Raw genomic sequence first — 144179 nt, 5'->3', positions numbered from 1 at the left:
TTCAGATTTTAATTAAAGCACACCACCCTACCCTACTTCCTTCCTGCAGTCCTGAGACCCCTGTGCAGGAGGATTATGGGATTACATCAATAGGGTCCTAGCTTGTGAAAGCCCTCTGTAGCAACTAGTGTACAGCTAGAAGCCCTGTGGCACAAAGGAATTCTAGGTGGAATTCTTTAGGACGACTAACAGAGCCGTGGCCTTTGTAAGCACTACAGCACCTCTGCCAGCATCTGATGGCAAGTTTCCATAGTGGCCCAATAGTGAGAATAACAGCAACTGATTATAAAAATGATTATCCATGTATTCAGCAAATTTGAATTCCCTCAACTTGTATTGCCAAAATTAACCCTGAGGTGGTATTTGTGTGTGTGTGTGTGTGTGTGTGTGTGTGTGTGTGTGTGTGTGTGTGTGTGTGTGTGTGTGTGTGTGTGTGTGTGTGTGGTTGTTGGTGGAGGTGGAGGTGTGGTGAGGCTAGCTGCTGTTTGCCCCTGTAAGTGTGGCAGAATTAATAAGACTATTACCTCAACAATTACTGCTCTGTGCAGCACCCAGGATTCATTTCTGTGGAAACTCAATGCTACTAATTAAAACTGTTGCCATTGCTCTAGCATTAGAGTGATTGTTTCAGAAGATACATTCCCCACCAAATTACAAAGGCAATTTTATGAGTTGGAAAACTGAGGGCAATTATTTTAACAAGCATAAAGCATTTTCTATCGAGCAGCAGTCTTGGCTGATCTAATATTAGTGCCCATACTAAAAGGAGAAAAATAAAGAGAGAAGCCAACACCAGGAGAAAATGAGGCTCCCTTTCTCAGAAATCTGTAAGGCAGCGACGTGTAGGCCTCCTGCTGTTACTCTCTGTGTGGTCACAGACTGCCTGGCCATTTTTACAGGATGCACAAAGACACACGCAGAGTAGTTTATAAGTACGCAATATGTTATGAATGGCACACACTGGACAGAAAGACAGTGGCTTTACTGCATGTGTGTGTGTAAAGTTTATACTACAGAAACTGCAGCTAATTGTTACTGACAGTATCATAATGACTCACTCATACCAAGATTTTATTTGCACGAATCTGGTTTAAAGCAAGTTTGCCATTATATTCAAAACTGGAAAATTGCCAGCCAATTACATTCGCAGATGAACACCACAAATGGGTTTGTATCATCATGTTTGAAAGTGTATGAAATGTGAGACTGTGGGAAGGATTTTCATAAACTTCAAAACTCCACATTCAGGGTAAAGAAGTTCAGCTCTAAGGATTAAATTTATATCCAAATTACCAGTTGGTTGGATAGGACACTTTGCATTTTAACACAGAGTGTACTGTAGTGTCAAATTTTTCAAAAGGCAGAGCTAATGTTGATAATGGGTCTCCTTTAGCCTTAGTCATAATCATTTCATAAGATAACCAATTAGCTTTTGCTAGTTAATTGAGTTAGTTAGTGAAGGCAACATAACAGCCGATGAACATACCTCTAAAAAACAGAGAACAAACTTCAAGGCACCAAGAGCCTCATTAACATGCTTCTTATTTATGCCAATACCACTACCTTGTTATGCGCATTTGTGCTCTTTCCAAGAAAAAAAAAAGTTTGCTGTCTGAGTCCATCATTACTAAAAAGGACCTTTCAAGTATGTACAATGCCAGAGGCATTAGACAAAAAAATCAGCATTTGATAGCCTCGGATAAGAAAGTGTTTGACTGCCAACAACACTAACATATCAACACAGCATTATGATTATTGTAATAATCGCTGGAGGTGAGTCACTATGTGAAACATTGATCAGTTTTTACGTATGTCTATGGTTGGGGCCTGTACGAAACAAGTTCATCATTCCCAGAATGTATTTTCCTTATGTGGCTTCACTTACCCTAACATGCTCAATAAAGCTAAGCAGTCACTTGAAGGTGGCTAAAAATTTGATAAGTCAACCCCAATCTAGCTATAAGAGCATTTAGATAAAGGGCGGTACTGGCAGCATATGACCAACCTAAACAGAAACATGTCTATTGGCAGAAGTGCTGCTGATTTTACTGAGTCAAGGCGATTATATAATGAGCATGTTGCAAACGAAGCACGACCGAAATTCAGAATTTTTCTGATTCAAACTTGTCATGCACAGTGTGTACACGCTGAAAATGTTGTGCTTTTGCTGAAAATGTGTTCTTAAAAACTGCCCTATGAAAAAAATGAAATTGATGTCAAGTCATGATGAGCTGATCCTGATGTTTCTAAACAAGAAAAAAAGGAAACGGAGATTCTGGTTTCCATGGAATTCTTACAAGAAGGCGCAGCAGGGAAGATTTGATGGTTTGATCCCAGAGTTGAAGCTGTATCACCACCATATTTCAGGATGTCAATTGGGCAGTTTGACCTCTTGTCAACACAGTTGGGACCACATCTGAGGATGCATCTGCCATAAAATCTGAAAAACTGAGCAAAAAAATAAATTAGGAAAATTACTCCAGTGAAATTATGTGGTCATTGTTAATAGCTGCATTAGGAATAGGTGAATCCAGAAAATATTTTGAATGCATGAAATATTTGCACAGATTTTACTGGTATGCTGGTGCTTGTCCTTGCAGCACTCAAAAAGTCTAAATGAGAATCATAATGTTTGTCAGTGCTAATCCAGTGCAACTGAATTAGCAAATATGTGACATGTGATAAAAGTAAGAGCAAACCAGAGATTTAACATGAGCATGCAAAGTGAAAGCTCAGTCAAAAGGTAACCCACTGCTCAAGGATGATTTAGGTAGAGTTTTCATTGCCTTAAGCACAAATCTGTCGGGTGAACAATCAAGGACTTGTCAGTCATCCAACTTTCAATAAAGTCTAAAAAATAAATAGAAATTTATATGTATTTTCATATTAGCATACTTTAGAGCAGAGAAATATGTATACCTTCCCCCTGTGGTTACTTGCTCAGATCCAGAATATTCTATAACCTGCAGCACCATGTCCTGACCTCATCGCACTAACTTATAAAATGTGACTTTTCACACAAGGCCTGAACAGTATGCTGTCTCTCCTTGCCAAAACACATGAAAGATTCCCCTACATATTCAGTCTACACACATTCATCAGGCCTCCCACTTAGTTCAGCGGTGTCCCTTCATTCTCCATTATATTCCCAATTAGGGTGGAGTTTCTGGATTTAACAATATTTTCCCTGGTAACACCCACTGTTTACAATACCAGTGTCTCTATGGATGTCACAGGGAATTTTTCAGATCTAGGAAACTGAGACCATTAGTGGAAGGAGAATGCTCTGTCAGTGAAGGAGCCTCTTTAATAATATTTATGACACAAGATTTTGTTAGTGAAAGTTTGTGTTATCCTATTGACATGCCAATGGTGTGCTTTAAGTTCCAACACATGTGTGAAACTATGTATTTTCCAGCAAGTTAAAAAAAAATCTAGATGCTTAGACCCATAAATAAATATCACCAGCTAAATCAGGCAGAGCATGGATTTTGCTTTGTAAAAAGGCACTAACTCAGACATCAAGTGATATAATGCAAGATAAATATGACATGCATTATATTACATAGCAGACTGTCCTGTGGGTACTGCATGTCAACATGAGATCTGGACAGAAAAGAAATTTGCTACTACCAAAACAAATTCACTGTGGTATATGGATATCCATGTAAAACAGTATACATGGTAAAGAAATATGTAAAAAGCTGTTTATCTGGCTCTGTCCTCAGTCTCCTGTACATCTGGCCCTTAAATTACAGCTGCTGAAAACAGGGAGAAATTTACAGTGATCTTGACAGGGCTTCAGACTGGGCACAGAGCCCAGACCCCTGCCTCACACAGGCTTGGAGCCCTGAGCACACATGGGGGCCATTATTTGTAAAGTAGCTGCGGTGGCACCAGGGAATGATTTGAAAGTAGCTCGTGTGTGTGTGTGTGTGTGTGTCTGCATGTGTGTGCTGGAACATGCAGCCCGAGTATGTTTACTCTTAGTTATCACATCCCCACATCTCCAGTAAGTGGCAGGGAAAAAGTGTGTCATGTAGAGCGGCAGATATGGAGAGATTATTGTGCCGTTTAAACCCTAAACTCTCCCACCCACTCATTCCTCCTTAAAAATGGATTATCTTTTCAAGTATTGTAAAGCACTTGAGTGAAATGTTCACACACACATTTGTCTCACTTGCCATTTGGCAGTGAAACTCTGCCAGATGTGTTATTATAGCACTAGATAAAGCACAACTTAGAAAGTGTGCCTTGATAGCAAAGAGATCTGGAGGTTTATAAGTGCTACTACAGTTAATTTAAAAATAGAATATTAAATAACACATTAACCTGGAAAAAAAAAACTACATAAATGAGAGCGAAAAGAACGAGGGGTGGTGACTAAACGAGGGGTGATATAATAATAAGGGAAAGGGGATAATATCTCTGGCGTGCAGCCCCACAGTAAAGCCACTGGTTGGTCATGGCTCTGGGCTGCAGACGGACCGTCTCCTCGCAGCGCTGGGTGAATTAGGCTGTGGTTCCTCAGCAAACCTCAGCCAGCCTCAGCAATGTGCTAAACCCAGACGTGACTTATGGCTACCCACCAGAGATTTGGCCTTTGGACCCAGGACCTACACCACAAAACAGAAAGCCAAAAGACGTTTTATCACAAAAACTGTATTACCAAAGAAAGGACAATGCATGACATATGCACTGCTACAGTATGGTAAGCTTTATGCGGTATAATTGTCCTAACTTAGCGTGGTCAAATGCAGAAAGGCTGGGTTCTGACCAGCCACTGCCTGGCTGTGTTCGTGGTCTGCTGGTCAGTACAAAGCCACAGGGCAGAGATGTTCTTCTGAGACTTCATGACCACAGCTCAGAGGGATACTCCCAAGTGGGACAGCTATGAGTAGCAGTGGTTAAAGCTGGTTTAAAAAACATGATTTCTTCCACTTTATTCTTTTCAGTCTGATTTTTCAAATCCTTGAAAGGGAATTTTTGTCTTTCTAGGAAGAGCAAAAAATGGATTAAAGTCCCTCTCAGCATGGAAATGTGGCAAAATGAGAGACTGCTTCATGTCTGTATTTAATATGTACCACCAAAAGTATCGTGGAAACCTAAAACTTTTGTGTTTCCTTTCCAGTCACAATTAAGTCATTACATAACAAGTAAAACCGCAATGTCAGTGCTGTCTTAAGGGTACGCTCCATGTGTGCCAGAGTGACTTTAAAGTTTTCGCCTTGTTAGAACATGTTCTGATAGTTTAATACACAACTCTCATTGTCATTCAATATGGGACTCTTTCTCTTTTCATATATAGCGAGGCGAGTAGCGCTTGATTAATCAGACTCATGTATCAAGCATCTTGCTTTTCTGCTTGCCATAGAATCTGTTTTTCATGCTTCAGCTAATAGACGCCATGCCCTGCTATCAAGATAGAGTTTCCCTACATAAAGTGACTATTCATTTATTTGTCAAAGCTTCAGCACAAACTTGTACTATATTTTGTCATTTTAATACAATCATATAAGTTAGAATTGTGTTATTATACTACCCTTAGCCTTGGCTAATATTTAATAAGCATGAGGTTATGATAAACAGCAAGCACGTTAGCTAGTATGTGCGCTTGACATAAGAATTATGAACTACCATTGATGAGATTTACAGTTTAATTTGCAGCATGCAGTCATTTATTGATCTGGAGGAGCTTATTAGCAATCCTTTCCACATGCTTTATCAACAACATGTATCTGTCATCCCTCCTAAGCAGCAGGTTCCTGTGAGAAATCTATGGCTTTGTCACTCACTCTAGGGAGTTAAAGAATGCCCTGTCACAATACACAGCTGTCTATTTTATACAATATACATCATGACACAGCTTCAGGCAATGCTCTCACTATTCTACATTTTGGGGCAAGGACATCCTTTAACTCACTGGTCACACACTTCACATCATTGTCAGTTCTTTCTAGTTCGAGGTAGTAAACATTCTACTTCTGCTTCTATCAGTTTTGTTCATTTAATTGCATGTAGCACTATTTTGCATGTAGGTTTTGTATTTCATATATGTGTACAAGAAAAGTTCATAAAAAGAGCAGCTGGTCAGCTATGTAAAATGTTAAATGGACTGGTTCTTATATAGCGCTTTTCTACTCTTTCTGAGCACTCAGATCGCTTTACACAACTTGCCTCATTCACCCAAGGACTTTTTTCTCTGCTTTTTCTATGCAAGTGCTTTCTGTCTAACATTCACGCGCATTCATACTCCTATGGACAGATTATACTCTTGGCATGCAGACTGGAGCAGATGGGGATCGAACCACCAACCTTCCAATTGGTGGTTCTGATGCACGTGAGCTACAGCCACTATTGAGGCAAAAGTGGGCATGTCTTTACTTCACCACAAGGAAAAGGCATTCTGTCTACAGAAAGACTAAGCTTGAAAAGCAGTGACTCAAATGTTTACAACTTGTGAACTTCAAGTTGATTAAAATCTGATATTGATAAATCATATATTGGTTATCCCAACTATGTTTGTGATGATTCAGCACCCAGAGCTTGACCAAATATACACGTAAGACACGTAATGTCAGTGGCTTGAAGCCTCATCTTTGCTCCATGTTTGAGTTTTAAAAGACGCATTTATCCCAGATCATTTATACAGCTTCGCTCTAACACATTTATTGGCCATCATCAGTCTTGCTTAAAGTATCCATGCATTAGAGATGGGGTTGCTGGGGGGGAAATTGCCCTAGTTTGATAATGAGGCCTGCAAGAGGTAGGCTGATGGCGGTGGGTGGGCTTGGGGAAAGAGACTCAGTAATTAAAGTGTACAGGTGATTCATTCAAAGAGAAGGCAGAGTATGGGAATGTGACAACATTGCAGTGAAGATGAAGCTTAATTGCAAATGTTGGCTATCTCTGAAATGAATTATTCTTACTGGGGTGTCCGTCTTAGCAGAAGCCGTGCTGTGAGGATGGGTTTATCTATGAGAGTTTTACTTTACTTTGTTTGTATGTATAAATACAAAATATGTCTAAATGGGGTTTTTTTTTCCTAATTTTTTATACATGTAAATGATTCACATGATGTTCATAAGACTTGTTTACTGTCCAACGGTCATGATATAAGATTGTAAAATATGATTTAAGGAAAAATATTTCTTTATCTTATATGCAGTTACATACAGTACAGCACATCCTCACTCATGTTTATTAAAGCTGAGACGTAAAGCTAAACTTAATATCAGTAAACACTCATATTTTACTAAATATCCCAATGATTTCTTTATAGCTTACCACCAATAAAGGACAACCTTAACAACAGTGTGCAATGTATTTAATAGAAATAGCATTTACAAGGAAGAATGTAGCCTTGAATGCCATAATAGCATGGCCTGAACTGAACACTGATCTTAAATAGCTTAATACCATTAACTTGTCCACTCATTCTGTTTACAGCCTGAGAACCATCATCGTGTGCATCTTGTGACCAGTGGTTAGGAGATGCCATTGTAAATAGCTAATGGCCCAACATTTTTTAACTGTCCACATACAGACAAATCTTGTCTCTCAGTTTCTTTTTTTTCCACCTGGCCAGCATAAAAAGTACCCTGAAACATTTCTTTAACTGTATTAATATAAAAACAAACAAACATTGGATGCATTTCATAATTATTTCTGTCTACCGTGGTTCTGAAAACAGCAGCTTAAAGAAATTTGGTAGTTATTGTAATTGAACAAGTTCTGTGCTCCTAAAATGGAAAAAGAGCTGAAAAGTCAGAACGAGGAGAATTACAGCTCTAAAATGCAAAGGAAAATTCAAATATGAGGTCTTATAGAAAGTAACGGATTTGCAAAGTTTAATCTCTTTTTAAATAGACTGTACAGTGAAGCTAGTCCTTAATCTAGAGGAATTCACAGTCCATTTCAGATGTTTGGGCACAGTGGCTCCACAGGGGTGTCACTGTAATAACCCCGAGTAGGAATCCAGCTAGTCCATCCACAATAATTACTGTTATTACCAAGAAATGAATCTGGTCTATACTTAAGAAGGCTCAGATGAAGACTTTTCTCACATGAACATGTTGACTTACTTTGATCTCAGTTGAAGAAAATGACACAAACTATCCAGTTCTCTTAACAGCAGTAAAATTGAATTCAAAATCTTTGTGCTATGTAATCATTTTACACATCTTTACATCCACACAGCTATAAACAAAACCATGTTGTTTTTCCTGCATGCTAAATATTTATAAATATTTATAAATAAATATTTAAAAAAATTATTTTTTTAAGTATATTTCAAGTGTTAGAAAGGTGTCTGGAGATATGGAACACTGTTCTTCCAAAATAATTGTGATGATAGTAGTGGACAGTTTTGCGTTACAAGCCCTGTGCTGCTGGAAGAGACCGATTCCATCACAACATTAAATTGATTTGTTCTCTCTAATGGGATACATGAACCAAAACCATAAATATATATGTATGGCTTCGTACAGTACCATTAGATACACAAAGTAAATTTGTGTAACCAAAACATGAAAACTCTAGTGGAATCTTTTGTGGTCAGAGAGGTAAGATCCGCCAACATGTTTCAGAAAGAACTCTGCGTCGCTTTTTAACTGTGAATAATTAATTCCAGGGGCTGAAAAAAAAATTAGCTATTCATGACCTTGATAGTGCACACATTAAAGAGGGTAGCGTTTGCTAAACGTGAAATTATATGCGACTAGAAAGGCATAGCTACATCACTGAAGTCACCCCAGAGTAAACAAACGAGTTCAGCAAGCAGAGGAGGGATTACCATATCTCCACTTAACTTATTTTATCCTGTGAGAATCATCAATATTAAAGGGTAAGGAGAGGGAGAGAAAGTGCTGAGGTGGGCTTTTAGCAGCAGGGTGAACCACTGTGTTTAAGGAGAGAGATAAATGAAAGATCTCCCTGGAATCTACAAAGAGAGTAAATATAGTCGTTTCATCTTTTCTTTTAACTACACAAGGTCTCTTCATTTTAAAATAGTTTAACGCAGTTTGATGTAACAATCATCCACATTCCCGTCCTCACGTGATATTGAATAACTTCTTCTATTTGTGTTGTCAACCTTTTTGTTTTCCTGTGCAGAAACAGACAAACACAAATATTGACTGGACATTTTTGAACATATCTGCAGTCATGGTAATATTATTATTAAATCAATCATGGCTACATTTTGCAGGTCATTGCAGTTTTGACACATAAACACAGTGATTCTAACTGAGGAGTGACCTGTGTTTTTGTGCCTTTGGGCAATAAATCCAGTGAATATGCTGCGCTTGCCTGTCATACCAGTATTTTGTACCGTACAGAGGTAGACAGTGCCCCAGGGCTATCAGAGTCAGCATGATGTCTTTGCCAGATAAATAATCCTACAGGGACAAGTACTGGATTGCAGATCTATGGACTTTATTTCTGTTACTTTACTTCTCTTAACTTATCTGTCAGTCAAAAGGGTGTGACATTAAACAGCACACACACACGCACACACACACCCACCACCACCACCAATACAGTGTTTTCACACATGCCACACACATGCTAGTCAAGGCAGACACAGCCCAGGAGGAGGCCACTTGTTACACAGCCAACCTCCAGCTGATATTAGTTATTGATATTTTCCTGGCTGCTATTAAAACTTTAAAGAGGCTGTGATTAGATGGCTCTCAAAGCCTTTATTTAACTGTATAAAGGTGTCCCTGGTGTGTAGCACTGTGGGGCCATACAGGTATAACAAATGCACATCTGTGCTGTGGTCCTCCAAATCTTGGGTTCCATGTAAAGAATTTTACCGTTACTTTCTAAAGTTGTTCATTTACATCTTTAAATCTATTAGTAATGTTAGTAATTCCATAATGTAGTGTGATTTAATTCTGTTACACTATGCCTCCAAAATACTTACTTTATGTTTAGTAAACTGTTATATTTGTTCTAGGTCACACAATATCCATTTCCCCCCACAAATAGTAGAAGTTGTGTTTAAGCCAATTGTCTGTCAGTGAAAACATCTTTTTTCTTTTGTTTACATGTTCATTGGACCTATAAAATAAGCTAAAAAAAAAAAAAAGAAGAAAGAAAAAGAAAATGTTAAGTTTGCATTTCATGTTTTCCAGTCTTATTTATGGTTAAATTGCATTATGCCACTATGGTATTAACCTGCAGTATAAGTATGTAAAGTCTTTGAACCCATTATTTTTTTGGACTCCAATTTGCAGGAGTAGACTCCATTTCAACTGATGCCTTTGTACAGTATACAGCAGAAAGAGATGGCTCAATTTCATGGCCTCTTTTCATCTCTTTACATTGTCTACATAATTTCGCTGTCATGTTTGCTGCCAAACTATCAACATTTTTCAGTCAGGAGGAATTTATTTGGAATGATGATGTCAGTCATTTGTCTCATACAAGGTTGCTTTTGTTTTCTCCTTTGGGGTCCATTTATAGATGCTCCACACTGAACTGTGACAGACATTAGTGTGCGTCAGTACCATCTAGGACAGTGCTAAAGGATCATGACTCTGATGGTAGGGAAATTTGAGGGTCACTTTAGTGCAAATCAACAGTGGACTGTGCTCCTTTAAGGCATTTTTGCAAATTCAGTGCTAAGTAATGGAAACAGTACAGTGAGATAGAGTTTAGCCCCTCAAGAGATCACAGGTTGGTTTTTTTTTTGTTTGTTTGTTTATAATTTTGATCTTATAGTAGTCACAGTACTAACATAGTGGAATGCCTCATGTTTATGTAGCAATCCAGAATGTAGAGCTTTGGCTGCTATTGCCTGACCAGAGTAATAAAGAATATATTTAAAAACAAATTCACAGTTACATAAATATATCTTCTAGTAGTTGATGCCACACCAAAGCTTTCATGGTAACAATAAGGATGTGGTAAGAAAATGTAACTGACTATTAAGTATGAAACCAGGGGTTATAGAGTACTGTTTGATACTCATACCGAAAACCTGATGTAGGGGAAATATCTCTGTGTAAGAGTATTACTATGTTCATTTATATTGTATACATTTACTTCTTTATTCATTTTTAGTTAGCAGCTGTATTATTGTTTACATGTTTGCACAAAACCTGGCATCAGCGCTGAGGAGTAGAAAGTCTAGTTTAGGGTCATTTCCCTGTGCACTGACCACTCTTATTATAAGGCAGCTGGAATCATGGGAACTTTTAACATTGTGGTTACAGCAACACGAATACGCCACAAACAACACCCCTTAGTCTCAGCCCCCCCTAATGCAGCTCTCATTATATTCTCCATTATGGTCTCTCATTCACTTAATATTCACCCTTTCTTCTGCCTCCCTTGTCTTTTGGTCTTTCCTTCCTCTGATACACCAACTGAAGCCCTTCAGGCTCAGGGTATTGTGAACATTATCCTCCTCGACTATGAAAGGTTTAGGTGAAAGATGAGTTTTACGCAGCTCTCTAATTGTAGCTTGGAAACAGATATGCTGACATAACATCTGTAATGTCAAAATATCTTAATATGACAACAAAAATAACCAAACGATAAAAAAAATGTATGCAACAATTTATCCCAGTGTGTGTTTGTGTGTATATATATTTCTCTCTCTCTCTAAACATTTTATGAACACTTTTGCACTGCACGAAAATAAAGTAGACAGAAATTTGGGATAGAAATTATTTATAACCTCACTGAAGATTTTGTGACAAATATTATGTAACAACCCTCAGAGAAGCTTTAGTAACAGCAGTCTATTAACAGGAGAGTCTCACTGAGGTTTCAGACTATCCAGCTTTCATTAAATTCTTAATTTAAAAAAACTACAGAAGCAGATACAGGTAAGTGTGCTATAGCACTGAATGGAGCAGTTTATTACTTTCAATTTACAACAGATTGTTTTTGTGTGTTTTTTCAGGGGATTTTGTGGAAAGCTTTTTTTTTATTACCACAACACAAATTATAATAAAAAAAGGAAAAGAAAGATAAAAATGTAAAAATACAGTAATGAAATTCCCTAGTAATTCATTAAAGGTGTTTTAACAGCTCACGGGTAATTTTGGTTAGGACTTTTATGGTATTTCCTTATTTCATGTGATTAGATTTTAGAGGTAGATGGCAGCTTCCATGAGACACTTATCTGTCTTTCCACCAGCAACTGCTTCATGTCTCTTTTTTCTGCCCCATATTCCTTGTTATTCGTTTTGTCTTTGTACCACTAGTGCTTCTGTCTTCCTCGATTTTCTTCCTGCCTTTAGTCTTTTCAAGCTTCCTTTACCTTCCTTACTTTCTTCTATTAATTGCACAGCTTTGTGGGCTGTTACCATTCCTGAGGGAGGTTCTACCATGAAGAGCCAGTTTTGGAAGTTGGCTCTTTCCACAAGTACCACGTCCAATTTGGCCCATCTATGGTGGAAAAGCCGAGTGGCGACCACATAATGACCACTGTCTGAGGGCCTGGCTAATTTTTCATGTTCAAACAGGCGGCTGACTCCTGGATCCAGACTAGGTCTAATGTAAGGTTTGTAAGTGCCTCCAGAGGTCATAAAACACGGTAACCTGTGCGTCTGATCTCTTTTATGCAATCTAAACCATGACTTTCATGACAGCCTGCTGTGGCAGTGATAAATTCACTAAAATACATTAGAAAAGAGTCTGAACACATTTTCCTGGAAAAGTCTGTGTCTTTATCAGTTAATTTAACACAAGACTGTTTGGCATAATAAAAGAAACTTTTGCCAATATGTTCTTTCAAAAAAATAACTCATTTTTGAATTATGCATTTTTAAAAATCTACTCTCTTCTTCTGCACTGATCTCATCAGTTCTGAAAGAGAGAGGGTAATTTAGGTGGTTTGCACACCAAAACCAGTTTTCCTTGCTAGAAATGCCAGGCGCTCATCTGAAAACACCCAGCTGGGACCACTTGAGCGCATTTTGGAAGCACAGTGTTTTATCAGCTGTGAAAATTTGGTTGCTGTGATACAGAACTTACTTGAAAGTAATGTGTTGGAAAGGAAAGTACCAGAGTCTAGCTGACTGCTGTTTACCTGGTAGACCCACAGTACAAACTCAATTGAGTAATACACCCAGTTATTCTCTGTAACTCTGTTTCATCGTTTTATTTAAAAATTTGACTGGATTCTCTACATCTGACATCTTGCCGTGTCGGACCTCATGCTCCTCATCACTTGCTCTGTGCAGGTGACGAAAAACGTTTAAAATGTGTGCATCTGTTGGAATTCCAGACAGTGTCTTGATTGTGTGAAATTAGTCCTGTGAGAGTAAAAATATTGTGGTGTGTTGGGGGATTGTTGTACAGGTAATAATATAGTTTCTCCTTTGCTTTCCTTTGCCTTTGCCTCCTTTGCTAATAGAACTTGAACACTTGAAGTAGGATGTAAAGTCAGTCTAGTATTTGTCCACTTCACTTTCACTGTAATTGGATACCTTGGTAAAAGTAATGATAAAGAAAGAAAGAAAAAATAATAAAAGAAAATAAAAGAAATAGACGGTCATGAGCTACTTCATTTAATTCTTGGAGATCTGAAAAAAGGGGTTATAATCATTTTAACCATTATAATCACCTTGCCACAGTGTTAGTGTTTTTGGCATCTTATAAAAACCAATCTAGCATAAAAGTGGATCTAACAACAGTGACTTCACCCACTGGTTTTGGACTCTGCATTCGAGCGTTGAACATCTTGCTTTTTTGAAGCCAGAAATGATCTTACATGAGAAGTCAGACTGCACAAGTTTTCAGCTAATAATAGCTAGCTTGGTTAGAAAAGACCATTAATAAACTCTATCTGTGCAGCTCAACACACAGAGACAGTGAGTACAAAGTGACAAATAAAATCACAGAAACTGAAGAACAAACTTCTTGGACAGTCTGGACCACGCTGTCAATCAACGCACCTATGGCTCTAACTCAGATGGATGAATATAGGAAGAAGAAAAAATCACCCCACTCATAGTTTTTATGAAAACAGATGTCAAAACAGGCTGTAAATACATTTTCTAATGCTGTAAATTTGAACATTTATCATAAGAGTTTAGGCGAGTTTAGACTCCCTTTCAGAACCAAGTGGTACGAAGAGGAACTGCAGTTGCTGCCAGTTGTGGGTTGGGTTTTTCAGCTCTGGATGTTGCCCCATGGTAAAAATACAATAACACTCTTGTGTAAATGCTCCCTTATGTTAGCAGTTTTATTTTAGAGCTTGAAAACATGTCAGCTAACCCTTGTACATATTGTCTGAAACCCAAGGCTATTACTCTTGATTCTGTCATGTTCCCATTAGTTCAGCGATAGGTGTTTATGTACATTTTCTTTTGACCACAGCTCCCCACAGAGCAGCTGCTCTTAGCTTTTGGGGCCTGTTACTTGAGTTCTTCACTCGCTTTCCAGCCTGTCCTAGTGACGTTGGCTTTTTGGCCTGATTCTATGTGGTTTTGCTCCAGCAAACTGCACACAAATCATGCTTCCAGCAGGCAGAAAGATAAACATCCTAAATGTATTAGCAATAGCATTCTCACTGCAGTATGGCAAAGAAATGAAAATATGGTTTTGGAAGGCAGTGCATCATAACTGTTAAATACGGAGTCAGCTACACTTTGTGGGGGTCACTTCAGATTTTAAATAGGTTAGTGGAAAGTATGCAGCAAAAACAAATGTCTTGTGCCATCTCAATCCTCTAATTATTAGTAGGGATAAAAAGAATAAGACACGCAGATGAGCCGCAGTAAGAATAATAGACCACCTCTATTGTGACCTAGATAATCCATTATGTAAATGGCAATATTCACTGCTCATATTGTGTTAGCCGTCTATATTAATTTCTACTGTGTATGTGTGGGTGGGGTGGTTTTCCTCCTTGTGTTTACAGTGAGTTGTGAAAATAAAACAAGATGTAAGACAAATCCACAGTGAAGAATTGCCCCTTTAGCATAATTCTTATACAGTATAATAAGTATATCTTATTGTAGAAGAATATGTCTTAATTATTTTGAGTGATCACCTTTGCACCACTTTGGGATCTTGTTGTGTGTAGCCACATAATTACTTTGCACCCAAATACATTCTGGCAGAATAAGGTAACCTATTATGATGTGTCATTGTTTAAAAAAACAACAGCATTCCACTGACTTACATGAACTTTCTTCGGGAACCTTAAACCAAATTTTAACCCTAAAACTTCATAGCTCCCTAAGAACCGAGGAAAAAAGAACCTTCCTATTGAACTTTTTTTTGTGATTTCCTGCCTCTTTGGAGCTTAAAGAGGCCACCCAAACACATGAGATATCAATGAAAAACCCAGGATGCCCTCTATTTAGCACATCAGGACTTAATAGGGTAGCTCAAATAAGTCAAAAGATACAGACCAAAAACAAATGTCCATTACAGAGGACATAAATAAATAGGCTGGTTCTCAGGAGGATATAGAAATATGTGATAATGTGCCACAGTCTTCCTCTTCCTATAAGTGAACACCGCAATGAGTGTTAATCTGTTGCAGTGTTCCCATTAGCCTTTAGGTAATTTACATCAGAATTCTTACAGTGGATCACTTTGTCTTGCACATCATCTTTTAAACCATATCCAGTAAACATACAGACCCGAACTGTTCATTCTTGCACTGACAAGCTCTTTCTCGCTTACTCGAAATGCCTCTTTGTGGATTTCCTGTGTGAGGAACACAGACTAGTCAGCTTCTCAACGAATCCGGACTTTTTCTTGAGGTCTTCTAATGAAGGGTGTTGTTACTGCAATACAGGATGTAGATCACTGGCATCTTCATGTACATCTTAAAACCTCAATGAAAGTACCTTGTGGCCTTGTGAAATGCGAATGAAGAACTGCTTTTTAACAATTAAAAAAAAAAACGTCAAGCAAAGGAAAAAACGAATGCGAGAAAGTTTTCCTCGTGTAGTCATTTCATTACTATAACAGTTGTGGTTTTAGAAGGTGATTACACTGCATGCTCTGCAAATTGATGTCAGTCTAAAAAAGTTATACATATGTTCTTGAATATGTTAAGCACAACTGTTGTTTATAGGGCAGTGCTCAAGGAGATGAGTGGGAGATGTGTTTTCTAATGCAGTATTAATAACAACTAGACTATGTACTCTCAAACACTGAGGTCTATTCAGACACATATTCATTTCAATCTCTATTTTAAAAATGTTTGATACTCAAATCTGCACTTAAGGAAGCATGGGTTTCTCATTGCCCTTGCTGACATACAATATCCCAATGATTGAGTTGTATTTATGCCAGTGACTGGAAATCTAATGCAAATGTGACGCAAAACAGGGCAACCTAAAAAGATGGTTGGAAAAAGAAAGGACAGCTACTCCACTTCTGGGATTGTGGCTATACAGTAGCTGCCAAAACTGAGACAAACCCAGTAATTCACCCAAATGTTAGTTTGTTAATTCATGGTATCTATACCAGACAACTGTAACACCAACAAGGAATCTAAAAAGACACAAATGCACAGTGAAGAAACTGAAAAGCAGTGGTTAATTCTGTTCTACATTTTTGAAGAAAATAAAATATTTTGGGTGTGAAAAATTTATGTTAGTTTAAAAAAAAACATATTTGCCCACTTGTACATAAAACCTCAGATCATCTTTTTGTGCACCACAGACTATTTAAGGGGAAACACTGAGATTGATGCAACAAATTGACTTCTAAGTGAACAAGAAGTACATTCCTCTCTCAACACTTAGTAGGTTTGGGTTAGACATCATCGACATCATCTGTCAGAAAAAAAAGCCATCAAATGAAGTAAAAAAATTTTAACCAATACTACCACTTTCATCTAAACTAGGATGAGGTGTGCTAAATCAATAAGTAATCAAAACAATGTATTTACACTTACTGCCAAAAAATGCACAGTAGTTTAACACTGCACAAAATAAACCTGTGAAAGTTAATGACCTGAAAGCTATTCTATTATAAAATGCTCTTAATCACAAAACCCTAGTAGAGGATTGGAATAACAAAGGAAGCTTCAGAGAGAAACGTATTAACAAAGACACCTCTAACCTTAAAGGACACACATTTGTTTATGTCTGGATGTGTGTATATTTTTTGAGTGGGGGAGGAGGAGCTGTCAGTGGCTTGTCTCATCTGTTGGCAGGCCTTCCATCCATCAGGGCTTAAGTAGTTTTCCAACAGTACATTGACCTTGAGTGCCTGGTATCGATTTCCTGTGGTGTCGCACTGAGAGGGGTCGTTACCACGTGGCCCCTGCCGTGGGGTGTGATCAGGAACAGATTCTTGAAATCCCGATGCGATGGTGATGGATCGGCAGCCTCTGCAGACCATCAGTCCTCGCCTACCATAACCAGGGTGACACCTGAACTGAATTTATCATCATACAAGCCACAGACGTGGCAAAGACAAGGATGCAGTGTTACACTGTCAAATAAACTTTCACGCAGGTACAAACAAATACACACTCAGTTGTGTGTACTATATCTGACCTTAGCTGAGAGCATATCCTTTTTCTATCTACGGTGGGCCCGTGATTAAACTGGGGATAGAATTTAGATTGGTGATGTGACAAGATGATGTATGACTAGATAAGAGTGTGTCCAGATATAGTTGCTCAGCTACATATAAAAGGCATCAACACAGTAGTAAAGATATCCTCTCTGTCTATGTGACATTGTAAAGAGGAGAAACTGAGTGAGCTCAAACTTCTTTAGCATTTAAAGACAAAAGCTAAAGTGACCTTACATGACCTGTCATCACTGGTTGTTATGAGCAAGTTTATTCTTATGATAGAAAGGTAAACAGAGGCTGTTCAGTGGTGAAATGAAGAAAAAAACACTCTCCTTTTTAAAAAAAAATGAAATTTGTAGTATCTATATTTTCTCTCTCCCTGATATTTTCTCTGAGCAACAACCATGTCTAGTGCCTGTATTACTTGCTTTGTCGTAGAGGGAGTAGTCTGTGGTGCCCTCCAGACCACAGCTCAGAGCCACAGCTGTAGGCCCCATGTGGAGGACATCAGTTTACAAGTGATACCCACCAGAACACTCTCACAGTACAATGCTCCTTTTCTCTGAGTTCTCCAATAGGCACCACATGATGAGATTGAGACAGAGATTTTAAGAGCAAGCAGATACACGCATACACACACACGCGTGCACACACGTTCAAGTTCTTATATACTTATTTCATTAACTCTGACAGCCAAAGAGATTAATGCAACGCACCAGTAATAGCAAAAAAGCAGAGTCTAGAGGCCCAAAACTTCTCCATATGCAGATGCCTCACTCCCAACATCCTCACAGTAAGACCTGGATTAGGTAGCATCAAAGGAAGAAGACTGTAATCAATCGATTTCTTTTTGGATGTTAATTCTTTCATCAAAAGTAAAACTTTAAATTACTTTTACTTTCTATTTTCAATATATCTATCTATATAGATAGATAGATAGATAGATAGATAGATAGATAGATAGATAGATAGATAGATAGATAGATAGATAGATAGATAGATAGATAGATAGATAGATAGATAGATAGATAGATAGATAGATAGATAGATAGATAGATTCTCAGATTAATCTTTTCTTGAATTCACATGATGGACTATGTACAACTGTTGACCAGACATACAGTAAGATCTTGCTGTGATAATTGTACAAACTAATGCCTTTTCATGTGCTAATGCACAGTTTTTTTTCATTGTTCTTTGATCTTCTCAGTTTGACAGTGGACTGGCCTCCATCTCACCAGTTTGACTGAGAACCAAAGCAGACAGGACTAATCTATCCACACACAGAAGATGGCCTAGACCATGCTTCAGAACGGCACACTGCTTTGATAACGAATGGCTTTGAACGATTCCTTAAACTATTGATTAGCTTGAAGTTGACATCCAGCAGCAGGAGAAAAAAGACAAAAAAGACAGATAAAATCAAAAGGCTTCTTACTTATAACCCTTTAAGGCAAAGGTTTGTGTATGTGAATATCTAAGTAGTTTTCATCCTTGTTTTCTCTAAAATTCATTATTATACTTGCGTATAACATTTTATTTTTATTTCCTGAATGTTTTTAATTAAATATCTGGAGATGTTTTATGTAATTAGTATAAATTTTCCCAAGAAGTAAGAGGCTTTACCAATTTAGGTGTCAAATGAAAAACATTTTTAGTGTTTAAAATATATTGATAGGAATTTATTTAACAAAACACAACACTAATGATAAATGACAGCACTTAAAAATAAACCTATGGCGGCATCAGCATGCATAGTTTCCTTCATATTTGCGGTTTCAGTGTGGTACAGTAAATACATAAATAAAGCCATGGGGTTGGAGGAGTTGCAATGAGTCTTCCTGTTTCCACTTGTGGTGTCCTTGTCCGTGGTCTGCTTCTGGCTGCACGGCTGTTGTAGGAACAGCTTCTCTCTGTGCACCACATAATTCAGCCTGGGAGGTAAGATCACCCCCTACAGCAAAGTCGAGACAAGACATTGCTCAGTTCTTCCACTACTCCATGTACTTCTACATGAATTAGTGGAAGAACATGTAACCATCCACATTTCTTTCTTTTTTTGATAGAAACGAGCTGAGGATTGTTATAGTTAAAACCTCGAAACATACAGTCGTGCATTTTCTGATGAATTTTCTTATGAAAACATAAAAAATAAATAATAGCAGCAATATGCTAACAACTACACAGGGAATTTTCAGGACTCTATATGTCTGTGTCCTTCCAACCACTGTGCGCCATTCCTCTGCCTCTCTCTCCGAACATTGACAACAGCGTAATTTGAACTGCTTTTCCCAGGGGCCTAATCGTTTACTTCCTGCTTGCAGAATATGCAGGTATTGATTAGATATCAGACCCTAATTGGGGTGCAATCTCTCTCACCCTCAAATGTTCAAATCTATGATGGAAATGGCAGAAAGTAAATAAGCTAATAATACTTGTAAATAATTCTGGCCACTTGCCCTGCCACCACATAAATACAATGTCTAATATTCATTCTTTCATTTTAAACCAAGGCCTTTAAGATCAAAACAGTCGAACTAACCTTTGCTTTAGCAAACATCTGCCTATTACATCCATGTTTCACTCTCTGCATTGTATGTAAAAGGATTGACCTACATGACCCCCAGCTCTAGAAAGCCTGCACAGCTTTCTGCTCTGCTTGGCCTCTTTGGAATACTGTGGGCGGCTCCGGGCACACGGTGCAGAGCATGGCTGGAATGGGAATAGACAGTTAATGGGCACTTACAGGATGGTGAAAACATTTTCCTCTGGAGATGCTGTGGTTTGGAGATTTCTCAGCAGGACGTAGCATAGCCAGTGTCCCGCCACTCACTGCCTCTGTGTCTATGTCTATTTTTTAGTGTACTTACCCAGTTTGTCTTAATTTCTGGTGTAATACCATTCAGCTGTTGGCATACCTCAATGGTGAATTGCAACTGCTGGTATGCTGTTTACTTATGCCTATCTGCACCCCCACTAACTTTATTTTTCCTTCATTCATCCCATGGCACTCCACTGGACAGGTTTGGCAGACGCCAAAACCAGTCTGCTTATGGTGTGTCTGAGGGTCTGGATTACAGTGGAGCCTTTCGCTCACTGCCCAGCAGTGTCTGGTGATGGGTACTGGCTGGGCCCCAAGCCTCACGTCCACTCCAGACCAGACATATGAGAATGCCTTTGAGTCTGGTGTCACCTCAGGATATGTTGGAGTCAGCTGCACATTTTCCGAACCCTTCGTTCTGCTTTTTACTACACTGCTATATCTCTGTCTTGCTTCCATTTAATCCACACCTCATATAAGTTTGGACCTCAACCTCAATATACAGTAGATTTTATGATCTATAAAAAGCGCTTTCCCACTTTCACTTTCATGTTTTTTTTTTCACTTAACATGTTTGTTAATGTTAGGTCAAGTGTTTGCACTGATTCCTACTTTTCCACAGAATTGTAAAATTTTCCGATATCTACATATGAGGCTTACTTTTATGCCAGTCGTTTTGATTGAAAAACAGCAAAAAATCTGAGGCACAGATTAGATCACTTCAGTTGTAAATACTGAAGAACATACAAAGGCTAACGATGGCTAATGACTGCTGACATCTCAGCCTTGTAGACTGTTTTCTGCCACAGTACAGAATATGCCACAGAGGATTGTTGAAGTGTAGGTGCTTATTCTCCGAGAGTGAAGGATATGTGCGCCTGTGGGAGGGATGAAATCTGCAATGGAAGGCAGAAGTGTCCAAATGTGACCCCCTCAGCAGAACCATCCAACTCTAAAGGCTATCTAATTGACTGGACGGTGCTCTCCTGCCTCTGTCCATCCTCCCCCAGTCCCTGTGGATAGCCATCAGATGGATTGTGTGAACTTGCCCCTAATCAAGACCCATTCACCACTAATGAGAGGACGGTTAATGACCAAATAATGTGTGTACATTAGGTCAGTGTGTCAGTAAGGCAGAGGAATGCATAAAGCTTTAGACAAGCAGGAAGCTTGAAAATTAAAATAGTCAAATTTAGCTGATATGGAAAAAAATCAGCTTTTGAAAATGAATAACAACAAACTGAAAATAAAGGAAATACTTGTTTACTTTTTGCTTTTTAAACAGTTGGAAAGCTGGCTCTAAAAGCAATCTCTGTCTGTGAAATTGGACTTAAGTAGAATGTCAGCGGCTTGTTTTGTACTAAATGTATTTGGTAACACATTCAACATTATACTTGTAAGCTGTTATGAAAGCTCACTCATCAGAGTCAACACTCTCTAAACAGCTGAACCCATTTGAGAACTCATATCAGTTGTTTCACGACTCTAAAGATGCAGATAATTTTCTTGCCCACTGGCTAGGCCATAGCTGCACATCAGTCATTGCTCACAAATTTAGATATGTTTTTATGCATCTAATTTTTTTAAGAATGTATTTAAATACATTACAAAAAACTGTGTGGGGAAAATAATCACTTGAAAATAAGTAACAATAGTTTGATTTTTCAGCTCCAGCAGATTTTTTCTTTGTTGTAAGCCGACATGTGCTGCTGCTCCTCTGAGATTTACTGCACTTTGTGGTTTTAGCCAAGTGAATTCAACAAGCTATAAGCAGATGTTACATGATCTACCATGGCTGATTTCCAACCCTAGACAAGATAAAGCTAGTATAAAAGGTAGAAATCAGTGGGTAAATCTAATTATCATCATTACCTTAACATTAATATCCTGTGTGCAAGCCTTGATGTAACCTTACAATGATTATAGTGCATTACTTTATCTCAATAGTGTATACTATTGCCTCCATTAAACATTAAACCACCAATTATATAGTTCTAATATCTGATTAAAAACTATAAAATTAACTTGGATTCTATAATTAAGCTTTATAGGTTCCAGTTTATCAAAGTTCTTAATAAACATCTTTGAAAATAATCTCTCATCTTACTCTCACATCCTGTCTTTCTTAGAACTTTCTTAAGTGTCGCATGTTAACATTTTTTTTCTCAAGAATGGAAAACACAGCAACTATTTACTTATCAGGATACACTGTGTGACAAACTGTGCAGAAACAGTTTGTGTTTACTTATATTTGTTCAGTTAAAATAGTTGTATTTGAATTACTTTCCACTTTAAAAAGTATTATTCTGTTCCATAGCGTGTGGCGTTTGTTTTAATACCATGATCACAATGTTACTGACGTCCCCACAATGAACACATTGTAAGCATGAGGAGGAAAAACTGATGTGTTAAGGCTTTAAGTGGAACCATGGGATATCATTATTCTATTACAAACCAAGTATCTGCATGCCATCAATTGGAAGTAACACAAAGCTGAAGAACAAAAAAGGAACTTTAAGCATGAATCTGTAATTAATTTGAACTGTAATTAATTAATCTGTATTCTGTTATTCTATCAGGTCATCTCTAGAAAAGTTTAAGAAGCAAAACAAAGAAAATTATCAATTAGTAAAAATAAAAAACAATATTACAAATGTAATTGTTAAGCTTCCCTAGAGTTACCACCAAACTTGGTAGCGAGACCTACATTTGGTAGGGGGAAATATTCATTGTTAAATGTAAAACAATAGCCTAAAACCAGGTTTAACTACAGCTCCGTTGGTTGAGCAGGAAACGTATCTACCAAAAACCTGCTGAAGCTTGGGTTCAACTCTGGTCTAGAACATTTCCTGTCTCCTCTGTTTCTACTCTGACTGCACCATAATGCTAATAAAATATAACCAAAAATTATGTTTTTAGGCTCTAATATAACTCTCATTTTGGTCCATAATATGACGTTAATAGATCTATTTAAAACTGGAAACCTGGAAGTAGTAGAAATAAGGTCATTGACAAGAACTTTAATGAGCCTTGAAAACTCTCTCTCCAACTCTTTGGGATGCTAGGTGTCCCCATGAGAATTTAGAACCAGACTACTATTTAAAAGGCCCTGGATGACCATTTTCCAGTCCAGGTTAGAGTAATAAATGTCTATTTCTAGCTGATTGTGTGTCATCTTTGGACCGGATTAGTTAGCAGGCAGCTGGACCTCTGGTGGACCAACATACCCTCTTCTTCCACAGGAGAGACAAGGGTGAGGATTCATCCATCACTGCTTTTGTGAAGACCTTCCTCAAGGGAATGAGCAACTAATGACTGCTTTGCTAGGGTTGGAGATGAACCCCTGGGGTACATCAAGGTCTTGTTTTCTTGAAACTGTGAACTGGATTTGATTTTGATTGCTTGATTGGCTAAATGCAAGGCAATTTCAAAAGCTATGCCTAAACAGATAAGAGCTGTAAGTGTTTGAGACTGTTGCTTTCACTTTCAGTAGCACACTATAGGGTTAAGCAGAGTGCTGCTCAGGCTGGATTGTATTCTCTTCCTCCACACTGTGCGGGGCCAGGGAGGGGGAAGGGAAACAGGAGATTTATGTCCTTCTGTGACACATGCTGCTCTTGGTTTCATGTTAGTGGAAAATTAGATGTTTAAGAGTCTGGCAGAGAAATACAGCTCTCTTTAAATCCTCTGCTTGTCAGCCAGTGTAACAGCATTATAACTAAAGTCCGGCATGATAATGCTTTTAATGACAGCAATATGTCACCTTTTCAGCAGATTTTCATGGTTCTTTTACTCTGTGTCCAAGTGAAGCCTTCAGCTGTTTAGAATACAGCTTATATGATGCTTTATGACTGGTCATGCTAGGCACCTACAAGAAAAAATGAAACTTGACTTGAAGACGAACTTAAAAAATAAAGGGTTTTTGTCACTTTGACCTGATTAATATTCAGACAGCAAGTTCACTGACAATGGAAGCCCAGTTTATCAACTTGTCTGCCCACTCTGCCTGTACACAGAAAAGTCTATGAGTGAAAGTGGCTCCTAATGCTTTACCTAAGGTCTGTGGGAAAATGACTTGGGACATAATTTGGCAATCTTTTCCAAACAAGAAGTCACAATTCCATACTTTCCACCCATGACAGTTAGCCTTTGTCCATCCAATCTGACATTCCCATAATGCCCACGTGTTTCAGATGCCTCCCTCTTCCTTGTTTCTTCAATTCTGTGTCTGTTTACTTTCTAAAGGGCTCTCTCTGCCCTCTGTTCTCAGCCTTGCTGCCCACTCTTCTGTAGGAGAAGAATGGAGACTGTAGTAACTGCTGGACTTCTCGATGATGCTGAGGCTTGTGCCACAAGATACATGGTCCAGAAGCTTTTGAACCATCCATCCATCCGCTCTCTTCTGCCTATCCTTTTTCCCATTACACAATTTTTGTTCTTCAAACTGAGTTTCATCACATTTATTTTGAATACAAAATGTTAATGTCACATTTAAATACCAAATATCTGGTAAATCTGAATATGTTTATATCAGTACAGAAAAAAGAAAGTGAATGTGAGATGTTTCCTTTTTAGCATATTGTGCCATAATGTCTAGGGGTCAAGCCAATACTAAATATATTGGGAATGCTGTACATGTGTATTATTTAAATGTTACTTCACGTACAAGATAACTAACATATTGTTTATTGCTGATTGAGATTTGAGAGATCTTTTCTGTTTTACCCCCAAACCAGTCATGGTACCTGGCTGCTCCTCCATGACCCTGGTTCTGCCTGTGGTGTCTTACTCTCAGAAGAAAGGTCTTCCTTTCAGTTTTCATCAAGTGCTTGTTCAAAGAGATGCAGAGTCTCTTCCTGCCAGTATATAGCATGAACTGAAACTTTGTAAATCAAACTAAAATTGTTATATACAGTGTAAAGATGTCACCATGCAAGTGAAGGAAACTCTAGTAAAAAAATCACATTTCACAACCGGGAGGAACAGAAGCTTACTGAGAAGTAGAAAATAATTTACCTGGTCAAAAGAGGATTTCTTAAAAAAAAATAAAAAAAAGACCAAAGATGCGATCCCCTGTGTTGTTTATCAGAAGGACAGCATTGGTTTGGGTTGTCTGGAAATAAACCGAGACCCTACTACGGAAAATGGAAATTTTCAAGTTGTTGAAATGATCAAATTTATCTATAAATGTTCATGGCTGCCTCTTTTCAGTGATATACTCTTGCCCAGTATGAAACCCACAACAACAAAAACGGAAAAAATAATGTTTTTTTAACGTGAGGGTAGATTTAGTCTCTTAATCACAAATGTTCTATGAATGTCAAAATTAATATATGTATATGTGGAAAATAGTCTAAAATATCAACGGAAGTAGTAAAGTTAATGTAGCAGTAGTTCAACCAGAGTTTTTTTTTTTCTTTTGCAAGAACATGTTCATACAATTACCAAGAAAATCAGTTTCACTTCACAGCTGAGATGTGACTGCAGCAGAGGAAATCTGTGACCTTATAAGGAAATCTGAATGTTGACATCTGCTCAATACTCTGAAGTTTGAACTTCTGGTTACTTTCACAAATGGGTTTCCCAGTTTTTCAGAATTCAGTTGAATTCAGTTCAGTTCATTGTTATTTATATAGTATCACCACAACAGTTGCCTCAAGGCATTTTTTATATTATACATCTTATTATATATCTAATTGTTATAACCCAACAATCAGTATATCCCCTTATGAAAAAGCGCTTGGAAACAGTGGGAAGCAAAAACTGCCTTTTCACAGGAAGAAACATCTGGCACAAAGAGGATCGGGGGGCAGCCATATGTGTGGTGAGTTAAGGGTGAGGGAAAAAGAAGCAAGCAGAATGAAGTGAAGCTATTGTATTATGTGAGAAATATGGTCTCTCTTTCTAGTCCCTGTCAGATATTCTCACCACAGCATTTTGGATCAACTGAAAGCCTTTTAAGTAGGTTTTAGGACAACTTGATAATAAAGAATTACAATAAACCAGCTTAGAAGTAATAAATGCATGAACTAGTTTTTCAGCTTCACTCCGAGGCAGGATATTTCTAATTGATCAAATTTTAGAAATATTATGCAAATACAAGAAAGCATATTTGTTTAATATCCACATTAAAGGAAATGTCCAGGATTCCTTACAGTGTTACTGGTTAGACACCATGTTTCTAAGATTTTTAGGGCCAGGTACAAAAATCTCAGTTTGATGGGTTTGTGTCTTCTGGCTTCATGGACAAATAAAGTTGGGCATCATCTGCGTAGCAATAAAAATGCATGCTATGCCTTCTAAGAATACATGATTGAACACATAATGTTCTAATCTTTGTACAAACTTACAGTCAATGGTGCACTGAGGTTTACAGCATAGACAGAATAGAAACAGAAATGAGTCCACTGTGAGAGGCCACAACAAGATCACTTTTTAACCTGCATTAGTGATGTTTCTATACTGTGATGACAGTTTTACAACTCATCTTTCAAGAATCATTTGAAAAAGAAGGAAAGTTGGAGATTGGCCTATAATTAGCTAACACAGCTGGATCAAGTGACAACTTTTTAAGTAATCGTTTTATTACCGCTCCTTAAAGGCCTGCGGTACACAGCCCATTAATAGACTTATACTGATCATATTTAAGACTAAAGCATTAGTTAATATAAGGATTTCCTTGAGCAGTCTTATATGAATTGGGTCTAAAAGACACATTGATGGGTTGCAGGAAGTGTTTATTGACGTTGATCCAGAAAGACCAATAAGAGAGAAAGAGTAAATATCATTAGTAATGTTAGTAGCTGTACATAATGATACATCTGTGAGGATTATTGTGAGGGATTACAAAAGTCACTGACAAAAGTCATTGACAGAAAAAGGTTTTTCATAAAATATCAAAGATGGTATTTATTTTTACTTCCTCTCTGTCAGCCCAATTACTTTTATATTTTTAGAATAATGATTTATCTCTATAGAAGCATTGATCTAAAACTTTACTGTTTGCTACTGAACCACGAAAGACACTTTATCTCATTGCCTCATCTGTAATGGCTTCAGGACTATCATCAGACTTATACTGCCAGGAGATGGTTATCACCGCCGGACATCCCTGTTCAAAACTTCAAATCCAGCTCACCCTCATCAATGAACCAATCCCTAAAACAACAATAGGGGAGATAAAAACAGTGCTATATAAACCACAGCAGCTTGTCTTCCTCTTGAGCACAAAACCTGTGACCACTGCTTCCTGGGTCAGAGATTGCAGCCGGATTTCATCCAGGAAAGGACGAGTATTCTCTTAGCTAATCCCAGTTCTATGGATGTTGTGAGAAAAGCTTGACCAAAGAAAAACACTGGACTCCCATGAAAAGAACTGAATAGACGAGCAGCTGAAATTTTTGTATAGTATATGTGGGTTTGTGCAATTACCAGCACTTTTGGGGTTATTTGACTCATAAAGAAGAAGACAGTGGAAAAATGTTCTTCAGATGGCATTTAATAAGTGATTTGTAACGCTATAGCCTAGAGATTATGCTGTTTGTATACCACACAAGGCCATCCTATTTAATCTCATCAAACATAACAACCCATATCATGTCTTCTCTGCCTGGCACTCCTTAGAGATATACACAGCCTCATTTATCTGGTCTGGACTGGGTCCAAAATCTTCCAGCAAAACCTAAATTTGTGTAACAAGATCTGGACCTTGAGATGCACGCCTGCCACAGCAAATTGGCCTCATGTAGAGAGAAAAAAAAGAGGAGAAGTAGGGGAGGGCTGCAAAGCTAGTGAAGATGTAAGCTAGCAGGGGGAGGTAATCTTAGATCCTACATGGCCTGGAGTAGCGTGCCCCCTGATGCTAAACATTTGGCAGTGGACCAAACTGTGAGGACAAACACCATGTCTTCTACAATTAGACACAGTTCTCTCAACATAGTAACATAGTGCTACTTCAAATGCATCTGTTTTTTCAGAATTTTGGTATTTAATTTGGGCTTGCCACTGGAAGTGGCAATGGCTTAGTACACTCAGTTAGTCAGTGAGCTGTAAAGCCAGTAGGTAGGTGCAGTTAGGTTTCTTTTGTGCATGATAGAAAGTGTCACATTTATCATTGTTACAGTTATTTGTTTTGGATTTTTCAATGCAAAAGAAAAATTGCTTGATTTCAGATGGAGAAAGATTCTGTCATTCAGTGATGTTTAGGATTGACTGTTTGAAAATCAAATATTCTCTCACGGGAACACTTTCTGAGCACATTTCTGTAGTCTCTCTTTGTTCTGTTTCCTTTTTTCTGTCTGACAGCAGATGTAGGTGTGAGATAAATGTGTTCTAGTAGTGTGTTGCATGGCTGGTTGCAAATTTAATGCATATCCTTTTTAATCTGAAGTTTCTCTTGGTTTAGGTCCAGTTCATATCCACAACCTCTATGTACTGTTTTCGTTTCCCTGGTCAAGTTTTTCTTTCCGTAAAGGTGCAAATTAAATCACTTGTCTACCTGCCAAAAATATTTACAGCTGCTTAAACAGCAATATACCACTCTGACTTTGTGTCACTGTTTCCTTATTACACATTTGTTTAATAATAATGAGTTGTTAATTACTACCAACTTCCTCTCCTTGTCCAGAAGTGATCAGTGAGGTCCTTAATCAACTCAGAGACAGAGAGAGTTTAAGACAGGCAAAGAGAAATTCACCAAGACTTTCCTCTGCTTGGATCGTATTGAGATGCAGCTTTTATTGGGGTGAATGAAGCACTAGAAGTACTATCACTGTACACTTGAAACAGTGCATTTCAGGTAGCTACTGAGCTTATAGAGTGCAGCACTGTGACACTAGAGATAGTTCTCCCATCTATGGTGAGGTTTACATAGTACAGTAAAAGCACTTTGGTTAATGTTAGTCAAACACTGTGGTCATGGTTAGAGGCTGATAAATACAGGCAAAGTCACTGTGAACATTCATGCATTAGAAATCTCACCAAGCCACACATTAACTAACCTAGGCCAACTGGGCCAGAGGCTAAACATAACCATAAAACATAATAATTTCACTCAAGAGGATATTATACAGCAAAATTGGATCTGAAGGCAAATCCATTCTCAAATATAATAAGTAGCATTTTTAGGAAATTTAATCTGTGTGCATTTACCTCCCTTCAAAATACACTGGCTCTCAATAATTAGCTGTAGCCTATATAAAGGGAAGTTCTGGAAGCAGGAGTGGATCAAAAAATCACAGAACTTTATCAGCTAGTTTGTTCAACTTTCTTTCATTTGTTATTCTATATTTGTAGCTCTTCTGTTAGTATATAATACATATTTCCTACACTATTTCCACTGTATATTTTTTATGCAAAGGCCCTTTTTTGTGCTGAAGACAAGGCCAGTTCGTGCCACGAGCTGGAGAGAATGAAGAAACCTCAGCTCAGTTTATGCAGCCAACACTGTAAAATTAACCCTTTCCATACCTCAAACTGGCTTTCCTTTGACCATTTCTTGTTGAAGAGTTATTGCACATGCATCACCCTCCGTTGTGCCTCCTGAACACAATGGGTTAACACAGAGACTTCCTGTGTTGGCAGCAGTCCCAGATAAAACATGCCTCTGCACGTAGACGTGCAGACGATGAAACATCTGTGTTGCAGAATTGACACGTGCATACAACATTTTACAGTTCTGTGTGCGCACCCCCCACAAATCTTCTTTGTTGTTTGCCTTTTATCATATTTTTAGATGAAAAGATAACAGTGTGTGATTCATGAGTTTATTTCAATTCAAATTTGGAAAAAGAAAAAGAAAGATGCTTTATACAGCAAACTGCCAAGTCATGTGAAAGACTCAAGACGCTCATCTAATGTCACTTACTAAGAAAACAAGATTTAACACTACTTTTAAAAAACCAGTGATTGCAGTTGCCTTAAATACATGTTTGCATTTTAGTTTGTTAAAGAATCAGCTCTTTTATGAAGTACTTATTTCCACCTTCCAGGACTTTATTACCTTGTTGTTTCTTCCTAAACATTTTTGCTTTCTTTATCTGTTGCAGGATAACGGGGTCATATAGAATGCACAGACAAAGTCCTGTTAAGTAGAAGTCAGAAAAACCCAAAGGTTTACTCATGTTGCTGGCAGTGATTAGTGAATTTTAAATTATCCCTTGCTGTCTTTGTTACTGAACAATCATAATCACATTTTGAGTACTGGGAAGCTATTCAAACAAATCAAATCAACCTGTGTGTCCTCTGTAGATAAAAATGAGCGTCTGATTTGATCTTATTTAAGCTATATGCTCATTATAACATGGGAGTCCAGCTTTTTTCTTTTGTCAACTTTATGACATTGGTGACATTAACACTGAGCTTTGAATAATACATGAACTTTAATAATATAGGGGTATTTTCCCCCGTCCTTCCCACGTCTTCCAATTTGTAAACGTGAAGAATACATTGCACTTTCTACAACAGAGACCTTTTGTTTATTTAAAGGTTGCTATGCCAGACAGGCGGTATGCAACACTAGAGCTGTGGTGCCCTGAAGCAGTCAAATTAATGAAAATCAAAACAATTGTGAGCAGCAGGAACAGCTGTCGTGCATACGCATTGGCGAAATGAAACTGAGAAAACTGAGACGAGGTAGTCCCCCAGTCTCCAATGCAGTATTAATGTGAAGGAAATTTACACTACTACTTGCCACTTGTTAGACTTTTCAACTCATCTCAGCTATATGTGCATAACTGTATCTCTCACTTGTTGCTTGTGTCTAGGTGCAGGGAGCTGGGTGTTTCTGCCCCAGGTGGAATTACTACCCTAACCATACCACTCGACTCGCTCATCTCCTGCTACAGGTGTGTTGTCTGATCTGGAAATCTATGGGAATCAGTTCTCTCTTTGTTCTTTTCCCCCATTATTTTCTGTCTTCCAGGAAAGGTACGCCTTACGATGCCAGTAAGGCATCTAGTGCAGATGTCACACCCCCATCCATCGACCCAGATCACGTCACTCACTAAACTGAAGATTCACTAAGATACAGAACTTCCGTAAATGACTTTATGCTACATCAACCACACAATGCTAAACCATGCTAAACCACACAAACTCAATTAAAACAATTAGTTATCCACAGTCCAGCTAGTGGTATAGCATGATTTAGATTTATTTGAAAATACTTCATTTTCTTTTTTCCTCCATGCATCCTCTTGAGATTGCAGAGTAAGTTTCATGATGGGGATCCTTGAACTGGATCAGTGAGGTTTAAGACCTTCAGAGGAATAAAAGCTGTATCTTTTTATCAGACTTTTCCCCACAGATGACAGACAGTTACAGCAACACAGGAAACATTGTAGTGTTTTAACACGTACCAAGTCCGGGGTTCCCCAACATCTCAGGATGTTATATATGAACTTGCGGCATCACATCCTGCCTTCCTCTCACTGCTCTACCACATCACATTAAAGAGAACCTATGCACATACACACACATATATACAGACAAAACAGTACACAGTACACATACACTTGAAAATATTCCCACACTGTGGTGTTTCAGTTTTGTTTTCTTTGCTATTGTACTTCACCTACTTTCTAGGCTTTTTTTTATCGCTCATTGTTTGTAACTTAACGTCTTTAACCACCTTTGAAGTATAATATTCTCTTATGTGAATAATGTAGACCATGCTTTATTCGGCATGTGAAAAAGTTAAAAGATTGCTTAGCATGGCTGCTCCTGAATGTCCTACATCGTAATAAAAGGATGACAGACCTTGTGAATATTAAAATGTCTTTCAAATGGGTACTGAAGAGCGAAAATGGAAATCTTAAAGCAGAGAAGGAGAGACAGATCCGTTTTGCACTGTCCGTGTCTGACTCAGTGCTCAGTGTGCAATAATGACAGAAGTAAAGCACACCACAGTGATCAGTTGGGTAAGCTCCTAGACCTCCAATACACCCCTCTTCACTCTAATTGACGACTGTAATTTGATGGCACTCGTAACAGAGTTAGAAAGCAATTAGCGTCATGGCCCATCGGCACAAACAGTGAAGAGAGGCCACCTGTGGGTCACTTTTTAATTTAGTGAGTGCTTAGTGCTTAGCGCAGGACTATGCCTTTGATATACTCCGTAGATGGTAAATCCTGTTAGTGTTAACTTCACAAACTACCCCACCAACCAATATCCATCTAATCCACTGGTTAGGAGCTCACCAAGCCACACGGCAAATTATTAGGGTGTCATCTGGCCTAGGATTAAATCCAGACTCCTTCGCAGAAAAAAAAAAGAGAGATGAAAAAGTGGAGACGAAAGGGAGGGGAGGGAAGAAGGACAAGGCAATGATGGGGGAGGGTGTTTAATTAAAGCGACTGATCCGTGCTGTTTGTTGAAGGACTAATTGTCTTTCCCCTGAGGAGGCTGTTTCCTCAAGGAGCCTCTCCAAATTATACTCTAGACGGTAAATCCTTCTTGGTGGTGAGGACTACAGCTCTAACTGGAAAGGAAAGAATAATTTAAGGAAATAAGTTTATTTCAAAACAGTAACAACATACAAGGAGATTTCCTTTGTTCCTTTTGTTCTTTGTAAATACTGATTGTCCCAAGTGTCTGTGTTTGTTCTAATTAGGCCAGCAGTGTTGATCTTGTCAGACACTGTGCTGTCCCTTTTTTTTTTACCCTGGGGAGTGTGTTTAACACGTAGCCTGCAAGCAGGGTACTTGACCCAGAATGACCTTTAACCTCTAATTAAACCAGTTTGGGTTTTCCTCCCTAGCTGTTATCCTGTGGCCCAGATTTCTGACTTTCCTGCCTTTGACTGTAACCCTGCCGTTGAGCAAAACTCCACATGGGTCAGCAGGACACAGTATAAGCTGTTTATGGCAGTCAGTACTCATTGTGTTTATGTTCATTTTAATGTGTTAATGAAAAATGGATTGTACCAGCTGTATAGTGGGTAGAAAAAAAGAGCTCGACATAGTCTGTTTCTCAGAAAGAACGTTCCCATCACATGTTTTTAGGGATCAGTGTTTTCTTGTTTCTAAGACTTGACCCTGGTCTTGAGCAGGAGTCCAAATTATATTTTGTCTAATCTGGTCAGGTGGGGTTATGTTGCATTGATGGATTTCAATATGTCTAATTCCTTGATGGATCTAAACAGACTCCCTATTAGCGCTGATCAAGTGGTGCACCACTATCATCACATGTCGGTTTTTAGGTGGGACAGAGAGTGTGAACTGATGAGAATATGACATTTATTCCTTCTCATTTTGACCACAGCTGCTCATTAATGAGTGGCACGTCATGCTGCTGCCAGTTTTAGTGTTCTTTAATTGGGTCTGTTTGGGTTTACCGCATTTTCAGATCTAATTATCCTCGGGTTCAACAGTCCTTGGGTACTATTTGGTTCAGGTCTGTTTTTTTGAAAGCTAATTCAAGCACATCTGGTTCAGGGAACTTCCTCATGAGCTTATTTGAGACTGTTCTAAAATTTATTTTTCAGAACTTGAAATATTAACAAAACGGGCACCACAGCTTTTACTTTAGAATCCATAACCCTTCACTTAGCAAATCTCATCGACTTCAGTTAACAGAAATCGCCATTCACACAAAAATTATGGTCTATCGGAGAGGAAAATTCCTCTAACAGTTTTTTGTTTTTTTCTTTGTTTTACACAAAAATCAAACTATATAACTGAACTCACATAATCACAAAATCAATGTATTGAAGCATGACTGACCTTTGCTTTTTTTGCTTTCCTTATTCAATTATCAGAAGGTAGGAGTCTTACACTAGACGTAGGTGTTTCATTAGAAAAAAATATTGCACAACCTTCAAAACATAATTGCACTTATGCTTTACATTCTCCGTCAATAGCTCAGCACTGATTGTGGGCTTTATGACTGCAGGTTAAATCGTGAGTTTTTTGTTTGTTCTGTTTTTTAGAATATACATCCAACAGGTCCATAATAAATCACATGTTCAATTCCAGTATGGCTTCTGATTGGTGAAGAACACACTGTCACTAGGCAGTTTTAACCAGTCACATTTCTCAAAACTCCACCTACATAGACAAAGCCAAAGCTCTGGCCCCCACTTGACCAAACAAAAGAGGAGAAAAAGAAAAGAACTGAGAGATCCCACAGTGCTGGACAATGACACAGTGTAGATTGGACATGTGTGAATGTGTGGATGCTGTATCAGCTCTTTGTGCTACGACTGCTGAAAGCCTGAGTCACAGTAAAGTCCTCTGGGTTGATTTGTAACTGGTCATAATAGAAAAATACTAGTTATTCTTTTCTAATAACAGGGCTTCAGAGAAATATTCTAATAGACAGCACTCTATAATAAGTACTGGTAAAGAAGTTTGAATGGCCCTTTTAAGCTAGTGCTCGATTACTGAAAATTCTTCACAATATAATATCAGAACACACTGTCCTCTTTTACATTTAGTTTCAAACGCCTGCAGACTAAATCAAGATACTCCACTGGGCATAAAATCACAATTGCATGCATATAAAATGTAGTGGTCTCTAATGCATCCGTTCTCCTGCAGTCTGCAGCTGAGGTTTGCCTATGAGGCCTGTGTGGACGTGTGAGTCTAACTGGCACTCTTGCGATATTTCCAGCCGGCGCTAATGTCTTTAACAGCCAACTGTGGTCTGAATGGGGTGCAACAGGAAACACATAGCTGTCATCAAAACACACTTTTCTGGTCAAGGGTCCTTGCGATAAATAAAAACAGGTTTGATTCATGCACTGACTATATTGTCATGATCCCAGATAAGCCTGCCAATTCACTGTCATAAACAGAGTGGATTTACAGTTTCTATTTTGCATTTTCTATGGAAGCGAGAAGGTTAAGTAAAATCCACTGGCAACATATTCTGCCTTGTAAGAGAGTGAGCAGTGCTGTGTCTTCACTTCAACCGTGCATGGAGTGGGAGCAGCAGTCACAGATGGTGAACAAATGTTCTATTGAGGGAGTGTTGCACAAGAGTAGGTTCATGCGCAGCCTAGCAGTGAGCTTTGCTGCTGATGGTGTGAAAAGCAGCCACCAACAAACGTGCTCATGGCAAACACGACTTCTTCCATTGATCTATGGTGCAATTTCACTCGAAGAGTGGGAATACATGTTTGCTTTATAGCATTTTGCCCTTTGTTTGTGTCTGAGCCCTTGCCAAATCATTTTACTCATTGATCAGTATTGATCAGAGTAGCTTAGATATGGCCTAATCAGTCTTAAAATTTCTGTAAGAGCTGTTATAGATTTGTTTTACATGCCATGTATTATTATTTAAAATAAATCAACATCCTGTGTTGTCTGTCTGTAAGATATAACTTGTAATGTAGCACCACTGAGTTTGGTTTTAAGAGAAATAATATTAAGACAAAAAAACATTTCTTGAGATTTAAGTAGGGCTAAAGCTATTTCCATTACATCTGGAATATTTCATCTCACACTGAATAACAAACCAGATTTTGCCCACAAAATTGCAGAGCAGGCCATTAACACGTAATTACTTGGCGTGAATAATGGCTGCATATATGAAATGCAAGCATTTGGACAGCATTAACTTTTTTCAGGTTTATGTACCTTATAGAAACTGAGAAAATTAACAAAATGTGTCAGGAAAGGGAGGCTGAGTGTAAGTATGGACATTTTTTTTAAGTTTCAATATGGTATATAAATTATTTGGAAATGCATATTCTCTTTAAACTTACATTTTACACTGTTTTATTGGAGGGGTAACCTAGCATAAAGTAAATCAAATAATTTTGATTTACTATATAAATTGTTCAGGCCTCATATCTTTAATCACTGACTATTACATCCAGTTTTGTTTTTCATGGTACACCTAGATACCAGTGTACAGATTTCTAGGGAAGATGTCCCACACACATCTGCTCTTTGGTGGAAAAGACAGACACACATACGTGTTGCTCTATCTTTCTCTTTAGTGTTGAAAATGTTATATTTGATTCAAGTCACGTAGCATACTTGGCCAGGTCATAGTTTTCACTTATTTCTTCTTTAGAAAGCCTCTGTGTGATTTTGGCAGTGTGCTTTAGATCGTTATCATGCTGGAATATTGCTCTTCTGTCAGACCTTTGGAGAGTTGGACTCGTCTCATCAGCCAAAATATTGGAATTATCCACAAGCATTCGTGGTGCCATCAACAAATTTCATCTCCCAAACACCTTTTGCACTCCATATGCATCACCATATTGTCATACTGTCACATCCCTGCTTCACTTGCAAAACTACACATTCACTTCAGCAGAGTTTGCCAGGCACATGCCAAACATGCTGGACACCACGTGCATTCATCTTTGTGAAGTTTCAGAATGAGATTTTTCCAGTTCCTTCGAGAATTCCTTTTTTGTGAAGCCTTGATGCAGACACAAGGATAGACACATCCCATAGATCCAAACCAGCATACTTCTATTGCTCACATGTCATTATATAATCATGTTCATGAAATTAACCTAATTAATCATGGGTCACCATCAAAGTTTCAACAAAGGTGTATTCACTTTCGTGGAATTAATTTTCTACTTAAAAAAAAATAATTTTATTGTTCATAAAAGGAATTTTTACTTTTCAAATTATGAAATAATTGAGAGGTAACATAGCCTTGAATAGTTTCACATTTAGATTGTTGCACAGGGCGGTAGTCTCTTTTTTGTGTAATGCATTTTGCAGGAGGACCCCTGATTTTGCAGTGACGGACAGATGTGCATTGTGTTAAGTATGTTGGTAAAACCAAAGGAAAACAAGGTCAAACAAATGTAGCGCTGTAGGGAAATCATAGATGAATTTGGAAACATTAATTGCTATTGAGCCTGACAGTAAACACACTACCAGGACTTGTTGTTATGGCCTTTACATTAATGTGAAAGCATGCAATGATTGAGGATTCTTCTAATGAATGAGTTAAGATTAATAACAAGATTGGACCAGGAGCAGAGGGGAAAGGCAGACAGAGTAATGAGGGTTGCCCTTGTGTGTGAACAGTTATGCCATTGTCTCCGTGAGTAGGTGTTTTGGTCTGGATTGGTGGGCCCTGTGCTGTAATTGCGGCTTGGAATGTCAGTCTGGTTAGAGGATGTGCTTCGACTACTGGGTGTCATTGTCTGTGTGCAGTCCAATGACAGAGCTGTGGAGTCACAAACTACAATTTAGTTCATGACTTTTTATTAGCCAATTTAGTTCCTATGTCTCCATGGGAATAGCATCTTGCACAGAAAGACATTTGACTAACTGCTTTGACAAGCCTGAATGTACAACAACAATGCCTAGCTTGAGTATTAGGCATATTCTATGTAGATTATATGCATAGTATAGACTGAATGTGTGTGTGTCTGTGAAAAGTACATGTGTGGTGGGTGGCAGAGTGCAGTAAGCATTAATACTGTATCCACATGCAGGTGCCACAGTGGTTGCTAGTTTCCTGAAATAATGCATTAATGTGGCTGCCATATTGTTCTGAGGGAGGCCTCTTAATGCACGAATGCCTGTGGAAGGAGAGGTCAATTACAACTCATTACTTGGTGAGTTTTTTTCCATTTTTATTTATTATTTTACGCCAGCAACCTTATCTGACATTTCTAAAACATAAGGTTTAAAACTGCTTGTCACTGACTCTACAGTTTTAAAGAACTGATGGGATTACTTCATTCATTTAGCTGTCTCTCCTGCCTGACTTTAAATGAAAGCTTCAAATTGGTAATTTAGTCTCCTCTTCGTAGCACTGTGGCTGATGAATATCGTCAAACTGTATCTTTTAGGAAAACATGCACAAAATACACAGAATAAATCCACCTGAAACTATTTGAATGTGTTATTAACTACAGTTCAGATGCCGCTAGCTGTCACTAAAGGCCATGTTAGTATCGTTAGCATTCAGAGAAATAGCTTACATAATTTAAAGTCACTTTAAACATTTACACATACTGTTGCATTGAAAAGTATTACTGATAAACTATGTGATTTAAAAATGTCATTCATTTTCCTCTATCTGACACAAGCCAGTGATAGCTTAATCAATAATCAGGATAGGCAATTGAAAATACCTGATGAAGTTACATACCAAATTCAAACCTGTGACATTCTACTTTGAAGCTACCATTAACCGCGTTCAGTACAAACAGCCTACAAATAATGGTGTTAAGTGTTTTGACCTCTACTGAGCATTAAGTCCTTAGCACCTCACTACAAGGTTGTCATTCTTTTACGGAGTTGTTGTTGAGTATTCATATTTAGAAAAGTTATTCAAACTACTGCTAATAATGCTACTACTTAGTATGATATACTCTAAAATTGCCTTCTTTCATGCTTTACTTTTTGTGGAGTACGGCAGTCTACAGTGGATCAATAGATGGCCAGACTCCAAGCTGTTGGGGTAATAATCCTCACTTTCACCATGTTTCAGACAAAAACAAATGCTTAGCAATTATTCACTCTTTTGCAATAGCAATAATACTAAATATGTGACTTTTTGGTGTAAAATTTGGCTCAAACAGCCAAAAATTTAATGCATGCATTTTTATTCAGGATACCAAACACCTACAGATCCATAGATACTTGCATTTGTGTGTGTGTGTGCGTGTGTGTGTGTGTGTGCGTGTGTGTGTGTGTGTGTGTGTGCGTGTGCGTGTGCGTGTGCGTGTGCGTGTGTGTGTGTGTGTGTGTGTGTGTGTGTGCGTATGTGTGCATGCGTGCATGTCAGGATGCAAAGGGAATCTTGATGCTTTGACACACTAATCACCACATTGACTGAATTATCATCATGTGCTGATTGCAAGAAAGCAATGTGAACTTTTATCAGTTTAGCTGCCAAGAGATATAAATGTACGCATTGTGCAATGGTGATCTATCTCTCTATCTCTCTGTTTTTCTCTTGCTCGCTCGCTCTCTCTGCCTATCTCCCTCTGTGTCTCTGTGTCTGTCAGACAAGCCCAGAGACTCATTGTTGCGCAGGAACTGCTCTCACGATACAGACTGCTAGCTTGTATACTCTAGATTTAACCCTATAATAGCAAGAGCGACATTTAACTAACCAGCTCCTGTTTGCCTTATGTTAAACCCTCATTCCAAAAACAAACTGGACTTTGACAGACTACAACCAAATAGAGTTACCAAGAAAAACCCAGACAGAAGACGAAACTGAAAGTATGGGGAGCAACTGGGGTGTTTTTTCAAATTATATATGTATTGTTGTTTGACATTATGCTTTGGAAATTAAAAGATATATTTCTTTTTTTTTTTTCATTTTTTGTTCAAGAGGTCTTTACGTTTACAGACACTGACAATCTCAGTGTCTGTAAACTGCTTCTGCTTCTGCCACTCATAAAGACTGACAATTATTTACCTGCACGTCTTGTGTCTCTCACGTACAAATACGGTGGGGCAGTAGTTGCCTTAGCTTAACAACATGTCTCCAGAGGAAGAGACATTTACAGGCCAAACAGCCCTGTGAATATCTTATCACCCCCCTCCTTACCTATGCCTCTTTTATATGAGTCCACACTCATCAATGTCCACACTAAAATCTCCATTAAAATGAATCATTAAAATAGAGTTTGCAAATGAACTAAAACATATCTTTTGAAGAGTAGCAGGCCTTTGTTTAGTGCATTTTTTAGGCTCATTTAGCAGTGATAGATTTATTTATCCATAAGGTGCTTCTCTGATCTTTTTATCAGTCTTGTAGGCTGAGAACGGGCCTGACTTTCAGCCTGCCTCCTAAGCCTCGTCAGTATCTTCCCATTTCATTAGGAATCGCTCAGCACTTCAGAGAAACATTCAATTACGCTCCAATGGTAATTAAATGTTCTTCAAATGAGTTCATTTAAATCATCGCCATTTGGGCTTCAGTTGGGTTTTTAATGCCGTGCTCAACACAGAGCTCAAATGAACGTTAAGCGCCTCACCCAGTGGGAATATTTGAACGGCCATGCTCACAATCACAGTCAGATGACTTTTAACCAGCTTAGCGGCGTTAACAATTGAGAAGATATCATTACTAGGAAAAGATCAAGACTGCAGGATTTAAACATGCAACAACTCTGATAATATTGGTAACTCTCTAAAGCAGATGGTGTGTACTTGCAGGTCAGAAATGAGTGCTGCAGCCTCACAGCTTCAATGTCACAGTCAGTCTTATTGGAGAACAGCAAGTGTGACATCGCCTGAAGTTGCTTTGCTCACCGTGTTAGATTATGTCTGATTTGACATGGGTAATAGAGGGGACAAAATTCATCCACTCACGTTTCATTGTGACGAAGGTTTCCACATTACAGGTTTGGAATGTATGACAATAAAAGGCTTAAATGTCATTGCAAATCCTCCAATTAGAAATGGCTGAAATGAGTTTTAACATTATGGGACATTATGGAAAAAGTTAAATATGACGAGGCAAAGCCCATAATGACACTTTGCACTCTTTCTTTTATAACAGTCTTTTTTTAGTTAATCAGACAATCCATTATAAAGGGCACAGGTTTAGTTTTACAATAGCTAATGCACCACTATAAAAGCTGTAAAGTGTTTTGCTTTTTTGTTTTTTTTACCAATGCTACCTTCAGAGCAGAACATAAGTACTGAGTACACTCGCAGAGAATAAACTTTTAATTGTTCATATTGTGTGTTAAAAGGACCACCTCCTACCACAATGGACCAGCCCTGTACAGTCCAACATAATAAATGCAATAATTATGTGTTTCTGATATAACTGTAAATCATTTAATGACCCTACAAGCGAGAGTTATTTTTAAAAGGGGATTCATCAATATTCTCCAGGGGTGTATAAAGAAAGGTCAGAAAATCTCTCATTAGGCTTGAGCATGCGCATGAGTGCGTGCCTCTCTTTGCATTTGTATATGTCTGCATGTAGTTGGGAATATGTTTGTGGAATTGTTTCTGCTTTTGTGTATTTATTTAAATAGAAGAAATGTCCTTATCACCCATTCACAAATATGTAGACGTATTTCATCACTGCGTGGTCATCTGCCACACAAGACTGATAAAATAAAGATCCTGCTTTTCTGACCATTATAATATTATGTGTCATAACCCTGAAGCCACAATCATTTTTTGTATATGAGAAGTATTAGTTTTATGTACCAACATACAACACATAGGATTTGAGAACCCTTCTCAAAACTCTGTGGAGCTTATCAAACTGTTGTTTGTCATAAGCAGACTGTTTATCTTCACTAAGTCAATAGTCTGTATTGGCATATTTGACAAATACTGTGTTGAACATAATAAAGAGATAGTCTCATTAGGTTCACTGTAATGACCATGTAAAAGGTGACAAATGAATGGGAAAACAACATAAATAAGGACATGTCCAAGTCTTAAACTAAAGCTGAAGCCCTTGTATAGAGGTATAACATTGGAAAGGTATAACGTTAGGTGGTATTATATCATATTATTATTTACCTCTGCTATGATGATCAACTCAACGAGAATTGCAGGAGTAAAAAGAGGTATCACAATAAAATTTAACTTAAAAAAGCAAATAATTCTTGTGTTCTGATATTCACTGTGCATTTATTCATTTTTGCATTTGTGAAAATACACAGCAGGAGTTAGAGGCTGGATACTTTCCAGAGGCTTCTGTACAACGCAACAACTGAACATTGCATGTTTGCAGCGTAAAATCTTGCAGACTGGAAATTGAGAAATAGTAGCTTTATGGTAACGAACCTGCTATATCAGCACTGAACTGCTATATTGTATATTGCTCACCAGTGTATGGAAAAAACAAACAAGTAAGGGCTGCAAACAATGCAAATGCAAACAATTAAGTAAACGTATTTTCTGTTCTTTCTTCTAAATTCAAAATATTAAACTCAGAACTGGCTTCCTTTCTTACAATGGCCTAAAAATGATCATATGAAGTGTAGCAGCTTAGAAAGGATAGAAACTTTTATCCCAATCAAAACTTAAACACACACTCTCACAGACAGATGCGTCCCAAAACTATCATGCTAGCAAATTACACAAGTAAAGGGAAATACTCAAGCATCACAGGCGCACACACATTTACACGCAGAGTGAAAGTTCAAAGTCCAAGTCGTGTGAAATCATTGGATGTCCGAAGGAGATAACCCTGGAAAGCTATCCACCAGTTAATATATCATTTAATTGTGATACACATTAACCTTACACATGACAGTAAACCAATACATTATGTTCATGTGAATGTAATTATGGCTAATATGCAAACCACTCTGCCAACTCTTGTACAATATTGACTAGTCTTCTTCGATTACTTTGCATGGGGTGAAGAGAATAGCATACATTTACTGGGCACATAGTATTAATTAGCAACCATGCCACTGAACTTGACAAATATTCAGCTGGGAGGCGAAGGGAATGGAATATGAGAGATAAAACCTCAAAACTCATGTGTCATCCCCGGGTCGTGTGACACTAAGACAGTCAAACATGTGTGACTGTGCTGTTCACAGCACTGTAACACATTCACTGGTTTACTGCTGGTTCTTTGCCATGAAGCCAAAGAACTGATACTAACTTGTGTTCAGACACCAGAGTTCTCTGCTTACATAAAGCCCACTAGCTGTAGGCTACGAAATACTTTCCACCGGTGTCACAGCGGCTAACCAAACTCCACCTCAGACTACAACCCTGCTCTCCTCCTGACCTTATTTTGTCTTCTCTGTCCTCTATCACACCCTTCTCGGCCTCACCCTTCTTCTGACTAATAGATTAAAGTAATTGTGACACGGCTGTGCCCACATTCTGTTGGTAGGGTGAAAATTGATATTCCGGCTTTGTTGCTGTCACTAAACTGTTGATGAAATTGCATTACAGCAGTGCAAAACCAGCTCATCTCGTTAGTAAAGATGTAAAGCATGGGTTGCTTTTCTGTCTTCTTCATTTTACAGTTAAAAGTAACGCCCAGAATGCTATGTTTTATTTTGTTTCTTGTTTGGTAAAGTCATACTGAACTTTTTTTTTAGCTAAATTGCCTGTATGGTTGCAGGCTCTATCGGCTTCCAGGTATTCATGAGTGCCAACATGGATTCAGTAACAGTCTCTGGTTAGTAGTAGCTTAGAAAAGTGAAGGAATGCAAATAGGGGGAGTAGATGGCCCTGCCTGAACCTGAGGAAGCCCCTTCCCACCACACACAAAGTCTAACAGATACAAAAGACAACTTACTGACCTCTGATCTTCCCACTCAGTTGCCTCTAGAGCTAACCAGAATGAGAGAAGTTCAGACAGATAACAGCAAAAGACCAACCTAAAACACAGTATTCATGTTAATGCTAAAATTGTCTTCTGAGGTTTAACAACTACTGACTATATACTTTGTAAAAAATATGTGTCACCATGGACAAGGAGTCACACAACAGATGTGTGTAGAAGTAATGGAGAAGTAAATTTGAGTCCTTATCTTATCAAAGCCATTTTTAATATTCTAGATATGTTGACGTAATATTCTTCCTTTGAACCAACATAAAAATATTAAAGTCACCAGTCTGTTGTCTAAAATCGAACAAGTGAACATAAAGCAGATATTGCTAATTAACGTAAATATATTAATGTTTATGATGTATAATTGCACTACTATTCCTGTTTCCATGATTGCGGGCATTTCCTTCAGCAAGGTCTGCAGGATTAAAGACATATTGCCAACAAAAGACACCTCTAACACTTAAGATATCACAGGAGCACGGCCCTAAGCTGATCAGATCTAATCTCAGATCAGAAGATCAAATTAGAACATGACCAACACCCTAGATTGATCATAAACCATTACAGACCGAAGCTACAAATCATCTTGTTTTGTTTCTTGTTTGTTTCTTGTTTCGTTTTTAAACTGTACACTGTAAACAACTACACAGTGTTTAATGCATCACAATTGACGGTTTACATGATGCATTTTAGATTAGCAAATTTAACATAGTCAAAGCAAATGAATTGATAACATGTAAGTGGATCCATAATTCAGTGTTTAACACATTCACCTAACCTGTGAAAGATCCCCAGCTCAAGAGTGGGAAGGGACACAAATCCCAGAGAGAGTTGTGCCAGGAAGGGCAAAAATCCATGCCAAATCAAATATGTGGATTCATCCCTTGTGGCAACTCAAAATGAAAATGTGTGTTAATTAAATAAAATGAGTTTAAGTGACACTCAAAGTGAGTATATACACAAATAACCTTCTTAAGTCGTGTCTCACAATTCTTAACTTTGGAAAGCCAACGAACCCATTGAACATTAATGACTACAGCATTCTAACAAGCTGCACTCTTCGGTTTCATGTGGCTGCTGTGGTTTCAAAAATCCTCCAGGTTTTTTTTTCAAATTGCTGAAAAGCCTGAGCGAAAAAATGAGGTGACCTATTTAATGAGACTGGATGGTTTCACATCTTTATAAGTCAACCTCGCTTTGCTGTTCCATCTCATCCCATGAACTTCTGTCTTTCCAGTTTGATAAGTTGTCTTCACAGCATATACTGATCTCTCTCCATGTAGATCTCTCACAGCTCTGCATCATCAATAACTTCAAAGGCACCAAAGCAGCTAAATTAGGTTCGCCACTTTCTTCTGTCATGACTAATGAGCTTTCCCTTCGTTTGTATATTAGTCTCAGTCCGCTGTGGCCGCACCCCAGGGAACAGGCCGCTGCTGTGCCTTCCTGTGAACAGGTAAGCCCAAACAGATGACAAGGCAACAGAATGGAAATGAAAACAATAGGGTTTTGTTTGAATTTTATTTGAGCCATATGTAGCGTTCCATTACCATACAAATGGATACATCCACTTACCCTTTAATAAAACATTCAGTAACAGTAATGATGATGTTTTTACACAAAACACAGCCTTATAAAAAATCTTTTATTCTGCATTTATTCTAATTTATTCAACAAGTAATAAAATATATTTTGAAAGTCCCACTGCATTTAATGATTAGAATATCAGAATCAGAATCCCTGAGGATGTTATGTCAAAAAAACTGAAAGACATAACCTGAACTATAGTTTTGGTCAGCCATAGCCCAGTGTTGAACTCCCCGTGGTTGTAACATATCTGGTTTATTGTCATGATCATCTTCCACAGCTTTTGGCAGAATGGACATGACTGAGTTGAACTATCATTAAATAGGACGCATACAAAAATCTAAAAATATACATCATTGAAAAGATGAGATCATACACTTGGAGAGAGAGTGGGAAACAGGCTATGATTATAGGCTTTTGTCACAGGAAAGAAATGGTTATTTGTCAGCACCACGTCAAAATAGGCCACAAAAGAAATCAACACTCTTGTGGCCAGTAAGACAGGGCCACAGTGTGGCTTACATCACTATTTTCCCTAACAAACTGCTTTATTTTTTTTAAGTGAGCTGCTATCAGTCATTAGTTAATTGCATTTTGCCTATACATTAATAGGAGACTTCAACTATACACTGTATACAAACTGTATACAAACCTTACTATTTATTCTGACTTTAAAAGGTCATGCTGTGTCCACTGGGGTAAAGAAACTATAGTCACCTAACTAGACAGGACTTACAGTGGAAGCTGGATTACTAAGACTGACTCATGTTAGTGCTGTACACAAGTCAATTAAATGTAGGAGACCTCTGAACTGAGATAAAGAGCAATGTACGAGAGAGTACTCAGATAAAGTGAGTTTTATGGCTTTTACAGAATATCAGTTTGCACTGAGCAGCGGGTTCACCCGCATCCACTTCCTCTGATATGACTACTTCCATAAAATACAAAATTGACTTTGTTATGTAAGTTGTTTGAAATTTAATCGGGGTACTATGTCTTTTCCCTACGTTAATGAAGAAAACAACGACACTCGGACCGTGTATATGTGTTTGTGTTTTGCAAACAGCATACGTTTCATTAAACTTTCAACTCTTCGAAAATTGTGTGGACTGGATGGGGAGGGGAATCCCTTTCACTAGCATGCCCAAAAGGTGGCAGTGTTGAGTTTTATAATGGTGTGCGAAAACATGACAACCTCTTCAATCCGCCTTTCATATTTTTTTCCTTTTTTTTTGTCAAGTTACCGCGCAGCTTCTTTTACATGCCACTTTTGTTTTATATTTAGTTGATAAAACATAGTTTCTAGATTTTAATTGCGCTGTACATTCAGACAAATATCAGACATTGCCATTAGGAAGTGGACGGGGTTTTTTTTTTTCAGGTAATGTTCGCAAGATTAAGACTTTTGTCTTAAAATGTATAACCAGTGTACGCTATAGGGTTACACGAACTACGTAAGGTCTGTTTTATGATTGCTTTCTCTCTTTTTTTTCTATATGTCAAGCATTACAACTCCGTTTTGTAATTAATTTAGAGCATGCATCCTCTGCTTCGTTCCACTTACAACTCATACTTCGAAAAAATAAATATATAAACAAATAAATAAAAACAATTGAAATCGAAATTACGATAATAAGAACAAAAGGATCTATGCCCCGACTGACACTCAGCTGGCGTCCATTGACGGTAGATGAAAGTTTTGTTTCTCTAGGCTACTAATATGTTAATTAGCTGTTAGAGTGTGCGACCCTATTGGCTCATCGTCCGAGTCAATTTCCCATTTCCAGCCTGACGTCAGAGCGGCTACAATGCTTAAACTCATCTGCTGTGTGATCCCACTAAAAAATCGCCCCACCAGACAGCAGCTTAGAACGTGCAAGTGAGCTTTTACTCCCTGACTTTCGGTGTGTTTCCCTCTCCGCGTGCGCAATGTATTCATGAAGACACCGTAAAGTGTTAAATGTTTGAAATCCAAAACCGCCGAATTTCACATGCTGAAAAAGGACTCCGCTACTCGTACGCGCGGCACTGGTGTGTCAGTGCAATAGACTCTGCAAAGAAACTCTACTCTCACAAGCCTGCAAGTCCGCGGCTGCAAAAAGGACGCTGAAAACCTAATTTTTTTTTTCAGTTTCAAGACAAACGCGTAAAAATCAAACTGGCTCACGTTCTTCCCAACCAACCCAGTTTGACAGCTGCTCTTCACCCCATTTGGAGGACTGTCAGCAGCAAGAGGATGGCATCAGAGCTGGCAATGAGCAACTCCGACCTGCCCACCAGTCCCCTGGCCATGGAATATGTTAATGACTTCGATCTGATGAAGTTTGAAGTGAAAAAGGAGCCGGTGGAGCCCGATCGCAACATCAGCCAGTGCAGTCGCCTTATCGCCGGGGGATCCTTGTCTTCCACCCCGATGAGCACGCCTTGCAGCTCGGTGCCCCCTTCCCCAAGCTTCTCGGCGCCCAGTCCGGGCTCGGGGAGTGAGCAGAAGACACACATTGAGGATTTCTACTGGATGTCCGGTTATCAACAGCAGCTGAATCCAGAGGCGCTGGGCTTCAGCCCCGAAGACGCGGTCGAGGCGCTGATCAACAGCAGTCACCAGCTCCAGTCTTTCGATGGCTATGCCAGGGGCCAGCAGTTTGCTGGCGCAGCCGGAGCAGGAAGCACCATGGCCGGGGAAGAGATGGGGTCCGCCGCGGCGGTGGTGTCGGCAGTAATTGCTGCGGCAGCCGCTCAGAACGGAGCGCAACACCACCACCACCACCATCACCACCACAGCAGCAGCCACCACCAGGCACCGGGCGTCCAGTCCAACGGCACTTCTGGGACAAATCACCCACACATGCGCTTGGAGGAGCGGTTCACAGACGAACAGCTGGTGACCATGTCAGTGCGGGAGCTCAACCGGCAGCTACGGGGGGTCAGCAAAGAAGAGGTGATCAGATTGAAACAGAAGAGGAGGACCCTAAAGAACAGAGGCTACGCTCAGTCCTGCCGGTTCAAGCGGGTTCAGCAGCGGCACGTCCTGGAGGGAGAGAAGACACAACTCATGCAGCAGGTCGAGCACCTAAAGCAAGAGATCTCCAGGCTGGTCCGGGAGAGGGACGCGTACAAAGAAAAGTATGAGAAGCTCATCAGCAACGGCTTCAGAGAAAATGGATCCAGCAGTGACAACAACCCTTCATCTCCGGAGTTTTTCATGTGAGTTTCGACATTATCGCGAAATAAAACTATATCAGATGAATAACTCACCCCGCGTAAAAAGTTTTCATTCTGAAACTTTTTTTTTTATTATTTACTTGACGCAAATCCCACTATATGCCTAGATCAAGAACTAATTTATCAACTTTTTGATTTTTTTTTATTAAATTTATTTTTTTGAAAACAAGTTCCCTCCATTCTACCACTGCTGTATATTTGGAGGGCTTTGTTATCCGCATTTTTTTTTAATCTAGAAGAGGCGTATTGAGAAAACTTTCTACTTTTTGCTATCATACTCTGTATATTACACATAGTTTGTCTGTCAAGATTTTTTTTTTCATCTCTGTTCATTAGATTTGCAGTGTTTGATATTTGAAAGTTGATCCAACTTTATGCCGCAGTATACCAAGTGTGCATGCAAGCACTAAGTATACTCCTTTGAAGTTCATCAACTTGGCCCTTTTTCATCATTTTACTTTTGATTCAGTGTACAGATTCTTATCAAAAGTGCATCCATCGACAGTATGTTTTTCCTTTTTTTTCTTTCTTTCTCCTTTTTTTATTTTTTAATTTTTATTTTTTTTGTCTGCCAAACTTGGAGGATTGCGAGCCTGCCGTTTGACGCCACCTCATCTCATGCGTTTGCTTGTTATTGTGTGGAGCAACAAAAGACTGTATCCATTACAAACTCTTCATTGTTTTAAAGAGATGTGTTATTGAACTGCCCTGCATGCTGGACATGTATGGTTTTTCTTTCTGTGCTTGAAGATGTCCTTTTTTGTCGGATGACTCCAGCATGGCACTCATACTTCATTTAGGCCTCCTCACTTTTTTGGGACAGAGACAAAAAAGTGACAGGACTTCCCACCCCCTGTAGTGGTGCATTTCAGCTGTGTTGAAGTGCACCACCATCGGCTGTCATAAGACTGCAGTGAATGCGCTGGCATTCCTGGTGGAAGTTTGTCGGCGGGGACCCTGGTGCGAGGGGAAAAAGAAAAGACTTCACTATGAAGGAAATTACCAGTCAATTTCCTGGAAGTTTAGTCTGTTGCTAAGCCTATGTTGTTATTTAAATATATTCCATTGTGCATTTGTCATCATCTGAATAATTTTTAAAGCGTAATTTAAAGACAAAGTTTTATAATCTATGATGCAAAAGATATCATGTGCTACAGCTTATGTCATATAGTTTCTAGGATAATTAATATTAAGATTGCTGCCCAAAACTATTTTTCACACTGATTAAGAGAAATTGGCTCGGCTCCAATTTATACAGTGAGCAGTATTGTGCAGTGCATAAAACAGCGCTTTTGCAGCATGTGCTATAAACCGACGTGTGAGAGATCTGGTGTCCGCCACACATTTTATTATTATATTTTAAATAACTATATTTAAAAAAGTATATTTGGAGAAGATAATTCTCACAACCGGAGTCTAAGTAAATTACTGTGCTTTTGAAAATGTGTTTCTTGATTGAACTGACTTATTCTGAACAGAAATGCACTAAAAAATGTCATGTGGAAGTTAAGGGAAAATTAGCTTTCCATCTCCCAAGAAGATAGATCTGACATTCGTTTACGACCTAGTCGTACCATTTGGAGATATTAGCATCAGTTCAGGGTATACTGTTGTTTTCTCTTAAATAAACCTAAAAATTTGCAAAGCAATAAGTAATTTTTCTAATCTATAATGTCCGGACATTATTAGATCGTCAGGGAGTGTCACCCTGCATGTATAAAAGGGGGGAGTACCATTCGCCAATAAATTTTGGAAATATGTTAATTAATCTTTCATCTTACATATAGTATATATATACATATATATATATATATTTTGCTGTGCAAAATTATTTCATTCACTAACCATATGTGATGTTCATATGTGCTCGTTTCTCATTTCATACAATTAAATGATATGCAATAAATGTATGTAATTGTCTTCAATAAGTTTCTCACTTTTCTTTTGAGTTGTCCTGAGACTCTTTGTTGTTTGTGAGTGAAACACACAGAAATGAAACTAGAAAACATGTCATCTCCATATTACTGCCCCACATTTTAACACTGCTTACAGGGGTCTTGTTACCCTCTTTTTAAGGTGTTTCTGCCAGAATTAATTTAGTAAGAGCTTCTTAGACCATTTTGGAAGAATCAGAAACAGGAATGAGTTGAACATTTAAGGAAAGCAATTCAGGCTGGCAGTGTAAAAAAATTGTAAAATGTAGAGATGCAAGTTCATTGTTGCAATCACTTAATGAAGCCTAACAATAATAATAATAAATCACAGTGGCGTGCAGCTAATTAAACATTTCTGCTTTGCCAGTCTGTTGAATGATAGAGACGCATGTTTCTTCACAATCCATGAATTAACACCAAATACAAATATACGTATTTATTATTTCCTATGATGATGATCCTAAAAGGGAGAAACAGACCTTACCTGCCGACATTTTTCATTTAAACTCCAACGTGATTCTATCGTTATAATCAAATAATTATGTGTTAGAAATATTGTGTTTGCATCTCAGTCCATGAATTTCATCCTAATTTTTATTTGCAGAAGTCCAGTTTGATTTTATGTCTGATAAATCCTGTTAATGTTATTGTGAACTGTCTGGTCATGTGTGAGCATTTCTATTTGTGCATATGTGTGTGCTTGTCTTAAGTGCTGCTTCATGTGGGAGTATGCAGGCGTGTATTTGGACTTAGGTGTAAATCTGAAAGTGTGTGTGTGTGTGTTTCCTTGAGTGGCAGTATGTAATAATGACAACGCTGTGAGTTTCTTGTGGCTGTGAATGATGCATGCTTCATATTTGTACCCTTCACTTACCCTTTTTTACACATTCTTTGCTTACTTATCTGTTGTGCCCGCTTACCGTGTTTCTCGGACACTCTGCACTTACAGTCATTAGCATGTCATCGTTTGGCTTTCTCAGTTTTATCCAGCTCTATCCTGCTTGTCAGTGGGTCTGGACGTTGGCCTGAAGCAGACATGCTGTGGGAGACGGGGTGCACCGAGGGCACAGCCATGTCAGGCATGTGAGGGGGCGCTGGAGAAGGTGCCAATTTATGTCAGCCACTGTGGTTAGCAGAAGAGTCTCCGCTCTGCTGTACCCAATCTTGCATTTCATTTGGTGTTTTTACATCATACGCTGAATTCTTTTTAACATAACTTTTGGACTACACTTGGACACGAACTAAACTTGCCACTTTCCAGAAAGACAAGAGGAAAAGTTCTTTGCTGAGTTCACAAGGAATAGGCTTGTGGGCATCCGGAACAATTTGTTTGTTGAAACAGGAAGACCAACGTGTCAAAATACACTTTGAGGAAACGCTACAGTTTCTGAAGAAAGATTCAATCTGGATTTGTCTTCTGTTTTGCAGTTTAGCCACAGATTATCAGTGTCCAACGGATACAGACAAAGAACGCCTTTTATAAAAATGAACCGCACTGTCAGTGTGTTAAAGCAGTAAGTGCTCAACTGTTCGTAGTCTTTGCCATTATAAATTTCATACTTGTTAAATTTGCAAAAAAGCAAGCTTCTGCGCCATCTGCCAATGATGATGTGCTACACAGCTCATCAAAAAGGAGAGAGAGGGAGAGGGAGAGGGAGAAAGACAGTTTTAACCCAAGATCTGAGGTGTGCACTGCTGCTGTGGTGGCTGATTTGCCCAGAGTGAGGGGAGAAGCTGAGACAATAGTCAGGCTTGGGCTGAATTAAATGATTTTGCTGATGATTAATAGTGGTGTGGGCCAGTGGCTCCTGCGATGTAAAGATGATAAATCGTGAGTGTAGCTCTGTGCAGCTGTGCCAGTGTTGGGTCTTAGCATGTACACACCATGCAATTTACAGCCAAGCCGTTCTCCTTCTTTCTCAATTTATCTAATTACATCTAAAGCAGTAGTACTGTTATAGTCTGATATGTCACATTAACCACAACAATGTATGAAATGACTTTAGAGAGGATAATCATTTGCTTTTCCCCTCATTTAAAAGACATGTTTTTGTATTTGCCATTTCAAAGAGGAAATAATTTCCTCCTTACTTAAAAGTCTCTTCTTTTCTGCCTCTCTTTAAACCATGCTTTCAGTGCAGTGGTTTTTTTTGATGTGTTTTGAGTGGCATGTAAAAAATGAACATTTGTTTTTTGCTCAGGGCTTCTTTATAAGACTCTTAAACTTATTTAGTTTGACTGTTTCCTCATTGGAACAGATCATTTAGACCTCTAATGTCCATCCACTAAAACACAGTCACCGCACGCATACTAGACATGAAAACACACTCACCAACTTACAATACGAAAACAAAAGAATAGATTTGCTCCATTCTTTTGTTTCAGAGCATAGTGTTACTTGTGCTTCTCTCTGTGTGTGACTCAAACACTCGAGTCCCCGAGCTAAATGGCATTTTTTGCGAAGACAGATCTAATTTGTAAAAAGATGTTTCCTCTTATATCTGTGGTGCCCGTACGCAGCGGTTATGTAAGTGATAAAATGATCGATCTTCCAGCAAGGCACTCATGTGGAACGCTGGCGCTATGCAGGTTGACAGCATAAGATGCAGCACAATGTTCAGTTAAGTACCAGTACGCCAGTTGACAGAACCAAAAATAAGAGCCGGTTGGGGGTTTGAATTCTTACAGGCTTTAGAAAGTGCCAGAGGAACAATTGGAGCAAATCTTTTTGTCTTGCTGTTTCGCACGGTATGTCGTGTATGTGTTTGTAGGTGTAGATGCACGAATCCGTGTGTGTGCATGCATGTGTATTTCTCTTGTTTTGTTTTTTGTCAAAGAGGATGAGCAGAGGTCAAAAGTTACAGTGCACAAGGCTGCTCTCAAAGTCATTAGCGTAATCCCTGCCCTGGGGAACTCATGCTCATTTCCTCTGCCCAGAACCCAATGAATGAGATGTACACACACATCCAACATGGCATAGTATCCAGTAAATTCAGCACTACTCCCTGCTATATATTTTTTAATTATCAACATCCTGTATTTCACTCATATCTTTACTTTTTTTTGAATTGCAAGAAGACAAATAATATATCTTTGACTGTGAAAAAATTATATAATAATGCTATATTATAATAGCACACACACAAAAGGCGTTTAAATACAGGGTGCAGGACAACTGTATATTAAATATGCTGTGAAGGGCAGTGGCACTTGGCTTAAGCTGGCCAGGTTTATTTTCTCGCTGCCATTCATTCTGATTATTTTCAGGTATTCATTTATTTATTTATTTATTTATTTATTTACTTACTTAACCCCACTTAGCCGAGCTGCCTCCGAGTCACTCTGAGTCTGGTAATATTTGTGGCACATGGTGAACATTCAATCTTGTTCTCACACCCACTTCATTCAAGCCTTTTATTGTGGGTGTTGCAAAACAAAGCAGCCAGTCGTACTTGGGGTAAATTCATTGTTCCTGTCTTAAATATCAACTGACTCAGAGTGGGTGTGTTAAGCTGTGGCTTTCTGTCACATTTTACACAACTGGGGTTAATAAAGACTTACAAAATATCAAAAGTGCCAAGTTTCAACTGTGTTTTTTTAAAACATATTTTTCTAATCTGTCTTAGTGTGATGATGAATCCAAAATAAATGGAATAAGATCTGTGTTTCTTTTTTGTTCTTTGAATTTTCACATTTGTTCATCCTACCTTTGCATGAAATTTGCCTCTGTTTTTCATTTTTATTATTTTCATTTTTGCACATTTTTAGAGCTGAAGCATCTCCGAGCATCTTTCATATTCCTAAACATGTTCAGAGGACATCTCAGGGCCACAGTTATATTGCTTTTTGTTAACAGTTAGAAAATGTTCCAAATGAGTTTGGTTGTGGATAAACACCACTGTCGACAGAAGATGGGAGAGAGGATGTGCAGCAGCAGCAGCAGCAGCAGCAGCAGCAGCAGTCAGGTGTCTCAACACAACCAGGTGGCAGCCACATCTGTGAATGGTCTGTCTAAGTACAGAAACAAAAAAAGGAACATTATTCTCACTTCATAGTGTAGAAGAGAGGAATAGTACAATCGTATAAGAGAGGAATGGTGCAATAGTGCAGTTCACTGGGAATAAATAAATGCCAGGCATCAATACTTACACTTTACGCTTTGCTGTCTATGATGTCTGTACATTTCTTACTTCCTTTTGTGGCAGAAAGCTTGCTTCAAATAGACATTAAGCTGATACATGTGGTGTCATTAGAGAGTCGTCCTTGAAAGACTGGCTGCAGGTTATGTTGGTAATGAGGTGGTAGGGATTTGCTGGGGTAATTTTATATGTCTGTAAATGGACCCAAACCAAGAGCCTGTGACTTAAATAAATGCAGCAGCGCTAAAGCGCTAACAGAGTAAAAGAAAAAGTGAGGCAAACAGTCTTTCAAACGGGCATATGTTTGTGAAATTTCTCCCACTAAAAATCTAGTTACATGAGTGAAATCCCTCTGCGCTCCACAAATGTTATTGTTTTCTAAACATTTAAGTCCATTCCTTTGGTTCCTCAGGTGTAACTTTTAAAGCAGATCAGTATCAAAGGGGGAGCTGCATGCAGAGCGATACACATGGAGCATAGATGTAAGTGCAATTTTGTTGTTTAGGTAAGTCCAAGTAATATCTCAGCATATATATTTTTAGACTTTAAGTACTTTCACCATGAATGACAGGTGAAATAAAGCAAACCTAAGACATCCTGCTGTATCTAACAGGTGATATGATTTGTCAGCTGATTGGCTGCTGATCACAGTTTAGCACCATTAGGAGCCTTTTGGGTTTTTTGGGGTTTTTCTCAACATCTGTCATCACAACAGCTGCCTCGCTGCTTTTGTGTCGGTTCTATGTGGCATTTATTTGAAAATCCAGTGATTTAAAATTTCCCTCACAGTAGCGTACAGGCAAATTATTTCCACCGCTGTTATTTTCCAGGAACTTTAAACCTTGCTTGGAATCTGCACAGGGAGCTAAGAGCTAAGCTAATGTTTTTACTTGTGCAGCAACATTTATAGGGGATATGAACTGTATTTGGACCTGCCTAAAGCAACATGCTCACTTTTGTATGTTTTGCCAGGGTACTTCTGAAAGTTTAAGTCACAAGGTAGCAGGGAAACGGGACTTTATCGCTCTCTTTTTTATTTGCCACGATTCCTCCCCTGTTAGAACAATTAATTATTCAACTGAATGAGATGAACAGAAATAAATGCCTCTACAAAAAAAAGAAAAAAAAATCTATTTTGCCTTGTCTGTGTGACGGCACGCCGTACGCTTAGATACTTTAGTTTTGTCTCTTGTGCTTACGGTGTTTTGATGCATGGTGTTCCGCCTGTAGAATCTATTTGCATGTAAATTTTTACAATTCCCCCAGCATCAAACATCTACTATGATACATGTAGTGTATTTCACCAAAGAGACAAGGTGAGAGTGAATCTTGCTCAGAATGAGTCTGCTTGTTTCTTTGTGATTGTTTGTGTGGGCCTTCTTGTGTATATGCGTGTCTGATGCAGACAGGAGGGAAGAGGGTGAAAATGTGACACCAAGCATATTTACGCTGATATTAATTTATCTGATCTGTTTGTCCAATCTTTTCTGCTTCTTCAGGTCATCAAGAAAATTTCTCCATCTGTGATTTCAAGCACCATCCCTCCGTGCCCTTGAGGATTCTTGAGGTAAATGTCTGATATCTTTGGCCTTTTCAAAATATTTTTCTTTTTTTAAAATTTTCTGCTTAATAACAATGAGCGATATCAGATTTGTTGAGTTTACAAAATATTCCTTCTTTAGAAAAATACCACAGCTTTGCACAAAATACCAAACATAGCTGTGTTATGCTATAGTATACAAGTATTATTCATGGTATGCATTTTTCATTTATAGCGCTACACAATTAAATCCATATTAACTATTCATTAATATCAGGCAGTCATGTTAAATAGAGAAAATAGTCACCACATATGCTACTGAATGTTTTAAAACATAATGCATGTCTGTAAGCTTTTTATAATGGATACATAATGCATTGTATATGCTAAAGAGCACACACCTTCTTAATGTTGGCAATATCTCTCTACCACATCTATCTCCCTGATGCAATAACGTTCCTTGATATCAAATCCATTATCATACCTTATTTTAATCCTTGGAGAAGAAAAATGACACGACACATGAAGTTTTGAGTCTAGGGCAACATCCCTCATCCCCGATCAGGACAACCAGCAGATTAGAGCCACTCATTCAAATGCAAATTATATGTTCGTGTTTTGCACCAGTGACAAAGACTGAAGAATAAGATTCGAGTCTTGATATCAATTTGCAGAGACAAAGGGCAACCTGGGAGAATGTATATTGCAAACCCAAATGTTCCTGTAATGGTTTCACTGATTGTTCCAAAGCAAACAACTGCAATGTGCTTCATCATGACACATAAGAATGAAAGAGCGTTTGCATTCTAACTTTTTCCACCAACGTAAAGCAGAATATACTGTGTGTGTGTGCTTCTGTACATGTATTTGTATGTGCTGTTATTTACTTGATTGTCTCTAAGTGGGGAGCGGGATCAGTAGCTGGCCTTTCGCCAGATCCACTTAACTTCAGGAGGGGAAGCAGGACAAAAGCCATCAGGGAAGACAAGGACAAATCATCTTTAGATGAAGTGTTTTAAGTGCTCTGATTCTCCTCCCACGTCATCACTGTGAATTAGGTGCCCTCTGCTCACTGCTAAGGGGTGTCGAATATAAACAATGCCATGGGAACGGATGTTAAACGAATTAAAGTGGAAAACCATGAGGGTGTCTATCTTACGCGGCCTCGTAAATCTCGGTTCTCCTGCCATGCGCTGTGCTGATGTTGTGCTCTGACAACCTGCCAGCTGAACTTAGAGGTGCTGCGTGCAGTGTGGTCTGGTCCATCCCGTTCTTAGCAGTTTCAACCATGGCAGACATTCCAGGCAGAGCCATGTCTTTGTTTTATGCAAATCCATGCATATGAAGAACGGGGTGGGGGGGTTGGGGTGATGAGCAGTCTGGCCACGTAGCTCCAGGAGGACAAGCTGAGTGATGGAGACGGAGAGCCAGGTCTTGGTGTCCTTGCCTGGGGAAACAGTGTCCTGACTCGAGCCTGGACTGCCACCAGGACACTATGTCACTGCGCCTCTACCTAACTAATCCTAGAAGAAAAAGATTTTCGCAGGCACAAATGTATTTACGCCACGAGATGCAGAGCTGGTATGAGGATACTGTAAATAGAGGTTAACATTGGTATAAAACTACCTGCCAGTGTGTTTTTCCTGTGTGTTGTAAAGGTAGGCACAGCTCAGGGGATTGCCATGCAAAGAGACACTGGAGTTCAGAGCCCAGTAGGGAGCTGAAGGACCCAGAATATGCTGACAAAGATAAAATGCCAGGTGTGTGTATATGCAGTGTAAGAGGCTGTGAGAAAGTGGAGTGCAAATATAGATTGGGGGGAAAAGGTCTGTGTGTGTGTGTGTGTGTGTGTGTGTGTGTGTGTGAGAGTGTTTGTGCTCACATAAAGATACAGCATACAGTCATGTGACCATTGTATGACAAGGTGGTTTGGGTGAAACCTACTGAAGCAGCATCACCCACATACCACAGCTCATCGCACTGTTCAATTTCCCATCTTAACAAGTGTCTTTCGTTTCTTCACATCGGTGTTTTTCCTCTGTGCAGCAAATTATGATGTTTTTAAACTTCCCAAAACATCTTCTCTTGCCCATCCCTTCTTAGAGTTGCTTGTTAACGGTAATGGTTAGTGGGAGGCGAATCCGTCACAGCGTGCTCTATTTCTGGGTGCCAGGATGTTGGTCTCAGTCGTTGAGGGCAGATGAAATCGATCCAGATTAACCTGTCATGTGGGGGAGAAAATGAATGGGACAGAGGGGTGCAGAGGCCATAGAGAGAAAGGGGGGCAGTGTGAAGTATAAAAACAACCTCCTCCATATGGGTCAAAAGTTGTGGGATGATTTATTCAAGACTGGGTGCTACCCCACCTCCCCCCCTCTCCTCCTATCTGCTCCACCTGCCTCTCGGAAAGGAGTGAGAAACTGGAGACTGTTCAGGAGGAGGTGACTATATTTAGCCTTGATGACCAAAGACACTGTGGTCTAACTTTAAAGTTAAAAATACATACATCCATGTACAGTGAGATGGACACAGTTTGCGTCATCACAAGGCACCTATCACAAATTTGTCAGCTTGAAGTGACTCAGATGCTTCATGAAGAACGAGTGCAAAGCAATGTGCAGCTTCCAATAGATGCGTTTTCATTACAAGACTGTATGAGATTGAACTAAGTTTTAGTACCACTGATTAAATTCATGCTATAAAAAGTTATCATGAAACAAAGATTTTACTCGTGAAAATTATGTATCCTAAGAAAAATATGTGTGTGTGTGGGGGTGGGTGTTAGGGGGCAAACAAATAAGCAAAAACAGAAGGAAAAGAATTGAGATTTATAGTTTCATTTGACTGTGAAGTGCTACTAGATTTAGCCTCGTGTGTTTGGGCAGAGCTCCACTTTGCTAATTATTTTCCTGTGGCAGAGTTCTCAGCATGGCGCTCCTTTCTCACTCTGAGAAGAGAGACTCAGTGGTAAGTGCTTAGTCAGCCCTACTCTGGGTGTGAGATACTGTTGAGTCTCTAGTGGACTGTAGGGAGGCAGAGCAGCGTGGGACCAAAGCCATCACAAGGTGAAGCCTTTAAAGTGAGGGCGGGCCCATCATCACCCATCAGTGAAAGGAAGCGAGATAAAATATGAAAGTTGGGGACGCTGAAAAAGAGTTCTGTTTAGTATATTTCTTATTCTACACTGTTAAAAGTGTTATGAGAAATATCATTGCTGTGTTGTTTTGTTAGGTTCTCGATGCCTCTTGCAGAGGCCTGAAGAACCCAGACACTGAGCAAGAGCTGTTATAAAGCTCCATAAAGCCAGCGGCTCCGCCCTTTATCAACTAGCAGTGGCATGGACTTTAAAATATATCAACACATCATCATCAGATTCAAGTTATGACTTGGTGGTTCTTGACTTGATCTCTGTGGAAATCCTGCCTGCGTTCTGTTTCTCTCTTCCCTCTATTTATATTCCAATGTCAAACTTGTCCTTCTTTCTATCGCTACTCCTCTTTATAGAGTGCCACACAGCTCCTCCTCTTCTGTCTGCCCCGCTATCCTCCAAATGACTCTCCTCCCAAACAAACTTAGCTTCCTTCCCCTCCCCTCTGTTCCCAGCGTCACTTTCCCTCCCTCCCTCCCTTCACCTCACACTGCACCTGCTTCCCTCCCGCTTTCTGTTCCCTCTCCAAACGTCACTACTCTCCCTCCCCCCCTCTCCACTTCTATTCTCCCCCTCGTTAGCTTGATGAATGGCTTCACTGCAGGGAAAGTGCTGATTTTCATCCCTCTGTCTGATTTCTGCTGGCTGTTATTAATTTCAAACACTCAGAGAAAAGCAAGTGAGTCAATAAATAAGGAAATGAACACACTTCATCCTGCCATATAGCAGCTCTTGCAGTCATTCACCCAGGGTGCGGGTCCTCTGTGGAGGCCAAGTCTGCATTTACACTGATAGAGTTCAGCTCCCCTCTTGAATCACAACACGGCAACATATTTTTTAAGGCAAGAATAAAAGTTGTCCAGTAGCACTGCATCATATCAAATGTTCCTGTAATATTTTTAGTATCTTGCTTCAACAGGGCTAGGGGGGAGACAGAATGGTACAAAGCTAATAGCTCTGAAGAGACTTCCAGTGTCTTCTCTCATCTCTCCTCTTTCACCCTATAGTGCACCATTTAAGAAATGTACACACAGAGTGACAAAGAGGAGGAGAGAAAGAGAAGCAATGAGAAGCAGCAGGCTAACAGAGTTATTGCTGCGCATTAAACAATGCTGTCGACGCTGTGTAGTTAGGGCTGTATGTCTAAACGCACATTACTTACATTCCTGGCTTAATGCATTGTGCGTACCTGCTAATGTCAAACACAAATAGCCTCCGAGAACAACACAATTCTCTCAGTTTCTTGCTGTCAAACAGGAAAATTCCCACCAAAAGTTCCTTTTCTTTACTTTCTGTTTTCAATTAAAATGCTAGGGTATTTAATCAGTCCAGGATCCCAGTAATGCATGCAGAGGGACAGATATTAGGCCTAAGATATTATCACACTGTTTACAAAGTGTTAAGACAAGCAATCAGGTGGGAGTTTTAGTAATGCACACACATCATTAGATGTTTAGTCTGTGCTCTGGAGCCACAAGCCACAAGGCTGTTTCTCTTGGCCATTAAAACAATATTTGGTTTTACCTTAATAAACATACAGATTTTTTTGTAATTAGCTGATAGATTCCTGACACCTTACTAACTTAGTAATTTCAGCTTTATAGAGCTCCCCAGCTGAATCACCGCAGTGTTAAACAGTGTTGCAAGTGCAATTTAATGTTGTTTTGCAGGCGTACGTTAGTCATAACTTGACTCACCTAAACTTTTAGGCAGCATTTTACATTTAGCACACTTAACAGAAACTCCTAAACGTGGAGAAACTCACACGTGGCTGCACAATGCACAGTCAGACAACTTGGACAATTTAGACAAAACTGATATTCTCTGGATAGTCAAAAAAAAATACATCAGCTGATAAGATTAGGTGTGTTTAAAAGATCATGAAGAAAACTGGGTGTTAAGTTAATTTTGATAAACTGATAGAAACATATGGTGTGCGTGGACGCCAAAGCCCCCACCTCCCCCCTTCGCGATGTGGGGACAGGAGTGCTGTAATAGAAGAAACAGTTAGAGCATTTATCACTTTGTAAATAAACATCGGGAGTCTAAATGCAGTTCCATAACTAAACCAGAGGCCATTTATGGGAGGTGAGAACAGACATAACATATTTTAACTATATATGTTTGAGAAAGTGCAGACTTGTCGTTCGGTCAGAGGACAACCAAATAACATAATATAGAAAAGTGTGTGTGACCTAAAAGATTGTGTGTTTGATTTAAACAACAGTAGGTTCTGCTTCTTTTTGCTTACACTGATTATAAATTATGTGGGAATGTATGGTGGAAGAAGATAAAAACAAAGTTGTGATAATTACTTAGCACTCTTCAGTTGCACCCTGTTAAAGATATGCAAACTTTGCTTTTATAAAGGGATGACATATATACATGAGAGGAGAGGAGAGGAGAGGAGAGGAGAGGAGAGGAGAGGAGAGGAGAGGAGACGAGAGCTGTATTAGTAGTAGCTGCAGGGGTAGTGGAGCCTGTATGTCTGCTTCATGGCTCTGTGAGCGCAGACATAACTATTGTGTTTACAAGGCTGAGTTGCTCTTACTGTTAAATTATCGAGGTGGGGGCGTGTTAAAAAAGGAGGAACAGAGGGAAGGGGTGGGGAGGGGGTAAATATTTGTCCGTCTCTCATAGTTCTGGTTAACCAGGCTGAGGAATTCTCTTTGCATCTTATAATTACAGAATTTGGGTAGTGTCACTCTTGGAGAGTGCATGGCCTCAGAGACCTGAAAGAGGAGGCCCCTCTGACACAGCGTAGAGAACGAACCTTAAAGTGTGGAGGCGGGAGAGTGGCACACTTCTGCGTCTCACTACTGTCAAAGAGGCTTGTGTCAGGAGATTACACCGTGAAGTTAAACACCGCGTTGGTCACTTTTTTCTTTTCATTTTCTCTCTTTTTATTTTGGCTTGGACGAGTGTGAGACCTTTCGGAAAGAATGTTGTGGCTGAGGCAAAAAAATAAATAAATAACTGAAATGAAGAAAGAACCACAGTCCTAGTTTGCTCAGTCTTTCGCGGAACGGAGGAAGCTCTTTCCTCTCCCTCGTGCACAGCCCCTGTATTGAACAACATCTTCACTCCTCTTAGTTTTTATTCCTTCTTCCTCTCTGTGGCCTGATCATTAAAGGAGAGGGATGAGTTCACAGCTGATAGTGTCTGGTTGCAAGAAGCGGACAACGGTATAGGATGACATTATCGGAAGCGGCTGCATATAGATGCTAAGACCAAAAAAAAAAAAAGAGACACAAACAGAAAGAGAATATTATGGCGTACTTCTCTCAGTATAAACTTCTGTCTGCTTGAATTACAGTAATGACCCCTGACAAACCATAATAAGACACATGCATCTCTATGGATACAAGCCATGACCAAAGGAATGGCTCTCTGTTTACTTTCCAGTTTGACATTCTGGAGTATGAGACTCTTGTTAGCAAAAACTAAAACATGATTAGTTTCCTGTTCTCTTCTAAAACTAATAATACACTGCACACACACACACACATGGAAAAACACACACACACACACACAGAGGCACACAAACGCACACACAAACCCATATGGCTAAAAGAAAGAATATTAGCAACTTACAGCCAAGCATGGCACAACTGCTATTAGTGAGAGAGATTTGTAAGGAGGGTGATGGAGAGGGACGAAGCTTACCCTCTGTCTCTGTGGCTGAAGTGGAATAGTTGTGGTGACGGGTTGTGACAGCCGAGGGAACGAGGGAGCAGGAGGGGAATATCACTCCAAAAATCCCCAGGATACAGGGAGGGAAGAGTAATTTAGAATGAATGGCCTGCCGTATGCTCTCGAGCAGTTTCTCTTGTCTTTCTCACTTATGGATATAGAATTGCCTGTGGACAAGTCATTTTCTCTCTCCTTCTCTAACACACACACATGCGAACACACACACACATGCGTAATAGATATTTACTCTATGAAATCTTGCATTAACTCTCTAGTCACTAGATTATCATAATGATTCAGCCAATAAGTATTAATACTGGCTCCTTTGCTGGATCCCTCGGGTCAAAATTAGACATACATCACACATATGCCACACCAGAATGAGATGCGCACAAGTCCTGTACACTGACTCTCATTTCCTTCCCTCGTCTCTTGATAGTATCCCTAATAGACCTCTCTCCCAGTGGCACACTGCTGTTGCAACATTCACCTACTATTGCTTTAATGAGATGTCTGCGCCTGTATGAGTGTGTGCGCATGTGTCTGTGTGTGCCTGAGAAAGAAAGATGTTAGCGATCCTCGCGGCCCTGTTTATCTCCACGCTTGTGTTGGAGTAGAGGGAGGTCAGAAGCAGGGCTGCTTGTATCCATCTCCATTCCCATGGCTGCTCTGTCACAGGCACAGTGGTCACAGGAGAATGAAAAGACTATGGATTTTTTCTCCTCCTCCCTACACTCACCAGAGTAGGAAGATTAGGCAGAAGATGAGCACAGCCTGGCCCATTCAAAGCAGCTTTAAGCCCAACACTGGAAGCATCTGACCTGAGTTCTCTGGTTCATGGAGCACAAGTACACACAACACATGCATTTGCGCACGCACACATGCACAAATCAACCAGGAAAAGATTTCTTGGTTCACTTTTCCGGTTCAGAGCTTGGTCACATGGTGCCTGGGTGTTAAATGCTGACACTGTGGCCTGCTCCAAGCCCATGCAGGTGCACACACCTAAAACACTGAGAAATAAGCCTTCACACTCCCTGCTCAGCAGCCCCAGATGGAGGCTGACAGTTGCATGTGCATAAAAAGATATTTTTAGTGAAAACTTAATAGACAATAAGGTGAAGTGAGTCAGGAGAAAAGAGGGGAAGGAGGGGGCATCCGGGGTGGGTTTGTGAGAAAGACACTCGTAGGCAAACAGTAATAGGGAGATAAAATTCAAAGCTCTGCAGCTCTCACTAGCAATTAAAATAATTTCCGTATAATTTGAGAAAGGCCTGACCCGCCTTATCGGTTTCCAGATAAGTCTCCTCCTCCTTCTCCTCTTCTTCACCCAAATGCAGAGGGCCTGATGACTGAAAACCGACAGCGCACTGATAACCACCGCCATATGGGCTCCCTCCTCTCTGCTCAACTCATTTCACTTGCTGCTCTTCCCTCTGCGCAAACACTTAAAGATGCAGGCACACATTCACACATGCAGACATGAAGCAAGCACCATGATCAAAAGCTTCCCTTGTTTTATTGTGGTGTGTGTCCATGCGCGTGTAATTTTTATCATTTCATATTCTTTGTTTTGCACCTCGGTGGAGAAGAAAAACGTTAAGCGTTTGTTTCTTTAAACTGAATGGAAATTCTGATTGAGAAAAAAAGCGTAAGATTGAAAGAGTGAAGCATACTCTAGAGAAAGTGTGGGTTTGCAAAGCGAAACTAAACAGGGCCTGAAACCTGATGCCGTCTCTGTTTACGGGGGTTCGGTGTAAAACTACATATACTATATTAGATAAAACTAATGGTGTGGGCAAACGTGGAGTGCAAAAATTAAACATACAGATGAGGCATCATTTAAATATCTTTCACGGGACTTGATTAGAGCGCTTCGGAACATCTAAAAGTGGCGGCGAGTAACTGTAACTACTTCACACCTAGCAGATGTACTGCTGGGGACGGGCAGTGTCAAGTTACAACGTATTTATATTAACTAATATATATTCCAACATAGATTAGAATATGTTGTGGTTAAAAGCTGTTTTTTGATACTGTGTTTCACCTGGGTTGAGTGCTTTGTTCTGCTGTGTGTGGGAAAAGATTCCTACATTGCTAAAAACAGATACACATACACATACATTGACACAACATGCAGAGGAGAGGAGAGAAACTAGTGTGGTTGTAAAAGATGCAAATAAAACAAACTGTGCACGTACTTTAAATAAGCCAAAGAACAAAAATCAGAAATTTGTTTACGTGTGTTATTTTTTTAATTTACTTTTTGTTGTTGTGTTTTTTTCCTTTTATAGTTTGGATGATTAGTTCTTAAGAAAGTTACAACATAAACAGACCCATTTTAACAGGAACTTCTGATGGCAGTTTAACATGAAAGTGCATCAAATCTGACTTGAGTAAACGGGTGCCACCAGGAGCAATATGCATTCTTGGGAAGCCAGTAAGGGTTCCAGTATTCTAGTGATGGTTCTCCAAATATGAACTAAGTTCCTCACATACAAGCTACATGGGAATCACTGTGGTCAAACTGTTGACACTCTTCTTGGTAGATGATAGGATGTGACAACTGACTACAGACCTTTTGCTACTTTATATAAACAGTTGTGGTGGGAAATGGTCAGTGGCAGTTATGGCTTGTGTGTCACAATGTGTCAGGTACGCTGGTCTCAGATGCTCATTTGGGTCATGTGTGAAACAGTGATGTGACACTGTTATTCACAAATGGTGTTTAAACCACAACCATCTGTAAGTGTGTGATCTGCAAAAGAGAGAACTAAGTTTTTCCAAGAAACAACAGTTTAGATTAGGTGTAATTTGGTGTGCTTTATTTAAAATCAATGTGGGATTTTTTTTTTTTAAAGGCGATTACAGATTTATAAAATGTGCTCTTGTGCATTTGGATGTTTGTGTATCTTCTTTACCTGTGTGTGCAGCGCAAGCCTCGAAGTTGGTAGCATGTCTGAATCATTTGGGAGGTTGTGCTGTCACGGACGCACAGAGGGCAACGTTCCAGTGAACAGGAGGTGGGTGCAGTGACATAAGCGGGACGCAGTGCATCTACTATACGCGATACTCTCACAACACCTACATATGGAGGGGTCAAGGACATGCACACACTAAGTAATGCACATACGCTATCATGAGATGTAATTTATTTTACATAACACTGACTATTTTAAAGACCAATTTCAAGACAAATTCTGTGCAACATTTCTTTGCACCATTATACTGCATTTAAAGTGAATACAATTTTTTTTCTAGTCTCTGAACAGATACAGTACAATACAGAGCGAGTCTGGTTTCATATACTTGGCAGCATCCTGCGCACACACTGTGTGCGTGCTGTAAATAGCCAGAGTGTGTCGTGCATCTCTGCTGTGTTTGGACCTATTTTAGAGCTGACACAGGAAACAGGGCCATTCTGACAGCCACCCTGCCAGCCGGTACTGCACACAGCAGCCCCGGAACCTTCTGTCACACACACAAACACGCACACACATAGACACACACACACACAGTCATACACAGAGAAAAACTAGATGTTTTTCATGTTAACAACCTACCAGTCCTTAATCCACCTCATAGGCTTCCACAAATCATTTAATGTCCTCTTTAAGTCCACATTTTTTTGTTCACCAATGTTTTGTTTTGTTTTGCAGTTCAACAAAAAAGACCTTCAACAAAAGCCCTGGACCTGTTCTCAAACATCTCCCATCACATCTTAATTACTATGAATTTGCAGTGCAGAAGTGATTTCACATCTGAATCAGCTAGAAAAAAATAGCTTCTGTGTTACAGATCCTTGCATAATGTCAAGAAAAACGATAACTGTGGCAGAGGGAAGCTCAGTTACTCAAGACACAGGTTTCTGCTTTCAGCTACATGAGACAGCTGGAGATCCAGTCCACAGTTAATTTAAAGTTAATTCGTGTTGTTTAGTGTGTTTGCTATTCTGGTTCCTTGTTCCTGCACCGTTCTATTTTTTTCATCTATCCACCAGGGTGATGTAATTTAATTCAGCATCTTTGTAATTCATTCATTTGGTAAATATTTTGAGGGACTTAGTAATATAGAAGCACAGACTGCAGGAGTTTAAAACCCAAATTAAGCCGCATCTCAGTGATATGACAGTGCTAGCTCATTTAGAGACAGTTAGTATACAGACATAAATGCCTCTTCAAAGGCTGCTGCAGAGTCCCACTCACCAGCCTCTCATGTTTGGGGTGGAAGATAAATTCTGCAGGCTGCTTCTGCCTTCCTGTGTAATTATGTGCACGGTGATGTGCCTTTACAGCCTGCCTAACAGTCGGAAATTATCTCCCGGAAATGAAGTCCAATTAATTGTGGCACTTTGCAGGCGTACATGTGTGCAGAAACACTGTAATGACACTTAACGGGAAATTGGCTCCTGTTGAAATATTTAATAAATAAATTGCGAGGTGAAACAACTTCATATGATACTGACAAACGTAGCTTGTTCTTTTGGGTTTTTTCTACACACGGACACACGTACACTTCAATGTAACACATTTCTCAGTTGCTTGGTGTAAGGCGTCACACTAACCGGTAGTTAAAAAGACGCATGCTATGTAAACGTATCACAGTTTTTCCAGTGGACCTTTGTCACATGTCAGCCATTTCTTTTTCGCCTCATGTTTCCAGTCACTGCCTGCTGCCAGCTACTGAAAAGAAGAAAAATGCATGAATTTATAATTTTTTTAAAGGAAGATTTAAAAAAAATAGGTATATTTTTTTTCTGACCTACACGTGGCTTTACAGTATTGATCCGACCTAAAATGAAAAGGTCTATAAATGGAAACAGCAGTCTTTTAGGGTCAGTGACACACCGTGTCACGCCACAGCAGCTCTCTATTGTAGGGCACAGTGTGTTGAGTCAGCACTTTTCAGAGAATAGCACCTTTTGTTTTTGTCTCTGGGAGTCTGGGTGTTCTGCCCAGAATCACCGTCCAGACACAAGCCATTCGGGAATTCGATTTTTCTTTCTAATAAAAAAAGAGATTTGTTTCTTATTATGCTTATTTTCTTAGTTGCTCTCTGAATATATTTGAAGCTTTAATTCACTTTTGACATAGAATATTCCCCCTGTGATTTCTTATTTCTGAAATTACGTGATTACTAAATGTACAGCAAACAGTTACTTTCAAACCATAATTTTCAATTAAAGGACATTCTGTACTCTCATACAAAAGCTGTTGGAGTGGATTTGGTTGATTGCTCAAGCACTCCTCAGCAGCAACTTTTTACAGGAAGTGAGTGGATTTGAACACATACGCATCTGATCATCATCATAATTGGCTTCAGATTAGCTGAGACATTCATTTATATTGATGTGTTCACCTAATTTAAAAATTCCCATCCTGCAAGACAAGTTTTCTCAAATGTGTATGAAAGGATGTGTGAGTTTACATTCACCTCTACATGTTTATAACACTAAATGACATTAGGGCCATTGTGATCTGCTTGGTTACACATAATAGGGTGTATCTGGCCAACGTGTGAGTCTGTCAATATGTGTGTGTGTGTGTGTGTGTGTGTGTGTGTGTGTGTGTGTGTGTGTCTCTCTCTCAGTGTGTAAAGACCCGTTCAGCTCGGCAGTATGGCACATAAATGGCCACAGAGGGGTGCGAGTGTCAGCCAGAACGCGTGCTTGGCAAGCACAGAGCTATGCTATTAGCAAGCGCTAACAGTTTTATTATTAGAAAATAAACGGTGCGCTGCAAAACTCTGAATGTTATTAGCACCTCACCATCTGGGTCTGACAGCTGTGTTCAGCCACCATCATGGCTGTTCTGCTAAAGGCTATATCTGAAATCGCCACTCTTTATCTACAGCATTTTCACAGTACGCCCTGTGTCTGTCAGTTTCCTCTCTTTCTCGCATTATCTCTTTTTCTTCCTCTTGTTGTTTTTCTTGCAGTCATGAAGATGGGTAGATAATTCGCAAGCACAAACTCTTGATTTCTCACACTGAAAGAATTCAAACATTTTTTATTATATCAGTAGAGGTTTTGTTAGTCCTATGTTTCAGAGAGTTTCACTAAGATTTAATTTAAATAAGAAAAAAAAACCTAAACCAAAACCACAGGAAGAATTCTTGTGTTTCTCACAGCTAAGTCCATCTGCTCTCAGTCCTTGACTATTGTTCTGTTTTATATAAAACATGTTTTACACACAACAGCCAAAAAGAGCATGGAAACAATAAGTCTCATAATGCTTTGTTAAAAGAGACATACTGTCTGTGCTTGCTTGTGCGCGACCTCTTGCACACTAAAATGTGTTGCCTTTTTGCAAGTGCTTGAAAGTGTGTCTGCAGGGATACCTTTAGATTTTTTTCCCCCCCGCATGTGTGTTTTTCCCTCCTTGATCACACAGCTTCTGCAAGGCTTTATTTAAACAGATAACCTGCTACCAGAAGCCCCCAGCATCCCCCAAAACCTCCTAAGTCCTCTCCTGGCCTTCCAGTCTTTAACAACAACCCCCATCGAAAGGAGACACCTCCAGAAATTAGCACTCTTATTGCAGACACTGCAGAAAAGCCTACCCTCCAGTGTTTCTCTTTCTCGAGCAGAAAATACTTTTCTCCACTAAAACAGGCCAACTGCTTCTAGGCGTGCATCTCCTGTGCCCGACCTAATCTACATGCATACTTACCTTCCTTTATACTTACGGGCGTCGCTACCGAGAAGCGTGAAGGACTCTGGATGGCATAAGAATCTATTTCACATATAGATGCACAGGGCTAGCGCACAGGAATAGGAAAGAGAGCAAGGAAATAGGAAATATGTTTTCAATTTCACTGACCCTCCATTGTATTGTGCCACGGTTATCCGCTGTCTAATTCTATTTGTTTAAGTGTTCCTTCACTGTCTGGTGGGTTTAGAGAACAGCGTCAAATAAGCTTTACAAAGAAAAAAAGTGGATGATAATAATTCATTATTTTATTTTAAATGTGATTCTTTCATTTACACAAGCAGCACATATTGAAAAATCCACAGCCCTGGTTTTAGAGAAGCCATGAGGTGTCCAGTACACCTCTTAAAATTGATTGAGATGGACTCAACCTTTTTTCTCTGTCTAGGTAAAAGTGGTATATTTTTAAATCTTCAAAAGCAAGTCTTCAGGATTCAGTTTTGGTACAAAAACTTGGCTTTAATTTGTAATAATTATGGGAAATGACATATGGATGCAAGATAGAGAGCAATTTATACAGACTTTAAATGAGTAGTGAGCAAGTGAGTCATTCTGGCAGAAGAAAAAGACAATATTTGGCTCTGGACTTGTTCAAATAAGTTACACAGCACTGACAGTATGCTTGTATTTTCCTCAGCAGTATGGTCTAAACAAACAGCTTTTGAAACGCTATCAGACACAGGGAAAGCAAGCACACTCATTTCACACTGCCTGAGGTTTGCAAAAGGACCATTTTGTTTTGATGGTGTGTGCGTTTGTATTTTTATGCAGCTAAATGTACACATCTGTGTGCAACGTGGTAATGCACTTGACTTGAGCCTGACCACAAATCAAAGTGATGGTTGGTGAGCACCACATAAGAGAACAGAAATGAAGCAGATAAGATTTGAGATCAAACAGACCTTCCCCAGTCGAAACTCCCCTCAAGGGGCAGCACGGCTACAAAGTACTACTTAGTGTATGTCTCATTTAGTGGAGCCAGCACCACAACCACTAACGAGGTGATAACACAGACAGATGATAAGTTATTAGGAAAATGAAATAAGACCTGTTAAGTCACTTTTCTTTGCTTTCTCTGTCTCTCTCTTTCTCCCCATTATTGTGTCACTGTGTAGTATTTAATGGCATCTTTCAGAATAAATGCTGTGTATAAATACAGATTGTGATTTCAGTACTTCAATGACTACATAAAATGCTGGTCTGAACTGAGATCTAAGTTCAATTGGTCCAAACACAGCAGACAATTGGCCTCCGAGGACAGATGAGGAATGGCATTGATGAGAGGTTTTTGTCACTGGCTGGGAGCCAGAACTTAATGTGGATAGTGGAGTATTTGAGTTTGACAGGACTGAACGCTGTTTGTCTGACAGCTTACTGCCGTATATTTAACTCTAGATAATGTCCAAAAACACTTCTGCCCCTTCTGCTCCCGTGCCCCTTAGCTTATTCCTCTTTTTTTAATGCAAGCTGAGATTTTCCCTCTCCTCTATATTCCACATATCCGTGTAATTGGTGTAATTCTCATCTTTAGTTTCCAACACACTCCAGCAAATGAAAAGGTCTCAGTTTCACTACAACCTAAGTGTAGCATATTCTGCTGAGAAAAAAAAAATCAGCCAAGCCTAAACATGCATATATACAGGAGCACGTACTCCTGCAAAGATTCATGCGCAGCCATTGCGTTGTAAAATTATGAATGAATTTGCAGAAAAAGTCTGCTAAATCGAGCCACTGTGAGAAAACTATAAGAATGTGCCAAATAAAAGGGGTTGGGAACCAGTGCTGTTAGCATCATCGTCTATGTATGCACTGCTATCCCTCCAGTTTTTGTTAACTCTCCCCTCTGTTGCTGTTTAATGTATCAGAGGTAGCCACCATCCTTCTAAGAACTGGGTTTTGGCTGACTCTATTAATGGCAGAGTGACAGCATCAAAGGCGGCTTTATAACAGTTATCCCCCTGTTGACAGCCAAATTGTTCTGTCAGAGAAATCCTGACTTATCTTATCCATTGTTCCTGTGGTACAAATTCAACCACAAAGCAATGGATACAATAGCGCACTCTTACACTTTAAATAACTTGAATTCAGCGTCCTCTGCTTTTGTGTTTCTTTTTTGCAGTGTAATACTCTAAAGACATTTAGGATTTCAAAGAGGACAGATTTGATAACTTACATCTCTGCTGGAGGAAATGTGCAGAGTGTGCATGCGGGTATGAAGGGCGATGTATGTTGCGAGTAGTGGATTGAGAAAATGTTATTACATAAATGGACTATGCAAGACAAAGACGCTGATATTATCATAATTAAAAGTGAGCAGCACCATATGGTGTGGGAAAGAAAGCGGCTCATAAACAATCAAATTGAAAGCCTCTCGGTAAAAGAGAGGTAGAAGAACAGACAAAGTCTGAATGTACACTTTTCTATAACCTTCTCCTCTCCTCATCTCTTCTCATCCTCTATGTGAGTGTATGCTTGGTCAGTGCCCTGGTCTGCTAGGGGTCTACAGTATGCTCCAGGAATAGTCCAGTCACGTGGACGCTCTGTGGGATCTGTTCCCCTGGCAGGAAGCTGTTATATGGTTACAGTTATTTTTGTTGTCTGTCTGGGGATAGTTTTTACTGCGCTCCAGAGGATCAATAATTGTCATAAAAGGACTGCGTCACCTGGTGCCTTCTTTGAGCAGGGCATTCAGGCGGTGTGTGTCTGTGTGTTTACATGTTTGCAAGTATACACTGTGCGCAGATACGAATGGGTTAAATGCTTGGGTCTTTGTATATTAACTTAAGAAGGGAGAGTGGTCTGTCGATCTAAGCGTGTGTGAAAAATTGTGAAATGTGTTTGTTACGTGAGAGGAAATGAGCTGCAGACAGTGTGGTATCCGTGGTTATGAGATGTTTTTTAGATGTGTTACATTTGATATATAAGGATGAGGTGACATGGGTCAGTCAGCGTGTAGGTGAATTTGACCACAGCGTGCACTTTTGTGATGGTTTCATACTTGCAATAACAGTACATATTGCCCTTTACCTCTTTGACCTCTTGTGTCTGTCTGCACTTTTTTTTTTGTCTAGAAGGCCACACCACATCCCCGTCTGTAGCATGTCTGCCAAGTATCTGTGTGTCTCTTATAACTTGTCTACTGTATACAGTATATGTACCACCACAGCCCTGAAGCTGAAGTCAGCCCTGGGGACTCAGAGAGGAGGTCCTATAACGGCACAGGCAACGGAAGCTGGCTTCTAGCTAATTGGTTCCTGTGTTCGCGGCACACAGAGACGGTGTCAGACTCAGCACTTTCCTCCCTCGTTCCCTCTCCTTTTCCCTTTCTCCATCCATCCATCCCTCGCTGCCTGCCAGCCACAGATGCCGCACATTTAACATCCCTTCAGGACACATGCATGAGCTAATATGTGCATTGCTTGATGCCTGTGTGCTGTGTGTTGGCAGAGAAGTTAGGTGTGGCTCAGGAGCTAATAGTTTGGCAAAAAATAAAAAATAAAAACAAAAATTGCAAAAAAACATAAGAAATTTTGGTGAAAAATAAATAAAAACTTAAAAACATGGTTTAAAATTAAGAGTTTCTCTTTTAAATCTATTTCCTCTTTGAGGAAATCTACACCTCGGTCAGTGATATTCACAGTGATTGCTGCTAATCTATCCATCTATACCTGCAATCTTGCCCATCATTGTCTTCTTTGTCCTTTGTATCTGTCTCAACCCACAGCCACAGCCCTCTCCATGGGTACAGCTGATGAAGGTCACTGTCTAACTCTGTTTATGTCCACCCTCCCCCCCCTTCCACAAACACATACGAACACTCCTTCAACCGATGGTCCCAATGACAGGGAAGGCAGACTTCTAGTCCAAGTAATCACAGCTTGTAGGTGTCTGCGTTCCAAAATGCACACAGATGCCTCCACTGTGAGTGCTTGTGTGTTTTCATACTGTGGGAGGAGATGACTATGAAGGATATCCCACTGAGTGTGAGTGAATTTGAGGAAAGCGGGCCTTTTCGTGACCCAGTCACAGAGTAGGTGTCTGGTTGGTCACCGCCTAGTGCTGTGTGTTTATCGTCACAGGATGTCCTCTCACAAATGGGCTCAAACTTTGTGAGCCACTCGCTAACTCACATTCATAAGGTATTATCCTCTACATTCTTGTGTTCTTGCCAGAGGGTAAATACTGTAGCACTGTCTGTGCTGTATTTCCTTGCAGTTAAGGTTGATGGGAAAAAAAAATAATCATACATATTCTAGATACACAGAGAAGCTTAGCAACGCTTTGTCCAACAACTCAACAACAATCAAAATTTGTAACAACTTTAAAAAACCAACATATGCACATTCATATATACATTTATGTTCAGTATTTAATCTTTCAAGTTTTCTAAACATCACCATAAATGTTTGCAGTAGGCAGGAAGAAATATTGCGGGCTTGGAAATGTTGTCAATGAACATTTTTCATTAACTGAATTTAAATATATCCCTATGGTATTGCATTTCCTGCAAAATGCATTTGCTAATTAAAAAAAAAAAATGTTATGCATGGAAATATGTTTTAGGCTGATCTGCTGAAACAAAGCTTTACAAAAATCTATGACCTCTGAGATGGAATTTCTTCCACGAGACACTTTGTGCGACAGACCCTTGTCTCCTGTCACACCCTTTAAATCGCTATGGTCTCCCTCCACCCTGTCGACTCCAGAGATGACCTCCTGTATGAGGGTGGCAGCACAGGCTTGGCCCCCTCTCTGCTCCACTGCATTAAACATTGATGGAGCTGTAAGGGAAGGCTGGAGCCTGTCTCACACTGTGGTCTGGCCCCTCGCCTATAGCAAGTCTCTTCTCTGGCTGCAACCTGTCTCCTTTCAATTTCTCCCCCTCCTTTCGTAATCTTTACGTTTATTACTGCTGTGGTTATTTGAATGTGGTTGAATGAAGCTGTCTGCAGCAAGTGCTACTGAGTATAAGGAGACACATCAAATCTCAAGAAATGAGAATGATAAGTGTGTGCCTGTGGCCAGTTGCACTGCACAACGTGACTTCCTGGAAATGACTGTGTGTGTGTGTGTGTGTGTGTGTGTGTGTGTGTGTGTGTGTGTGTGTGTGTGTGTGTGTGTGTGTGTGTGTGTGTGTGTGTGTGTTTGATTTCTGTATTTGCATCAGTGTCTGTGTGTGGTACATTTATGCATTATGACTCTTAACCACAGAGCACAGCTATATGAAAGGAAGTGGTAGGAGACAAGACGGCAAATACTTTCCTTTCCTTATCAGTGTGTGTGTGCTTGTATGTAGCAGAAGCGGTGCATAACATCAGACCATCAGCACCCTGCTATTTTCACAAAATGTAAAAAGATGTGCAATTGCTTCTAAAGCACTTTCAGATGCATATGAATAAAAGCTTGATTAAATCATACGCACAATGCAATTATACCTTGAAAAAATAAAATAAAAGTGTATGAAATGTGGGAGCATGCAGAGAGGACGGCATCAAAGTAACAAGCATCGCTAACAAGTGAAATTTACTCATCCATTAGGCCAGTTGAACAACATGTAGTGACAAGTTCAAACACGAATATATCCAAGAGAGATTTAGTTACTGCCACCCTACCTCACCCATCTGTACCCAGTGCAGACTTACCATGGGAGATCTGCCACACAACCAACAAGTGGTAAAGTTCAGCTGCATACCAGACCTGTTAAGACTGTAAATGTATTTATAGGGTGCAACATGAGCTGGGTTCGGGTGTTGGACAGTAAGAGAATGAGACTTTGTGATCTACTATGTATGAGAATCAATGTCTGGTGTTACTTTGTGTTAATGTGCGAGGTCTGGCAGGAAGCATGTGCCGTATATGTTTGTGTGTGCGTGTGTGTGTGTGTTCCTGTGGTGAGGATGAATGTGTGGGAGAAGGCTTGCGTTAATTAGGATCATGCCTGATTATGTGGCTTTAAGGCATGGAGAGTTTATAGATAATCACAAGTGGTTTGTGCTGGCATGCTAGTGTGTTGGGTCCTGAGAAGGTCTACTGACAGATCTCTCTGCCAGTTACCTGCTTTAATAGCTCACAGGCGAACATCCATTCAACACATGTAGGAGTACAGTAGGACTGTTTTCAGCTCTGAATTACACAAAGCAGGGATATGATACATCCTGCAAGTGCTGAGTAATATAAGAGCAGTGCACTTTTGAAAATAAGATCATCATGATGCAGTGCAAAAACACAGAGGAGATAAAAAGGGTAAGACGCTAATAAAACCCTCAACTGATGTGGTACATTCCTTACTTTTTTTCTAGGTATTTTAAAATGATCTGAATTGGCAAAACTAAGCATTCTCATTAATCCGAGCATCTCAGAAGAGTTATCTGCTTTAAGATGAGAGAATCACATGAGAATAAACCTAAGTGAAATAATCACAGCTCTGAGCAACAGCAAACGCGGATGAATAAATAAGGCTGACTAAATAAATGATCAGTGATTGTTTGGCTCTAAGTGCTGTTGCTGTAGCTCAGCATCCTGATTTAGTCGAAGCCTTCAGCCATCCCTCAGCGGCGCTATGGTCTTAGCGGAAGAGAAACGGCTAAAAAGCCCCATTCTTCTTCATACCTTCAATATTCAATGAGAGTGCTAATTGCAACGTGCTGAAAGAAAGAAAAAAGGGAGGGAGGTGCAGTGGGGAGGTGGGAGGAACATACTGGCTAATGGTCCATAGGGGGGAAATAAAGAAGAGGAAAAAAGGGGGATTTAAAAAGTTAGACATATCCTCAGGAGGTTCCTTCTTCTGGGTTTTTACCTGTGCGTCTCTTAGCTCTAATACTAATGCTCATTAGCCAGTCTGTGTGATATCCGCCGTATCACTGCTACTGTTAGCCACCATCACCGGGAGCACTCTTGTGAAGCGAGTGCATCGAATGGTTACACATATGCTCCTCTGTTGTCAGCCGGAATACGACCCCCCCCACACACACCTTTTTGGGGTTTTTTTTGTTTTACCTCAAAAGTTAGTTGGATAGATAGCTTGGAATATATTCGCTCAAGGTGCACCCATTTGTGAAGAAGAATTGGGGGATGCATATGCATTAAAAAGTCTTTGTGTGTATAAAATGCCAGCGCAGCACTTTAGCCTTCCCTCATCCTTCTACCCCTGTTTCTCCCTTTAATCTTTGGCTGAGTTATAATACAATAAGTCTCTATAATCACTGAATCTACTTCTCTCGACTTTGCTGGGATAAATGAATGGGCTTAAAAAGAGGTGAAGGAAACAGGAAAAACAAAATAATGCAAATTTAAACTTGATATTAATCATTATAGAATAAAAAGTGATAAAATTTCATTAGGTTTAATACTTTTTGCATTGGAATATCCCACTTATGACCACCAGAGGCAGCATTTCCAACATGTCTCTCTTAGATATTTTAGCTGTGGTGTTTCCTTGTCCTATGTCTTCCAGTCAGCCCTTTCACTGTCCCCTGGTATACAGCAACTGAAATACTGCTGATAGGAAGTTTTCCTCATAAATCATGCCATTCACCAAACAAAGCAATAAAGATGTTTGTTTGCATTATTGAAGGAAAACTATTGCCTGAGGTCAGCTTTAAGCAGTGGTGTGTGTGTGCATGCATGCATTCTTATAATACGTGTTTACTTCGTTGTTTTCCTGCCAAGTATTTTTTTTTTTCCAGGTCTAAGGAAAGCACATTTTGTTCATTTTCTATTTTTTCCACACTGGATCAGGTAATAGTATTTCAGACTGCTCAGCCAATCAAAAAACAGCAGGGATATATATGTGTGTGTTTGCGAGCGCTTTTGAGTGCTAGAGTGGTACTGGGAAGGGGGTTCTGTATAATGCACAAACTTAAAATATACGTTTGGCTGCATGTCTGTACTTGTGCATAAGAGCTGGTCCGCTTTTATGTTCCAATGGGATCTTTGGGGATTATTTACAACTCTTGACAATTTTATAACAACCCATTTGGTGCTATTTATATTGATCACACATGCTGCCAAGTACAGACTCAGAATAAAGGCTCCTTCCTGAAATGTACTCTTTCTGGGCTTTCTGTTTTTTACTCTTTCCTCCTCTTTTCACTGCCTTACTGCAGTTTGACTTCCTTCAAGTTTTTTTTTTGTTTGTTTGTTTGTTTGTTTTTGGTGACGCAAGCTCTCTCCTAAAACTTGTCCCTGGAGTTACAGTGTGGCCCTCTTATTAGACACACAGCAAAGTATATGTCATATAGTCCACTTTCAGTTTGCAAAAATATATTTGAGGTTAAACTGTGTGTTTTTCGCCACGCTTATGCTAAATATTAGTAGTATATCGGTACTGATCAGTGATGGCTGCATAACCCTTTGCCTTGTTTGTGTTGTGTGGCTTCTGTCTTTCTATTGGTGAGTCACACAGATACCCAGATAAATACACAAAAAACACTCTGTGGTTTTGTGTTTTAATTACTGAAGTGAGTCAGGAAACTGAAAATCACAAAAAAAATGTTTCTAAAAGTATCTCTGACATAAATGAAATACTCCATATTGTCTGTTTGACAATATGTCAAAGGTCAAAATGTCGTCAGTACCTGTGCAACATAGCTTACACCTACTTGATAATTAGAGAGCAACCCAACCCAGGTCTCTATCAATAGGACCCTCTGCACAGTTGGTCAGTAAACAGCATTCCAGATTAAGCCTGAACCTGGTACACTCGTTAAAATCAAACCCAAGTATTTGGTTTCCCGTCATGACACTTCCATGTGATTCATCACTGCATGTGTTTGTTCAAGTGTGATGAAAGTTTATAGGCAACGTCTCCAGCTGTGCTGTAACTTAACCTGGTCCATGGGAGTCTGTTCTGGGCTCTTGACTGCACTCTCATGGCCTTCAAGCAGTCAGCACTTCATCAGAGGGCGAGTCTGTGAGTGCTTTGCATGGCAAAAATACTACTTTTATACCGAAACCAAGAGGGAAGCTTAAAGCACAACTTGAGAACGTTAAAAGACAAATAAGAACATGGGAGACAGGTAAAAGGTGTGCACTGGAGGGCTTACATATAGGAAACTAAACAGCTTATAAGAAAGACATTACTTGCTTGCTGTCCACTTACTTTAAAAACTTTTTACGATCTTGTTTATGCTGCCTCCTCATCCTTGCCACTCCTCCCTCCCGTTCTGTCACAGAATGAGTGATGGTAAGTGGCTTCCAAGCGGGTACTGCAGAGTGAGGGGACAAGAAAGTACCTGCTTTTGTTATCTTAACACGCAGCACCATGCAAGAGACAACCATCAAACATCCTGCACCACACTTGACAAGACCAACCTCTACTGATGTGGAGGGAGATGGGATTGACATGCTTGGTAGAGTGCGCTGCATTCCTGGGCCCGGTAGCTTTATGAGTCCAAGTCGACGATAAAGACACAGGCTTCCATGGCCTCAAATGCTCCCCGGGTTAGGGTTAGAAAAGCATATAAAGCAGGGACAGGATGCCTGTTTAGTCAGAGTTCAGTGTTATCTGAGTAAGCTCTTCCCATTCACAGAAGCAAGAGTAACCACATGACTGCTATAACTCACTAAGACTTGAACTTTAAACAATATCCGTATCCACGTATTACCACTAATTTTCCATTCAAGGTCACACAGATGCATCAAAATGAACGATTCAGCTTTATCTTTCCACGGGCACAAAAATAGGCAACTACACTACACGATAGTGTATGCAGACACAGTTATAACCATAGACAGTATAAAAAATGTAAAAAGCTACCGTGACATCACCTATTGATTTTGGACTCTTCGGTGTTAATGGTTTTTTTCCTGCTGCCACATTTGGATGAAAATGGCAGTGTCAGTGCACAAACACGTGTCACCACCAATTAGTGCAACGTAAAAAACTAATGAAACACTAAAATTTCACACACTAAAACTGAAACACAAAACTCTTGGACCAAGATCACAAACACTGTGTAGTGAAGAGGTCCAGCTTTGTTGATTCAGCCACATGTCAGACCTACAGAAACTGCAGTTCTTGGAACTTACATTAGCTTCATTTCTCAGTTTTGCCCATTAGTTAGTTAGCTTTTTTGCAGAAAGGTGAAGATAATGGACAAGTGAGGTCATGGTGAAAAAACAGTAGTAAGGTTGACCATGCAGCATTTGGTAATTGCTGCTGGGAAGTGCAGCCAAGCGCTGAAGAAAGATGAACATGTAAGGAGCAACAAGAGAACTATCAATAATGGGGTGAGGCCCACCAAGGTAGGACTGCAATCAGGCAGACAGGATTTGTATGGACCTGATGCGCACAGTTACTAGTAAGTAGACTACATAAAAACAAAGAGCTAGGACCTGAGTGTAACCACTGAGCAACACAGGAAATAGAGGGATAAAGTACAGGGAAAAGGGGAGAAAACAGAGGGCACATGCTGAACAATGGTAGCCACAAATGCGCACATGAATACACTGGAAGAAAAGATTATTTCCTGCTTTTCACATACCTGTGGCATGTCACTGACAGATGCTTGTGTCAGTGTTTGTTTTAGCAGCTAGGTTTTTGGATGACAGGAGGAAGCTCTGGAAGAGCTCTATCAGTGTTTAGACAAATACCACTGGGCCTGAAAGACATGCAGGCTATCCCCAGGCCATCAGGTCACTACTCCTGAAGTAAAAGTATCTGGCCACTATAAATGGACCTTGACCAATTTATAATGCCAAATAATTTGATGTATTAGATGGGTAGTTTTACTGGCTCAGGGCAGTTTTCACTTTGTGTAATTGAAAAAAATAACAAATTTAAGAAGAAAGTTGTAATTTAATTAAAACTAACTGTATGGGCTGTGCTAAACCCTGTCCATTTATAGCTAATACCATTAGGTATGAGTAATTTAAATGAGTAATTTAACATAACCAGTGACTGACGCGACTGTTTGACCTTGTTTTCAAAGCTTTCTTTATGACTGGAAGTGGCCCTCTTTGCAGGAAGCTGAACAGTGTTTCATGGAAGAGAAATCTTCATTTTCCTACCCTCATGTTAGGGAGTTAACAGGACCATGATGAGGAGCGGGCAGAAAGAAGATGAGGAGCACAGGCAAGATTAGACACAATGAGAACACACAAGTAGGCCTACACAGACATCTGTTCCTACTGAGAAACTGATGAAGAACAGACCTTTACTTTCTGTAGGTACAGAGACACACAAACACATGCTCCCAGTTGCACTTAATGCATAGGGTACATGCTCAGTCTTGTAGCACAGATGACGGACAAGTTTTCAGCATTTTATGGATGTAGTTCAGCATTGTTAAACTGGAAATAACAAGGCTGCAGGTACATCTAAATGCAACTGGCCGAGAGACGGTGGAGATGTGAGTCAGTGCAACAGTCCAATCGCACCCTGTTTTTCTAGGCGTGTGAGCGAGCGTTCCCTTGACAACCTCTGACAGTAAAGTGTGAATCATCAGTTGTTTCATCATCATCACACTCCTCCCCCGGAGCGCAGTATGGGGGTTGTGACCGCTCCAATCTTGTTTTCTAGTAATGTGTTAGCCAACAAAGCTTCATACACCTTTCTTCCTACTTTTCTAACCCGCCCTCTATTTCTATGACTTTGTCATGCTCTCAATAAAGTGGATCAGCTTCATCTTTATATGTATTTAAAAGGAAATCCATCTATGCACAGCAAATTACATACAAATTTATTTAAGTCTTTGACATTTACGCTAGGCTTTTCTCCAGAGTAGAATTTATACAGATTGTGAACGGGTCACTTTCTTTTTTTCTTTTTAAGTTGATTTAATTTCAGGAACATTTCTCTCAGAGAGGATTTGGACTGGGAATTGGAATTAATTAAATAACTCTGTGGGTCAGTGATGAATGGTTTCAAATGGTTCATGCAACAAGAGAAACCACAGCCCCACTACTTGTCTCTAACAGCTCCTCAAACTGGAAGGGAGGTGAGGGGTACAGGCTGAGGGGTGTGGGGTGAGGGCTTCCAAAGGCAACCTGTGGTAAAGGTGGTCACACTGAGGTTCACAGCTACGTGTGAGTGCTGTATTGCTTTTGTTCAGATGAACTCGCGCACAACTGCAGGCAAAAACCTACATCCGTGTGGGGCCGTGAAAAGGGAGAGAGGCAGGTAGTGAAGTTTCTGTTGCCACAGATAGTGTATCAATTCTCACCACCTCAAAAGTCACCGGAATGCGAGACTGCAGCTTCTGCCACTGCTGTGCAAACAAAAACACTAACAGACTCTGAACATCTAAAATGCCCGCTGACATGTTCCACTGAGCGAGCTAACATAATGAATGTTGGTTTTCAGCAAACTGTCTTGACAATAAATTAACTGGATTTATTGCAACGGTACATAGTGACCTGGGCTTTCTGCTGTTAGAGACAAAACACTAATGCATCCAGTTATGTAGCTGTATTGCCTTTGTAGCTGTGCGCATTTGCGCCTGTTGTGGAAAGGTGTTTTATTTATAGTTATATTGTTTGACATTTCTAAAAATGCATTATACGTGAAAGGGGTGCATTAAATTGCCTTGGAGAAAAGTTGATGCATGTGATTTAGGATGGAGTGCAGTGTTTGTGAGCGAAACATCAGCAGGCTGTTTTGGCGCCTGCACAGCGACGCTGCCATGATTCACTCTTGTCCTGTGCACAAATGAAAATAAAACACCCAGTTCATGTCAGTAACGGCTGCAGCTGTGTAGCCCTTTGCAGGTTTTTACGTGTAGCTGTGCATGAGATCAGTGGATGCAGAGGTATGGGCAAAAAAAAACCCCTGAAAAGGTGAAGAGAGGCCAAATAACTGCAAAATGAAGCAAAAAAATAAAATCACTGTGTCAAAATAAAAACAGATCACAGTATTTTAATTTTGATAAATTCTACTTACTAGTATTATGAACTGTTAAATGTCACATTTTTTGTCTTGCAGTAGTGTTTGTTTTCTTCTGTAATATGATTGTCCGATATGAGCTGCACCTTCCCAGCACTGCGGAAAGGATGGTATCTATTTCTTCTCCTTCCTGCCATGGCTTATAGAGCAGGCATCCATATCTTACCCTAACCCCATCATAGTTCTCTCTAGCCTGATATCTTTGTCAACCGCACTGAATAAAACGCTGCTTCCTGTTTGGGTTGTCCAAGCAGTGCCAGCTCTCTCTTACTGGCTGCTCTAATGTTCCTATGTCAACTTTGACCCTACTTAACTGAAACCACTGTTATCAGCCTGGTTCGCCCCAGTCACAGGAAGTCATGCTCTGAACTCAAGGCCTAAGACAGGGTTATGAAAGCACGTTAAAAAAAAAAAAAGTGAGGGGTGAAAATCTACTCAGCAGAAACATTTTGTCCTTTCAGCCTGCAGTATGCACACGTGTAGTTTTAGTGAAAAACTGAAAAAAAACAACAAGAACAAAAGTTCTATCCTGGTTAGTGATGATGCTATTGTGAACAGAAAATAGGTCAAAAAAAGAAAAAGGAAAAAAGAACATAACCTGAAATGATGCTGCTTTGACTGGGTTGGATTATTTATGATGTTCAGTATGGGTGTATGTTTATTGTGTTGCAGTCCTTTTCTCATTTAGATTAAACAAACAGCTCAAGGTTTCAACTGCTTCCGGAGTCTGTCTGGTATAACCATCATCTTTTCATTCACGCTTTCAGAGATGATGTTTATTTGACTTCCTCTTCTATCCTCCTCCATTTCTGGTGTACTCTAAACCGCTACACTCCCACACGGAGTGCTGCAGCCCAGCAGCTGGTAAGACAGCGAGTAAAAAAATTTAAAAAGACAGACCTCTTTTGGCTTGGCTACAGGGGTAGTCACACGCAGCTAGTAGGTGCTAAGTCTCCTGCTGAGTCTGAGTACAGAAGACTTATGCTCCAGCAAAGCTCTGTCTCCTTGGTTACAACGCTGCGTTGTGTGCTTGTTATGCTGTTAAACATCCAAAGGTGGACTAACTGACAAATTATCTGATGGGAATCTTTGATGAGTAGGAAATTTTAAAGAGTAAAAGTAGGAGTGTGTCTGTCTCAGCGAGGGTGCATACATAAGGGACAGCGTAAAAGATGAAGAGACTGAAGTTTGAAAGGAGGGACAGACAGCATGACAGACCACTGAGTGTCTATGAAAGTGAGCATAGCACCATCTCCATCTTTCTTAATAGAAACACGCACTAGTCCATTATGGGTAGGTGTTTGAGAATAAATCATCTAACAGGGCCCTTTTCAAAGCATTACCCTGTCAAACCTAATCTAACCTACCTCTGTCTGCCTCTCTCCTCCCCTCCCGTACCATCCCATGCCGCACTCCCTCCCTCTCCTCCCTCCCTTAGTGAGCAAAGCCGTTTGCCGCCTCAGGCAAGGGCTGGGAACATAAGCAAAGTCAGAGCAGAGTCGTAGATTCGAGTCACCACCACAGTGTCTCCTCTCAGACTGCATGCTTTGCCTCGCAGAAACAGGCCGGCATTATGAAGAGAACACTCTGGGTGAACAACACCATCAATTTGTGTTTGGTCACCCGTCGCAATATTTAGCCTCAAAAATGATGCATTTTGCGTTCCAAGGACATTGTGAGTGTGGGATTTGTAAATGAATTTGTTTGTGAATTTAATTTTTAGAGGAAGAATGCCGGAGCCTTTGGTGAACCAAAAGAAAACAAGTTAATAGCCTTTGATGTGACCACTGCTGCATTGAACATAGATGAGAACTACTTTCCTCATGTCTCCTCTGTGTCTGTCACACAGTGTGGTTTTCACCACAAGACACATCCCCTATCCTTCTGGGAACCATAAGGCCAACCTCTATAACAGCATGGCAAAGCAACAAATAGACTAGTGCAGAGACTCTGAAAGCCAGAAAAGTTTTTGGAAAAACATGCAGAGCGATACTATCTCTTATGCGGCTTAAAGAGGGGACTATTTGACTTTAAATGCACAGAAGCTTGTCTCTTTCTCATCTCAGCGGCCTTTTTTTTATCAATTAAGTTTGAGAAGTGTAAAAAAAAATTGTTTTCTAATTTGTATATTCAGAATTAACAATGTAAGGTTTGGCAAGGATTCTGATACATGAGAGCTGTTTTGCACAGCTTTGCACTTCCGTTCTCACTTAAGGACAAGCCCCATTGATCGGTTGGGATATCGGGCAATAAGCCCTGTGTGTTTTTCCATGGTTCCCTCCAGAGCTAAAGCACGCTGATGCACAGGGCTGCTATGACTGAGATGGCTCGGCCCACTGACTGACAGCACTGGATAAGGGATAGTGTGACTGTCCTCAGTGCCAGCACAGCTAGAAGTGATAAACACCAGAAACCTGATCCAGAGACAAGAGACGCCTTTGCCTCCGACAGAGCTCAAACTTAATGCACTTCTGTTCTTCTTAGCCAAGCCCAGATTTGCTTGGCTCACGCTAACTGAGTCCGATATATTCTGGCCAGGTGGAGGTCAGTGGAGGCTATTCTGGTAGTTTTTTGCCCACTTCTGATTGGCTCTTCCAATTGCCAGTCTGTCACAGCACTAGATAGACAAACCATCAAACTTTGAATCTGTGTGCTGCCTCTGCATTATACTGGGTCTTTCAGTCTCCATTATTCCAAAAGCTTGTCCTATCCAATATTCCTAAAGGACATACAGGACCTGAGCATTCTCTCCAGTCTGGAATATTTATGGAAAGTTTATTTTATCTGTTTTTTTTATTGCTACTCTTGTGCAAATAGGCCCCCATAGAGTCCCTGGTCCCTGCCCTTGCAGTAATGGCAATGTAAACATGGGAAAGTAATTTGAATTCTAACAAAGTGGAGATTAGCTGGTGACAGTTTGTGGCATGGGCGATTATTTCTAAAATAATCCTGTTTTGATATGCATCTGCGTCCTGGCAGGGATTTTCAATTTGTTTTCCCATTGCCGCATGTAAACAAGCTCTAGTGTCTCCTTATCATGGCGTCGCACGGACAAGGAAAGCGCGTATTCCCCCCACCACCCCACCCTTTCCATCTCACCACACAACCTGTCTCCTCAAGCCTGCATCTGGTTAGAGTCGCTGAGCAGCCGCGCTTGTCTGGGTTTCAACAAGTCTCTTTATCGAGAGCAGGTAGGGGGTTTTATGTGTGTACCTGCAAGTCATTTGCAAACATGAAGTCCTCAAAACGCACCTCCTGAATATGTTCTGCTTGAGGGGTTCTGCCCATTCCCCGTCTGAATAGGCAAATATGCAGCATGGCAAAATGGCCTCCTGTCTGCCAAAGGAGGCATCCTACCCACAGGTCTGGGGCATGTGATAAATGTTTACACTTTTGATTGTCAACCGGCAGTTCGGAAAGAATTGACTATTAAAATGAATTACTTGCATTAAAAAACCACTTTAAAGTTACAGACTTAATCCAAAATATTACTGGAAAATGCTGTATTAGAAAGATTTATTGTTGCAAGTCTTATCTGGCACTTCTGTAGATGGTAACTAGTGACGGGCATTCCACATGGTATCATTTCACATGGTGCTTATAGAGGTAGTAAAACCATGGTAAGTTCTGAGCAGCAATATATTAGCTGTTTACTTGCCCTTCTTTCATGTGGATAGAAAGCCAGGGAGCTATTTATCTCTCTCTGATTGATTGCTCCTGCCTGAAGCTAATCAGCATGTAGCTTGTTGTGTCTTAATGTTTATGGGGATTAAAGGAGGATAAACATGGTAATCCCTAGTGTTGTGCAGGACTTCCAATTATCACGCTGCTTCACCAAAAATAAGGTCACCATAGATTTAACCTATTAATACGATATAAGCCAGCCAATATCCCCCTGTTGTTCATTTCACCATAGCCAAACGTGACATTGGACCCAGATCCAAACCCACAAGAACAGGCTAAAACTTACAGGTGACTCATCTCCACGACAGTAGGTTGTGACTGGAGCTGACCAGCTGGGTTAGGCTGTGGTCACTGACGTGCCAGAGGCAGGCTTCCTTACAGATAGAGATAACAGGCAGAGGTGAATGTCTAGTCCATGCTGACAGTCTGGATCGATTAGGGATGGATCACTTACACGTACCGATCGTTACAACCCCACCCCAGCACTCAGGTGGAGCCATGGAGTGCACAGCAACATAGAAAGGTGATGGTCCTGACTGAAGTGCGTCCTTGCCCAGATAGCTGTTCTTTGGTGGAGGCGGCATTTGCGTGAAGTTACTTTTAAGAGTCGTTTCCAAAACTATTGACAAAAGTATCCTGCGATCTTTGACTGACACAGATTGCAAGATTGATATACCTTCACTTTTCATACCATTAAGGGTGTGTGAAAAGCAGAGTGGACTGGCTTTCAGTGCAAACCACCTCCATATCCTCCCCTCATTAATCTACTCTAATATATTCAGTGCAAAGAGCTGCTTTCCTGGGGAAGAGCAAGCAGGCCTTAAATTACAATACAGAGGAGTGGAATCATTACTACCTTTAATGTTCCCAATCTAATTGAGGTATTAATTTAAGTAGAGTCTCCAGTGAGGATTATTCATAACTGCTTTTTAATTTAGAAGGGTGATCAGCAGAAATATTCCCAGATCAGAGGCAAAGTTCCTCCCCTGGTTTCCCATTTCACTGCTTTTGAAAACCCCCTGACATTTACATGGTGAAGCAGGAAGAAAATACCGCAGAAGAGAACAGTCTGGGTTTTTTTTTTTTTTTAGCAATAAACGCAAACAATAAATTAAATCTACTTTAGCATTACAAAAGAAACACACCAAAGATTATGTGTTCCTCAAGGCAAAACTAGACACAAGTGTGGCACTGACTATGTAAAGTATGCTAATCTAAGTATTACTGAATGTCTCTAGTTGAATGATAGCAGAGAGGCTGATGTGTTAATTAGCTGCTTCTGATGAAGCATAAACAGTGGATTGAAACACAATATCAGTGTTCTGTCTGAAGGAGCCCAGTCAAGTGTAACAGAAGCTTTAGCCGAGGAGAATATATGTACGTATACATTATTCCTCCTACAATGAAATGTTTTTGGAAATCCATGACAAGTTTTCACAGATTGTGTTCTTCCGTTTGAAATCACTTACTTAAACAGTGAGGCTCAGCGGGGAGGATTATTTGTGATGGAACTCCATATTGAACCACAGCAGCCAAATTTGGCCAACGGGGAGAAATCAGCAGCCCAAGAGAGAAAGGCATTTGACTTTAAAACACACACCAAAAAAAAAAGCACTTAAGGGACGCGCACACACGCTTACATTCACATACCAAAACAAGCACACTCACACACACATGCACATGGACCATGCCCCAAGGCACTCGAGTCACGCCGATACTGTCGCAGTCCCCCTGTGGCACAAGAACCAGGCATGGCATGCCATCTGGAGTTGGGAGGAGGGTTTGTTAGAAGGGTGTTGAAACCGAGTGGTACATGCTTCGACCGTGCGGCTGACCATCTGGCTTGGCATACTGTGTATCAGTAACTTTGAGCATTCCTGCAAGAGGGAGGAGGAGGGGAGATGGATGGATGGAGACAGAGAGGTAGATAGCTGTAGGGTTAAAAGCAGCCAGAGCACAGTGGCACCAAGTTGATGGATGTATTCTGTGCTCTCTCTCTCTCTCTCTCTCTCTCTCTCTATTTTCTCTTTTGCGTTTGTGTTGAGAAAGCAAAGTTGTCAGTTTTGCAGAGACACAATGAGCACACACTGTGCATGCTTTCACATAGAAATTAAATAAAATTCTGCGTGCAGTACACAACATGAGGACCAAAAATACTGATCACTATTCTTTAATGAATTAGTTATTATTTATTTACCTAAAAACATTAGAAACTGTGAAATTGGGAAGTCTAATTTAGGGTACTGGCATAGAAAACATACAATTTTAGGCTTTCTGCAGTCTGGCGCCCTTATGCAGATGGTATCAGGTGAAAAGTAGTACTGCACAATAATCCGAATATGGGTTCATTTTAAATAATTATTTTGTCCTAAATCTATTTAAACAACAAATTCTAGAGTTTAAAATAGTTGTGTGTGTGTGTGTGTGTGTGTGTGTGTGTGTGTGTGTGTGTGTGTGTGTGTGTGTGTGTGTGTGTGTGTGTGTGTGTGTGTGTGTGTGTGTGTGTGCAGGTTGGTTTAAATAATCTGAGGTATGATAATGGTGGTTTAGACAGTAAAGGATATGTTTTTTCAAAGACAAAGATAGCTGTTGAGCTAGTAATTATGAGGTTTGATTAAATAAAATGTTCTAGATTATCTTTACTGTCACTTTTAGATCACTCCACACAAGTCTTATTGCAGTCCGATGTACTTGTACCGAGAAAGTGGATGAAATTGGAAAGTTTGGCAATATATCCAGGCAGTGAGCAAAGACTGTTGGTATGGCTAAAAAGTAAACGTAGCTTCAATATATTATGTGTCAGCACTCAATTTCACAGTTCACAACCCAGCAAATGTCAGTAAAAAAGGATAAGCATGCTCTTGGTCATGCTCCTCAATTGAACTGCTGCCTTCAGGTTTGGAAACTTTGGACCCTTTTACTAAAAACCTGCTCAGTTGTAGCTAAAGACCCAGCTCTCATTCCCTCTGCTTATCCTTCACATGAAATCGGGGGTTAGTTTGAAAGAGATGTACACTCTGTGGAAGTCTGTGGTCCCCAGTGATCACAGAGCAAATGCTCAGAACAGGACTTCCATGGAGTAATCTAAAACTAGCTGCTGCAAATAAAGTTGTCTGGAAATACATTGGAATCTAATTTTAAATGGTAGATAAGCTACACTGAAATCAAATAAGGTTTTTTATTTTTTTCATGGCCCAGACCTTCCAAGGACCTTTTGATCACACCTCTCAGTCTCCAGTAAAAACACGCTTTTACCAACTAAACCATCATTATCAATACAGGTGTCACTGATGTCAATGACATATAGAACTGTGACGAGATACGAAATGATCAGCTTGCCAGTCAAGCCTATTTTTAGCCTATTTCCCCATTGATGGGTTAAATTAGTATCATCAATATGAGATTAATAATAAATTAAATCAACTCACTATAGTTTCAGATAACCGGCACTTGTAACACAGGAATTCCTGGACTTCTGCATGCTTTGAAATCAATGTGGGGGTGTGCAGAATGATCCTTCATTGTCATCTTTATAACATTCAAGAAGAGAAGTATATTCTGACAGAGTACATGTCTGACAGTTCAACGGATATTTAAATTACAGCTGAATGTGAGTGTGCAATCAGAGACACGCTCCTTTATTTCATATACTTAACAGCCTTTTTATAACAATTATGGTAAATCTAATTCGTTCATTCTCATATTCCAACATGTGAAAGTCTCTTTATGCTGGAAATGAGAAGTAAAACCCCCGGTGTGTAGTCCTCTGTCACTTGTGTGCTGAGTTTTTGTTTTGTTGTTTCATTTACTTATTTATTTTTGTATTTTATGTCACACACTGCGGATTATAAAGGGTGCATGGAACTATCCTAACGGGCGCACATTAACCTCCACTACCACACTATCCCAGCAGTGATGCTATCGGTCATCTGTGGCACAGGGACGAGAGAACGATTGGACTATGGAACAGATCGCCCAGTCCTATACTAAATGGCTTTAAAAGCGCATGCTATGATGGAAATCACAGTCGCTGAGTTACAAACCTTTTTGTTGGCTGCTTTGGCTGAATTTTGTGCAGCTTTTTTTGTTGTTTCCTTAAATAGATTGTGTAGTTTACACACATATTTTAAGTCAGAAGTGGGACATCACTGATCTTATTTCTGAAAAATAACGTTCCCTTAATTTATTGAAGTACAAGGGGAAGTTTGGAAAATGTAATCATTCATTTATTTTTAGTGACTTCTGATCAAAACAATGCTTTTTCTTCTAATCCAGTTCTTACTTATTACATAGTGTGCATAAGCAAAGCAAATGACTGGATATCTGTGATGAAAGTGAAGACAAAATAAGTGCAGGAAAACCCAGTGCTGAGGAAGTCCTGCTTGTGGCAGAACTGAAAAGAGCCGACAGGAACGCTTAAAATCCGTGTAGCTTGAAACTCCATGACATTTTTCTTACCACAAAGACTGACAGAGATAGTAAGGGAAGGAAAGCGCGAGAAAGAGATAAAGAGAGAAAAAGAAGATTTCGCTTGTGAGCCTATGTGTGGCCTGACTCATGTCCGCATTAAGCCAAGTGAGGTATCCACTTCCCCTTAATATTTTATGGTTTCCTTCAAAGAGGTCCTGCTGCACGTACTAAAGTCTCTGTAAGGGTTCAGTGCAAGAATTCAGACTTCCTACCTGGTATCCTGGCCCTGTATAGAGTTACCCTCTCTCTTTTGCTGATCTCCTTCCACACACATTTAACTGTATTTCCCCATAACAGTGACTGCGCAGTTAACCTGAACCCATGAGGAGAAATCCACCGAACCATACTGACTGGATATATGATCAGACAGCTTCTTAGCTGAGGTAGATAAAGAAACATGAGAAAAAGCATTCAGTTCAAAAACATTGAAAAGCTTTGGTTTAATTGGCATGAGTACGTGTTACGGTGTCATGGCATACTATATATTATAAAGGTGTTAATGTATAATGAAATGTGTCAATGAAAACAGATTCCAGACACTGTTAATTTGATCTTGTTGAAAAACTTTTTAAAAAAGAAGATGCACTATATGTATTTATCTTGGTGCCCAATTACTGACCAGTGAAAGGGACCAAAGATTTTCAAGGAACACATAAAATCTGGCCTTGCTTTAACTTCAAAGCCAGGAAAGAGTATACGGTTCCTAAACACATCATGAATATTGCAAGATTGTAAAGTCACTCTTTCTGATCTGAAACAGAAACTTTTGAAGAGCTCCACCCCACCTCCTCTAGCCCTCCAACTTACAGTAGCAAAGCGGATGGGCAGTCCATTAACTATTTAAATGCACACAGAGATGTGAGAAGTACTGGCCAGCATTTTAATGAAAAACAGAAAGTGAATTGGCTCCTGGCGGGACCACTCTGTTTCTGATTACCATTACTACAGCTCAGAGTTACATTTTATAGGTCTGGATGTGATTAAAGTTACATTGCTACTATTTTCTTTTCGTCTTTTTCAGTCTGCATATGCATGCTCTTTTCTACAAAACCAGATGTGGGTACATAGCCTTCGTGGCAGATCCATTTTAATGTCTGCAAGTGTAGACGGTGACAAACTGCTACCAAATACAAATAGGTTTGAGTCAAAGCCAAAGTGGCATCTGTCATTCCTATTTTCTAACCCTTGGAGCAGTTCTCACCCCTCCAGCTTTCATGCTCCTATCTTTTACTTGACACAAAAAGCAACATCTTGCATTTAAGCTGTGCTCTGGTTCAAGACTTGGTTTCTGTCAGGATGAGACACAGAGGTTAAAATACAGAGTTCACTCATTCTCTCAATGTTTTCCTGTGGATGCTGGTAGCTTTTTACACTAATTTTTAAGCTGGTTCTTTTTACCTGAGCATTCTTTTTTACCTTACACAAACATATGAATCACATATGCATGAAAAATGCACTTAACGTAAGGGATGAATCAGTGTTGTATCTACACATAACAGACAACTTAGCAAGGACCCAAATTTAAATTGTATCTTTAAACACTTTTGTTACTATCACCCTTTTACGACAATATATAATTTGTTCCAGCTTCTTTAGTTGAATCCAAAAAATAGTATTTTTGTTCCAGTAATGCAATTATTGTTCAGTGAAACCTCATCAGCAATGGTCTGAGTGGAAACCTGGCAATCAAGAAGCCATTTTTAAATAAAGTAAACAGTGAGGAAAGGTTGAGGTGTACCAAATTACACAAGAACTGAACTGAAAAGCAGGAAATCAGTGGCAACCGGTTTTTATAGAGTGATTAACTCAAATTTGAAAATTTGGGTTCAAATTGTTTTGAAGTCAAGCAGAGAAGCAGAGCAGTGAGTGTCTAAAGCCGTCTGTAAAACATGATGGAGGCACTATCGTAGTCTCGGGCTACATTTTAGTCATTGGTGGTGGGATCTTGTCATAACCGATGGAATTATGAACATAGAAAAGTACCACCATACAAAACCATCTGGAAAGCATGGGATTGGCAGTGGCTTCATTTTTCAGCATGACAATGATCCAAACACACTGTTCATTATATATCCAACTAATGAGTCCCAAACCGAACAAAAGCTGAATACAAACATTTTAGATTGTAAAAGTGACGCATCTCTAAAATCACCTTGTTCTAACTGTACCATGAAAGAAGGTGCTGCACATGTAGGGTACAGTGCACCACTAGATTATGTACTTCAGTTGCAACCAAAGTATGAATCTCATAGTACATCCACTCTCTTGCTAACATGGTCACTACTTTCTCTGGTGTGTTCCAGTCCCAGCACAGACTGGAGATTTGTGAGAAATGTTCATTTTGCTCAGTTCACACTAAATAGAAACCTACAAGTGGAAAAAAGATAACTCGTGTATTCAGGGAAGGAAACAGGATCTGTATTTCCTATAAGGGATTTTTCTGCCCAAATCAATTGTCTGCAGATCTCTACAAATTAGTCTTGCAATTTTGTTTTTCACCATCAGAACAACATTACAATATAATTCTAACTTTGCTGTGAGCTCTGTTATTGCTCCAGACATGAATGATCTCTTCAGTGGAGAATAAGCTTGATATATGCTTATTCTTTATTCTTCTTATATCTTTCATCAATATCAAGTTTGTTTGCATTTCACGTTGTTTGATGCAAATTCATGTTTACATGTCAGCAAAATTTAAAATCTTTTTTTAAAAATATCTGTATTGTTATCTTTTTTTTAATATAATAATACGACTGAATTGTGTGATAATGATTACAAAATTCAGGCAACATTCAATTTCCTACAAGCATATTATTTCTGCTATTGTAAATGATTTAATACTATCATATTTTGGAGCTAGAGAAGAACATCTGGACATAAAGCACAGCAATATGTAATCTGATGTCCACTATCTTAAGTATGTGTGTAACAGATGCATAAAGTGATGCAAAAGTTTTTACATATATTCTGACCATTTTTTACTCAACAAGTCTATTAATGCATCTAAGAACAGAGAGTGAACTTTAATGAAGCATTATTTCAAAAAGTATGTACTGTCTTTTTAAGAAGACGATCTATCTAAAGCACAGTTCTGTTCTTTATTTTCAAAGCATCTGACTCTTTAGTATTTTTACCCGAGATGTTACAGCAACAGCCACTTGAGCTCCCTCAGGCAGGGTGCTAAGTGGCTGAGAGGACTGGGAGCACTTGTGCAGAAGACTAAAGACGTGCCTCTGTAGACACGCATGCATCTTTGCACCGCTCCTACTTCACACACAAGCTCTCCCCAGCAGAGTCAATAAACGGTTTGTTTTAAGTGTCTCTCTCACTTTCATTCACTCTGTGTATCCTTTGCTTAGCTCTGTGCTCATCTTATGAAATGCCTTTCTCTCTCTCTTCTCTCTCTTTCTGCGCTTCTGAAGCAGTGCTCAATCTTGCGCTGCAGCGCAACAGGAAGCCGTTTAGAGTGAAGTCCCCACCATTGTTCCAGTCTGTTTCTCTCAAAAAGCTTTTATCGCTTCTACTAAGCGCTCTGCCAGGGGGAGAAACAAAGATTTGTTGATGGTTTGCTGCTACTAAAATTGCACCCTGGAGGTCCGCACGCTTAACATGTGGAACATGTAATAAATTAGGAAAAACGATATGCAAACGTGGATGATGGAGGATGTTCCTGTGAGTGATGACAGTGGGGCATGTACCATGGCGGGGACACTGCCATTTCCTCTTTGCTATCTAAAATCCCTCACTCTAGCTTTCCTGTTGATCTTAAACCTTTTCCTTCTTTTTTCCTTCGCTTTCCTGGAAACAATCGTGCCTGTATAAGCTTACCGTAGAAGATTACTGGAAGGTTTTATATTAACTGTTGTTGTGAATGTCACAACAACAGTTTGTTGCAACATGTTTATTTAATGTTTAACTTGACACAGTACAGGTTACAATTCATGCATAAATATTGCATTTGACTTGTAGAAAGACGGTAAGAAAATGCAAGACAAAAGGACCCATTTTATCAAGAACCAAGCATTACAGATGTCTGAAAGACACACAATGGAAATAATGATATTAGGATTGAGATTTGGTTCTCAAATTATTATTTTTAATCACCTCATTTAAGGAGTATATTATGATCATTGGTTTCTTAAACACTGAATATCAAATTAAGCTATGAACAAAATAAAACCTTTTTGGGGTGGGGGGTATGTGAAGAAAACAAAACAAAACGAAAAAATCTGAATCACAATGGGCAACACTATAAATATAAAACGTGCTTACAAACTTTTTTAAATGTAAAGATTTACATTTTATTGGCATTCATTTTCTTTGTCACATTATCACAAACATCATTATACTTTAAAAAATCAGGCAAATAGATTTTGGAGTCATCAGCATATTACGCATAATATAGTCTCATGCTTAGAAGGGTGTGCCTTTCTCTTGACTTGTCCAATTCTGTCTTGTTTAATGCTAAGAATCCAAGTCTGTTCCTTGACCCTTGCTAGGCTAAACTACTTTTGGATAATCAGTGAACATAAGTTAAAGTTAATTGCCATGTCACAATGTCACAGACACCACAGACTCGCCATTGAGGACTATGTGTGGGAGGCAGTTGTAAGAGGATTACAGGGACCAGATGTCTGTCTGTTTAGTTTGGCTTTAGTCCAGGCAGGTTCAGGTCGGACTGACCGCCAAGGTGAGTTCCCAGAAAAAAGAAAAAAACGAAAAAAAAATGAATTTATGTTCCTGAAAATGCATCTTGTTTTATTAGAAGCCACGGTGTTGCCAGGCACTGACAGTTAGACTGATGAAAATCATAACACCAGTGAGAGCATGTAGTACAGCATATGTTATCATGCAGGGGTAGCAATATCACCCCATAACTTCAGGACAGTGCTACACTAACAGGCAAGCAATTTTTTTTTTTTTTTGCATAATATTACACTATAACCTTTATGTAAATAATTTAAAATGCTACCTGAATTATTCATCAAAAGTGGCTATAAAGCCAAGGAAGCACTCAATCTGGCGGTATTCCATTTTTTTAATGTTCTTTACTATAGTAACTATATGTATTTATTGAGAATACATCACTGCATTTCTTTGTTGATGCCCAGCTAAATGCATAATGTGAACATATACAGTCTTCTGAGCACAGATGAGGGCTCATTGGTGTTGCCACTATGTCTACAAGTCATGATTGCACAGTAGTGCACAGCTGCTTATGGTATACAAATATGCTTTTAAAGCTGTACTCATCTATAGTGAAGCATGTTTATGTGACGATGAAGAACCTCCTTGGGTTTCAACATATCTGTTGTGTGGTGAAAACCAGCTACGACTGATCTATAGCTGCTCTTACAGCAGCATGCAGACTGTATCCTAGAGATAGAGTCTAAACATATACTGTTGCAGTTGAGAGACCACACAAGATATTGCAGATGTGCTCCCTACTTAATTCCCCCAAACTCCAGCTGACAACTTTGTAATATCCATGCTAAAGTCCTTCTCTCCTGCCTCCTTGATAAGGCATGTTGCTGAGTACAGACTTGCCTTGGATACCGTGAAGGTTTTGGGACTGGAGCAACTCTGGTGTTCATACCAAGGACTGAAGGCACCCATCAAAGCCTTTTGTCAGCCTGTCACCATCTCTTTTCTGTGTGACTTATGTCCCCTCAGGCATCTTTGGGCCTCCATTACCTTTGTGTGTATTGTGGGAATGCCAGGACCTTCCCGCGTGTAGAGCGTGTGGCTCAGATTGATGGGCAAAGGTCTAACTGTGACCTGGCTCACTTTCGCTTTGAGCACATACAGATTTATATGGTGCAGGGATGGGAGAGGATACAGAGACACTCAAGGGAAACATTTAGATGACTGATTTACAAGCATTCAGTTCCTGAAAAATCCTTTAAATGAGGACAATGGATTTTTTTTTATACATACACAAAAAAGTGTCATTTAAAACCTGTTAAAATGACAATCGGAAGACTCCAAGCAGTGAACAGACTTCTTTTTTTTTTACTTTTATGTCACAGCGGCAGTGTTGAAAGGATGACTTATGATCTAAAGGTTAAAGTTAGTTTCACTTACGTATGGGGCAGCTGTGCAGTGTTTCAGTGCTGGTAGGAGAAATTTGCCACATTTATGATCTGTTGATCCGTTTTTTTTAATAGAAATTAGAATAAAGACTCAACAAGACACTTATTATTTGCACAAAAAGTGAATTTTGCTATACTGTCTGGGAAAACTATGCAAACCTACTTTCTATAGTCGTGGCTTTCTCTCCATTTCCACATTACAGCACTTGAACACATTCAGTTGTCAGTTCATTGGGTTGAGGAGCGTAGTGTTTTTTCCCTCCAGAGAAGCTGTACAGCGCCTTGAGCAGAGAGCTGAAGCTTTGTAATCACTGTCCTGTCTCAGCCTCTGCATTTCTCTGTCTGTGTTTTTTGTTAGTATTGGAGCTGACAGCCTCTCAGCGCACGATGGGCTTTGAACCTGAGGGCTCTTCTCTCTACCAGAGGCTAATCGCTACTTCAGAACAGGGGACTGCCCCTAAACAAACATTTACTGTTGTAAAAAGAGGGTCAGCCCCTAACGATGTGGGTCAGCGGGGCTTTTTTACTGCACAGCCTTTATGGAGACGGATGCCAGAGATGGACAAATATCATGACATTAGCTGTCAGCAGCACCAGAAGGGGCCAGATCCAGTCATACTTTAATAGCTGTTTGTTGGTGGAGAGGAAGAGCCTCATAAAAGAGGAGACTCTTATCTTCTGCGGACCCTGTGTGCTTGTGTCACAGCCAAGATTGACCACAATGAATCACCACCAGACTGATTCAGGCCAGAGATGGACTGCACTCCATCTAATTGCAGTGCATACTTCCATCTACAGTGGCCTACAGAAGGAATTATAAAGCTACATTAGCATGAGAGTCTCGCTGTCTTTATAGCATATTCCACGTAGGTTATTTGTCAACACTGCATATACATTAGTTTAGGTGTCATGTAATACAATGATATTTTGGACAGCATAATCAGTTCATCCAACAAGGTTTTATTTGGTGACAGCGCTGAGGGTCTTTCTCAGCCTGAGGATGTACACCCCCCACCTCCACATGCTCACACCTTTAACGACTTCTTAAATGTCACTGAATGTCAGGCGGAGGGATAAAAGCAGAGGACCTCCTCCTGCTTGCCAGTGATCCTCGGTAGTTTTTACTATGCTACAGTGCTGCCGGGCAGGACATATGCACTCAGGTGTGGCCCAGATTTCACCGGACCGGCTGGTGACATGATTTAATGCACTCACTACTAAGGAGCCAAGTGAGAAGAACTCTTTGTCAGTGAAAGAACACTGATTGAGCACAGCATGCTCTAACAAATGTATCCTTTGTGCATGATACTTAGGAGAAAATCATCCATCACATGTGGTTTCATACAGTATAACACTTCAAAATAAAAAGCAGGCTCAGAACCAGGACCTTCACAAAAACCACACTATTTATTTTCCTTTGTTTCGGAAAGATTTAAAATCATTGTAAGTTGACTGTGTATTCCCTGCGGAATGGGCTACTGCTGTGATGAAATAAGCATCAACTCTGCTCAATTTTCCATTGAGCTAACCAGGCAGCTCATCTCCATTAGTGTTAGTCTAACCAGCTCCGCTCTGGATCTCTTTAGCTGTGATCTCGCCAGAAGCCAGCTGGGTGTTATGTGTGTGTGTGCACGCGCGTGGGTTTGTGTGTGAGCTTGTGTGATTTTGTGAGAGCTCAGTACTCTGAGCCCTACAGCTGTGAGAGATCTGAGTGTAAGGCCATGACGGGGCTCAGTTAAGCTCAACAGCGTGAGCCTATATCAATTACGCTGCAACAGCGATACGGACACAGTGTGCGGTCTTCAAAGACAAAGACTTATGACCGCCCAGCGTCTCAGTTCCTCTGGCCACAGAGTCAGCTGGATAACCTTCAGACAACACACACTCAGTAGGGGGTGGAGAAAGACACAGAGAGACGATTTTAATACTATGTGCTAAAAGCGTTACAGCTTACGTGCAGTTCTTTTCATAGAGATGTAAATCTACTCAAATAAGAGTTCAGAGTTTGAACATTAATATAGCATTAAGTATTGCATTTTACATTGATTGTGCTAAAGTAGAAAACCACAGGCAATTATCTAACTTTGCAAATGTTTACAGTCTAGACTGTAAAGTCTGTTACAGTACTCTGTAACAATCCTGCACATCTTTGAGTACATAATACAGTAACTTTTGCAATTAAGGAGTTTGAAGTGAAGTAACATAGGCGTTTCCTTGAAGGACAATGGTACCTGTCTCACCTCTGTGCAAAAAATCTGTGTGGTCCAGCACTCCTTTGAACATCCTATGGATCTAGGTCCAGGGCTGGAGACTAGTGGTATAGATGTATAGATGAGCTATAATCCATGCAGGTGTTTCTCTACCTAAAACCTTCTTTCCAATATCTTTGTACCTCCACATCCAATATTGCTCAAAAGGCAAGCCAATTCCTTTGCGGATATCACCAACTTTGAGAAATTCCAAAGGCAAAACTGTCACGCATATTATGTCTGGTATTTTCCTCTACTCCAGTTAAAGAAATGACTGCTGTATCAACCAGTCAGCTGTGGACTGTAGGAAATGTAAAGGTGTATGTGTGTGCGTGAAGAGTGGTAATGAATGAAGGTAAATGGCAGGGTATGAAGCACTTCCTATCGTAATTTCACACTTGTCAGCTCTTGTGAGGAAACTTCACCTTTACACAAGGATAGCAGAACAGGCCAGACTATAGAAAACAGAGAGAATATGTCTTCATGTTGTGAGATAAATTCTCTATGCAAAGAATTTCCCTTGCAAATATGTCCTGTTTTTAAATCCAGTAAAATAGTGGTGTTTTGACAACATTTCAGTCGTCAATCAAAGGATATTTAATGAATACACAATATGCATTTAAAAAGTCAAGACAAAAGACTGTAGTATTGTATATGTTGCTTTATAGAAACAGGTGGCAGTTATCGTGTACGTGCACAGGCACACGCGCACACGCCCATGCACACATTAAGTTGGGTGGTATCTCATTAAACTCTGAGGTGGGTGCGTTAAGTGCAAGCACATGATATCCATTAAAGTCGCTTCTTAAACCACATTAATAAAATTCATCACTGCTTGATGGGAACTGCTTTTCATTATTAATCCTTGTGCATGTATGAGTCAAATCCTCACAGTGACTGTGGAATGAAAGGACCCTATCCTGCTCACGTTCCAGGACCATACAGCCGATACTCTCCAGCTAAATTGAACCGTTCCTTTATTATTTTTAATTATTTATTATTATTATTTTTCTTTTTTGGCAGTCGAGCTCCAGTTAGCAACAAGAACAGGAACAATAGTCACCCTGAGCCTAATTCCTTCAGTTAAAAAAAAACTATGAATTATTTTATGCATTGTTAAACGTACACAACAATAAACATTTATCCTCAGTGTAAATTTTAGCTTCGGTCTGTTCAAACATTTATTTTCAGTCACCGCATTTACTCATAATGTATTACATGAGAGACGTTATACAACTCTCTGCTGATGCAGCACTATCCATATTCATGTTCCATGCTTTTCACTGAGCCCTTCAAACTTTTGTAAGTGCATTACTAGGAAAATCATTATCACTTCTATCACATTTACTCCAAACAAAGCTTAAAAGCTAAATTAAAAGTACAAAAAGAGATATTCCAATATTAATGATATTGATTAAATATGGACGGAGCTGAAAAAATAATCAATTGATTCATTTGCACATGTCAGCTTCTATCTGCCTATTTAATATGTGATGCGAGTTAGGGAGCATGAAAAGTAAGTGTTTTTGTGTGTGTGAGCACGAGAGAAACAGAGCAGGGATGGGGAAGGGGTGAGTAGAGGGAGGATATGAGAGCCTTCTCAGGGGACCTTAAACAAACTGACTAAAGTGGTCCTGTTTTCTGATCAGGCACAGAGAGGAGAACACTTAGCACTGCTAGAGACACTCTAAACAGCCACTGAGGAATTAGCCTGTTACTGGGGAACTTCACAGCTCCAGTACTGGGCTGTGTCCCTGCCTAAGTAATACAGAAAATAGAACAGGCAATAAACAGCAATAAACAAGTGCATGCATGCACACAGCTATCCATACTCCACCCACACTCGTTCACACATACACAGGTGCAGCAGGACGTACTCTGTGTATCCAGCACTCTGGATAGTTGTCTCAAACCAGCACACATAAACATATAAACACAAAAAACCCAGGATACCATATGCAGAACAGTTTCTCTGAGGAAAAGTTGCAGATAATGAATGGGCCCCTCACACATTTCATAAAAGTGTTGCGTGTGACTTAAAGAAAAATATGTTCCCACTGAGGAAAAGCGATGACCTTATTCCTTCTCCGTGTTCTCCATGTACAGTTTCCCCGCATCGCCAGGTTTGGGCAAACAAAGATGAGTTTAAACTTAGGCCCCATGATGTCAACACAAACACAGGATAGAAAGTTCATCTTTAATTAGGTGTCCCCCCTTTTCTAAAGTTCATTTCAATTAGTCCCACCTCGGCCCCACTTTCAGGTCTCAGTGATTTGTCAATGCCTCAACTTCTATGTAGCGCAGTTTGGTCACAATGCAGCATGCAAACAGGCGCGTGTATGTTTTCTGCATGCGTGTTGCTGTTTATTCTGTTTGTGTGACCTCGACAAAAAAAGAAAAAAGAAAAAAGGAACTCCTGTGCCCTTGACATTTCTTTCTTGTTCTTATGATGAATTGCAGGGGTTATTTACTAGTTCATAGGAGAGAATCCCAGATCCCTGCTTTCTTACCAAACGCTCAAAAAGAATGCAGAGACATACATAAAAATAACTGCTCTGGAACTTTAACTGTTTAAACTGAAACGCTAGTGAGAAATGCACGAGGTGTACTGCTATTAACCTCAAATTATTTTGCAATTTTCTAAATTAGGAGATTAATATTTCTAGAACACTTAATGGTTTTGTTAATATCAAGAACATAATTTGCTGGTTAAAAGACTTGGAGAACAAGAAAAGGTGTTCTCAGTCACATCAGAGAAGCAGTTCAATTGCTGATTTGAAGTTTAACAGAAGTTTTGTTTATACAATAAGCATTTTAATCAAACGCTGTCAAATGTCAGTGGGCTGTGTACGAATCAAGCATCAAGAACTATTAAAAAAATATGTCTGATGATTTACTGTATATCAGCGTCTCATGTAGGAGCCTTGATAAATAGCCTATAGGTCCTGTATAGGATCCTGAAGGTATATTATGTCTACTCTGTCCATTTTGTGACACCCTAACATAAGCCGATCAATCAGCTGTAATGAAACCCATCAGGTCACCTTTGAAATTTATCATTTTTTTGTGCGCGTAAAATGAAACGCCCCTTGATGGTATGGATGCTAAATTTAGATTACCTATGCTATATGCAAACATATGACTCCCCCTCCCCCCTCACAAAAAAGAGGGGGGGAGGGAGGCCTGTGAATTATGCTGAGATACCGAGGCCATATGCTCATGAACTTGTGGAAGGCGAGTCTCAGATGAGACATTTGACTTTGTTTTTGTTTTTTTTTTCTTTGCAGCAACTGTTCTATTTAAACATAAAATTATGCTCTTTTGTTAAGAGCAAAGTTGAAAATGTAAACGTAACATGTAACGGTGCTTTGTTGCTCATCAGCGAAAGAAAAATTGAGCAATCACCTGAGTGTTTGACTCGCTTTCACCCTGTGGTGTGCTTTCCTCTCTTGCTAAGGTTTGAGGTGCTTAGCATCTCTTGTTTGCACACAATCCGTCTGTGATTATTGCCCGCTTCAGGCTTCATGCACAGTGATGCGTCTTTTCACAAAGCAGCTTAATTTGCATAGATTTTGCCAAGAACCTCTCAAGTCTTTAGGAGTGTGCTTAAATGAGCAATCATAATGACAGATCTTCTGGTTTGGTAAAGGCATGCGATATCAGTATCAGCCGAGTTGCACACAGTAAATTGGCTCTTCAAGTCAGAGAAGGCTCACAAGAACTTATAAATAAATTCGTTCTGATGTGGTGGGAGGATTTCCAGCACTTTAGTGAATTTTCCACAAGTTTTCTTGAATAGTGAGCACAAACCTGTCTAAGTGCACTCCAGGTCCAACTCTACGGTTCACTTTCTGCAGATGGCACACAAAAAACTCCTTATTCGAGCATTTGCAAAGAAATAAGCTTCTCTTATGTGTTTGTTGATTTGTTTATTTATTTCTTTATTTTGTTGTTGTCATTTTTTTTCTGCTGAACACAGCTGCTTGGGCTCCGCCATGCATAAAGGCCCAATATGGCTATGTCTGTAAATCGGAGTCCGGGGGCCACAAGACAGAAAAGAGGGGAGAAACACCCGGCGAAATTTAGCGCACGATGGCTCCCAGCGGGCATCATTTGGGGACCAGAGAGATTTTTTTCCTCATTCTCTTTTTTCCCTTTTTCCTGCATGGTGAGCAGGTTGGAAAGCTCAACCCTAACGTTGCTGCTGACACAACCACTCAGGGACGGCTGTAACAGCTCTCTTAGCATGGCACCTGTTATTGAGCCATCAGAGGGAGAAAGAGAGAGGGAGAGAATGAGAAAGAACGTATTGTGGGGGGGGGGTCAAGCAAAGAAGGAGGAGGTAAGTGTGGAAGCAGGAAAGAGTGAAACTCAATTGTAATTTCAGGGTTGTCACAGTTCTGAGAGCCTGTAATTCTGCTGTCGTATTGGCGAGTGGACGTACTAGACTGCCTCTTCGTGCTGAGACTGATCTCATCTTCACAGTGCAGCCTACCTAAATTTTCATTCATCTCAAATCAAGTAAACAAACTGATTATAATTAGATTCACATCAGGTTACTTTGTAAACAGAGAGTGGTGTGTGTCTACATAGCGGTCACATTCCTGCTCTTACTCTTTCTCCACTGTTGTGTTTGTCTGGCTTAACACATTTTCTTCCCACTGTCTCTTTTCCATTTTAATGCATCTAAAATTACTTGGACAATCCAGTCTGCCTTTTATGCAACTCCTTTTCATTTGTCTTCATCCCCTGAATACAATTGGCTTTTGGAGTGAAGTGATTCATAATGCTTTCATCAATGATTCTAAGACTCCCTATGTCTCAAGCCTTACGAAGATAAATGAGCTAGTGTACAGTCAAAGAGGAGGTAATAATAGCAGTGTTTTTCATTCATAATCTATTTTCTCTTGAAATGATAACACGATAGAGAACAGAGACGTTTCAAGGATTTCCATAACAGGTCAACGTAACTGATAGCTGAGAGAAATCGTACAAATATCAGTGAAGAAAACAAAGACAAACACTAGTCTTGTTTTTTTCTGTTTGAGACAATCATAAGAGGTGCACAGCAAGTTGTTGTCCACTCAAGCAAAGCAGCTGCATTCCTCTGCAGAGCAATCAAAATGGATTAAACCAACCACGCTCCAGCTGCCTCCACGCAAATCAGATATGCCTGTGATGATGATAATCAATCCATAATAAAATAACACAACATAAATCTGATAGTGTTGTTCCAACAATTTTAATAACATAGATTTAAATATTGCCATGTGCACTGGAGTGATTTATTGACGAAAAAGTGCTATCAAGCTTATATACACCCCGTTCCTGGTTGCCCGCCAATAATGCCATTAACTGCATTGTTCAAACTCATTATGTGATGAGAAACACAATAATAATCGCAGGACTACAAACGCACAATTTCTCCCATTGAGCTAATCACTTTCGCTAGCATTATTAGTCTCTCTTCCTCTCTCTCTTTCTCCCTCCCCAGTTCTCTTTCGTCATAAATCCTGGGAGAGGCGGGTGTATAAATCCCTAGCGCTGAATTAGTATTGTAATTTCTGGTATCCATGCATGCTTTGCCAGCACAGACTTTGGAGTTATTAATCTGGGGAGACAGGTGCCACAGAAACAATATGCTGAGCGGTTGGCCTGGATACTGGGCCGACCCCACCCAAGCTTAAGTCCTCAGTGCATTCAATTAAAATTACAAGGTATGGACTAAAGCCTGCTTTTAGAGAAAATAAACAATCAGAGAACTGCAGGGATTTTATATGTTTTATTGTTGTAAGTTACTTTTTTTTTTTAAATGTGAACATATAAAAAGTAATAATCACATGGAACTTAAAAGTGGTGAAAAAAATGGCTGTTTTTTTCTCTTTTGGCATATGCATTGAGACTTCTTTTTAAGTCCTATAATGTGCGAGTCTCTGTGGTTTGCCACATTTCTGATAGAAAAACTGTTACCACACACATATGGGCGGCCGACGAACACAACAGATGAAACACTTTGTTTGCTTTTGTTTAGGCATGAACTCTTCTCCTAATACAAGCCTTTTAAGTGATCAAAAAGGCCTGGCAATATTTGATGTTGTCTGCGTAAAGAGGGGGAGGCAAAAGAAGTGTCATCGAGTGATATACAGCTCTAGTCCTCTGTCACACAGCGCAGTGTCTGCTGGGAAATAATCTGACATCTTGCGCTCGACACATTCAAGCGATGAGTACAGCCGGGTGGAGAAAAAAAAAAGGAGGCGGGGGGAGAAGGAGAGATGGAAGGCAGAGTGATGGGACAAAGAGGCGAGGGAGGAGAGAGAGTCCAGAAGAAGTAGGAGTGCGAGCAGAAAAGTGAAAGGAGAGAGAGGACACAATCAATTCACCAGCCCCGTCTCCATCATGTCATCGCCTGTCAGCATAGATTTAAGAATAAACCTTTTGAGAGACCTTCCAGAGCTTTAGTCTGATCGATGTCCTGGCAGTGTTGGCCCAGATGTCACTGACATGAATCACATGGCCTTCCATCAACTCATCACCGGGAACTATCTGACCCTACTCCTCACTATTCTAAGTTTGTAGTGGCACCCATTCTGTAATCTTGTCTTATATATATACAAGTATCCACATATAACCCTACACAACCCAGACAAACTAGTTCAGATGCTAACCTTGCACCCATAACTAATAATATCCCAATGGGACAGAAAAGTGAAAGCACATATGGGCAAAATCATTAGAAAAAAACAGAAAGACGGAGAGAAAGCAATAGTGACGGGGTGAATAAATGGAGTCATTAAGCATGTGTTTGTGGGAGCCTGACTCCCATATGACAGCGCAGGGTGGCAGGATGCTTCCTCCGCCTTTTGCCATAAACAGACAAACAGATTGACTCGATCGTCTCTCTCCTATGGGTGGCTTTTCGCCTCCTACTTTCTGGGGACCACTTAGGACTTTGGCTCCCCTGACTCTCCAGAGAGACTGCTGCTTGCGCCACTGCAGTGCATGGCATGGCTTCTCTTAATTAATCATTAGCTCTATCAGATATCAGACTGATATAAAAGCTGATATTAACCCATTTAGTCTGTATCCACAAATAAAATGACATTTATTTTGTTAAGAATTTACTGAAAGATGTCAATGAAATAGAAAATGTTTATTTAAGGTGTAAGTAGTTGCTCTCTTTTTCTTCCTTAGTTTACCAGCTACAGTATAGTATGGAGAATTTTTTTTTTCACACACTGCTGAAAACATAAAAAAAAATTTTTTTCTTCTGTTAAAAATTATCACCACATTTTCCTGAAACCATTTGATGTAAGTAAAATGTAAGTAGAATTCCAGATCCAAATGTGCATACTTATGGCTTTCTGCTGACCCAGCCGTCCAGGATGTGGACTGGCAGCTTCAACAAGAAACTCTATCCTGTCTGTTGTGAACTTCCGGACTAAAAACACTGCATTTAAAAATAAAAACTGATGAACTCATGAATCATCAAATGTTTTATATATATATATTAAAAAAATCTGTATGTGAAAGGTGAAAAGTGTTCATGTTTGATCACACTTTTGGCATATATATCATTTTTGTTCTTTGAGTCTTCAGTAGCAAAATTAGTCCTCACCAAGGTGATTTTTAACATAGGCAATACTGCTCTAAATGCCTCAGACGGTTTAGGTTCATTGCTAAAAAATGTTAATGACTGGGCCCTATAATAATAATCCAGGACAAAATGAAGTGTTAAAAATCAGATCTGTCAGCAGAGTGGAACAAATTCTCCTCTCTGGCCAGTGGAAAGAGAAAACCACTGTTATTCCATCTCTGCAGCGCATAGAGGAAAATCTACCTCTGAGTTCAAAACCTTATGAAATCATGAAAAAAAATGTTCAGTTTCATAGATGAAACTGAGATAAAATTGACTCTTTCCTCTCTCACCGTGTTTGAGTAAGATACGTGAGCTGTTATTTTTACTTCCGTTAGTTCAGTCCTTCCCCACCCTCTCACTCTGTCTCGTTATGTGAGTGATGTTACCCATCAGTGTAGTGCATGTGTTGTAAAACTGTCAGCCACTGAAAGATTGACTGACATGGTCAGCCCTAAGATTACCACCATAGAACAAGCAGGGGTAGAGAGAAAGAGATACAGAGTGAAAGACGTGCAAAGGGGGAAAAAATGAGGGGAAACAGGTGCATTTAGACAGCCACGTTTTATTTTACTTTCTTCTCTGAGCACTGATCAAATCCGGCACTAAAACCATAAAACAAACACTGTTAGCATTAAAAAGAGTGAAAAGAATGAAAAATAAAAGACTGATCTACAGACAAGGAGTGTTCCCGTGCAATTTCCAACAGCTGTTGATTCAAAGGGAAAAACTTTATTTGGTCCAGATGGTCTCAGTCAGTGGCAGAATGAGAGAGCTGACTTCATTGGCTCCAGCCATGTGTTTTTCCTCCTGATAGAAATTAAAATGGTCGTTCGTTTGTCACCGCTCACTACACAGCTTAAAATGTAGCAATGAAACGTTCCTTGGCGATAATGCACCATAATTACTCAAACGCCTGTTCTTTATCTGCAGCAGAGGGAGGACAGAAGGAGCATTTCCTCAGATGAGATTTTAAAACCCAGAGAGCTGTCTCAACCCGCAGCAAAAGATGGAGAACACAGTCAAAGGCGTTGTTCTTTTTGAGCTGGAAAGAGACATAAGCCTGTCATCTTCTTGTTCAAACCGAGGAAAATGAAAATCCAAGTGTCATACGACTTGTAATTCTTTTTATTTTTTTTAAACAGGACACGTAGACAGTTTGATCAGAGCTTCTCTAGCTACAGAATGAGCCTGAGTATCTCTGCCTCCGATCAGATGTAACAGGCTGTAGTAGCGTGGTGTAGCAAGTATCCCGCTGTGATAAATGTATTTATTTTAGCAGTCTGATGGGTATTGATCTCTTCAGCGGCTCCTCCACAGGTTAACATTATGGGACCTTGGAAAGGAAGATAGTAGGCGATTCTCAAAGAGCACACATCTCACACCTTACAAATGAGGTGAAAAAAGTCTGTTGTGGAGGTGTGGAAAGGTTAACATTGATCCTTTGACTGCCAGCTAAACGTAAAATCAGTCATTTATCGGAAATAAAAGTAAGAGTATCTTAGCAGATGCCGATGCCGAGATGAAAGACCTAACATGACAGAAGTTGAGTCACAGCAGCGTGAAACTGACACACAGTGGCGAGAAAAAGAAAAGAAAAGAAAAGAAAAGAAAAACTATCCACATGACATTTTTTGAAAGCTGTAATGTGCACATCCAACGGCACTCATGAGTAGGCAGCAGAGGTATGAGATGAAGTAGAAGAAGTAGATGTGACCTGTGCTTGTTTGACTCAAGCATCCACTACAGCGAGGATGTTGCTTGTAGAGGACATGAGTGGAGCTCACTGAATCATACAAAAAGATATTTTGAATGGCTGATTGTGACTGGCCTAAAACTCATCCGTGGGCGAAGTCCAGTCATAATGCTTTGTGAGAAATTTCACAAGCACTTGCTTTTCAGTTCGGTTTCACTCATGTATTTTTCTTTTGATCTCCCTGTCTAAGCCTTTTCATGTTAAAACTTTGACAAATGATTCACTGAGCTTTTTCTATGCCTATTGAAAATGTCAGCTGCATAGCCAAAAGGACTGGAATAATTTGAATAAAAATAAAGCAAATACATATATATATATATATATGAAATGCATTTGCATGTATCACTATTAGTTATACAATTAAATGTACAATTCCCCAGTTTAAAAAGGGTTTCAGTTTTATTGAATGAGCATATAGGATGTAGTAATATTTTATATATTTATATTTTAAACAGAAAATGAAAATTAATGTCGTCAGATTGAAGTGCAATGAAGCAAAATTTTATTTTTCTGTTCTGTAGATGTTTATGTTTCTTAAATTCAACTCTACCACTCAAGTGGAAACTGAGCTGAAAGGAAAGGGTGTTTTCTGGCATACTGTATTTTACCATGACTTTAAAAAAATCAGTGTGTGTGTGTGTGTGTGTGCGTGCATTGGAATAAAAAATGTAAATAATACAAGATAAATGTGCAAAGGCAAAAGAAAAAAAATGTATGAATGCTAAAAGTTGTCAGTGTCAGTGTTTGGCTGTGCAGATGATGCTAAATAGCCGCAGATTATGAAATGTTGCCCTCATTGTGGCTGATTCTATGAACACAGGATCCGACTGGGTAATCTGTGTCTCCGTTTAAGTCTTCTTAACAGGGGGACTGTAAAAGGTTAACCAGAATAATACAATGTTCACAGACATAAATGCTGAACAGATATTATTAATAATAATAGGGAATTTCCACACTTAAGTCCATTGTGATATCAAATCAAGGTCTATTCTGATTAGTGATGATTTGGGGTCGGTTATGAACACGTTCATGGTGATTTTATCGCGCATGCAATAAAGTTGCGCATTCCTGGGTCACCTAAGTTTGCTAGAGACCATTTAAATGAATTCACAGAAAATCTGAGTACAATCAAATCCTGTTTTTTATCTTGTTTCGCTGTTGTCTTTCTCACTTTCGACTTTTTCATCTGCTAGAGCTACTTTTAGTCACAATGTTTAACTCATATTTTGAAAATTCATTTAATGTTACATTAAGCATTTTTTTTCCCATTACATATTCTCTTATTTTTTCATGGCAAATGGATGTTTAAGTGTGTAGAGTTTTAGCTGCTGAGAAATTTAAAAAAAAAAGGCTATCGGCAAATGAACCACAAGCATTTGCATCTCAGGAAATGTGTCACCCTTATGGGACAGTCCCAAGACCAAGCACTGAATGTGGTCGATTGTTTGAATTCTTTTACTGGAAAAAACTATACGATTTTTAGAGATTACACTGTGCAAGCTATGTCTCTAAACTACATTACCTTTTTATTATTTTTAGTTTTCATTATGTTACTCGATGTTATGCTATATGTTTCCCTCTTCCAGTAATATTGCATTAGATTTCCAATATTCATGGTGTGTTTTTCCATCTTTCACAGATCAAGACTTCATGGGCTTTTTAGATGAAAAATTATCAATACAACATGAAGCATCAGCAAAAAACCAGTGACACATTGCCAACATGCTCTTGTTCCCGGTGCCAGCATCAATAATTCAAACACTAGCTCATAACTTTATTTTCAATGCATAATTGAGGCCAACCCGTGATGGTTGGTCTTTCTTTATTCAGCCATTTATATGTTGAGCAATTTTTAAACAATAAGAGCAGCAGTCCATTAAGCTTTTAACATCTCCCTTTCATATTCCAGTACACGCTGGAAAGTATGGCCAGTGGCCTGTGGTGCTGCTTTACTCTGTGCTTTGTCGTCAGTGCTGTAAGTGGTGGATTGCTTTCAGGTGCTTTTTTTTTGTCTGTCGTTGTATCTAGTGAGAGCATGAAAATCTTAAAGTGATAACTGTGGGGAAAAGCTGTGGTGTGGAAGTGAAAAAAGTATAGACTCCACATTTAAAAAGTGTGGTTTGGAAAGGAAGGGGTCTCAGGTTGAGGTGAGAATTTGCACCTGCAAAAGCACTTCCATTTGTGCAAGGCATGGGTGTCTGTGTCTTTCTAGTAATTTACAGCATGCCTAATTCATTTCAAAGCTAATTTGTAGCTTTCTAAGTTGTTTTCACAACTAAATATTTGCAGTGGAGAATGCAACTTGGAAGGGCACAACCACTACCCTGCGACTCATTATATGACCTGGCTACATTTATTATGTGTTTTGTACTACTGCTTAATAAATATTGATTTACTATTTTAATTACATGTTAATCTCAAAACACATAGGTACCAGGGTTATTACTCTCTCAAGTCATACTGCAAATTTCCTGTTTGCAAATATTTGTTGAGGATGACATCCTGAGAGGGCCATAAAAGTGAATAGCAATCATTAAACAGAGACTAGCTGTCTACAATATCTGCAAAAGTGTCAATATCAGCAGCACAGACTGACCCAGTCTTTAATCAATTGCTTGTACACTTCTTTTTCAAAAGCAATAATTTTCATGGCATGCGCGCAAAAAGATATAGGTAAAAATCTCAAAGGTTCCTTTCCATATTTAAATATGGATTTAAGAAAAGCATTTCTAATCTCTATTTCATTTTCTCCTTAACAAAAGAAACCCAAATAATCAGGTTTAAATTTCCTGACAAGCTTTTGAACTTTCCAAACAGACAGAACAACCCCAACCAATTTACTGAAAAGGAATAATGACTCCGATATTGTTTTGAGATAACTGTAGTGAAATGTTAGTACAATCCCAAAGCAACTCGTGATTGAATTGATATTAAATGAAAGCATGAAGAAAAGACAGATTAATAGGTCCCTTTTTATTTATTTATTGTATGAATGAAATTATCCTAACCATTGTATTTTTTGACAGATTTTAAGACCTGTTAAAGCAGCTCTTTGAAACTAAGTCTAGGTAATAATTCTCCTAAAGGTTGCAATCTCTTCCAGTTGCTGTTCACAATGATGCAAATCAAATCAAAGGAATTTAAATAACAAGCATTAATTAAGCTGTGTGTGAACTTCTTGCTATTGTTATACTAAAAGAGGGACTTTTTCAGGCTTTCCAAGTTATTGAGTTTTAAAATGCGAGAAAACAATGGGGCAGGTAAAAGCTATTTTTTTTCTCTTTGTACTAGAAGTTTTTTTTTTCCTTCTCTGTTGCACATACAAAGTGCTTTGTGTGAAACCAGTAAACAGTAGTCCTTTCTTGACATTTGTAGTTCAAAGACAAAATACTTGAAACTCAAACATCAATCAAACAAACTAAGATTATACTCTGGAAAAACAGTTCCCGGGAAGGAAAAGGTATAAATAAAATACATACATGGACGTAAAAACTCGCAGTTCCAACAGTATTCCATGTTCTCATTACTATAATTTATCATTGTATACTATCTGTAAAACTATACTGTATATATACTGTCATAGTTTTCTTTTTGCTTGGCATGAAAACCTGCAGACCCCTTAGGCCTTTTGTGTATGTAACTTGAAAAGGTTATCATACAGCAGTGGTTCTTAAACATTTCTAACATGCCTTCTTTCAAAAGCCAGAAAAAGCTCAGATCTTAGAGTTTGTATCAATGTTTAACTAAATTAAAATATTAAAGGTGAATTCCAGTAAAATAAAGGTGAGCATGACACAATTGGCTGGCTGTAGTTAGGTCATTATATTCGCCTCGTATTTTTTCTTTGTTCATTTTGCCTGAACAAAAGTTTTAAAAAAACATTTCTTTTGATGAGGGTGAACAACACTGAGTGTGTGTTTGGGAATAATCTATGCAGTATGTAGTATTCACATGGTTTGTTCCTGAGATCAAGGTGGCTGGTTTAATTGAGCCTGTACTGGACCCAGGGCTGAGAGTGCAGGCAGAGGAACATCGATAAACTATAAAATGGTTCCAATATGGCTAATCGATGAGGCTTTGTGAGCAGCTCCCTTGGGACTTTGATTTTCCTCTCAAACAACAATCCAGGATCCCTGGTCTTCAAAGCCAAACTCCATCTTTGCTGTTATTGTAGTTGTTGCTTTCCCCGTGTTTGAGTGATGTCACTGAGGTCGATTTCATCCCTGCCCATAAAGGCTCTCCCACACTTGAATCACCCAGGAGACAGCTTCGCTTGGTCTGTGCAATGGTAACAACAACCAATAAAGGTCAATCTCCCATGGTAATGGCCAATTGGGTTTGTTCCCGTTATTGGCCCTCTGAGCTGTGGTCAACAGATGGAGAGCTGGCATCACTGACGCAAGTTACACTCCAACCTTCTGTATCCAGGCACTGCTGTGTGATTCTACTCAGCTTCTCCCTCAGCTTGTGTTGGCCTGTACATTACTCTATCATGCACAGCTTCTGTATGAGGAGGACCGTCACAGTAGAGTCACAGGAGTGCTGCCAGTGAGGGCTAACCGTCTAACCATTTCAGCTAATTGCCTCATTAATGATTCACTGGTGTTAGGCTGCTCTAGCACTTCGCTGTGGGGAGCAAATTGTTCTGATTGGTTTGCCTCTGTCAATTATTGATGAGGCAGTGAGCTGAAGTGCTAACACCTGGCTTTAGAAGTCCAAGTGGCCCTGCATTCCCATCACATACTCTGTTATCACACACCTTGGGACTACATTCTGTTTGGAAAGGATGTAGTCTTGATGGTTGCAGTTCTCTGAGAATGGACGTAGCATGCCCTGGGGTAATAGCTGTGATCTCACTTGCGAGCATGTTAGCTCAAAGAACACGGCTAGCTGCTGTGCAAAAGCTGGACAAAAAAGACACTTGTAGTGATTTGTGCCGTAACTAACTGAACGCAAACGCATGAAGAGGCACCACTGATGAAGCTAGACTGTGTACACGTATTTATATGCGACTACAAATAACAGCAAAATCTAAAATACTTGCTTATAATAATGTAAAAATACTAGAAATCCTAATCATAAATCATATTCTTCAGTGTATATTTTACCATCACTCATCATGTCCTTAGGAATCATGTTAGGCAAAATTAAACAAAATATAAATAGATAAAAATAAAAACATTTTCCACAAATGGATACAATGTAAATACAATGACATAAAAATATATAGATTCTACCAGCATCAGTGGAGCTGTGATGGTATGCAACACAATGCCAATACTTTGTTTATGGTGATTTATAATGGGTGCAGGCAGCACCTTTACAGTAGGGTCATGTAATTGGATCTCCAGTAGATAGCAGCTGAATTCCACTATAGTCTCTGTGTCTAATGGCCCACCCACAAAGACCTCCCTCTGGCCACATGAATCATTCTTTCACAGTGCACAAGATGCTGCAAGGTCTCCCGAAACTTTTTAGAAACACACAACACAATAAAGAAAAGTTGTGAAAAAAAATGTTTATGGTTCAAAATGGTTCAAAATCACAACCAGACAAAATAATATTTTAATAGAATTAAATTAGACTCACCCATACTGTTGGTGAATTGCCTCATCTCTCCTTGGCCTTAATTGAAGCTGATTATAGAGTCACCCCCCCATGCTGACGCCACTGTCACTCTGAATCTCAGCCAAGTGGGTTTTCCATGTACACTCACAGGGTGGTCATTCTGCCTTTGTTTTTACACTGGCACCAGTGACAGCAGAGCCCATCCCACACTTCAAATGCAGTGACTGTTACTTACTGTGTGTCACCATAAACCCTGGACAAGCACGCACAGTTCAGACAAGAGTCCTGTATTGCTCACAATGTGGACTTCACTCACAGTCTTGAGGTGTACTTTGTGTGTGTGTGTCTCTGTGTGTGTGTGTGTGTGTGTGTGTGTGTGTGTGTGTGTGTGTGTGTGTGTGTTTACATATCTTTGTGGGGACCAAAAAGTTTACTATACTTGTGGGGACCAACAGCCCTTATGGGAACAAAATGCCTGTCCACATGAGTTTGAAGGCATTTTTGAGACTCAAAATGTGGTTTTAGTGTCAGGGTTATAATTAGGTTATGGGTAGGTTTAGGGTAAGGGTTACGGTTACGGTTAGGCATTCATTTTTGATGGTTAGGGTAACGGTAAGCAACTAGGGAAAGCATTATGCCAATTAGATGTCACCAAAAAGATATGAAAACACAACTGTGTGTGTGTGTTTGTATGTGCGCATGTGTGTGTTCACGGCGTACATGGAAAAACAACATTAGTCAATTGCAGTATGACTCTCACTTTAATTCTTGTCTTCTTTTCTTGTCCAACCCCTCCTCCCCCCTTTCTCTTTTTGTCTCTCTCCATTAACAGATAACCTAATGACTGAGCAGTGATGACATCAAAGCGACTGACCAATTGCACCGAGACACCTACAAAGCACAACATTCAAAATTATTTCCCGAAGAACAACAGACAAGACCCGCTGGAATTCTTCAAAATCTACAGCGATTCTTGAAAAGCCTCTTACTACTCCTGTTTCCTTTCCCGATATTTTACCTCCAGCTTTTTTCTAAAAAACCACAAAAATAAAAAACAAATAAAATAAAATAAAACAAAAATAAAAATCACAGAGACTCATAATCAGGAGATGGTTGATTCTCTTCGATGGGAAGATCACTGATGCATGCTTCTGTAAATAGATCATAATAAAACCCTATTCTTATTCCTAATATAGGAAACGTACCGAGTTGCTCTCACCAAATTCATAAACCTTCATTACTGTGAATAGAATACCCATGGTTCAATATTTTCCATATAAAATCAGTATTCTTACCTATTCAGCGCCCACATAGCTATCATTTCAAATATTGCTTCTCTAGTCTTTGAAGTTAATTTGATTGTAAAAACTGTACTTACAATTGTTCTTATTCTCAGCCTAGTCTTCCTCTCCAGTATCCACACTAGTATGTGTAAATAGAGACAAATGAAGACAACCGCATGGATCAGACTTTAGTGTATATTTACCACGCTCTTAGATCACACATCTCAGTATGTGGATATTTCAGACAACATTTTTGAAAGTTTAAAATAGCTGAAGATATTTTTCTGATGGCCAGTGATTTAGTCTCAGATACCTGGATACTGTCTGAATAGATCAAATTTATCCGGCCACATTACAATGATTATACAACAGAAACTCCTTCGCTATCATCAGTGAATTCCATTGGGAAACAGGCAAATTGAACAGAAGAAGCAGGCAATTTGCCCAAGCCATGATTCTAACATAGCACCTCTAAGTATTAGGTTTAATATTTGATGTACTGTTTTTTTCTTTTTGTTTTTTTTTTTCTTTAAATATAATTTACAGATTTCTCCCATTGTCTTCTTATTTATTATTTTCTACTACAACAACTGCCCTGCCCTCTCATGCCCACTTCGTAACTGTTGTAGCAAAGCTGCTGTTAGACTGAGAGGGACACATTTTTTTCTTTGCATGGTTTGAAACTGTGCTCCAGTCCTGAGCCTACACAGGGGCAAAAGAAGACCTCAGTAACTGCAATGTAGAAATGAGGATTCTGGCCTCTGTCTTCAGTGGACTATGAAGCTAACCAAAAGGACTGACAGATATCGCACCAAGCCAATGAAGAGATGACCTCAAGGATTAGGCCCTCACTGGTGAAGACAGAAATCCTTTTGCATGGACAACAGGGAAAATTTCTAGCTTGTTGAAGACCTCATCTCCACCGTTGTGCATCCTCTACCTCTCAGTGTTCTGCTGTGCATCAAGAAATCCATGTCTTCACACTGACCCCCCTCTACTACCCCACGTTTCTGCTGCATGTCCCTCTAGAGCCTCACGAGGAGAGTTCAGCATTAAATGCTTTGGATGGATCTATATGGCAATGGGAGAAACCAAACCAATGCCCAAACAAGTACACACATATGACGCATGCATAGAGATGCTCAATCATACACAATGCCTCTCAAGTATGTTGCTGTATATATGTACACTATGTCAAGTATGTATAGTCTCAGATGCTGTACTTTGCATGTTGATTTGTAGATGGAATGTGACCTTTATTCAAACAAGAGGATGAGCAGGTAGTGAGTGGGTTGACTCTCTAAACCAATGCAAGCCCTTTGACAGCTTTACATCTCCATATTTGATGGCAGGAGATTTACACTAAGGTGGCAGAAACAGTTTGATGTCTACTGTGACATGTTGTCTTCCAGCAAACAGCAGTTCTGATAAGGTTTAAACTCTCTGAAGGGACACATACTGTCCCTGCTGATGTCACACAGAACCTGGCCACAGCGAATGTGGGTAGAAGAAGAGAAGGCAAACTGGGGCGCTCCAATTAAGTGGCAGCGCACAAAGTGGCATAGGGCATCCTGCCAGCAACTGTCTATTCATCCAGTGTCAAAGGGATTTGCACGTCTCAATGAGTGTATGCACTGACATAGAAGTCCAAGAGCAAAGCAGAGGAGGGGAAGGAAAGGAAACAAGGCTGGGCTGAAAGGAGATTTTTTTTCCTTTTTGTGTGTAATTTCACAGCTTTATTTCTGATCAAAATTTAAGGTTGTACTAAGCTTATGTTGACATATTTTACTGGTCGGTCCACTTATTTGGCAATTTTTAAAAATTTTTCAATAACCTCTTGACCCCATCTATTACTATCATACAGCTGTCATGACCTAATGTCCTGTCTAAGGTTAACTTTGTGTTAATGAGTATGGCCCTCGGCTCCACCAGATGTTCACCCTTGTGGCCAAATACCCAATACCCTCTGTGCTTCTTTAATGCCTGCCCACTACATCTGTACTCTTTCTGGATGCAGCCGCAGAAATAACTCAACCATCAAAAATGCAGTTGAAGTAGGAAACGACATAAACTCTGCAAAACAGGTGTTTTCTTTTGGAGTAAAATTAATAAAAGACATAAATCAAAATGCTGCACCCTAAAAATAGAATTTTAGCAAAATACATGTGGTTGCCTAATTTGTGTGTCTTACACAAAGTAGGTCTTACAATTTATGTGAGCAAATCTTCTTAAATCAAATATTGTCAGAGCACACCAAAGCTATTTACAGTCAACATGTAAACTGACTTGAAATTTGGACTTCTGACTTAGCGGTGATTAGTTAAAGAAGATTTAAAGTACAGAAAAGGATGAAGATGTCATTCAAATATGAGACTGCGTGTGGTTTGTGTCAAGGCTTTCCACTCTGTTAGAAGTGAAACAAAGATGAAGCCGTATGTGACAGGTAGATGTGCTTTCCATGTTTTTGATTGCAGTGTTTAAACACTATCTGGCAATAAAACTGGACAGGACCAGAACAATATAGACAGCTATACACCTGAACACACAAAACGTGTGTAAATGCATACAAACACAGAAGCACATCCTTGATCTTTTTGTGACAGACGCACACACACGCGCACAGCAAGCTAATCTAAACAGCAAGGCTGTATGTAAACAGATCGTCGACATAATGGGATTGTTCAGTGTGCAAACAATAAGCTGTTAGTGTAATCACAGGTCAAAGATATATTACCCAGAGGGCCACGCTGTATGTATATTAACATGATGGATACGCTGGAGAGGAGGGGGCAGGGATATCGGGGATATAGAGCTCTACTGATTCGGATTTACCCCCTACTGGGTCTTGTCCGCTGCCTTTCTCTCCTCTGGCTCCTGCATATGGGCCCCACTTAATCAGTCTTCTTCTCATCTTGCTCCTCCCCCCATTCACCCACCTCTTCCTTATACACCAAATTCTTCTATTTCTTCACAACGCTCCCTGTTAAATACTTTAGTCATGTCTTTAACACAGTATCTTCATTTACTTCTTTCCTCTCCCATCTCCCTGTCGCCCCTGGGCAGATTATGATCAGCTTCAGTAAAGTGGTCAGTCCATCTCTGTGGTCAGTGGGGTATCAGGATAAAGTAGCTCCACAATCTTATTTTTGGATTAGGCCAAGAGAGGTCTGGCTTATACTGGACTACTGAGGTGCTTCACCCATGTCTAATACAAACACTGAAAGAGCAAGGGTAGAAGACAAAAGACAGCACCATGTTGGGAATGAACAATGCATGTGATAAAGAGAGATTGCCACATGTTCCCCTTAACTATGTACTGTGCTTTGTGTCACAGTGAGTAGCAGCATACTAGAGCCATTTCGGGCAGGATAAATGCTGCAGAGCTTACTTTATAAGATCTCAGCTTATTAACTTATCTCTACTTTATTTGATTATGATCTAGCCCATTCTCTAAACTGGTTAATAAGTCCATGTCCTCCTGACTAAACACTTGATTAGTGTCATCACCGGCTAGCTTGTGTGTGTGTGCTGCATATGCCTGTGGATCATTGAAGCAGATGCACACTGGGGCCAAGTGACAGAGTAAACACATAGACAGAACACTGCAGAGAAAAACAACCTGAATAAAATGGGCCTGTTTGATTATTTCAAGTCTGTCTGCCTTCTGGATGTGTGGCTGAAGATATGGTGTAAAGCTTTTGTGTGGACAACCAATGCTCAATACAGAATAGTGAAAAGGCAATGTTACATCAACTACTTCACTACAGCTGCTGGCAGGTCAAATCACGTTATAAAACTATCCCAAGAGTGTGAGACAGTTGCTTGTCACAGGCAGCTAGTTAATCCTATGCCAACTGCTAAGCAAAGTTCTGTTACCTTGCCTTGTGAGTGATTGGTTGTTGCTATGACAATCGTGCCAGCAAAGATACTTCCCAAGCCTCAGGCATCTTAACCATCAAGTATTGACACTACGCATACATGTGAATCCTACCAAGGACACAGTGCTGTAGCAAGTGATAGCTGCCCCCACCCCTGGCACACAAGACAGAGATCACTATTCTGAACAGGGAATAGCAAAAATGTATCACAGAAAACGTATTTTTAGTCAAAAAAGCTACAAAAGACTCACTTAACACTGTATAACAGAGTGGCATGGTATTTGGAGCTCTTTAAGTAACCACCATCTTTGATCATGAAGGATGGCGGCACAATTCCCAGTGTGAATTTAAAATTCTTATTTTGTGTTTGTGTAGCATTAAGTTACACAACCATAACCTTATCCAAATGACCTCTATTTCTATGTTAAGTAATACTGCAAATATTATTAGAAGAAAGATTTGAAATGGGAATACATATATATATATATATATATATATATATATATATATATATATATATATATATATATATATATATATATATATATATATATATATATATATATATATATATATATATATATATATATATATATATATATATATATATATATATGTATATATATATATATATATATATATATATATATATATATATATGTATATACATATATAGTAACTTTGGTGACAGACACATGCTTGACAGCAGCTCTTCTCACCATGCAACTCTGTACTGCAGAAATATGCAGCAGCATACATATCCATGCCCTGCTCTTCTGTCACACACAGCTCCTTTTCGCACACACAAAAACACACACTTTGGCTGTCTGTGTCTATGTCTGATGGAGTGTCATGATTAGCAGTGACCTCAAGCTAGACAGGGATGGGGTATTGGGAGTGGGGTCAAAGGTGGAAGGATTACAGTGAAGCAACCCGTGTCAACTCCTCTACTTCAATCCTGACCTCCAGGCTGACCTGAATCTCTTGAAAAATTATTCACATGTATGAGCTCAACATACTGTGGGTACATCAACACATTACTCACAGAATATCTAACTCATGTGTGTATTTGAACTAAGAGAGGACTCTTAAAATGCTTGAAATGTAACATATGAAGTGGTGTGGATTTTGACGTAGGGATACAGTGGATGAAGGTCTCACAGCCAGACAGCAAGAAAGACAGAACAGCCCTCCTTATGCCACATAGCTAATGGCAGGGATGAATGATAGAGCCTTTAAAGCCCTTACTGCCACCTCATTCTGGCCTGCACATAAGCTTGAGCTCTAGGTGGGCAGTTAGCCATCAAGCCCCTTGCTGAGATGAGATGGGCTCCCAAGAAGATTGGGGATGGGGGTGAAGAAAATCGGATTAACCAAAATGCCTCAATTGGAAGAAATGCTCTGGGCTGACCTCACTGTAATACCATTGATAAATGCTGTAAACCAAATCTTTAGCATCTGATTAGATAATGGAGGAAATCACAACCTTTGGCTGTGGGATACAATGGTTCAAAATACACAGAATGTGAGTTTTTAAAATCAAACAAACAAAAAAACAAGAGACAATAGGGACTTCTACAAATAGCCAAGTTTGCTACTATAGAAACAAATAAATGGGGAAATAATAAATTGCCAGAAGCTGTGGACAGGTGGCATTTCAGTCTGCACCGTTTAGCTGTGCAGTCTGGTTTCTGACAGCTTGATTTAGTCTCCCGCACCTGAGCCAGAAAACAGAGAGAAAATTAACGGCAGGGAAAACAGCTTAACTAGATTCCAATTTGCCTGCTTTGAAACACAATTGATGAAGCTAATGCACATGGAAAACACAGAATGCAGTTTTTGGTAGAGTACCAAGCTTACTTTGATTGTGCGAAGTCTGTGCACACTAATTCAGGGTCAGACAGGGAGGTAATAGTACTAATTTAATTTACCCCTGTTTTGTTCTATTCTGCTTCGGGGGCTGGGGGGTAAGGGTTTACCTTTAGGGTGTAAAACTGAGATTATAGTGGCTCAAGAGGAGATAACATGCTGTTCTCCCTGCTGTGATTTCGGTGTAATCCTTCAGTTTTAGAGAAGTGAAAAGTTTGTAAAGTCCAGAAAGTTATGAATACATCCCTTCTGGGCCCCCTACAGAGCAGAGAGTCTGAGACAGCAGGGGATAACCATATGCTATCAAAGTGTTCTTCAAAGCTCCCATCTTTAGTCGACTAAATTATACAGTATCATCACATATACCTGACAAAAATAGAAGAAACATAATTATGCAGCCTAATGTACTAACGGGGAAAAAAAAAACATTACTAGAAAAATATGTTTTAGGAAGTCTGGTCACTTTGAAAGGTAAATAATTTTCTTTTTCACTCGAATGCGTTTGTTTAAACTGCGTTTGTGCTCCAATAGTGTGGGTCAGCTCATCATTTTGTTTTTACATGCTTTTAAAATACTGCTGCTGGTGAACAATTAAAAATTTATGATTCCTATCACAATGAGCCCCTTCACTGTTACCAGAGGTTAATTTGTGCTCGCCCCTCATTTCAATTGTACCGTAGTAAATGTCCACATTATTTCCCACATGGGCCTGGATGAGGGGTTTGATTATCCAAAGGTAGACCTTGGTTGGCTCTGTTATTATCAGAGGGGCCGTAAGCTGCAGTAACAGCTTCTAGGGTCTTATTGCTATGGCGATCAGCCCCTTGCCACTTGGCCTCCATGACCCTAGTCAGAGATAAGCTTTATGGGAAAGCACATTAACATGCTCTGGCAGTCACCTCCCTCCTTTATCAAAGGCAGTTCTGTGAAATCAAGTGTTTATGGACCCCCAGTGAGGGTATAGTGCTGCTGATTGCCCATATTAGAGGTTGACTGTAAATGAGCTCGAGGTGGACAAAGGACTTGTAGTAGTTGGGAGAATTGAGGATACGTGATAGTGATGTTATCCTCACTAAATGAGCAATATCTTTAATGACTGCAACACCCCATGAGCAGGTTACTAGCCCCTGGATTACAAATGCTGTCTGCGGCCTAAATATATCCACGTCTTCCATTCTTTCTACAAAAACTGACAAAACTATAACAATAAAAATGCAAAATCTGCTTTTAGATATGGTGTAACATATTTTGTAGTTATTTATTCTATTCGCACTATACTGTAAGTGGCAGCTTCTTCTTCGACTGTCTTCTCGTTTGTGTTGCACTACATCCATTAAATAAAACATTTTAAAGGCCTTTTTTTCTACATTTCCAAGCACACTGATGTGGGCATTTTTCTGCGGCTATGAAAGGCACAATTCGAAAAAGATTGTGTCAGTGTCGAGTGCCTGCTTAGAGCCTGATCGCTGATATAAGATCATTTCAGTATGTCCGCAGTGATGGATGGTGATAGCCCAGTGTCTTTGTACAAATCAGGAGGCCCTCCTGTTGTCACTGACTGGACAGATAGAGGAAGCATGAAAGAGAGAGACGCAGCCGCAGCTTAATGTCCTTCTCTGGTGCTGTGCATGCTCTTTCCTATTTGCTTTTCCCTTCACGGCACGGTTAACATCGTAAATTAACCTTTCCAAGCCCCCTGTGCTCAGAGACTAGTGCGCAATACAGACAAAGGGAAAACTAGATCTCTGTTATGCAATGCGGTAGCACTGGTCAGAGACAAAGCCTGTTACAGAACTGAGCTATTCCTTTTGCAGTGAAGGGGAATAAAACAACACACCTTGTTTAGTCGAGCAAACATTCTCTTTTATGTGCATGTCCCGTGTACTCAAATCGGTATGAGGCTGCTTTTTGTTCTCCATCCTAGAAATGTAAATGACACACATGAAAGAAAATGTATTGTAGAGTCTTTTCTTCCTAGTTCAAGTCTGTAAATAGGATGTAAATACCGAACAGCTATGCATGCTAATATACAAGCAATTTGTTCAGGTACTTTTGTAATCCAGACTTCTCATATGGCATGTAGTGACGACATGAAGCAAACACTGAAAATCATAAGAAATTGTAAACACGGATATGGTTTGTAAACAACTTCAAAATTGAAAAGTATATGTCTTTGCTGTTAATGTTTTCTTACTGATAACTAATGCATTGGCCTGCCATTTACTACACTGCTCTGCTCATGTTACTTTTTATCTTTTTTATGTTTCATAAGGTAGGGCTGAGGCAAAAAAAAAAAAAAAGTCACTGGTTTGTGGTCTAGTTGGGATGGGGACTAAGAAGCTGAGGGGAAAGCAGTCAGATCATGTTTGTAGGTCTTTTGCTTTTTTGTTGATTTGTTTTTCTTTTCTTTTTTTGTGTTTCTTTTTTCCATTGCCACTGCATGTTTACATGCATACGCTTAATAATTAAATACATATCCTGAATGTCTTCCACAATAAATCAAGTGTTGTGGCAAAACTACTTAAAAGTAGTGAAACTGCGGTGCAATTTTAGTTATTTCACCAAAAAAGTCTTATCACAAGCTTTAGAGTGTGCGCTTTTTAAAAAGGCATTAATCTGTTTTCTATAAATGAAAAAACAATTCTGTAAATGTCTGTAAATTCCGATTAACAACAAACTACAAAGCTGGTACAAAAGGCAATTTTGACTCCAAATTGTCCAACTCATGACATGCAAGGGAAAGAGTTTTTGATATTTTTTTTCTAATATGAAAAGAATAATAATGTCCAATGAAAAATGATGATCTATATTTCAAATTTGCCTCTGCCCTAGCAACTCTAATGTGACATTTTATGAAAACAGAAATAGGGAGGAGTGAAAATAAAAAATTGTTTTTGTTTCTAGAGGATTTATTTTCAACCATGTTAGAACCATGTTAAATCCCAAGGCGCTCATAGTAGATGGAAGTGTCTAATTTTTAACCTGTGCTAAAGATATTTTAAATTTAATAAATAATTATTGTAACAAGAAAACATGTCTGTCTTCTGAAGTCTCTCTTGAATCCTCTTATCTTCTGCGTATGAGTGATAAAGTAAAACTAAACAGTGAAGGGAAACCAAACACAATTACAGAGTTTAGTTATAAAACATATTAATCCGGTATTGTGTCCTGGTAAACTCTAGGTCTGCTCTGTACGGGAGCCTATTTGCTGGATTTTTCCTCTTTTTATATCTTTGGTGGAATACAAAGAGAGCAATTAACAATGACCTTTGACCCCTGGCGCCCAGTTGTATAAGATGGAGTAGAAACCTTTCACTTCACCTTGGCTTTGGTGAACTAGACTGTCTATTACATGCCACTTTAATATCGCAGAGATTCCCATAATATTTGTGAGTTCTGTGGCATCTGTTTAATTATCATCCTCGCATTTATCGCTAAGATTACCCCTCGCCTGAAACTAAAGGCATGGCTAATAGTTTTGTGAAGGTTATCAGACTCAGTCTTCAATTAATTAAAAGTCTCTTGCACAGAGCAAGGGAAGTTTGTGCTTTGTATGTTTCAACAAATTGTTTACAAGAGGACACATTCAATTAGTTATTTCATTATCGCCCTAGGTGTAATCAATTGACAATGCCAATAACAAAGCCAAATCAATTTGTGAGCTGACTCCAGCAAATTTCTGTAAATGACTGAAGAGAACTTCTAGGTTCGTTTTTTCCTGCAGCGTTTACGCAGAAACCCCAATAACAGACCATGCTAACGCACAGGCCATGAGATTATTTTCAGATTTGAGTGTTCCAAAGATGTTTGATTCAGTGGCTTCGGTCAGGAATTCCACATGTACACACGGTCTTCTGCAGGGAGCAAGGTTCTGTATTTTTCTTTGCTCCTCTTTTCCCCTCGAGTGATATATGGCAAAGAAAGAAAGAAGCACTCGCTTTCCCTCTGTCATCCCTTTCTCTCCCCTCCTGTAGCATAGATAAACAATGCGAGTGACAGTCTCTCATCACTCAAGAGGCTGAATCTCTGGCCCTGACCCGATAACATCAAGTGTGTGTGTCACCTGTCAAGTGGCTTCTGTCACACTTCAGTGGGAACTCAAAAACAAGACTGTGTGTGTGTGTGTGTGTGTGTGTGTGTGTGTGTGTGTGTGTGTGTGTGTGTGTGTGTGAAGTCGATTGGGGGATGGTGTTGTGGGTTTAAGAGTGCCTGTTGGCATGCAAGCGCAGGCCTCTTTAGGCATGAGTGGAGTTGAGAGTGGCGAAGGGGGGGGGTTGGTGCTTCTGAAGGTATGCCAGGAAACTGAGAAAGAAGGAGGGGGAGGCGTAACGACCCAAATGAGAAGGACTTGTGCAGACACTGTGAAACTATCTCATTTTGTAGGCTCCGCTAGTCTCATTCTCATGTTCAGAATGGACAGGGTGATCTGGGAACGCAATTATTTTCACCTATAAAAGGCAACATATGCCAAGATCATAAAAGATCTTATTGGACAGTAATTTATTAAAGCAAGTCATAGAAATGGAGAGAGGTAGGGCACTAGCTATAATACGAAGGTGTCGTTCTGCTTCTCATTAGGGGCCAGTGTCAGTGAAATTCAATACTCCAGGTGGCTGACAGCAGAGGGATAGAAGAGCTAAACAGAAAGATGCCCTCGCTTTATAAGATCCTGGGGAAAAGGGAACATTTACTGCAGCTATATTGTATTGAAATTCCATTCTTGATTCGTTTTCTGTGTTTCACTGGAAACTTGCATAGTTGAATATGTGTAATTAAGTGCATCTCATTTCATGGGCACCTCTACTGCAGGACAGGCATCCTTACTATGATTTATTTTTCCATTTTATTGGTTAAACATGCGTTTTCGTTTTCCAAAGGTACGAATCAACTGTAGAGCTTTGAGGCTAACAATGATCATCATCCTCATTGCAACAAACGGCTGCTACTAAGCAGAACTGGCATCCTCTTAAATGGATGAGTGATCTGAGACAGCGTGTTTGTTCCTATATTTCGAACGTTTAAATCACTGTTGAGCCCTGAATGAGCAATAATAAACCATCATTGTGATCCTCACAATACTGAATGATGTGGATTAGCCAGTGGGGAGCAGATTGTATTGAGGAACTTATCAGCATCTTCTCATTATCTAATACACGAAGTGAAGGGGGAGATGATTATGCTATGGCACATTTTAACCAGAACAATAGAAGCGTGTGTACCTCTGTTCATTTGTTGCACAAAATGAACAAGGCAGATATATGCTATTGTCTGAGGTTATTGTAATGTTAAAATACAGTTTTTTTGTTAATGTAAATGATTGTAAATGACTCTTCTTTCAGACAAGAGCAGGTTTTTGTATTCTTCACTGAGATAAATACCATCACAAATGAGGCGGGACGAAACAAAAGCAGAATACAGAGAGAAACGGGCAATTGTGATCGAGGGAGGGAGGGTTTTTGTGAAAACCTATTGTGTAATGTTTGGCAACACGCTTGCATGTTTGTTGTCGTCTTTCACACTGACAACCACGTTCTGACACACTCAAAATGGAGGAACATCCTCACACACACAAAAATGTTTCAGGCCAAATAAGACAGGAACTTTGATACATTTTTTTTCTTGAGCCACTTAAGACTATATTTTCACACCTTTTTTTAAGATATCTTGAGCAATAGTTTTCAAGGCTTTCTGAAGGGTTTTCAAACTTTGTCTTTGTGCACTGGTTGCATTTTTCGCTCATTTTAACCAAAAATGTGGCATATGTCAGCATGGTGTGCAGTGTGTTTTAAAAAAAATATAATGGAACACTTTCAGTGATGGATTGGCCTCCCCAGAGCTCTGATCTCAACCTCATTGAATCAGTGTAAAATCATCTTGATAGAGCACTGAATGTCCTTTAAAAAGCCTGGAGAACACTTGCAGAAGACTGCTTACAGAAACTAGAAGGAAATTTGCCTAAGAGAGGATGTGTTGAAGAATAAAGGTGGTCATACCAAATATTGACTTTCAAGCTTAGTAGAATTGTCAAAAGTTTCTGCCTTATACACTGCATTTCCATTTATGCTTGTAAATGCTTCAATAATTACACAATAATGGATTTAATTAGTTCCCATTTTCCTAGAAAAAAAAGAAATGAAGGTCAGTTCTAGACTTTTGCACAGCATTTAAGGATTTAAAGTTGAACTGCCAACAACTAGACAGAGATAAAAGTTATATCATTCCATAACTCCTGTTGACATTTCAAATAATCATGTTATTAATTTATCAATATCACTGATTTTTGCCCTAATTTTTATGTTACTTTAAAACTTTAAGAAACTACATTAAAAAAAATCTGTTTATCTCAAGTATTCAGTAGAACAAAGACAATCTAAGAGCCTTACATTTCTACAAAGTGTTAATAAGTTATCTACATTACAACTCACACAAGTGAAATTGTGTTACCAGCTAATTAGTCAAATTTACACAATTATGGAAATTCTCAGTGTGTATTGACATGATGTTTAAAGACATTTGCTTTTGGCAACTTCTAACTCTACGTTTTCCCATAACCTCTGTGTTCAGTTCAATCACGTATTGATGTAAACTTGGTCAAGGTTGCACAGGCCATTTGGTCAGCCTGTCGAACACGTCCAGATCATGTCTGCCCGAACTGTCCAGAGAACACAGAAAGCTCTAATCCCTTGTTTGCATTGTAATCAATGTCAATATAGATCTCAGACTAATTACATAATCATACTTGTATCAATAATAGATGAAATTGACTTCTATTATATAAAAGTGGTGTAGCCTCATTATAAGGTAAACACAGAATGTATCCTTGACTTTCAGATACAAATAGTACATGCAAATTCTGAAAGCAAGGAAAGGAGCTTATTTGAAGTCCCTCAATGAACTTCATTAGTCACAGGCATGCATTCTTGAACATACAGATGCACATCTTAAGTCAGAGTCATATATGGACACACACATGCATCCAGTATATGCACACAAGCACACAGCCCCTTGGACATGTCTCATTAAATTCAGGTGAGGAGATTAATTAAAATGATATTTAAATCCCTCAGGGCTGTAAATTTGCACTACTGGGGGTATATGTCACACACACATATAGACACATACACATACTGATAAAGCATATTGTATGCTGCATAGAAATGAAAGGTAAAGGTAAGATGAGTCATTTGTGGGTAAGCCTAAACAATTATGCAAGCAATGAGTAAATCAAAGAAAATGAGAAAATATCAAAATGCACACTTTCTCTACTTTGTCTGGATTTTACATGATTAAATAATTTGATTACTTATTAGATCAATGCTCAAAATGTTATTCTCAATTTTAAAAATATTTTCTAGCATTAAGTATCAACTTTTGTTATTACTTAGAACTGTCACACTCTGAATCCTTCTGCTATGAAGAAAAAAGAAAAACAAATAGAGGTGAAATCCTAAAATGTTTCATAGTTATGTCTAAACCACTTAAGGCTACTTCACCACATGGTGACACTGGGGGTTCTTGAAAGGTGAATCAGCCATCTGTATTCACATTCACATGGGGTGTTTATACACGATATCAACAAAATGTCATTGCATACTAACACAGAAAGCTCAAGTGTTACGTAGGAGGTGTGTTTCGCATATGCTCACCTACTTTCCCACCAATCACATCTAGATAACGGATATGAAATGAAACTTCAGAGCACTTAGATACGTGCCTATTATCAAAAAGGAAATGATGACAGGAAGTGTCAGGTGTACATAAGTCTAATGTCTTTCTTCTTCAAGTTAGCCTCTGCATTTTGAAACCGCGTATTTTTTAAAGTTAATAGCAGTTTTAACCGCTCGTATTTTTCAAGCTTGCTTCGTGTTGTATATATTCAGATTCAGGTTCGGTAAATTGTTTGAAGTTGACCCGAAGAAAAAAAGTGATTAAACATTAAAAGAAAACGAACAAAATAATAAAACCCTCAACTGGTATGCTTTAAGCCCTCTCATGACCTTCACCTGCTGGAAAGGTGGAGAGGCAAATTGCATTAGAGAATGGCATGTCATTCATCTGGGCTGTACTTGGAGGATCATTTAGCTAATTTAATGATTAATAAGTTTAACACCTCTTAATAATTTCATTTGGCCCTCTGATTGAAATCCTGGGCTGAGCGCAGCAGGAGGCAGATGAAGATGTCTGCGACTGAGACTGCCTGTTCGAGGCTGAGCAGAAACAGAGAGGTGTAGAGGAAAGAGAGAAGAAAGAAAGAAAGAAAGAAAGAAAGAAAGAGAGAGAGAGGAAGAATCTCCCTGAGGACGACAGATCAGTCTATTACCACCATGACCTTTTCCCTTCACTGGATATGCCATTAGAGAGGAAATCTGAAAGTAAAGCCTTGATTAACACAGTTATCCAACATGTTGAAAGAAAAAAATGGAAAAGAAAAAATATGTTCCCTCATTAGGAAAATGTTCTGCATTATTAATGTTAGAGAAGCCCGGCTAAGTGGACCTCAGAGCATTTAGAATTCTTGGTTTAACCAGAGGTGATCACTGTAGAGACTCACAAAGACTATATGGTACAACGTGATTGTGCAACAGAGTGACAAAAGAATTTACTGGAAATCTTGAGACTAATGAATCTTCAGTGATCCAACCTTAATTCTTGGTGACATTTAGTCCAATTTGATGATGTGTATGACCTTTTTAACCGCTTCCTGATCTTGACAAACCGGTATTAAAATACACTGAAGAAGAAAAAAAAAAAGACAGGCGTCTTCATTTTCACCTGTTACGAAATAAATTATGCGGTCAGAACTTTCCACGTTTTTGGCGAACGTGCATGTTCATTTTTCTAGTACATTTGTTTCCATCTTCGACACACGGAGGAAGTACAACAGCATGTCAGTTCTCACGATCTAGCAGCAGAACATCAGCAGTTAGGCAAGAATGCTCTCGACCGAAACTCATGACAATCATCCGGGGGTGAATCTAAGCACAGTGAGCTGAAGTTGTGGTAAGATTACAGTCAGACCTGATCACAGAACTCTGATGGGTGTCTCGTAGGTGGGATGACTTAGCTCTGAGCCAAAGCTTCACAAGCTCGCACACATTCATTTTATAAATACATTTCACCTCAAGTGTTATATATGCCTTTTACTCCAGTAGCGGTTTCACCTCAACAGTCAGATCTACACAGTTTGTGTAGCTTAAGCTGAAAACAGAAGAGTAGCCACAAACTGCTCCAGTATCATTGGAAAATGTGTCCCCGAGAGTTTTAGCCACTCAGTATACTTGTGAGATGAAGAAGTCCGGAAAACACTCACCGAAGTCGTTGATGTACAACATGGTAAAGAAACATGTTCGCCAAAGTATTAAAGTCCAATTGGATTAAAATGGGACCTTGCCCCTTCTCACCTTGGTGTCCACATCTATTGATAAGCCCATTTGCTGTGGCCCATATCAACTAACTAAGCAACCTTGTAAAGCCCATTGAAAAACACAATGACCTTGTCTTTTTGTGTTCTGTACCAAATGCTTTACATCATCCCCACCTTTCTCTCCTCATGACCCAGGCCACACAAGGTCATGACAGATCCCCCCCCCCCCCAATGTTCCTTTCCTACTCCTTAGAGAAGCAAGCTCTGTGAATGAGCAGCCAAACAGTAAAAGACCTCCAGACAACCTTGGAGAGTCTGTTCCAATCTATACAGCCAGCAGGTGATGTTTATCTCTAGTATAGCAGGAAGGAGTCCTCTCTAATTGTTCAAAGCCACATATTGTCACGGTGGACAAAGAGAGTCTATTAAGTTCATGCTATAAGTTCATGCAAACTCCTGGATATGTCAAAGCCATGCCAGCTGGCACCACCTCTGCATGTGTAAACACAAATTTGCAAATGTTATTTTCAAATTTCTTCATTAATAAAGCCATTTATTATGTCTTGCATAGCTCAAGAGGCGAGGGAACTCTCTCTCTTAGGATTCACAACTGCACTAAACCCAACAAAGGACCAAAAATGTGAAACATTTTGCAAAATAAAGCCTGTTTAACTTTATTTTTTTAACTTTTTTTTTTAACATTGTAAAAACTCCTTTCTAGGCTCCACAAAATTCCTGGCCTGCAACGCTAGCCTTGACTTCAAAACAAACTTTTGCACCTAAGACGTGCAAAGGTCTGCGGACGGACACAGTGAGCGGAAATGGCTACGGTCTCTGTTAGGTTAGATGCTGACACGCATCGTGTGTGTGCTTAAATGCCTTGGTGAAACTCTAACCTGTTCAAAAACTACTTGGGAAAACAAATACAGTTCACATTCCAAATAAATGTCTGTTTGAAATGAAATGTTGGACAAATATTTTGGATTTGCTTATACAGAGAGAAAGAATGGAATACATTTTGTAAATGGACTTTGAGCTGAAGAGGGAACTCACTTTGAGGGTGGCGCAGATCAAAGGTTGTGCACTGCCTGTTTGTAAGGGCAGAATACCAACAGCCACATTACTCTGGCAACAGGACCCTTCCTCAGCAGGGTGCACCTGGAGAACACTAAGGCCAGTGTTTTGGCCAGAAAAGTCAGAGGCTTCACTTTTAACTGCTTCTCTCCCAATTTTCTTTCTGAAACCCAAGCTTCTGTAAGACTGAAGAACATAAGAGAAAAGTCACACAACACATCTGAGTATACATTTTCATACTATATATGTGTATACATGCACAAACAAAAGACACAAAAGCACTCATAATCTTGCTGACTTGTGTTAATTGCCATTTAGTTGCTGCAATTTGCTCATTTTCAAGTGAGTCCTACTGAAGTGAGTCCAGAGAGGGTTATTAAGTAATTTATTTAGCAATTATTATTCTATCAGCAGCTTTTCTTCGTCTGATTTGTGTTTATTGGCGCTGTAGTCAAGTTTGTGTTGGTTTGCTTTTCTTTTAAATTCTTCATTTCTGTTTTAATTGCCTGTTTCCACCTGTAGAGAGAGGAATGGAGAGGTTTTCCCCTCTCACTGACAAACACAGTAGGCTTTGAGATGTCAGCTGCTCTCTTTAACAGGCCAATGATAGTTTCCTCCTGTCACAACTCCGACTTCCTGTATGAACATAACCTCATTAAAACTGCCACCCTGGTCTGTGGGCGGGCCTCTTGGCCCTCCCCTCCAATTAAGAGCAGCAAGGGCTGTCGCACTGACAACTCCCACTTTGAGTTAAAATCCTAGCGCTCTGGGGGCTAACGCCATGAGTCAAAACATAATTATGATCTCACCCGTACCTCAGTCCAAAAGAGAAGAGGGAGTAGGAGAGAAAAAAGGAACTAAAGCAGAGTGAATGAGAGAGAGGAGAGTAGATGGAGGTTGCAGGTTTGGGGTCAGCGAACGGAGGCAGTGGAGGGAATAATGAAGTGAGAGAGATAATGAGCACATCTGACCATAGTACATTATCAACCCTAACACATATGCTTGTGTCTTCAAAATAAAGTGTAATATTTATTCTGAAATCATCACTGTTGGGCAAGGGCATGTTCATCAATTGTGCGCTGATTGTTTCCTCCCAGCGGTGAAGGTTAAGTTCAGCAGTCAAAAAGTCACAGCCTGCCTCTGTTAAGGATGTCTGGAAGTGACAGAGGCTGATACCTACCATGTTTAAAACCATAAACCTCATATACATGTGGAACAATCGACATATATCCATGAGGTTTCTCCGGAAAGAATCCGCTCCCTCTAATCTCTTGTCCCAGCAGGTGACACATGTTTTCCATGCCAGCTGATCTGCGTTATCCCTATTTTATCTCAGTGGATAGCACATAAAGATGAAGAGGCTGAAGAGAGCGGAGGATGCAAGCGGGAGGTCACAGAAGACTGACACTAAAGGCCACCCCCTGTCTGCAGCACACAGTGCCTCAGTGACCCAGTAACAGAACACTGCAGGGGCCAACACACTCCAAGCTGTGCCAACTGTCACAGCTGCCAGTCAGCTATCCTTGATTACAAACAAATTATAATACCTATGTACCCCACCGTGTGAATCACACACTGATAAAAAATCTTTAATTAAACCTGTGCTTTAGAAAATTAATAGGGCAGTAATTGAGTCATAATTTACTACGTGCAGGGATCCTTCCTCCTTTCAATACACAAGAGGAATTATCCTCTTTTATTTCTCCACAGCCACTCCCATGGTTTTGTCCTTTCCCTTGCTCATCTTGTGTGACCGGGGTGAGGTGGGGCTGGAGACATGAACAGACAGGTGCTCAGGTGCGTGATGTTTGACATGCTCACACAGCATGCGTTCATCACATGCAGGAGATGTGTTTGACAGCAGCAACTCCCTGACCATGATTACATTATCTCTTGGTGTGCTGCTGAAGGTCAGGGCACAGGCGTCGCTGCAGTGAGGAAAACCAGACTTTTAAGGAAGACAGAATTAAAACAAACACTAAATAAAATATTAAATAAAAGCATTTTAATGTGTTGCATAAGTCTGTTTACTGTTAAATCAGATTGAGAAGCTGGTGGTTATTTTCTTTGTCTTGAAACAAAACCTATTGATGCTCAAATATGCAGTTAAGCAAAGCGTTTAATTGTTAAAGCAAGGAATACACCAAAAAAAGAAGAATATATCAAAACTTTGCTCAGCAAATGCAACCGGAAAACATTCGCATTATTGTTTTGAGTAATCATTACATAAAACAAGTAGAAAGTAACTGCTTACACAGTGAGATGAATATCAAGGTGATATATGATGCAAAAGGAAACCTGCATGTTTTTCAGGATGATGACGGGCATACCCATTTATAAATCACTTAGTCAAGTCAATCTGTGTCTGTGGTTGCTATTAAACACTAAAAACAATGCATATTTTATAAGGGAATGTTTACATTCTGTTAATATGGCCTAAAAGGCCCTTAACTCTTAAAGCTTCCTTAGTTTCGTCATAGTTTGTCAGCTTTTTTGGACAAACACGCATCTTGAGGAATGAAGACACAGCTACGTAACCTTGTTTTTTTTAAATAAGAAAAAAAACTGAACAAAACTGCAGAAAACCTAAAGTCACCTTGGAGAAAGGCCTGACAGAAACAGGTGAGAGAGAGCAGAAGAGTTCTTAAGTATCAAATTCCTACATTAATGGAATGCAAAGAACAGACGATATGAATGTGCAGTTAAGATTTGGCAGAGGACAAAAAGTGTCCAAGACAGACAATGAGATGTAAAGTGGAACGAACAGATCATTTAAGGCTCCTTCATCTCCCAGTAATTAACACAGTCTAACTTGGCTTCAAACAAGAGGCTACTCAAATTAAATATGAAATATTTGTCTGCAACTCATGAATTATACAAAGCTTGGGATAATAATACCCTCATTATTTGCTCACTTTGGTTTTTCCTTCTGTGCTGTTCATTTTTGTTGAATATCAACAAATCAAGCAGAGCAAAACAATAAACATTAGCTGAATAGAGATGTCAGTTACAGTGGGTACAGATCCATTATATGGCATCGCCCCTGGGGTGGCAGTGTGACTGGAGAGGGGGGGGACACCGGGATAAATGGGTCCAGTGTTTGTAATAGAGAGGAGTGTGGCCGCTAGCCAGGGATTTGAGTTAGCAGGCCTTGTCCTGGAGAGGAACACTTCACAATCTGCCAACTGGGGCTGTCCGTGCAGGGAATGGCATGGGGACCTCTCTTTTCTCTATCTCCTTATCCTTGTGTGTTTGTGTGCGTACATGGTCATCATAGTGCAAGAGTGTGTGCATGTGCGAGTGTGATTAAGGAGAGTCCTCTGGAGCACGCTACTCAGTCCTGCTCTCTTGTGTGGCTGACAAAGCAAGCGCGGCTCAGCTTGTTCGCAGCATTTCCCGGTTGAGCTCTGGGGTAGCCATGGTGAACTTGGGCTGAAATACAGCACAGTGGGAGCCCCTGCATCTCCTTTGGGAAAGTCTTTCTTGGGCTCTAAACAATCAGTTTTAACCATTTCTTTTCACAAACTGGCAGGACAGTTGGATTTTACCTTTACACATACACGCGCTCATAAGAGCAACAGAGAAACACACACATACACAAACACTAATTGCTGTAAGTGAGTGAGTGTTTGGAGTGGGTGGACAGGTCTGGCTGAGTGGACGGTTTCACGCGTTCATGCACTGCTGCTCGAGCAGCATAATGAGGTGTGACGCATCAGACTAAGTGGCTAATGGGGTGTGAAGTCATTAGAACACTGCCTGTATCCCTCTAGCTCTCCCTGTCTCTAACTTGATCTCTCTATGCAACTCCATCTCATTTGTTTTCAGTTTCTCCACCCTTCCTTCCTATTCACATTTTTTTTAAGCAACTTCTCTCATTTCTTTTCTTGCAGTGGCCATGCCAATCTATTTTTAAAGTGATCAACAAGTCTGCATCAAGAGATTGACTTGAAGATAAGACAATTACATTTTGTCTTTTTTTTTTCATTTTTCTAATAAACTAAAAAAGAAACTTGGTTAAAGCTTCCTGACGTTTGGTTGCAAAGCGGCTGACTATAAAACTGTTTAGAGTTTACAATACATATAAAGTTTATTGAACAACAAATTTAAAAAAGTAAACCTAAAAAAGATAAACTAACATACAGCGAATAAGAAATTGATTACAGTTACAACTCACAAATGCTTCCCTGTAACAAATGGTTATAAAACTGAAAAAAACAGACAGGGAGACACTACCATCTGTACCTTGGGATCAGACATAGTTGTTAACAGCTGTAAGAACAGAGAACAGATTGAAGTCAGTGAAACTTAATATCTTTGTCCAGCTGTCGTTTTTATACTTTGGCTTCTTTTAATACTCAGCTCACTCTTGGCCACAAGGGTAGATCTATTTATCACTGGGACTTTTGACCTGTTACAGTAAGCAACATTAGAGAACAAAAAAACCCATGAATCATGGATCCTCCAATCGATAGTATTTTGGCTTGTATTTTTTGGAAGCTAAGTGACTTAATGGAAGTACAACTTATCTTGTGACACCAATGCTATATGTGTTTATTTCTATAACCTTAAGAGATTTCAGTGTTTTGTTTTGCTCCATGTGTTGTTGACATGGTTCTGGTATCTGGTACAATAAAGCAGTTATACTTGTTATACTTGACACAAGTTAAAAATTGTACTTTTAGTATTTTTATTTTTCTGTCAAACTTCTAAAGAGGTTTGTGTCTCATTGTCTATGATATGAGCAGGTTACAGATGAGCCAAGTGATCAGGCCAAGAAGAGTTAAACAGAAAGCGGAAAGTAAAGCACATATAGAGCAGTTACCATAAATGTAAGGAAAGTAGTCAACGTTTTCATATATATACATAACTGTTCGCAGTTTCGTGTATTACCACATGTCGGTCTGGTCCATTGTGCTGTATGTTTAGCTATATGCAGCTTCTTCTATCTGAAAATGCACGTGTATGGAATCATTTCACAACTGGCCTTGTTATTTTTTCCAGCGGTCGGTTAAGTGTGCCCGTCTGTGAGAGAGCAAACCTGCAGCTGTGGCACAACCCCCTGCATAATTTAATTAACCTTTAAGGAAAACAGAGCATGTACAGATCCTCCCAGCAGATCACAAGCAGTGAGTCCTCCCACACATTCACTGAAAGTTACAGCTGTACCGTGTAAAAGTCGAAGGTGTTAATCCATAAAATTCTTGTTTTCTTTATTTTGTGTTCATCTTCACTGCTTTACTGTTTTGCACTCAGTTTACTCAACACGTATACTGGGGCTCAGTAGAAGTGACAGCTAGTAAACAAAAGCCAAACCCCTAGACTATTAGCTCAAATGAGCTGCATTACCCCTCCCTGTAAGTTTCAGTGGAGAAGTTTTTTTTTCCCTCTGACAAGGTAAGAGCTGAGGTATCTTTTCATTGTTGCATATATTTTTCTGTTTGTCTCTCAGTCTGTGAGCACAAATATGCAAAAGCTTCCAAGCTGAATTTAACTTGGTGGGGGATGGATGCAGACCCAGAGCACTTTTAAATTACAAAATAAGGCAGAAGCCTTGGCACCCAGGCCAGATAAACACGCAAAAATCAACTGAAAGTGAATGTGACCTGCAACAATTCAGAAACTTGCTTTCCAGGATGGTGTAGTAGTGGAAAATCGTCATTTTGCGTGTGCGTAACTGTCCGCCCACACACATTCACGCCCGATAGTGTGAGAAGAGAGAAGCCTTGAAAAACAATGAAACACCATATTCCCTCGACAAAGGCAGACACTGTCCCCAGGCACTGATCCAGGTTAACTTTCACATTCTATCATATAACAGTGAGGTCAGGAGCTGTGATAGGAGAATCTGATTCCACACCAGCCCGTGGTGATTGCCCTTCCCATGGAGCATGTCTCCTCCCACCAGGGAGAAGGAGATAACACTGGCAGGCCAGGGAAGCTCACAGACTGGAGGAATCAACAGTTTAATGCTGCAGACTTCTCAGAACTCCCATCAGACCTCGTCAGCAATGGAGGGTCTTTGATGGCCCATAGCAGCAGTTTGCATATCTTTGTACATTTTTTAGTAATAATAATAATAATGATAATAAATTTTTATTTATATAGCACCTTTCAAGACAGAATCACAAAGTGCTGCACATAAGATTAAAAGTCATAAAAAGATTTAAAAAGAGAAAATAAAACAGGCAAAAAATTAACCAAAAGCAGGTTTAAAAAGGTAAGTTTTGAGTTGCTACTGAGTCCACAGTTCTTAATGCTTGGGGGAGAGAGTTCCACAGTCTAGGGGCCACATTGGCAAAAGCTCTATCACCCTTAGTCCTCCTCTTAGTATTTTTTATAGCAAGTAAGCCCTGATCAGATGACCTCAAAGACCTGCTAGGGACACATAGGGCTGTAGCAGATCAAAGATGTAGGCAGGTGCCAGTCCATGCACAGCTCTGTAGGTCAAGACCAGGATCTTAAAATCGACTCTAAATTTAACAGGAAGCCAGTGTAACTGAGATAACAACGGTGTCACATGTGAGTACTTGGAGGATTTTGTCAAAAGCCTAGCTGCAGCGTTTTGCACAACCTGCAGACGATCCAGAGAACCTTTGCTAAGACACATAAATAGCGAATTACAATAATCCAAGCGTGACGAAATAAATGCATGTACAGCAATCTCCAGTTCAGAGCGAGATAAAATCGGGCTTAGCCTAGCCACATTTCTTAAATGATAAAAACAAGACCGAACCAGAGATTTGACATGCCCATCCAATGTGAGACTCGAGTCAAAGGTGACACCTAAATTCCTGATAGAGGATTTAACATAGAGTGAGAGAGAACCAAGGGCTTTCACTATCTGCTATAGAAATCTATCAGGGGCACATACGAGGACTTCGGTTTTCCCCTCGTTGAGTTGGAGGAAATTTGCAGCCATCCAACATTTGATCAAATCTAAGCAATCATTCAGACGCTGAAGCTTAGATAAATCCTCGGGCATAAAAGAAACGTACAACTGAATATCATCAGCATAACAATGATAAGAAATATCCTCAAAAGAGCCCATTATATGCTGGAGGGGGAGAAGATAAATTAAAAACAATAAAGGCCCCAAAACTGACCCTTGAGGGACACCATAAGTAAGGGAGGTAGAGGATGACCTAAAATCGGAGACTGCCACAGAAAAGGATCGGTGATGGAGATAAGAGGAGAACCACTCTAATGCAGTTCCAGATACATCAACCCATTTTTTCAGCCTTTCAATGAGGATGTGATGGTCAACTGTGTCGAAAGCTGATGTGAGGTCCAACATGAGTAGTACATCAAGTACACTTTAGAAAACAGAGAAGCGATTTTTAAAAACTATTCTAAGCATCCTTTACTTGTCAGTTAGTAGACATCAGCGAGAAGTTCTCCATTTGTTTAATTTCTGTTGACACACTGTATTTATCTACCTCATCAAGTGCAACAGTAATAATGACAGTATACACATCTCAAGTAAGTCAGGCTCCTAGCTAATTGAAAATAATTATCAATAAGCTAATTACTTTTTTAACTGTTTCATCCAGGTATGCACAAGACTTTAAATGTTGCCCCTCTTCCTACATTATTTTATTACTACACTACCTGCTGCTTACCCGGTCTACAGCTACGACAGCAGCAGTGCCTGTCTGTGACAGGAGAGAGAAGCGCCAACTTCGATACTTAAGAACTCGTGCTCCTCTCTATTACAAACACTGGACCCAATTTATTCAAGAAGAATAAATGGTTGTATGCCAGCTGTGTTAGAGTAAACTGATATGAAACCATATAACCAAAGCGATGTGCGACTGCATTTTGCACAGGTGTGTGCATGTCCTTGACTGCTAGAAATGCTAACGTTAGCTACACTGGCCAAAATAATCAGACATCACCTTTGTACAGCATTATACACAACGCACGGTGACATACATTTCAGCAGGATTAAACCACTATTTGTTTCAGGTTAATGTTTTATGTCAGGATGAGTCGACTAACAGCTAGTATATAAGTCACTAGGAGCATCCCTAGTTTCATCAATAGAACATATACATACCCATTAAACTCTCGTGCAGAGTGCACTGCCATTAAATGTTTCGCTGCTGTCAAACAGACAGTTCAAAACTTCCAAACTGTACAGGAGAACTCAAGTTCACTATGAAGAGATGTCCCAGTAACAAAGTACTGTGGCTCTGATTCTTGGTAATTCTCCCCCTCAGCTGTCAGGTTTCTGGAAAACAAGAAATGGCATAAACCAGCGCAGCTACTGGAAGCTCTCTGAAGCATTAAAACAATATTTTTTTTTAACAACAAACTAGTTAAACAGTTGTATTTGAGTCTCATTTATAGTCAAGACAAAATTATCTACCTAAAAGTGCCATTTTGCTCCTCTACCGATCTCCATCTGGGGATACTTACCAGCTGACCAGATGTCTTAATTGCCATGTCTTATAACTTGTGATGCAACAGTGATTTTATGTGCAAATAATGAAAAAAGGTACTGGGTACATTCAAGATGCATGTTGTAATCAGATTTGTGCATAGCATTTTAAGTCAATTAAGTAGTAATAAGGTATATCTTTAATAATAAAGTGTAATAAGGTATGAAATCTGCCAGAAATATCTCTCTTTTCTTTTTCTCTTCTTGTATAGTTACAGTTTTATCACTGAATCACTACACAAAGTTTCAAGCATGTTACCCCTGTCCTTTGACTCAGTTCTTTATTCAGTGGCAAACTCTATTTTAGCTTTAAGGTTATTTTTTGACAGCAGTAGCTTTTCTGGCGCACCTCCCATCCAGGTCAAATCTATGCAATCTCTTTCCACCTGTGCCTTACCTAGAAATGCTGTGATGACATTTTGGTTTCCTTGGAAACCTCGCTTTACATCAAATGATCTTCGCAAACAGCTAAATTTGAGGGCAGCCAGAAATTCTGTACCACTTACACTGTTGCAGCAAAAGCATATATAGTGATTTATTTCAAATATTTTGGAAATATTTTGAAATCCCTTGCCAGATTCATAGGCATCTACATTTTGTTATTTTGTTTGTTTTTTCTTACAGATTTGGAAGCTTTCCAGATCTTGGCATGACAGCATCACATCCTTCAACAGGAACAGGAAGCAGCAAATGTCAATGGCATTTCCTAAGAAGGTTCCAATCACTGGTATCATTTTATGCATCTGAGAATAAACATTGTTATAACCCCTGATTGCAAGGGAAAAAGAAGGTAACATCAGTCAGTCAGGTGGATGGACATTCATTTTAACAGGTAAAGTTATTACATCGAAGCGCAAATAGAAAAAACAGGAGAACACTGGACAGGGAGACGCCCCTAAAAAACAGAGAAAGAAAAAAAAGTGACTTCTGATAGTTTGAGTGAAAAAAATGAAATTGAATTCAACTCTTTACTTACTTTCACCAGGGTCGTCATCAGATACAGCAATATCACTTTGGTATGGCTTAATTCTACATAGAATAATGCCATTTACTCAGTTAAAAACAAAAGTTAGTATTTTCATATTACATTTGTGGACAGCTTTCTCATCTGCCTCTTTTTTGTTGCCTTCTGCTTTTCCTTCACTTTACAAGTCTTGTAGCATGCATGTTAACCACCAAGGAACCTGCAGGTGAAATGTATTTATACATTATGTGATATTATATGAACACCTATCAGATTCAGTGAAACACAATAGTATTTCAAAATACTAATATCATTTACAGGACCTATACATGTGTGGAGTCTTTGTTCTCAGTGCAAATGTGGCTATTTAAAAGATTCACAGCTTTGCATTTAAGCATTTTCTTTCTTGCTCAGCAATCATATCAACCGCATATTTTTCAACACACAGCTGTGGTATTCCTATGAGCCAGCCAAGTTGGGGTACATGTTTGTCTAAAAATTATTCACTTACATAAGCACAAAACTGCATTTCCTCAGAAAATAAACAAAACCAATTACATTTCCAGTCCAGCGCACCGCCTACTGCCAAGGGCGCAAAACATGTGTTCTTTAGCAATACACTAAATATTTCTCGGGAAAAGAACAACTCCCCCATTAAATGTATGTCCTTAAAATCATGAACCCAAGGTTACAAAAGAATGTGTGAATAAAGAATTAAGCCATTTACATTAATATAAGTCATGTTAAATTTTTAGTGAAGAATCACAAAAGTTATCTCATTACTCCAAAAACATTGTAACACTTTAAAATAACAGAATCAGTTATTGAGCTTCTTATATATCACAGCAGTTAAAGGTAAAACATGGAGAAGATTAAATGTTAATCTTGTCTGTTTTCTAAAATCAATATAATGCATCTAGTATCAAAACATTTTGTTAGTGAACAAAGACAATAAAATGTGTTTGATTAGCTTTAGAATGATGTGCTAAAGCTGATTTTGGGAGGTGGAGGAAAGTGACATTTTCATCGTGAGAGCAGGCGGTAAAGGGTTTAGAAGAAACGTTGCAACCACAGTAATATGTTCAGTACCTGATCAATATACTTTTCATATCATCTCAATAGTGAAGATGATAAAAACAATTACCTAGGAAAACAATTAACGTATGTGGGCAAAAAGAAATTATATGATTTAGGAATTATTATTCCAACCTATTATCCATTCACTCTCTAATACAGTTAAATGCTGAAACTGATATATACATATATCTATATATCTATATATAGAGAGATACATATAAGTATGTATTAAAAACAATACGGAATCATAGCAACATCAAGAAGCTCGAGATGTGAAGAAATGGAGGGTGAAGTCAACATGTACACTTTTAAGAAGTGGGCTTTATTTGCAGTTTCCTTTGTTAGTGAGGTTGTGATTTTTCACAAATCCAGTAAGTGGTTGCACACAAAATTAAAATGCACAGTATTTTTTTTTTAATTATTATTAAAATGTTGCAATTCACACAGTACATGAAAAAGGATTTTAAAAATTAGCACATTATATTATATTTAGAAACCAATTTCACCAAAGTCTAAATTAATATCAAAAATGCTATTATGACTACATCTTTTCCAAGAGCCTGACATATATTACGGGTTACACTCTGCATATAGAATACATTTCATTTCCAAAGCTCTCCGGAGAAATTCATGTGTAATTAGATCAATACTTACATTTGATTATTTAGCTTTTAATATGAAAAGATTAGAGGTGCCCCCAAAAGGATTAAATGTTCATTTGAGGACCACTGGTGTGTGGCCATTACTCTTGTAAGGATTAAGTAAACTAATTAGGCAGAATTTGCATCTGGAGTTAAATGTGTGCTCCCATTTAGTGAATTGGAGAAACCATGACGTTTACCTTTTCACCAATCCTTCTTTCTGTCCAAACATGTAGGGCAAATTTTCCATCAATTTTTAAACCACGTGAAATTAAGGGATCACGGCTAGAAGACACTAATATGAGAAGATATCATTAGGGAGAAGTGAGATAGACTGATTAGTTAGTATAAAACAATAATGCAGGGTTAATACTGGTTCTGTCAGCCTAAACTTCTGCTGTCTGAAGAGTTAGGTCATCTGTGAACAGCCACTGCTGTGGAGCAGGTGTGTAGCCATATGCATAAGGCTGCAGTAGTGTGGCCTGGGAAGGAGACAGGAATCTGGGGCCTCATTAAACTGGTGCTAACCTAAGTAAGCAGCAGTTCTCAATAGGCAATACCGTCAGGGAGCGACTTCTTAAAGGGCAGGTGGCACTCAAGCCAAAATATTACAGAATAACACAGAGATATAGTACAGACAGTAATCGTGTTCCCACAATTTTGAACTTGGCATTTATCAAACTACACAGTCCCTCCCGGTCCACCCTCTCATTCTGTGTCTTTAGCCACACTTTCCTTCAACTGTAACTACCAACTGATAGCAATAATGGCAAATGATTCACACTTGCAGTTTCATTACACCAATGGTCTCCTTTCTATTACATGTCTTCGTGTGATGTTCACGGCCATAACAGGCAAAGTGAAATTCACTTGCCATGACAGTCTTACTGTAGTCCATATGTCAGAGGATGGCTCTATGGCCTAGCCACAGCAGAGGGGTCAATCTCTCAACCCTAATGGCTCACTTTGGCTCACGTGACTGCCAAGTAGTCTGGAACACTCGTTACAGCAGATAGGAGCAGGAAATGATTATCAAGAGGTCAATTTATGCAAGGGAGAAGGAGAATGACAGAGTAAGAGGTCAGAACTGGTCCATATCTCTAGGCATTAAAGATTGACATGCAGAATCTGAGATGGCCCCCACGCTGCCTCGCTCCTCACCACACACACGCACTTCTCCATTTAAATATCTGACAGACGATGAAAGTGCAGCCATTAAAATGTCCGCGGAGCGCTTCAGGAATGAAATGGGGGAGATAAAAGAATTCCCCTGGGTAATCAACGGAGCTATGAATTAGCTGTGAGTTTTAGATGGGGAGGGGGGGTTAAAGGATTGGGTGCATGTTTTACTCATTTGTCATTCATTTCCTCTGAAAACATCAGCCCAGAGAGGACGCTAAAAAGCTATCCGCTCTCATACCTATATGGTTAAAGAAGACAATTGGCACTTGATGACATTTTAAATCTGGTAGACAGTAGATGTTAAATGCAGATAAATGACTTTACTTTCTTCTAAAATTGTTGACATAGTTTCTGTTTACACAGTTTACACAGCTGATCACCCTTCCAGCAGATCATGTCTGATCTCTAACCACTTAGATAAGAGTAAATCCATTCAGATGTATCATTCGGCAGTTAAACTGCCTGGAATACATGCAAAATATTTGTAATACTTGTGTGTGTGAACGCCTTTTTCTTGTTAAGCCACTTGGCATCCTTTAGACCAGGGGT

At 39.5% G+C, this 144179-nt stretch overlaps 1 protein-coding gene across 2 annotated transcripts; it reads left to right on the top strand.

Annotated features, from left to right (window-relative positions):
• The first annotated feature begins 46449 nt into the window (after positions 1 to 46449).
• mafa (v-maf avian musculoaponeurotic fibrosarcoma oncogene homolog a (paralog a)) lies at positions 46450 to 115747 on the top strand. Of its 2 annotated transcripts, XR_005612855.1 has the most exons (4): positions 46450 to 48338; positions 55929 to 55996; positions 65744 to 65833; positions 66470 to 66565. XR_005612855.1 is itself a non-coding variant. In XM_031756955.2 (3 exons), exons 1-2 carry the CDS (start codon positions 47371 to 47373, stop codon positions 55954 to 55956), a joined length of 996 nt encoding a protein of 331 aa, XP_031612815.1. In that variant the 5' UTR covers positions 46450 to 47370; the 3' UTR covers positions 55957 to 55996; positions 114688 to 115747. The 2 variants fall into 2 exon arrangements, 1 of the variants encoding a protein (XP_031612815.1); XM_031756955.2 differs by lacking the exons at positions 65744 to 65833; positions 66470 to 66565 and adding an exon at positions 114688 to 115747.
• Positions 115748 to 144179: the final 28432 nt, after the last annotated feature.

The sequence above is a fragment of the Oreochromis aureus genome, linkage group 1 (assembly GCF_013358895.1).
Source record: "Oreochromis aureus strain Israel breed Guangdong linkage group 1, ZZ_aureus, whole genome shotgun sequence".
Lineage (NCBI taxonomy): Eukaryota > Metazoa > Chordata > Actinopteri > Cichliformes > Cichlidae > Oreochromis > Oreochromis aureus.
Note: the sequence above shows the minus strand (reverse complement) of the source record. Positions and strands in the feature narration are given on the sequence as shown.

Coding starts and splice junctions, on each gene's coding strand:
- mafa (XM_031756955.2), top strand. CDS start 47,371: ATGGCATCAGAGCTGGCAATGAGCAACTCCGACCTGCCCACCAGTCCC. Junction 48,339..55,928: donor TCATCTCCGGAGTTTTTCAT/GTGAGTTTCGAC, acceptor CTGCTTCTTCAG/GTCATCAAGAAAATTTCTCC.